We start from the raw sequence: 121,896 nt of genomic DNA, 5'->3' as shown, positions 1-121,896 counted from the left end.
AACATATAATACCTGGCAAATTGGATCTGTTCATTCAATGCTAATTCCTTTCTCCATCTAAGCTAGAGAACATTTCTTGCTTCATATTTTCATTTTCTGTGGAATGTCTTTCATAGATGTAGAGGAACACTTAAATGAAGCCAGGGCAACTATTTAGCTTCTGCCTATTGAATTATCTACATATAATTTGAAGATCCAATGTCGGGACAGGTCAAGAGAGATTGTATGTACATGATGGATTTGTATTTTACTATTTTATGTATTTAACAAAATTAAGTGCTTCCTGTGTGTCTTGCACTTTTCTAAGCAAGCACTTCATAAGTATTAACTCATTTAATATTCAAAATAATCTTATGAATTAGGCACTATTATTATTCCCATATGGCAGATGTGTAAATGATGCATTGAGAGGTTAAGTAACTTGACCACTGTCACACAGTTAGTAAGCTTTGGAGCCCGGATTCAAACCTAGGGAGTCAGACCCCATAGTCCATGCTTTTATCCACTATACTACTATGTAAAAGATGTAAATAAAAGGAATCAACCCATACTGTTTAATGTCCTTTTATCTTCCTGAGGCCTTTGGTAATTATTTCTTTTATCTATTTTCCTACATTAAAAAAAATGGTAATTTGTCTCAGAGCATCTTTTAATCTTAGAAATAGCAATATGTACAGAAAGTTTTAGCCATTTAGAGGGAAAAATACTTAAAATGTGTCAATAGCAGCTATCTCTGTAATAACAACAGAACTGTTCTTGTTTTTTTTTTTTTTTTTTTTTTTTTTTTTTAATTTTCTAGGCTCCATATAATTAATTTAAACATGAGAGAGCATGCGTGCATTTTTTTTTTCTTCAAGAAAAGTACTGGTTACCTTCCTGGAAGACTACATGTATTTTTCAAAGGCTCTCACTCCCTTCCTAGGAATGAGCAGCTGTAGCCAGGAAGCACATGAAATAAGAAACAGTGCCAGTAGCAGGAGGCCTAGGTTAAAGCTTAAGGAAATTCCCAAGATGATGTTTCTAAAGGGCATGTGAAGGGCATAGACCAGGTAGAAAACAAAATCTAGGATTATTCCAATGGAAACAATTCTCCATTTTATCTTCTTCCAATAGCCTTCCAGTTCAAAGAAAGATAAGACTGTACTCATGGAAAACTGATAGATAAACAATGATTTTTTTAATCTGAAAACTCAGTTCCTATCTCCGGTGTATATTTGTTTGGCCATTACATCTTTCACGTTACTTTTTCTTTGTGTAAATGGGCACAACTATTCCCTCCCACATATTGATTCTGTGCAGATAAACGAGATAATGTTTATAGTTCCATGGAGGAAGGACATTAGATATACTCAAAATATCACTATTTTCAGTCCTTCTTTTCTTTGGAAATAGATAGCAATGCCACATGTATACATGTTGTTGAAGAGTCAAATTTTCCATAGAGGTGATCACTTTTTCAGAAAATAGATACTTGGTCCATTAAGGACTAAAAGTTTCTTTAAAAAATTTTAATGATTTTCAAATTTAGCAATTCAAATTTGTTAATTTATTCTTTAAATTAATATTTATTGAATGCTTACTATATGCAATGCAATTTAATGGAAATCATTCCTTTTGATTAAACAAAATATATTTTACCTTTTATTAATAATGGTAAGATATCAATATATAAAAAGGGGATTTTAGTTGGCTTCAAATGTAACATCAGGCGACATCACAAAGCTGCTAATTCATTTTTAGTCTACAGAAATATAAGCCCTAGACCTAAATTAAAGGAACTATTAGTTCTGCTCCATTCTACATTGATCAGACAAACCTGGAGTTGAGGTCTAGGTACACAGAACAAACTAAAGTATATCTGTGAGGGGTAAATAGAATGGTGAAAAGTTTGGAAATCACGTCATATGGGCAATTGAACACTTGGAGAAGAGGATACTTAAAAGGAAGCAATAAAACTTGACTTCAACTCTTCAAATAACCTATCAGAAGAGAAATTGGACTTACTCTGTACAGTTGCAGGCGACTAACTATAAACATAGATAGAACTTTAAGAAGAGAGATGTCCCAGTTAAATAAAACAGTGCCAGAAATAAGTGGGACTGCTTGAGGCTTTTGTTTATTGAGATTTTTAGAACATAAATTGAATGACCACTGGATAGACATTTTGTGGAGAGGGTTCCCAATAGGGTGAGAAGTTGGGCCCAAGGGTCCCTTCTTATTCGGAACGTCCTATGACCCATTAAGAACCTCACATACTGTACTAAGTTATAATAGAGAGTGATGCCGTTATAGCTTTTGGGTGCTTTGCCTCCTCATTAAAAGGCCTCAGACTGCTGTAGGCTTTGGGGTTTTTTTTTTTTTTTTTTTTTTGGTCCCTATGGATACTTCTTATAGTTTCCCCACCCCCTCCCCATCCTTATTACCTCAGGTTGCCTCAACTTACTCTGTCTTTAATAGCATCCTGTTCCATTCTAATCTGCTGTGGTCTAGAAAAACATCATAACCAAACATATCAAACTTGTATGAATAATTTAAATGAGGACCTGAAGGGCTCTCCCTTGAGTAAGGTCTTTGGTGCATAGACTTTTTTGCCATCTATTATATTTTAGTTATTAAAGGCCCTTTAAGCTTTCTTCCAAGTTCCCAGGAATATTCTAAATTTCATTTGTCAGTTATCTGGCTTCTGGAAACTTGTTATTTCAATTCTCTATAAGTTTGCTAAGCTTCCTACTAATTCATAAAGTTACAAAAAAAATTCTGAATCCATTACTGAAATTTTCAAAAACACAAAATCATAGGCATTGATATACTTAACATTGACCAAGATTTTCCTTATATAGGTAAACTTTTTCTGGATAGCATCTTCAAAATGAAAATATAATTTGTAACTAAAATTAGACTATATAAGCAAATGAAGTTGATTAGAATGCTGGCTACTTTTCTCTCGGGAGCTGCTTCATATATAAAGTATCCGTGTAGAATGTACAGATACCTTTACGACATGGGAAATCATTCGGAGTTCATTGGTTTTCTCCTTAGTCCCTATATAACAATAGTTTCAACATAACTCAGTCAAAAACATTTAATGAACATTTACTGCAGGTGTTCCCAGTTAAGGGCAATAAAGAATATAAGAAAAACATAACATTTGTACAAAGTGAGTTTTAAAGACTTCTCTACCATTAATGAGCTTATTAAAGGAAATAAGAACCAGTTATAGAACAATCAAGGAAGTATATCATCAATGCAGGGTTCGTGCAGATAGTAAATGCTTTTGAAATGTGTAATGAGAAATGGAGTAGTTCTATGCTGGCTTTGTCAGCACATATACTAAAATTGGAAGATCAGCATGGCCCCTGCACAAGGATGGCATACAACTTTGTGAAGTGTTCCATGTTTTTAACAATATATTGTATTCTTGAAAAATGCTAAGAGAGTGGGTGTAAAGTGTTCTCACCACAAGAATGATAAATATGTGAGGTAATGCATATGTTAATTAGCTAGATTTAGTCATTCTGCAATAAGTGCATACTTTAAAACATGATATTGTACATGAAAAATACATAACAATTTTATCTGTCAATTTAAAAAATGGAGTTCTGCCTAAATATACTAGATTCAAAAGTTAATAATAAATGTGCATTTTTTCTTTCCTTCCTTCTTTCTTTTCTTTCAATTTGCCTTGGCAATTAGGTTAATATTTGTGCTGAAAGCCTTTGGTTGTTGTAATTTCCTATCATTTATTTGGTAAAAACAATTGGAAAGGTGTTTCAGTGATTCTATTAAGAGCATATAAGATATGAAAGCCCAACATTGCCAGTATTAGAAAACTCAAAGGGTTTGTTTTCTAAAGTGGATGATGCTGTACGAATTGCTGTCTCATACCTTTTGCCACTTCCCAGTGTTGGCCAGGAGAATAATTTTAATGTCTCCCAAATGGATTATGCTGACCTCAACCCAGTTCCTCCCGGGAGATATAAATTTATAAGTTCCTGGCTGGGTCATTGTAAATAATATCTACATATACCCCAAAGCTCTGAATTGTCCTCATCTGTAGCAGACTCAACAAATGAATGGTATCTGTGAAGTAGTTAATTTTCTGGAAAATATTCAAAGGCGCAAAATGAGCTCTGCAGTACAAAATTACTTTCGACTTAACTTTTGCCAATTTCCCTGGATGTGTATGTAGAATTATATTTTCACAGAGCTTGCAAAAGTCCCAGACTCAACTGCTATTTAATCTCCTTCCAGAAGCACCAGCCCTGAGCAATCCTATCTACAATTAGCTGCGTGTGGTTGCTACTAAACTGTTCCCCATCAGTTATTTCCTAACATTATTGTTTCACAGCACAACATTCTCCGTAGAGTTAGAGTGCTAGGAAGGACCAAAGAGTTCTTTTTGTCATGCCCCTGCCTCTAGACAAGGATGTTCTTAAACTGCCCACTAGTCAATCTTGTGACCTTGTTCTTTTAGCAACCTGAGTTTGAATTCAGGAACACCTTTTACACCAAAATGCGAACACCCTCGGATCATGTAGGCAGTGACTGTTTAGCAGAGATGCCCACCTGATACAGGCGGCAGAGAAGTGGCGAAAGCCACTCAGCAGTTAGCGCTGTCTCGGCGCCCGAGACCCAGGGGTTGAGTTGGGGGGTTCCGTCCCTGGTCGTGGGACTCCCGGAGAAGGGGTGGCGGGAGGAAGAAGGAGGAGGGTTTGTTTTGCTGGGGGTGTGTGGGAAGTAGGCGCTAGCCTGTTTCGCGGTTTTTTAAGCCCCTTGGCATGCCCTGACCTGATCAAGAGGGAGTCAACCGCTCTCAGGAATGTTCCAGGAGAAGGTGGGAGACTGCTTCCCCGAGGAGGCCTGTGGGTGCTGGAGGGCACCGGGGGGTCACAGGGAGATGCAGGGCGTGCGCCGGGAGGGGCGCGAGGGCAGCTGGGGGCCAGGCTGAGGCGGGCGGGACGAGCGGGCTTCGAGGCGGCGGGGGCGCCCGGTGGGACGCGGGGGACCCCTCCCCGGGCGGCGGCGGCGACCCGGCCGCGCGGGCTGCACCGCCCGGGCTGTCAAGCGCGGGGGGCGGGCGGGAGGAAGGGGTGGAGGTGCGAGGGGAGGAGGGCTGGCACCGGAGCGCCGCGGTGTCGGTGCAATAAAAATGCATCCCATGGAACTGCCCATGGAGAAGGACGGGACCGAGACGCGGCGGCCAGAGGAGGTGGTAAGAGCGGAGGAGGACGCCCAGGAGGAGGCGGCGGCGGCGGCCGGGAAGTGAAAGGTCTCGCAAAGTTCAGCAGCGGCTGTGGGCGCCGAGCCCCGGGCTAGCGGCGGACGAGCCCGCGGGGCCGCTCGGCGGGGCAGCGCGGCCAGGCCGGCTATGGTCCCGGGGCTCCCGCCGCCCCCCAGCTGCCCGGGCCCCGCCAGGCCGGTGCGCCAGGGTCACCCCGCCGCCCGGCGCGGCCCCGGCCCGCTGCTCCTCGCCGCCGGCGCCCACTGACCGAGCCCGGCGCCCCAGGAGGACGAGGAAATAAAGAGCCCCAGTTCCTTCGGAGGACTGTTGGCGCTTCAGCCCGCAGCCGAGAGGTCTCGGCTCCCTCTCGCACCCGCCTGACCCGGCTGCTCCCGGCTCCTCCCGGCCATGGGGAGCTGCGCGCGGCTGCTGCTGCTCTGGGGCTGCTCCGCGGTGGCCGCAGGTGGGTGGTGACGCGGCCGGGCCCCCACCCCCTTCCCTCGCTCCTTCTCTTCCCCAGCTCGGGACTCGGAGGTGCAGGGGAGCCCAGGCTGGGAGCGCAGAGCTCTGCTCCCGAGGGTGAAATGAGTGGCCATGTTCCGCCTCCTTTCCCTGGGGCCCCGCAGTTTCAAATACTATTGATTTTTTTTTTTTTGCAACTGAGATACACATGCCCTTGGATAACCCGATATCCTGGGTGCGCCCTGCCGGAGATACTGCGACTGGGGCCTCTTTCTCGGTTTGGCTCGTAAAAAACTGCCTTTCCACTCTGTGAGGGAACAAAGGACCCAGCTCGCCATCCCCCGGCACTTCATGGCCTGAGGAATGATGAGGAGGGGTGGCCCAGCGACCCTGGGCGCGCGTGGGCCGGGGCCGGTCTCTCCTTTAGAGCGATCACCAGTGTCCCCGACCTCATGCTGGGTTTTAGGGAACCAGGTAGGGACACCTGGGGCGGGGTGAGCGCCCTCTCCGCGGTGCAGTGGCTGGAACGCAGTGGGACTCTGAGTTGGGATAGTAGGTGGTGATCACCCTTGGGTTTGCACGGAGCTGGCTGGCGGCCCCTGGGGAATTGGTACCCTGGCCGAGGCTCGGCAGGAGGTCGGAGGCGGGTCTGCTCCCTGTCTCGGTTACTGGACAACAGACAGAGGCGTCGACAGATGCCCTCTTCCCTCCCACTCCCATCCTGGCTTGCTTGGGCCGCCCTAGGCCACCGGTTCCTGGCTCGTCGTTTCTATATTCGGGAGCCCCTTCTGCGCGTCTCCCTCCCCGCCCCCTCCCTTGCGGGTCACCCGGTTTCCAGGCAGCCGTAAGTGCAGCCGTGTGGGTGAGGGGCAGAGACGTGAGGGACTCTGCAGCCATCCAGTCTCTCATGCAAACCTCGCCTGCTCCAGAAAGGGGAGCGTGGGCTAGAGGGACGGACTGGTGGACAGAGAGCATTGTCGCACGCATCTCTTCACTTCGGCTTTTTCCACTCCCCTCCGGAGCCTCTGGCACCCGGTAAAATCCAGGTTTCAGAGTCTGCATCCCAAACCAGTCGGAGTCACAGCATCTGTGGTAAACTTGGATAGTCACTTTAGGGATTTCCAAGTAATTTGCCCACGGATTATTTGGCTCAAATCTTTTCTGGACTTACTAGTTTTCAGGGCATTTAAAATTTTTCAGTACTTTTCCCGAGAAGCTGTTAAAGGTCTAAGATTTTACTTTAATTCTTTCTGCTTATGCACTTTAAACAGTAAACTTTAATGAACCTTTCCCGTTTCAAACCATGTTATGGCAAAAACATGCAAGCAATCGAGAGGTTGTAAATAAATATCACAAGGCAAATGTTTCAGGTTAAAAATACTTGTACAGGCAGTATATGATTTTCCCCGAAATGCTTTACAGGTGAGTCATAGCACACTGTGTGTTTGTGTGATTCTGGCCACAAGCAATTGTTGCCCCAGCTAATCAGAAAAGTGGCAAACAGAGTCCAGGTATAATGCACACTTTAATTTGACATTTAAAAAATAAGGCCTAAGGAAGCTGTTTATTTTGGTTGCAAGGCTATGTGGGGTTGGCGATTGTCAGCGTGTGAGAAGTCTCTGTTTCAGCCTAAGCTGTCATTTGGCTCCCTCCAACACTACTGTGATAACAGTTCAGAGGTACTGCTTTTTAAGAAGCAGAAACATTCAATTAGCCAGAATTTAGGGTTTGCCTTTTCCCTCTTTTTCTCTCTGTTTTAACCTTTAAAATAGATAATTCTGCTTAAGGTATTCATAATTAAAATGACAAACCCAAATTAAAGGATTATAATATGTAGTCAGAATGTTAATAAGTGGATAATGTTTATCATTTTCAGTAATTTTGAAACATTAAAGTCTGTTGGACCTTTGTTTGGGAGGAAGAGTGTGTTTCTTTAAGAAGGTGTTTCAGTTCACAGATAATGTTTAAAGGTGCTGTTAGTGGCGGCCAGACTGTAAACATTCTCCTGTTAAGCAAACAGGTAACTACTATATAACCTGTCACAGGTAGAAACCCTTAACAGACAGAGAGCTTGTAGTGTAAAATAAGCTTTCCTGCCATTTGGCAGCTTTGAGGGGTTTTTTTTGTAGCTACATTTACTTAATATTGGAAATGGATATTGCACATTTGAGCTCCAGTGGTCTCTAGCTTTGCCTCCCCCTAAATGAGGTCCCATTGTATATATATTAAATATCTCATATTGCTTTTCCTAGGCAATGCATCCCTTCATTGGCTTAAAAATATAAAGAAAATAGAATTCTACATTTCCTCCTAAATGCATTCTCATAATAAATGTGTTGGATAATGCTAAAGACTCCAATTATATTTGAAAGGCTAAATTAAGTGATCTTATAAACATGTTTTTTTAAGGCTTGTCTTCAAAAACAAATATATTTCAAATACATAAAATGTTTATAAGGCTAAGTACTTGAAAAGTTTTAGGCCAATAATCTTCACCCTGATGATTTCATATTCCCTCTTCTCACCCTTTACCTCAAGTGATTTTTCCTCTTATGTGAATTTTACATCTGAACATAAAAAAACCAAACACCCCCCACTCGCACACACTTGTATACACAAATGCATTGTGAATGCAGAACAGTGTTCATGCTCAAATTTGGTAGAACTTCCCCTTTATTGATAGTCTCAAGCTCTTGGCAGGTGGGATGCCTTTGTCTGTTGCAGATGGACTAGGTAGCTGGAAGAGCTTTCCAGATGGATTTGTCTTGAATAGCATATGCTTTCCCTTCCTTAGGACTGAGTGGAGTAGCTGGACTCAGTTCACGCTGTGAAAAAGCCTGCAACCCTCGGATGGGAAATTTGGCCTTGGGGAGAAAACTCTGGGCGGACACCACCTGTGGCCAGAATGCCACTGAACTGTACTGCTTCTACAGTGAAAACACTGACCTGACGTGTCGGCAGCCCAAGTGTGACAAGTGCAATGCTGCCCATCCTCACCTGGCTCACCTGCCGTCTGCCATGGCAGACTCGTCCTTCAGGTTTCCTCGCACGTGGTGGCAGTCAGCGGAGGATGTGCACAGAGAAAAGATCCAGTTAGACCTGGAAGCTGAATTCTACTTCACTCATCTAATTATGGTGTTTAAGTCCCCCAGACCAGCAGCCATGGTGCTCGACCGGTCCCAGGACTTTGGGAAAACATGGAAGCCTTATAAGTACTTTGCAACTAACTGCTCAGCCACATTTGGCCTGGAAGATGATGTTGTCAAGAAGGGAGCTATTTGCACTTCTAGATACTCCAGTCCTTTTCCGTGCACTGGAGGAGAGGTAAGGGCACCAGTTTAACTCAACACTGTAAGGAAGGTAGAAAAATGTTACCAGCCCACATTTTTTTTAAAGCATGAAGCTTACTTGTAGGAACATGAATGAAATTAGAATTTTTCATGAGCTTTATTTGTCATAAATTATTTCTCAGCCTTAGACATGGATGTGTAGTCATTTTCAAGTAGATCACCTACTGGCTGGGTTTAAGTCAGAATTCTAAAATTCTAATCTTTTTCATTTTAAAAAAGAGCAGACACACATCATCACTCTACCATAGAGGCTTAGAGAGCTACTGATTTCTTCAGTTAGTGGGACTACTTATTGTGTTTCTGAAGGGGGAAGAGTTACTGAGACAGCCTGTTCCTGGAGCCCACACAGGGTATCTTCCTGATACTGTTAACATAAATAGGAAGTAAATAAAAACAAAGCCAAGGAAGAAAAAAAATCTGTTTGTCAGAAGGATACTTTGTATGACATGGAGTTTTATTGTTAAGATTCTAAGAGTGTGTAGCAGACAGATGAAGGTAGCTTCTGTTAAGACACAAAGGTTCTCTGTCGGTTGCAGACACATCGGTTCCAGTTTAGGCACTTGGGTCTATCCTGGACCCAAGGCCATCTGAAGCTCATTCTGCAAAACAGTCTCCTTAGCTACTGATCCAATTTATGTATGAAATGTTTTCTCTTTGTTTAATATTTCTCTTCCCCTAAGGGGGAAACAGGTCCTTTTAACTTATGTGACAGTACCTAGAAAAGTGCGCTGCCCACCCCCCAACTATAGGAGAACATTCAGAGAAAACTGAATGAAAGCAGATTAAGAGGATATTGTACCTTCAGTAAGTAGATCAATAAATGTTGATTCAGAAAAAAGAGAAGAAAGAGTATAATCTTTCTAATTCTAATACATGTCATGAACATATAGACTAGATAAGTGGTTCTCAGCTAGGGGTGTTTCCCCACACCCCCACCCCCAGAGGACACTGGGACATTTGGCAATGTGTGGAGACATTTTTGCTGGGGGGAGGAACACACTGGCATCTAGTGGGTGGAGGCCAGGGCTGCTGCTAAACCTCAGACAATGCATGAAACAGCATTCCCCACCCCACCCCCAACAAAGAATTATCTAGCCCAAAATGTCAATAGTACCAAGGTTGAGAAAGCCTGGACTGTTAGGCACACATCCAGTGCATGTGTTACAATGACTACAGAAACTAGAATAAGCACTCTACTGGCATCAGTTATACAGCTGTTCCCAGACTGGTTGCATTTAATAAGCTTTTACTGAGCCCCTGCCATGTGTCAGTTGCTGTATACAGTACTACCATTCTGCTTTTAGAGTGGAGTGTGGGCAGTGCTTGTCAGGGGCTTGATGAAAATGTTGATTTGGGAACTCCTTTCCCTCACTGCCATAGACACATGGGGACTTTTGCCATATCATCCAGCTAGTTCTTCCGTGTGTACCCTGAAGACACCTCCAAGAATAGTGCCACTGGCATCAGAGCCAAGTAGGACATGACACAAGCAGCACACCAACTTTTCCATTCTTATTCATGGTCCCTAAAGTTGGCTTAATGTTGTAAGCTGGTTTGCACCCTGTCATGATGGGCATTTTTAAAGATACCAGGACAGGAAAGAGACAGATAAGTTAGACTCACTGTTTTGTTGTGTGGAGGACACTTTGTATTGAAAACAAATGAATGGCTTGAACTCTCAAATTGCCTTGGAATCGATCTATGGGCTCATATCGGCTCTCTGCATCTCAGTGCTACTGGGCCATGTGTATCTAGGAAGCAGCGAGAATACAGTTTTAGTAACCAGGTGGCAGGCTTGCTCGCTTAGCAAATATCACATTCAATTTATTACAATGGTCTAGAATTACACAGAGATGCTAAAGTAACATTTAACTAACCTATAGTGGAAGTGCAATCTTGTGTTCTTTAAAGCCAGACTACTTACTGCCATCACGCTTACATCAAATTCTAAGCAGACAGAAACTAAAATTTATGTTAGTTATTTCTATAGGCAGACACTTTCTAGACCGAGTTTGTAAACATTTTAATTGCAGTTGTTATTTCAGCAGACTTATGTTTTAATGGTAAGAAAAACATCAAGCGTGACCTAGTTCCTTCTAGAGCATCATTTGCAAGTGTACATTAAGTCATTATAGAATTTCTTCCCTTCAGAGGACAGGTTTGGCAGCTAATCTACTTTCCCTAGAAAGTAGAGAAGAGAATCTTCCTCCAAGATAAGGACCATACAGAATCTACCTGGAAATGATTTTTACCTGCCTTTCCTCTGTCACTTTGGAATATAAATTAGTGCTGAGTTACAAATTTATTTTGCAGTTACAACTCTATATCATCAGTGTCCATCTTTCGAAATTGAGTGTTCTGAAAAATAAGCTAATTAATCTAGCTTCAAATAAGAAGTCTCAAATTTCATGTATTGCTTATTTATAATACGATAGATTTCTATCTTCCTCCATTCTATATAAGACTTCTTGAGACTTCTCTACGTATTATCCTACTACTTAGGCTAACATAAACATATCCCAGACTTAATTTGTTTCTAGCATTCATTGAAAAATACTGCTTTGGGTTTTGAGAGCTGGTAGCTTCATGTCTGAGGAATCAGATACCTCCATCGACAGAGTTGAAGGCACCAGTCATCTGAAAGAGGACTTTAAAAACATAGGCCCAAAAATCCACTCAGAACACTTTTTAAATGAACATTAAACCTGCTACACAGAAACTTCCTAAACTGGCCAGCTGTTTTAAAGAATGGGACAGTTATCCTAAAATGTGTCCCTACCCAGGAGATGAGATTGAGGCTCAGAGGTAAAGTGATTTGCCCAACAACACACAGTTAGTTATGTGACAGAGCTAGGACTGGCCCAAGTCTTTTTTCCTTAAGTCTAGTATTTGTCCCATAAAACTATGTTCTCCTTCTATTATTGACCCCCAAGACCCGCTGGCAGAGAGACATATTCATGTCTCCCTCCTCCCTCACTCTCTTAAAGCCATTTGCTGCTATTCCCTTGGATATGACATGAAGGTAAAAAAGAATCTCCCAAACAATTTTCTCCTGAGCATAATGTCCTCTGAGATGTCAGTGGTATTCTGGGAATAAAAGGTTCCATTGTCAAATTAGGCTGGGAAACACTGACTGGATTTAACGAAGTTAAACATTTATAAATACATTAATATTTATAAGAATATTATTTATTAAGTACCCTGTCTTTTCAAATGGGAGATCTAGGATGTGACATTCCCAAACGTATTTGGCTATGGTACCCTCTTTTTGCTGAACTCCAGTTACTATCTTTCAGGACTCTAGAGACCCACAGGGCCCAATGTGGGAAATTCTGGGATAGAGGTATAAAGTGTTCCCAAAACCCTGGTGAAAGGCACAGACAGGCCTGGGGCTGATACCAAGTTTGACATCAAGACTGTCTGTCAATTGAGGGCTTAGTCTTCTATTTAGTTGGAGCAGTAGATAATAATAACCCTGAAGCTAAAGATGATGGGTTAATTAGGCTTTTTCAGCAGGTAAAGAGGCACCCTCAGCTCACCTCTGGGTACAGAAAACACCAGGAAGTGGGGAGATGTAGCAAACCATTTTAGGTTCCACACAGTCAGGTCTTGTGAAACTGGAATTTTGATTATCACTGTTTAGGAAACAGCATCTGTTCCAGTGACCCAAAAGCAACTCTAAAAGGGATGTGGTTATTGTCTCCTTAGAAGTGAGCATCACTTGCTCCCTGCTCTATTAACTCTCTATTAAAAGAACTCTATTCAAAATTGGATAGCAACCAACAGATTTTTTTTTTTTCTCCAGGGTATTATGACTATATAACACTCAAAGGAAGGGCTGTAAAGTCAGTGGCAGCAGTACAAAGAAGCCACGAACAGAGGGAGTAGCTGGGTCTTGATGCAATACTTAATAGACAAGGATTGTTAAAAAGGGTAAGGATTGTGTCCGGTCTTATTTACCTCTGTATCCCCAGCAGTTAGCACATTGCTTGGATCATAGTAGGTAGTCAATAAACCAAATGAATAAATGAGATGACAAGCAGGAATGGGGTAGGAGAAATGACAGAGAGGGAGAAATGAATAAGCAGCCTTGGACAGGGGATGGGATTCAGAGACCCTGGTTCATGTGGAAAAGCTGAGTTGACAGTCATATGAGACCAGTTACGGTGTTGGAAGGGCAATTAACAAAGGATTTTAAATAATGTTTATTCACCCATTCATTCAACTAATTTTCAAGCTACCATCAGATCCTATTCCAGGTGCTAGGGATATAGCAGTAGACACATAAAAATCCCTGATCCCATGAAACTTAGGTTCTAGTAGGGGAGAAGGTGAGATAGAGAACAAAGAGGTAAAATATACCATATGTCAGAGTGTGATAAATACTACGGAGAAAATACAACAGGGCAGGGGATGAGGAATGCTGGCAGGGAAGGTTTTGCTATTTTTAAAACAAATTGAATGATTTGTGTTTGGTGGGATGGACAGTGACAAGGACATTGACTTCTAGGCAAATTTTCATGAGTGAACAAAATCTATAATTAAGAGTCACATTTCTTTCAACCTACAGATATGGGAAAATGAAATTGACTTTTAATTAATGTGATATACATTGATAAAAATCCCTTTTGCTAGTGCTTCTTAGAATGAGAGCGTTTGAAAAGGAATGCAAATGTCCTCGATGGAAAAGAAATATTACCCATGAATAATCTGAAGCCTAAATAGAGTTTAAGTGACTTGTCTACAATGACTCAGCTGAAATGTGTATTTCCTGACTTCTGGCCCAGTGCTGTTTCCACTGTACTAAGTTAAAATTCCTTTGTGCCAAGTCAGGTGGTGTGAAAGATAAAGAAACTATGTATGTTCCTTTCCTTCACAGTCCTTTCAACCTACCAGGTAAGACAGTAAATGTGATAATTTATGGACTGTAATTAAATTATATGAGATAGCATATGATTAATCCCCCAAATATGTTTTGTAGAGAATATGCCTTTCAAGATCCAAATATTTGCCTCTTTAGGCCACTGAAAGGATTGTGTTTCAATGCCTTGTGATAAGTCACAAGTATGCAGAAAATGATGAATTGTATAGTCAGGTTTTTATGGGCATTTATATTCATAATATGTTAAACAATATTTAGGATTTTTTAAACTTAAAAGATAAAACAAAGTAGTATATGAGTAGGAATGCTTTCTAACCACTACTCTGGTTAGCTACTCGTTTTCTTCAATTAGTGAAATCTGCTCATGTCCATTTCTGCAGTAGCAATAGTCTTGAGTCATGGTGACAGCTAGTATCTACGGAAGCCTCCCCACGTGCCAGGCCCTCTAAGTGCACTGCATTCCTTATTCTCACAAGAACCTCATTAGTTAGGTACCAATATTACGTCGAGTTTACAGACATGAAGAAACTGAGACTTAGTAAGTCAAAGTAACTCACTTGGAGTCAAATAAGTAATGAGCTAACCTATGCCAGAGCTGGGATAATTAGCTTGTCTTGAAATTATTTATATGATTAGGCTTTATTAAAACTCCAGAATTTAAAAAGAAAAGAAAAACTAACTGAAACAAAATTGCTCTGGTAATTATTAGGTATTGTGTAGAACTTACAGTTTAACTGATAATTTGTAATATGGTTACATGCACTTTGCATAATAAAGTTACTATTTTTTTACATTATATAGAAAAATTATCTATAACAAGTGAAGATGGTTTGACTTAATGTTATCCAAAATCATTTAAAATAAACTGTATGGAAATGAATATCACCATTCTTCAGTACTGTTTAGCATACTTTTTATTTGATTGGTTTGTTATTTAAGGGGAGAGGAGTACTTTTTATCTAGCTAGTAATTACTTTAAGTAGTTTTCCTAAATTAGTCATCTAATGTATCAATGTTTTACCTTACATCATATTCTCAGCTATAATTTTGTTGAATCTACTTGAAAATAAAATGTTGTATATATTTATATAGAGTGATTTGATTATACACACCCTGGGGCTACTCTCTTTCTTTAAGGGTGGGGCTAGAGATTGATAACAGCATGTTTCCAGGGAAAAAAATGCCTTTGGTTTAAAGAAAATCCACAGAGTGGTTATCATTTAAAATTATTTAAGGAAGCTACATAAAAATAAGAACAAACCCAGACATTGAATCATTACACTTTGACCTATTGATTTCAAAGGATAGATTCCCCCACTCCCAGCAAAATAATACCATTTCTAGCTATTAAAAAAAAAGTCTGCTTAGCATTTGTTTGCTTTGCATTTGTTATATTTGATGGTTTAACTTTGCCAATATTTGGTTAAACTATTCTGAAAACTTTGAGAAATCAGAGTGTAAAATGTTGAGTTAATAATGACTCATCAAAAAATTAAGGCATGAAAATGAAGAACAGATGAGAACTGGAGCTCAGGTATATCCAGGGATTAGAGGTGGCTCTAAGGAATGGAGAGCCCTGGAAACCAGAATGGGGGTTCTAAGGGTGGGGCTCTGGAAGATGTATCATGCCAGACATCGTAGAAGTGATTGTCTTTGATCAGTAATCAAGAAGTGTCTGAAGACACAGTGAGTGTAATCTCTCCCTCCTCTGCACTCTGTGCCACTCACATTAACTACTATACCATGTGCCTATCTCTCCTACTTGGTGGTGCTCGCTCCTTGAACGACATTGTCCTTTCTATCATTATATTAATATTTGCTGTATGGCTCTTAGCCCTCTAATATCTGCATCTAGCATGATCCTGCAAGACATAAATGTCCAAAATATACTTGTTGAACTGAATTATATGACATATAATTATATATATAATTTATATAATACAATATATATGAATTATATAAAAATAATACTGTGTTTATTAACTGTGTTGGATGTTACACATCTACTAAGCACTGATCCTTTCAAAGCAGTCATGACTCATTCATTCTTTCTACAAAAGAATTATTATTTATACATTATTTATAAAGTGCCTCCTTATGCGCCAGGAGTTGGGGTTACAGAGCAAAAGTCAAAAACTTCCTGCCCTTGAGCTTACATTCTCAATGTAAGGTGCTAACTAAAGTAAGTAAAATATATAGAATGTTAGATAGTGCTAAGTGCAAAGAAAGAAGCAGGGAAGGGGACTGGGAAGTGGGGAGGAGCTTAATGTTTGGCTAGAGCTCCCAGGGAAGGCCTCATTGAGTCTTTTGAATAAGAGCCTGGAGGAAAGTAGTGGTGAGTCATGGGCATACTTAAGGAAAAGCAAAGGCCTGGAGGAAGTCTGTCTGGCATCTTCAGGACAGTGAGGAGGCTAGTGCCTAAGCAGAGAGGTCCAGGTGTGGTATAGTAGGTGAGATTAGATGGGAAGTGTGAGAAATCATGTAGGGCCTCAATTGTAGGTGCCCGGGATGGCCCAAATTTGACCTGGATCGATTAAAGCCTGTTAATTATTTTTAGCATCCCCTTTCACTCTCAGAGAGGTCCCAATTTGGACCCTAAGTTATTCTGGGCTTACTCATAAAATCATTAGTTTTTACTCTGAGTGATGTTGGAAGCCATTGGAGATTTTAAGCAGAGGGCTGATATGATCTATCTTTAATAGGATCACTCTGGCTTGTGTGTTAAGAAAAGACCAAAAAGGGAGGAAGGACGAGGGAGGAAGCAGGTGGAAGGCCACTCACTGCGACAGTCTAAGCTAGACCTGATGGCGCATAGACAGGGAGCAGCAGTGGAAATTGTGAAAAGCGGTTGAGTTCTGGATCTATTTTACAGAGCTCCAGCAGCATTTGCTGACAGGTTGGATGTGGAGTGTGAGAGAAAGAAGTAAGGGTGTTTTCAGCTTGAGCACCTGGAAGGATGAAATAGTCATTTACTGAGATGGAGAAGATTGAGGGGAACAGATTTGGAGAGAAATACCCGGAGCTCATTTTTGGACTTGTTAAGTGTGAGTTGCCTATGAGACACCCAAGTGGAGATACTGAGGAGGCAGCTGGATATATGGGTTTAGAGTCCATAGGAGAGGGGTCTGGACCAAATATATAAATCTGGGAGATGATACTTAAAACTATGAAGCTGGATGAGATCGTCAAGGGAGTGAGCGTGGATAGAAAAGAGGAAGGTCTGAGTGCAGAGGAGGAGTCAATTTAGTCCATTGATGCTGCCATCACTGGAAATACTTCTGCGACTCCTAAGGCATATGCAAAAACCAGTCTCACTAATTTATGGGTCCAACTCTTGTTTGTTTAAGCAATAACATGAATTGATCAACATTGAGTTACTACAGTCAGAATGGTGGGTGCAAATGCTAAAATGACGAGAGAGAGGAGTTGGGAATGGCAACTTTAGGATTTCAAAAGATGAACCAGACCAAGCAGGGAGAGGGGGAAATACTAAATGGATAATATAATAAATGACGGTGGAAAGGGGAAAGGGTTGCTATAGTTGCAATAGTTAGGATGCTATATTGAAGGAGAAAGAAAACTTTGAAAATACCATACTTGGCTGAAAGAGAAATGTTGATTATAGAGACCTTCAGATTTTGAGGGCCTTATATTTCATTTCGTCTTTACTCATCCAACTTTTCATCCCTTTTTTGACTCTCAAAATTCCAGCTCTAGGAGCAATTTTTTAGAATGCCCCTGGACCATCACAGTGTTAGAAACGAAGTTAAAATCTAGCATTGCACACATTTTTTTGCTTAGTGTTATAAAATTTGACTTGCAAAATGTGATAGAGAACATCTAGCTAGTAATGCACAGGAGCTAGATAATTAATCCCATTTAAGTAAAAGTGTTTATGTTTTCACAATTCAATTTGTATGCAGAATTTAAAAAAATTCTTATTAATATTTTAATTAATGTTGAATATATTAATGTTTAATTGTTCTATTACGGAGGAGAAGAGAAAACCAACTTTTAGATATCACTGTAGAATGTGCCAGTTTCTGTGCTGGGCATTTTGCGTACACACAGTTATCTCTAAGAAACAAATTCTTTTCCTAGATGGGTTGTCTTGCTAATGAACAAACAAAAATAAAACAACACTCTTCTTTCTAAGGTCCCATTTCTCTTCTCTTCCTCACCTTCCTGCAACTGGCACAGGCGCAGAAGTCTTGCCAGGCCTCAGCTATGATTGCTGATGTTACTTGACACTTCCTAATCACAGTCCCTAAAACAAAAAATAATTATGAAAAATATTCACATGCTTTCTGGATGACATCATGTTCATTTGTGCTGACACTGTGTCTTTTGGCTGCTACTGAAAAAGGCTTCTCTGTTTTAAAATTGAATTGATGAGAGAAAATGTGATCATCTCCTCTCATACTGTTGAGTCTACGTTAAGAATTTTTGTCCCTTTTTATTTTAGCTGTTCTGACCCTTCTGAGGTCCTTGAGGTTTTCCATCAGTTTCTTTTGTAACTGATGCCTACATTTCTCTCATAGCCTTGTTCCAACAAATAGCCCCTCATCCTACCCCGCCTCCAAATAGAAAGCAAAGGTGAACTGAGGACACAGCAAGCCAGTGTCCATCAGGAGAACCAGCACTCACTCTCCAGGAGCCCTCGTCCTGCTGTCCCACATCCCAACATGCCCAAAAGGGTGCAGAAGTCTCCCTTTTGTAACAATAGCTCCCTCTCTGCTAATTATCAGTTCCGAAAAACATAAGCCCCCTGGGGGTTCTTCCTATCAGAGCCAGGGGTGCAGCGGGAACATGTGATTTGCAAAAACAAGTGACTGTCAACCCCCCCTTCCCAATTCTCTTACTTACCCTGTGCTCTCTCTGTTCCTGTTTGTTACTTCTAGCCATTTTTCTTTCTCATTTTCACATCTTTCTTCAAAGCATCTAGTTATGTCACATTAGACCACTTATTTTATCTCTGCTCTGGCTCCTATTTGTCTGCAAAACTGGATGCGATACTTAGTCTCTCCTGTGATTTTCTCTCTGGAATCTTCTGTCAGTTCTCTCGCTTGTCCTCTTGTCTTTTCATCGCATCCCAATCCTAGATCAACCCTACTGTTCACCTTCTTGCTCCTTCAGCTTAGACAGCCGAACTCTATTGGGGAAAATAACACGATTGTATCGAGAGATGCTTTTATGTTTTCCAGTCTCAATTTGGCCCTCCAGCTTCCCCAGAAATCCTTTCCTCAGCTCTCTTTCATTCTTGCGAGATTCTCTCAGCGCTTCTCTCTGCTCCTAAGATCCCTCCTCAAACCTCCTGCTCACTCTCAGCTAAAGAGCTTGACTCCTCGCAGAGAAGACAGAAACCTGTGTGGACGGCATCACTGTCAAACCCAGAAAGGCCCATCAAGGCAAAAAGCTGAGTGATGCTGTCTGTTCCTTTCTCTCCTCCAACTAGCTTGAGCCGTTCACCAGGCCCTGTCGCAGTCGGCTGCTTGAGTCTCTCTTGAGCAGGTGCGCCTCTCCATCTCTGCAGCCGCCATCCCAGTGCAGATCACTCTTATTCTTCATCTGTATGTGGTTTTGCAGTTCTCCATTCTGTTTCACTTGCTCCCCTATCTATTCTCTATGCGTCACTCTGAAGGATCTTTTTAAAATAGAAAATGTCACTGTCCTGCCTAAAATTCTTCAGTGTACTCCTCAGTTCCCTCATAATATAGTCCACATCCTTTAACGTGGTATGCCGGGCCATTCTGAGTGCACCAGGGCCTCGTCTCTCACCCCTGCCTCCTGCGCTGTCGCCGTTGCCAGGGCTGGATCTGCTGCGAGGTGCCCTGCATGCTCTTTCTTGCCGTCTGACCCCTGCGTCCTTGCCTAGAGAGGCGCTTCTCTCCTGATCCCCTTCCCCAGTCCTGCCTCTCATTTATCTAAGTTGTCACTCAAATCTTCTTTAGGTAGATGGACAAATAACTATAAAATTCTTACTTATCCTTATGGAATTTGCTTAAACTTCACCTGTACCAAAATTACGGGTTAGGTGCCCTATACATGTGCACCCACAGGACCCTCTGTTCACCTCTGTCATAATATTCATTGCATTCTTTTGTGAGCTTCTTAAGGCAGTCCAGGCTACAATAGAGAAACACCACCTTAGCACTACCTCCAGCTGCCTCACACATTTAAATAGATATTTGTCAAATAAATGAACTTGGAGGCATTAGTGTTGTTAATATTACTGCAGACAACTTCTTATTGCTTCTTGTGGTTTAAAGCATTTTTATGGCAGAATATCTGGTGTGCAGATATGCTAAACTGTGTTTGAGAGATGACTTGCTAAGTGTCTCCTATATTAGCCACTTAGGATGACAGATCCTCAGGTGGACAGTTGGTCAGTATAATTTCTCAACAAGGACGATGTCATGGGTTCCACCCCATGGCGGAATAAAGCCAAACCATGGGCTCTACTCCTAATCTTTGAAGGCCTGGCACAAAGGGTTCTTGTTGAGATGGAATGATACAAATCTATCACCACCTTTTGGAAAACAGTGCAAGGTGCATGTGAAGGTTCAGTTGGGGAGTTTGTTTAATTTTTCATCAGTATTATTGGAAATGATTGGGAAGGGTGCCTCGTGCTTACACTTCTGCAGTGTTCCTAGCTGGGCTCCTTGTCACAATGCTATGTTGGCTGCAAGGGTGGTTGGTTTTTGATTCTGAAAAACAATCGACTTGTGACACTGTGGACAAACTTGTGCAACTATTTGTTTCATTCGGATAAACTGCCAAGCTTGTTACTCTCTTTCCCTAAGAACTGCTAAGCCAAATCCAATTCACTTGCATTTTTAGAGTTGGGAGGAGAAACTAGTTGGGGAGACACTTTCTTTGGAGAAAAAGGTTTAAATATTATTTTCCTTGCCAAAATAAACAAAAGAAACTTTTTGCAAGAAAATTTCTAAGCTGTGTTTCTTCCCTATTATCTCCACTTCATTGTAGTATATTCCTGTGTTTAAGGAGTTGACAGTCTGATTGGGACTTTTAAATTGCTGTCTCTTAAAGGATGGATAATAGCAGAAAGGAAAAGTGCACATGTGTAAGGAAAGTCAGTCCTCAGAATGGTTGGAGACTGTGGTGTGGTGTGGTGAGGGGGGGTAGGGAAGACAGAGGGTTGGGGGAAGATGAGGCCAGCCCTGGATGCTTAATGTCAAGTACTTTGGACCTGATCCTGTGGGCAGTGGAGATCCATCAACAGTTCTTGTAGGTGGGGATAACATAATCAGAACTGTTTTAAGAAAGATAGCTCCAGGGAGCAGTGTGAAAGATTCTTGAGCAAAACTTAGGCCATTAAACTTAACAGTGATAAATATAAATTCCTCTTTTCAAAAATCAGCTGTACTACCACCAAGAGGTGTGACTTATCAGCTGTTCATGTGAAAAAGACCTGGAGGGTTTTAGTTGACTATGATCTCGATGTGAGTCAACAATATATCATGACTGCCAAAAAAGCTAATGCAATCTTAGGCTACATTAGTAGAAGAATAACGTTCCAAACAAAGGAAAGAATAGTCCTTCTGTCCTCTCCTCTAATCAAAGCATAGCTAGAATATTATGCTCAGGTCAAGATATTCCTATTTAGAGAAAGCTAAGCAGAACTTTTAGTGAGATCAATTAGAAACCTCGTTATATAATGAACAATTAACTTGGGATATTTCGCCTATGAGAGGATTTATGGATGTTCAGGAATTGCTAACATTCTTCAGATGTTTGAAGACGGATTAAATGCTTTCAGTAGGCAAGAATATGACCAAAGAAAGACTTTCTAAAAAACTAGGTATATCCCAAGACCAAGTAAACTCCCTTCAGTTTCTCATCCCATGAAATATTTCCACAAAGGCTGAATGGTCCACAGTGAGAAACGGCACAGAGAGGATTCGTGTACAGATTCAGAGGTTTGTCTCGGGACCTTCGAATGTCCCATCTGACTCTGAATACAAAGATTATGATTTAAGAAAATCCTTTACATCCAACGACTCCCACAGCAGAGGACTTGTGTTGGGTGCTGCTTAACTAGGTCAGTTAGTCTCCCTGCTAGCTGGGCAGGTACCCTCAATTTTGGTGTGACTCTTCCAAGAGGAGCTGCTCTTCTTAACCACTGAACATAAGGAAGTCACTTAACTGCCAGAGAAAGGGAAGGCAGGGGAACAAGGAAAGGAGTCCTTACTCTCTGAGTCTCTGCTTTGTATTCATGGCTGACATTTTATCTCTATGTTCTAATTATTACTAGAGGCGTGTGGCAGTATGAGTATAGGAGTTGGAGTCTAATCTGTCACCAGGCTCTGGTGGTTCTCCACCGCCACTGTTAACCTCTCTAGTTCCTTCTCCCTCATCTCACACTCGAATCTCTAAAGTAGCCAATGGCTGTCTCTCTATTTTAGGGGCCTTAGACTCTTCATTTATAAATTGGATCAAAGTGGGAAAGAATAAGACACATATAAATGTGTTTTATAAATGGCTAAGTACTACGAAAATGCTAATTATTGATAATAATATAATTCTATTACATTATCAGTAGACTTTTGGGCCAGTTCATCCAGTCACTCAGCAAATATTTGGGTGCCCACTGTGTATCTAGCACTATCCTAGGCTCTGAGGATACAGTAGTACATAAAATAGACATGAAATGCATTCTAAAGCCCAGAAAACTAACCTACAAATACCTTTTTAGAACACAAACCATTTGTGTGTTAGGGACTTCCTGTAGTGACTTTGGTCAGCTGTCCATGTTTCTAAGAATGTTTAAAGTCTAAAATTTTGCTTGGTGCTTTTGGACAGACATTTAGTTAGAAAACAACATCAGTCTTTGTCATTTAATAGTAGATGTGAACATGAAAAATTATATACTTTTTATTAAAGCAGTAGCCTAGTCATCTTCCTAGACAGGCAATAATAGAATGGGAGGAGTTACATTTAGAGAAAAAAAGAACAAATCATATGTGCTAAGGACAAATTGTATGTCTTCTTTCCATATTTAGTTCTACATATCGATTGTGACTTTATAAATTCTTTTTAAACTGTATTATGAATGTCAAGTACAAGATAAGGAACTAAGATTTTAAAGATATTTTTAGATGGCAATGTTATGGTAAGATACAAGTATGAGCTTAAAGTAAAATGTCTTATCAAAACTGAAAGAAATGTATCCACCTACACCTTCTTGGTATTTCAGACTCATGGAGGAATTTCCAAGTGATTCTATTAAGAGGTTGCTCTGTAGTGAACTTGGAGTGAGTGAGCAGTTAGGTTCCTAGCTTTCCTTCGAGTTACTTGCCTTTTTATTCTTTTGTTAAGGATACACACTCTTCACGATTTTATATGACAGGTTAACATGCTTTTAAAAATCTCACTTAAGGTCCTGTTCCAGTTAGGGAGTTACAACATGTTTAAAAGATTATCAATTTGAAATACTGTAATCAGAACTCAAACACACCTGTTTTTCAAGAACTTTATAAAACATATACCAGGCATATGTGGAAATTATAGCTGGGAGTTCAGTGATGTATTTTTTCTGCTTCTTTTTAGCTCTCCTTCTTCAAAAGCCCCCTTAATAAAACATTTCGCTACTTCTAGATGGCTGAGCAGGTGCCGTGAGTGTGGCTGGGAGCCTCTGTTACCTGTGGAGCTGGTCTCTAGTGCTTTCGTCCTCAAAGGCCACTATAATCTTCTGGTCAGTTTCCAGCCAATCACCTTCATCACTTCAACTGCCTAGGGGACAGTAACGTGTTTAACTGCTGCATCTCCCCACGCCCCACCCCTCTGTTGCCTCAGCCTTACCTGACAGTCTGCCTGTAACCAGAAATACTGTTTTCTTGTGAGCTAAATAGTACACTGACAGATGTTATGGAAATACGCAGATAATATCATTCCACTATAATTTAGTGTAAAAGTGACTCTTTACTCCCTTTCCTTCCCTCCCAAAATAATGACATTGGAACTTCAATCTTGCATCCCTGTTTATCACTATTGGAAGTGAGTGCTCAAGAGGCTACATAAACAATATGTCTCATAAAGAACATATTTCCTTCTCAAGCCACTGTCTCCACTCAGTCAACTCCATTTCTTCCCTAACAGCTGTATTGAAAGTACTATGGGTCTTTTAAGATGTGAATATTGCTTAGGTTATGGAAAAATCTTTGAAATTCATTTGTACTAAAAAAAACAAATTGGAAAAAGGAATAGTCAGACATAGAGGTTAGAATTTGCTTGACATCATAGAGGAGAAAGTGTCTAGAAAATATTGCCATTAGTAACTTATACATATAAATAGAACAGAGGTCATTTGCTACTCAGCCAGAGTGGTAACTGGCCTAGAAACTATGCGATATGAGACACTACAGGTATTTTACCTGAGGAATGAAAGTTAAGTTGATGGCTGCCCTTAAATATTTGAAAGACTTCCATGTTGAAGATAAAATAGACTTATTTTGAATAGCCCCAAGGCCAGTATTAGAAATTACAAGGAACAGATCCTGGTTTAACACAGAAGAACTTTTTGGTAATTAGAACCATCCAAAAATGAAACCTGCAGCCTGCCGGGGTTGTAGGATCTAATAAGGAATGAATGGGTACCAGCCATCACAGAGGAACTTCCTGCATTGAGAAATTTGAGTTAAATGGCTTTATGTTCTCTTCTGATTCTTAAAAATATTTTGAGCTATTTGCTACCACCACTTTTGATAGAGTTTAATTTTCAAGAATTAGGGGACAACTGAAATCTTATGCATTTTTGATTTGCTCGTTTTTGTATTCAGAGTACCTAGCACAGTGCCTGATACAAAGCATTTCCTCAATAAGTAAGGGTTGAATTAATAAGCAAATGATTTCCTTATTAAAGGCTTAATATCACCTAGACCTGGGATTTTTATCTCATTTAATCATGGATTTTTCATCATTTAAAAATAAAAATGACACTGTTATGAGAGACACAGTCAGAATTTATATTAACCAAGCCTGCAATCCATCCACATTAGAAATGTCTTTTTATTATCTAAATGTATAAGAAAGAAACCATTTTAGATGCTGAAATGAGGTTTAATTTGTTGGGTAATTTCTCTTTTGAGCCCAGAATTTCTATTGTGAGCTTTCTTGCTCTGTCCCTGAAAAATTCTGTACTTCCAGCTCTCCTGAGTAAATCTCAACTCTGTGAGCAGGAGGAAATTTAGAATAATTTTATAGTATTTCCTGTTTTCTATCTTTATGAATCATATGAATAGACCTACCTGTCTTTCAGATGAACTGACTGTATTTCAGTACATATAGGGCAAAACAAAGAAAATATAATAATATCACTTTGTACTTCTAAAGCTGATTGCTGGTCTTTATTTCTGGCAGTTTTTCTTTCTAATTCAGCTTTTCAGTTCACTTTCTTGCAATTAATCCTCATACTTCAGACTAAAACTTAATGGGGAAAAGTATGTGAGATTCATCTCTACTGGGAAAACTTTTCAAGGTGGTAATTATTACTTCTCCTCAAGGTCTCCTACAAGTGAAGGACAAAGTGGCCCTATGCTACCTAGTACTACAGTAAAACAGTAAATATTTGTCTGTGGCTTAGGAAAAGTTGGGAGGTCCGTTTGAAGTCTGTTTGTTTGGTAGCCAAGATATCCCCACCAGGTAACAGTGTTTAAAGCTTGAATGTTTTCTTAAACCTTAATCAGGACATTGTGGTTGCTCCTGATAAAGTCTCTTGAATGAAAAATTGAAAAAGATTCTAGCATAAGTTTGCATTATGGAAATTTCCCAATAGGTATACACATGTTCAACAAGAAGTCTAGTTGTAACATCAAATTAATTGCCAACTGTGGTTTTCTGTGGCACCTAGTCAGGGAAAGTGTTTATTCTTAATATTTTATATACATATATATATATATATATATATGCATTTTTGCAAGGAAGAGTAAATGAGGAGATAAACAGGGTAATAAAACTATTTTAATGCCTTTAACTTGAAAAAATGGCTGAAAGCTTTTGCCACAATGGGTAAGTTTACTGGCATTTGATCTCGTTATGATTTAAGAGTTGTCTTACTCTTAAAGAGGGGAATAAAAGAAAAGAACTATGTGTTTATAGAAATGTAGATATAATTAGGTAGACTTATAGAATTCTTCCAGACATTAACAACTGAGTGTTCATGGTTTATCTTTTTTCTAGTGTGACCAGGTTTTGTAGGTAAATTAGGAAACCAAGGATGGCTCCTTTAATGTACTTCATTTAAAGGAATATCTCTATTGTTCTGCCTCAGGAAAATTCACTTTTACTATACACATAATTTTACATTCTGCATTAAAATACCTTGATACTACAGTTAAGTGACTAAGGCATAGAAGAGTGTAAATAGCATCATGCTGATCATGTTGAATAATAACAGGGCCAAAATTAAACCATAGGAACTTTTAACTCAAGAAGTAAAATGTCTACCCAGAGCTGTTGTAATTCTCATATACTTTGGGGAAAAAAAGGATATATGCAACACTATAGTTTCTGCTATTTAGACACTGAGTATGCTTCCTAATATAACAAATTATATAGACAGCAATCCCTGCAACTTTTGTTTGCTCAAGGGAAAAATCTCAAGTAGAATTCTCAGCCCGTTAGGGAGGAAAGGGAGGTAGAGTAGGGAATGAATAAAAACAAGAACAATTACATTTAAGTATTCAAACTAATCTCCTTAAAATCAGATAGGTTTTTCCTTTTGTGTCATTCCCGATACTCCAAAAGTTACATCTTAAAAGTTGTCAATTTGAAATGAGATTTCTGCTTCTGCTCCTGAAGGATTAACTGCTAAAGGAGTTACCCTCCCACAGTTTAAAACCAGACAGACTATGTGATAACACTTGTTTTCAGACATTGGACAACAGGCAGCACAAGACTGGGCTCTAAGAAAGAAGAAACAAACATGGCAAGCCTTATGATGGCCCCAGCTTACTGATGGAACATTCCCAAGCCACAGCATAGGGAGGGGAACCCAGAGTCCAGTGGTCCTACTGAGTTGAGGAGACAGAGATGAGTGCTCAAGGAGGCCAAGGCAGCTGGAATTTTGGGGGCAGAATACTGGAGAGGAGGGAGCTGCATAAAAAGAGTAAGTCCAGAGGTCCGTCTAAAGTTCCCCTTACATTTTTGGCTGAATTCAGAGCTGCATATGTCTGAGCTAATACTCTACAAGAATGGAGGAAGAACCCCCAGAAAGTAGTATTTGAACAATTTGTAGTATTCCCACAAGGCTGGGAAGAGTTCATGTTCTCATTATCCAGACTAGAAAGACCTCATAATTCACAGGCATCTGGTAGGACTACTAAAGTAGTCCTATAATAAAGGCTACACTGGATTCACCTGACAAAAATTAAAAATGATCCTCAAAAAGATCAAACTAAGTAATCCCAAGTAAATTACCTGCAGGTCAGAACAAAGTCTAACCCTTCTAAGAGAAATAGACCAAAATCGAGCAAGCATTCAACATAAAATTCACAATGTCTAATGTCCAATAAAAAGTTCCAAGGCACAAAAATGTGACTTCTAACAATAAGAAAAATGATTAACAGAAACATACCCAGAAATGATGCAGCTGGTAGAATTAGCAGACCAGGGCATTAGAGAAGCTATTATAAAGATGCTCCATGTGTTCAAGAAAACATGAACACCGTGAAGAGAGAAATGGAAGATATTTACAAAATTCTAAATAGAACTTCTAAAGATGAAAAATGCAATATCTGAAATAAAAATGTACTATAAGGGATTGACAACAGACTAGATAGTGCAGCAGAAAAGTTTGGTCAACTTGAAGGCATAGCAATAGAACTATAAATTAATGAAACAAAGAAAAGAAGATTGAGTAAAAAGAGCATCAGTGAACTGTGGGACAGTGTTAAGTGGTCTAACATTTATGTAATCAGAGTCTAAAAGAAGAAGCAGAGAATAAAAAATATATTTTCAGGAATAATAGGAAAAAATTTTTCAAATTTGATGAAAACTTTAAATCCACAGATCTAAGAAGCTCAATAAACCTCAAGCAAAAAAAAAAAAAAAAAGACAAAACAAAACATAACCGAAAGACTAAAAAAAAAAAACAAATCAAACAAAGTTGCCAAGGGAATTCAGTGAAGAAAGGCTATCTTTTTAACAAATAGTGCTGCAATAATAAGACATCCATATGTGAAGGGGGAAAAGAATCTCAACATTTAGTTCAACAATATAGAAAAATTAATTCAAAGTAGACCTAAATGTAAGAGCTGAAAACTATAAAACTTCTAGGAGAAAATATTTATGACCTTGAATTTAGGCAAAAATTTCTTAGATGGAACAAACAAAAATAGTACAAACTATAAAAGGAAAATATTGATAAACTGAACATTATAAAAATTTAAAACTTTTGCTATCAAGACACTATTAAGAAAATAAGAAGGCAAGCCACAGACTGGGAGAAAATATTTGTAAATCATATATATATGAATATATATTTATCATAATTCATAAAGAACTCTTACAACTCATTAAGAAGAAAAATAAGAATTAAAAGTGGGCAAAAGCTTTGAACAGATACTTCAGCAAAGAAAATGCATGTCAAACACATGAAAAGATGTTCAGCATCATTAGTGAACAGGGAAATGCAAATGCAAACCACAATGAGACACTGCTTATGTTCACTATCAAGGCTAAAATGAAGAAGATTGATGATACTAAGTGTTGGTGAGGATGTGTAGCAACTAAAACTTTCACCATACGTTGCTAGTAGTAGAAACGTAAAGGAGTACAACTGCTTTAGAAAACAGTTTGGCAGTTCCTTATAAACACGCACTTGCCAAACCACCTAGCAGTTCCTCTCCCAAGTACCGATGAAAAATGAAAACTTATGCTCTCATAATGACTTCCATGTGAATGTTCATAGCACTTTTACTCATAATAGCCAAAATCTGTAAACAAACCAAATGTCTATCAACTGATGAATGAATAAACAAGCTGCCAAAGTTCTTCAATCACTTCTTTCTTGCTTCCATTTCCTTGTCCCATATTCTTTCCCGAACCCTTTATAAGCGGTCCCTTATTCCATCTAAGCTTGCAAGTCCTCTGTTATCCAGCCAAACCCAGAAGAATTTTTGTAGTCTCCTTTCTTTTCTTCTAAATTGCATTTGCAATTGTTAATTACATTTTCTTTCTTTGTATTCTCACTTCTTTGGGCTTCTATGATAATGAATTTTCATTATTTTTCTACATTGTTCATTGGTCCTTTTTTATTTTATTTCTGGCTTTTCTCCTTCCTTCTGTCCTCTAACCAGGGATGGCTCCCAAAGCTTAGCCTTTAGTTCTTAGTCTTCGTTCTGACATCCATTTCTTTGTCTCTCACATGTGGCTATTCTCCCCATCTCCACCACCTCTCCCACTCTCCCCCTTGCCTCTACCAAGGTTCAGGGGCTTCTCCTTGTCATGTTAATTCTCCTGAAGGGAAGTGCCAGTCATTTCACCCTGATCACCTGCTCAATACCTTCAACCATTCTATAGCCAAACAAAGTCAGCTGTGATATAATGGTAGTAACGCTGAACTTGGACTCCAACAACCTGGGTTCAAATACTAGCTCTGCCACTTACCAGCTAGGTGACCTTGGACAAGTTAATTAACATCTCAGAGCTTCTGTATCTGAGAAATGAGAATGAATAATACTACATCCACTGTAAGGATAAAATGAGACAAATAAAATAAAAGCAGTTGATAAAATGTAAATCATTATTAAGTGTGAGTATGAGTTTTCAATGAGTATGTGTTAACTCTTACATATACCAAGCATTGGCTGTAAACTGGGGGGCAGGCAGACTAGGTCTCCTGCACTCATGTCTAGCTCTCAGTCTAGTGAGGAATACAAGCAATTAAACAAATTTAAAAAGAGGGCTCAGCCCCAAAGAAGGGAGACTGGCAAAAACAAGGCAGGTTCCCAGTAAAAGGCTTCACACTAGTCAATTTTATTTGATAAAGAACAGTGATTTTTCAAGGTGTTTCTACATCTCATACCTTTTAAAAAATATTCACTGCATCTCTGTGAGCCAGGCAAGAGCAGGTATCATTACTTTTATCAACGATAGTTAGTCACATCCATTATTAGGTTGACAAGTGGAGGAGGGATAAATCATCCAGAATATTTTCTTTAGGCCAGGCACAGTGGCTCATTTCTATAATCCTAGCACTTAGGGAGGCCGAGGAGGGAGGATCGCTCAAGGACAGGACTGTGAGATCAGCCTGAGCAACATAGAGAGACCTGGTCTCTACAAAAAATACAAAAATTAGCCAGGCGTGGTGGCATGCACCTACAGTCCCAGCTGCTAGGGAGGCTGAGGCAAGAGGATTGCTTAAGCTCAGGAGTTTGAGATTGCAGTGAGCTATGATGATGCCATTCACTCTAGCCTGCACAACAGAGCAAGACCTTGTTTCAGAAAATATATATTTTTTAAATCCGATATTTTAAATCTAACTTTAATTCAGAATTGGCTAGCTGCAAAACAAGTATAAAGTGGGACATAATAGAATAATCTTTACCTTGGAGGTTGGGAAATTGGGTTCTAATCTTAACTCTGTCACCAGCCTATTGGTTGACTTTGGCAAGATGCTTCAGGCACTCCGAGCCTCAGTTTCCTCCAGAAAGGCCATTGATTGCTGAGGACTCTCCTGACACTTAGATCCTTTGACTTTAAGTACTGAGGTCAAAGAAAATGCTAGGATTCCATATGTATTGGAGAATTTTTGAAATTTATTTTTAGCCCCAGTCTTTATTTTTATTTTGGTCTTCTGTTTTGTTTCTTATTCCTCTTTGCAGTTCTGTCATTTCCCTTCCCCCTGAAGATATTTAAGAAGCTGCCTTTTCATCACTTTAAAACTGTAAATATGCCCTTGAAACATGCAAAGAGGCTTTTGTGTACTTACAAATCGAGGTTATTATCGTACAAGTAAGTCACTTGAGTGCACTGCATTCCTCAGCTTGCTCCATTGAGAGCTTTATTAGGTTATATTGTCCTATCTCAGAAGATAAGACTCTCCCACTTTAAAAGGTGGGCTATCTGATGAAACAGGGTGCCTAATGCTCCAGAGTTCAAGCAGAAGGATTTTGGGGCTGCCTGAAAGACAGACACACTTCTCTAAGACAAGTAGGTGCTTCACTTAAAGTGGCACAGTCAAGGACAAATGTTCTAAAATTAAACCAAGCAGCTGCTCAGCCGCAGACGCCCACTTGTCAATGACGCTATCTTCTCCTTGTCCAGCCTTCTCTTTCCACAAAACCAGAACTCCCACTCATGCAACCCTGTAAAAGCCTGAAACTTCATGTACGTTCTGAAAGGCCACCTATCCATGAAAGCAAAAAGCCTGTGTCACAGCATATTGGGGTGCATGTACTCATCTCACAGAATGTATGCCCTTTTGAGTTTTTCAACTCAGATACCCAAGACTTCGACTTAAGTGATGCCAGCAACTGAAGTCAACTGAAGTATAACCTTCTTGTTCAAGTGAGATGACGATACAAAAACTAGAGTGGGTGAAACACATGAATTTTAGGAACCTAAAAGGCATGAGAGATTTAAGTTTTTAAATAGCTTGATAAATGATAGAAATGAAGACAAATATATATCAGTTTGTAATTTAGGTTTTAGATGTGTTGTCAACCTAACAATAATCGGAATAGTTGTCAGTATGTAGTAACAAGATTCAACTGAACTAACCAGATGCTGTTTGTAAACAACTAGTAAACAACCACATAAAACAAATGATGGCTTTATAATACAATTGGAAATGTTTCTCAATAGATGCTATTCTAACCAGACTTATATAGAGTAGAGAAGGAATGTGATTATTTTTCTTCAATAGACATAATTTTTACTATGGAGGTGATTTCTCTTTTTTTATTAATGATATTAGACAAAAATTCCAGGGATTCCTCCCTATATTTTTTTTTTTTTTAAATTTCAAGGTTTATTATAGAGACAGAATCCAAATCTCTAATAAGGATGAGAAGTAGAATTTGTAGATTTGATGGGAAGAAAATTAAATTCATATAAGTGAATCAGTAAACCTGATCCTTTGCCTAAATTTTCTCAAAATGAGATTTGGTTTAGCCTCAAGCTTAAGTCAACTAACTGGCCATCAACTGGTGTCAGGACCTTTCCAGTTGCCTTTCCACCTTGTCCTCATTCCTACCTTGCTTGAAATTCTCACCATGTGAAATTCCTACAAGTAACCTTTACGTGAATGCTAACCTCTTCATCAGCACAGGGCAGACCAGGGCATTAGTGAGTTGATGCCTTGTTCATGAGGGTAACACACATATATTCTAATGTCAGTAAGAAGAGAAATTCGAAGCATATATTCTCGAGTCTCCCCCTCCAAACATACACACTCCTACCAGGAAAAAAAAAAAAAAAAAAAGAAAGAAAGAAAAACAAGCCTGAATGTTCCAAATGATGGAAAAAGGGTTAGGGGCATCCAGCACAGAGCAATTACCAGCATCAGAGCAGAGGAAATGCCTAGAAAAACATCACCTGCTTTATGTCTTTTCTATCATCAGCGCAAAGGTCAGAGAGCACCAGAATTATCATCTTTCTTCCAAGATGGGGAGCTCCAGGATGTTCCATGTGAGAAGTAGATCTGTGTTTTCTCTCTGAGTCATTCATGCTTTCTTTTCTGACAGGTGTTGCTGGGTCCCACTTCTAAGCAATAGCTGCACTGACAAATGTGAATAAAGCATATTCAAAGAAAAAGCAGTCAAGCATCCAAAAGTGAAAGTCTGACAGCCAGTAGCATCTTTTTCAGCCTGAGTGGCACCAGCTAGCTCATTCTCTCAACTTAGGGAATATTTCTTCTTCCTCACAAAATAGATCTAGGTAATCAAATATACCAAATGTTGAGAGAATATGCACCAAAAGGACCTCGTACAATGCTGCTAAAGTAGAACAATTGCTTTTCCTCCCTATATTTTTGTAGTCATTCTTGCTGTTAGTGTAATTTTTTACTGAAAATACATTACTCAAATATGGCATTCAATTTATTGATTAATTGAATTTAGTTAATTTATATTGATTAATATTAAATCAATTTTTTCTATAAATTAAATTTTGCTAGTCATCTTGGAGGGAGTGTAAGATTAGGATACAACTAAGATATTTTGTAAAATGATCTAGTTTATTATGAGGTAATATATATCTAGTATTCTTATGAATAAAATGTACATTATAAAAATAAGATTTTATTATATTTATGCTATTATTCTTATGGTAGAAAATTAAGATGAACATGTATAACATGATTCTATACTGACTCATTCAGTAAGTATTACTGAAAATTTGGCCAGGCATGGTGGCTCACGCCTGTAATCCTAGCTCTCTGGGAGGCCAAGGTGGGAGGATCGCTCGAAATCAGGAGTTTCAGACCAGCTTGAGCAAGAGTGAGATCCCATCTATACTAAAAAATAGAAAGAAATTAGCTGGACAACTAAAAAAATATATATAAAAAAAATTAGCTGGGCATGGTGGTGCATGCCTGTAGTCCCAGCTACTCGGGAGGCTGAGGCAGGAGGATCGCTTGAGCCCAGGAGTTTGAGGTTGCTGTGAGCTAGGCTGACACCACGGCACTCTAGCCTGGGCAACAGAGTGAGACTCTGTCTCAAAAAAAAAAAAAAAAAAAAAAAAAGCAGTCAGAGAAAAAGCAACACATTATGTACAGAGGAACAAATCTAAGAATGACAAAGGCTTTTTTTATCAGAAACAATGCAAGGCAGAAGACAGTGGGGGCAGAAACCTTAAAATACTGAGAGATAAAAAAAATCATCAACTTGGAATATGTTCACATAAAAACCAGTGCAAAAATATTTATAGCAGCTTTATTTGTAATAGCTAAAAACTGGAATTGGTCTGGATGTCCTTCAACCACTGAGTAGCTAAACTAATGGTACATTCATATCATGGAATACTACTCAGCCATAAAACTACCTGTTTTGATATGTGCAACAACTTGGATGAATCTGTGGGGAATTTTGCTGAGTGAAAAACGCCAGCCCCCAAAGGTTGCATACTATATTATTCTATTTATGTAACATTCTTGAAATGAGAAAATTTTAAAAATGTAGGACAGATTAGTGGTTGCTGAGCGGTAGGGACTGGGAGAAGTAGAGAGACATGGAAGGAACATAGGTGCAGTTATGAGAGGTCAAACGAGGGGTTCTTGTGTTGTTCAATGTCTTGACTGTGTGATGGACACATGAGCCTACACAGGTGGTAAAACGGTATGGAACTTGATACATGCACACACACATGCACACACACACAAATGAATACAGGTAAAACTTGGGAAATCAGAATAAGATGGGTGGAGTGTATCAATGTCAATATACTTGTTGTGATATTATACTATAGTTTTGCAAAACAAAACAAAAAGTTTTGTTACCATTGGGGGAAACTGAGCAAAAAAAAATCATCAACTTAGAATTTCATAACCAGTAAAAATCTTTCGAAAATAAAGATAAAATACTTTTTATGCATAGAAAAGCATTCATTACCAGTAGACCTGCATTATAGGAAAGCATTCGTCACCAGTAGACCTGCATTTCAGGAAATGTTAAAGGAAGTCCTTCAGACAAAAGAAAAATGATACCAGACAGATATCTGGATCTACAAAAAGGAATGAAGATCATCAAAAAGGGAAAATATGTAAATACATGTAAAATATTTTTCTTATTTTAAAAATCTCTTTAAAGATCATTGACTTTTTAAAGCAAAGGTATTAACAATGTGCTGTGGAGTTTATAATATATATGGAAGTCAAATAAATATATGACAATGGCAGCACAAAGGTTGGGGGGAATTAGAGTGTATTATTGTTAGTGTCTTATACTATATGTAAATTGGTAAATGTCAACAATCACATTAAATGTAAAAGCTGTAAACATTTCATTTAAAGGCATAGATTATTAGATTGGATGAAATTTTTAAAAAGATCAACTATACTGCCTACAAGAAACCCAATTAAAAAAAAAAGACATAACAAAGTTGAAAGTAAAAGGATGGAGGAAGATATACCGTACTAATTTCAAAAGAAAACTTGAGTGACTATATTACTATTAGCAAAGTAGATTTCAGATCAAAGAATATTACCAGGGATAAAGAGGGATATTTCATAACAATAAAGGAGTCAATTCATCAAGAGGATATAATAATCCTACATATTTAGGCATCCAATAACAGGGTTTCAAAATATATGAAGCAAAAGCTACAAGGAGAAATAGATAAGTTGATAATTATAGCAGAGATTTCAAAACATTTTCAAGGGCACAAGGTGGATTTATTAAGATAGACCATATGCTAGGCCATAAAACAAGTATCAATAAATGTCAAAGAATTCATAGCAAACAAAGTATGTTGTCTGACCATAATGGAATTAAATTAGAAATCAATAACAGGATGATATCTGAGTAATTTCCAAATTTTTATAAATTTAAGCACATTTTTGTATAACCTCTGGGTCAAAGAACAAATCAAAAGGAAAATTAGAAAGTATTTTGAACCGAATGAAAATGAAAACATAGCATATCAAAATTTTTGGGATGCAAGTAAAGAAGTATTTAGGGAAAAAGAAACATCTCAAATCAATGATCTAAGTTCCCACTTTATGAAACTAGCAAAAGAAGAACAAATTAAACCCAAAGTAAGCAGAAGAAAGTAAATAAAAGCAGAAACAGTGAAAGAGAAAACAGAAGAACAATGGAAAAAAAATCACTGAAACCAAAAACTACTTCCTTTTTTTTTTTTTTTGACACAGAGTCTCGCTCTGTTGCCCGGGCTAGAGAGAGTGCCGTGGCATCAGCCTAGCTCACAGCAACCTCAAACTCCTGGGCTTAAGCGATCCTACTGCCTCAGCCTCCCGAGTAGCTGGGACTACAGGCATGCGCCACCATGCCCGGCTAATTTTTTCTATATATATTTTTATTTGGCCAGATAATTTGTTTCTATTTTTTTTAGTAGAGACAGGGTCTCGCACTTGCTCAGGCTGGTCTTGAACTCCTGACCTCAAGCTATCCAGCCGCCTCAGCCTCCCAGAGTGCTAGGATTACAGGCGTGAACTACTGTGCCCGGCCTCAAAAACTACTTCTTTAAGAATATGAAGATGTCTAGGATTTTAAAAAAACATTAAAAAAAATGAAGTTATGTTCCAGAAGCTTCCATATTTAGTAAATAAGAAAACTGGACTAGACGCTGTGGAAAAGAGATTTGTATTTCTTTGGGTGTTTGCTCATGCCTGCTTGATCTTCTTTCTTAATATTATGAAATATCTTGTGTGCTACTGAAGAGCAGAAATCCATACAGCATTTTGAAATGTACTGCCTACTTTTACATAAGTATTTATACATAGATGTGTGTGTTTACATATTTCCGATCAAGAGTGCAAAGCTCGGCCGGGCGCGGTGGCTCACGCCTGTAATCCTAGCACTCTGGGAGGCCGAGGTGGGCGGATCGTTTGAGCTCAGGAGTTCGAGACCAGCCTGAGCAAGAGCGAGACCCCACCTCTACTAAAAATAGAAAGAAATTATATGGACAGCTAAAAATATATATAGAAAAAATTAGCCGGGCATGGTGGCGCATGCCTGTAGTCCCAGCTACTCGGGAGGCTGAGGCAGGAGGATCGCTTGAGCTCAGGAGTTTGAGGTTGCTGTGAGCTAGGCTGACGCCACGGCACTCACTCTAGCCTGGGCAACAGAGTGAGACTCTGTCTCAAAAAAAAAAAAAAGAGTGCAAAGCACTCTTGTTTTCTTTATTCTTCTAAACATGTATTCCTTGCTTGGCTTTTCCTCTTAAAAATGATATTTGGAGAAATAGTTCATTCATTTATTCATTCAACAGTCATTATGAAATGCTACAATGTGCCAGAGACTGTGGGACACGCTGGGGACACAGCTGTTAACCAGACAAACAAGATCCCTGCCCTTTGCACACCGAGTCTAATGCGAGATGCGGGCAAGTAAATAGGCAGCAACGATAGACTAATGTAAGAGTGTTGTCATGGAAAGAACAAGTTCCAAGAGAGTCCACAGGACAGGTGATCAACTTGGACCCGAAATATTCCACAAGCTAGCAGCTAACAAGATTTTTTTTTAATATGATTATTAAGTGTCTTGAATTATTATGGTTCAACACAGGCAATAAAATTTTAGGTAGGGTGCAAAATGTAAGGTATGAGAGTTCGATTCTGAAAGAATTCCTTGACCATTATGGACTAGCATTCATTCTTTATTCCGTTCACACTGTGTTGATACTGTTTAAATTTCATCTCAGTCAGAGCATAAGAAAGATGTATAGAATGCTATTTTTACTAATTTGCAGTGTTGTTATTGCAGGGTTTGGGGTGGCTATTCTAGAAAAGAAAGACAATATAGGTGGTTTTAACCAATTCAGGACTTTTTAAGGATTTTTTTCGTTACACTTGGGCATCAGAAATGGCAGAACCTGAGCCAAGAATCCAGCTCCTCAGGCAAAGTTTGAGGGATTCTAGGTTTAGAGAAGAAAGGCAAGACCAGGGAAATGTGAAGATTCCAAAGATTAGGTAGGAAAGGGGCCAGGATTCATTCAGAGGGTCTGATATTTTTCATTCATTTCCTTTGAGCCACTGATTTCACATTTGGAAGTGTATCTTCAGGAAATTATTACAGTAGGTCCCCCCTTATCTGTAACAGGTTTCAGTTACTCACAGTCAACCATAGCCCAAAAATAGTACAATAAATATTTTGAGAGAGAGAGAGACCACATTTACATAAATTTTATTACTGTATATTGCTATAATTGTTCTATTTTGTATTAGTTATTGTTGTTAATCTCTTACTATGCCTAATTTGTAAATTAAATTTTATCATAATTATGTATATATAGGATAAAACGGTATATGTAGGGTTTGGTACTATCCGCGGTTTCAGGCACCCACTGGGGGTCTTGGAAGGTATTCCCTGAGGATAAGAGGGGACTACAGTATATATGCGCACTTTTTAGCTATTAATAAAAAGTTGTTCATTGTAGTTGGTTACTGAAAAATTGGAAACAACCCAGTTGCCTAACAATAGCAGCCTAGCTAAATAAATTATGCCATATCCACACAATGGGTTCTAAACAGGTTTTAAAATTATGAAGCCAAAACTTGATTTGCATCAGAATCACCTGGAGGGCTTGTTAAAACACTGATTGCTGGGCCAGCCGTCAGAGTTTCTGATTTAGTTGATCTGGGATACTGGGATAGGGTCCAAGAATTTGCATTTCTAACAAGTTTCCTCAGGATACCATAGGTCTGGAGGCCATACTTTGAGAACCACTGATGTAGAGGTATATTTACTGACTTGGAAGAATACTCATAAGATATACAAAGCTGTTCACATTATATTTTATATGTACATATACATATAGAAGTTTACATGGAAAGATACTATGGAGTTGGTATCCTTGGTTGTCTTTGGGGTGGATCACATTGCAGGTACTTAATATCTTCAGCATTTTGCATGATAGGTTTTTCTGTAATGAGCATAATATTAACTACTAAAACATAATAAAATTTCCTAATTTAAAAAAGGAGATCATGAAGTGCTGGCCAATAGTAATAACAAGCCAGAAATATCGAAGTATGCTTGATCAAAGTATGCTTGGTCAAAAAAGCTTGATCCTTGGCTTTTTAAATATATCTTGTTGGGAGTGTATATTCAGAAGCAATCACAGAGGGTCAGTGGTGGTCCCATAGATACATCCTGTTCCTTATGGGGACAAGACCCAGAAAAGGCTGATATCATATGGAGGGCTTCCACATATTTTCTTCCTTCATTTCAGTAGTGCCGTACAGACTTCTTCTGGGGAAGTTTGAAGAAAAACTGGGTGGGACCCAAAGGGCGACCTGCCAGAAGTGTGAAGCATCTGGATTGGCGCTCTTTGTTTCCTGATGCAGGGTAGATCCATTTCCCAGGGTATCAGATTAAGGCGTCTCCTTTCTGGAAAAAAGATTTCATGGTTTAAATTCCCGTTCACTTTTGTGTCTGTGGCACTCTGCTGTCTCCTTTCCAGCACACAGCCTCAGGGGTCATGATGTCCCTTCCCTGCTGATATCGGCGTGCCAACTGTGGTGTCATGCACACCAAGCACAGAGACGCCATTCAGCCTCCACAGTCTGGGCTCAGGAAGCACAAGAGCCTCAAAGTTCTTAAAGACCTTGACAGATCCTCTTCTAGCTTTGCATGTGCTGAACAATTGGTGGCGGTGGGGGGATGGAATGGGGAGGGAGAGGGACGAGGGTAAATGTCAAGGGTAAATATGTGACAGGAACAGAGAGAGCAAACAGTTGCCACCAATGCTCTGGAAAAGGAAGGGTGGGCGGACAACGTAGAGAAGTACACCACAGACTTTTTGGTGGAGCACTTATTTGGTTAGCACTGGATTATCCTTCTCCATGTCCTTGCATTACTGTGGTTGATAAAAATAGGAGTAGCCACATCATTTGTACTATTTAGAGCAAGAGTTCCTCATGAATATCTAATAGACGTATAGTGTTTGGGGTGTCACATTGAAAATAAGTCCCATATAAAGCCCACAATGGATTCAATGTTTTTTTGTTTAATGTTTCAAAATATAAAATCATGCTCTGATTTATGCCGTTGTTAAAAGAAAAAGATTACTTCTATACTGACTCTCCAATATGTGACATATTTTTTTTTTTTTTTTTGAGACAGAGTCTCACTCTGTTGCCAGGTTAGAGTGAGTGCCGTGGCGTCAGCCTAGCTCACAGCAACCTCAAACTCCTGGGCTCAAGTGATCCTCCTGTCTCAGCCTCCCGAGTAGCTGGGACTACAGGCATGCACCACCATGCCCGGCTAATTTTTTCTATGTATATATTTTAGCTGTCCATATAATTTCTTTCTATTTTTAGTAGAGATGGGGTCTCGCTCTTGCTCAGGCTGGTCTCGAACTCCTGAGCTCAAACGATCCGCCCACCTCGGCCTCCCAGAGTGCTAGGATTACAGGCGTGAGCCACCGCGCCCGGCCATGTGACATATTTTTTGTTGGAAAATTTTATTTCCTATTATGCTGCTTTCTGTCACTTAACATGTCGATAAATGGGACAGAATATGGTTTGAATTTAAGATACAACTTTTTCTAAGTTTTGAAAGTTCAAAAATAGCTAGAAACACAAAACACTGGGTAATTATTCAGTTATTTATTACTATTGTCACAGCACAAATTCTTGCCTCTCATCTTCTGGTGCTATAATATGAAATTCAGTATGTGAATCTGTTTAGGACCCTCTATAAGGAAGCTAGGTTATTTGGAATTCTCACCTATTAACAAGTGACAAGAACAATGTTATAATTAATTTTCATTTACCAAACATTTACTGAATACTTACTATGTGCCAGGCCCTGTCCTGGGACACATCAGTGACTGCCCTCATGAAGTTTACATGCTAGACTGGGAAGACTGTAAATTAGTAAACGACTACAAATATAATGTGTCAGGTGGTAATAAGTACTAAGAACAAAAATCAAGTGGGCCATTGGGCCATTATAAGGACTTTGCATTTTATTCTGAGAAATATGGGAGGTCATTCGGGAGGGGTGGGTTTAAGCAAGGCAGGGATGTGACCCAGCTTGTGTTTCTAGAGAAGCACTCTGGCTGCTGGGTGAAAATAGGCTGTAAAGGCCAAGTGTTCATTGAATTATTCTCCACTCCCCCAAAGTCATATTCTATTGAGGACAGTTCTGTACCAGTAGTCCTGGAGATGTGATCCTACACAGCTGATTCTTGCCTCTTCATACTTTTGGTGTAAAACTAATTTCTAAAATGACATTTTTATATCCAAAAAGTTATCTTTTTAGGAAATATAAATCAGATCATATCACTTGTCTGCCTACAACCTTCTAGTGGCTTTCACTACAGTTAGAGTAACTCAGCTGTGGCTTTTAAAGGGCTCCTTTCACATCTGTCTCACACCTGTTCTCTGCCTTCTCCAGCCACTTTCCTTTTGCGTCTCCAGTCACACTGACCTTGTCATTCTTCTTGAACATGCCAACTTGACTCTGCTTCAAGGTCTTTAAACTTTCTGTTTCCTCTGCCCAGAATCCCCTTACCCCAAGATCTTTGCATGGTTGCCTTCATCTTAACAGTGAGGTCTCTGCTGATTACTCAATGTGTACTTCTATATGCAAACAGGCAGAACATCTGCTGCTTAGAACAACAGGGCAGCTCTTCCCCAGGTGCACTCAAGGTCTAAAACCCTCTTGTTACCTTATCACCAACAGATGACAAAAGGTACAAATCAAACCGGGACTATGTTGGGCAAACAATTCAGGGTTTGCACACAATTATATAAACCTATGGTATTTTCTTTTTCCTTACAGGTTATTTTCAAAGCTCTGTCACCACCATACAATACAGAGAACCCTTACAGTGCCAAAGTTCAGGAGCAGCTGAAGATCACCAACCTCCGTGTGCAGCTGCTAAAACGACAGTCTTGTCCCTGTCAGAGAAATGATCTGAACGAAAAGCCTCAACATTTTACACACTATGCAATCTATGATTTCATTGTCAAGGGCAGCTGCTTCTGCAACGGCCATGCTGATCAATGCGTACCTGTTGATGGCTTCAGACCTGTCAAGGCCCCAGGAGCATTCCACGTGGTAGGTAAAACAAGTCCTCCCCTAAGAAAAGCAAATCATAAGTTACCTTCAGCTTTGTACATAGGTAGCTTAAGCTCCCTGAGAGTTGGCTTGTGCCTAACATAGTGCTTCTTGTTTCTTCCTCTCTTCATCCACTCCTCCAACTCAATACCCATCCTATAAAGCGCCTATTTACTTGTTTCTTAATCATCAGTTTTAGAATTATAGTCAAGCATGATAACTAGATACCTTGGAAAACACCCATGCCAGTTTTTCGTACCATGACCTTCAGATATAAAGTGTAAGGTGAGCAGCAGTGAAAGGTTGGCATAATCATTTTAGTGGCATTATCACACAGAAACCAGCTTTGACAGTAAATGGGAACCATTGTGGAGTTGATTTTAAAGTGGGAAAAATAAGAACCTCAGTTTAATGCCTGGGTATCTTTGTTGTCCAGCGGTAGAAGGAATAATAATTCTCCTCTGTGAAGAGTGGCCTGACCCCCTTTTTACCCCACGGCAGAGTTAAACTCTCTTTCCTCCGGGTTCACACAGCTCCTTGTGCTTTCCTCTGATTTCACTTGTCTGCATCCCCCAGGAGACTGTGAACTCCCTAAGGACAGGGACCCTATGATCTTTATATCCTCAGGACCAGGAGCCTTACCTGAGCCAGAGTAGGTGTTCAGTAGGTATTTGACGGAATGACAAAAACATAGGAATAGGACGATGATGAAAATTAGTGCCATTGTTTGTCCTCACCTCACCATCTTCCATAAAAGAAAGGTACAGAGTGGCTCAGACAGCAAGCACCTTGTTGTAACACACCCAGAGCTGTGGATGGGGATTAGGCAAGGAGAAGGAAAGAGGAGAGCATGCCAATTCCTTAATTTTATATCTTGCTCTGATACTTCTGAGCAAAGCAACGGAAATTAAATAAATAAAATTTAAAAGGCCTCAGAGTATCCTTACTGCATTACTTAAAGGGAAGACTTTCACATTCTTTCTTCTTTCTCCCAGTCTTATACAGGATAGGACCACTGAGGCCACATTCCAGCTAGCTAGCAGGACAGGGTGTGCTGGCCGGGCTGAGTCGCCAGGGCAGCACTGGGGTAACTACAATGACTAGGACAGTAGCCAGAGAGTAAAAAAAAAAATTGAAACAGTGCTTGCTATTACTTCTAGAAATGAATCTGGGGCTCCCAACGTTGAAGAAAATGAAACATTCATTTAACAAATACCTACTAGTTTCCAGACACTGAAGGATCTTTGAAATAATACAGTATTGTTTCAAATAAAGGGTGAAGTAATTTGGTGTATTCCAATGAATTGGGTTCAGGTATGATTCAAATAGAGAATAACCCTTGGCCGGGCACAGTGGCTGACACCTGTAATCCTAGCACTCTGGGAGGCCAAGGTGGGAGGATCACTTGAGATCAGGAGTTCGAAACCAGCCTAAGCAAAAGCGAGACCCTGTCTCTACTAAAAATAGAAAATTTACCCAGGCTCAGTGGCTTGCACCTGTAGTCCCAGCTACTTGGGAGGCTGAGGCAGGAGGATCACTTGAGCCCAGGAGTGTGAGGTTGCTGCGAGGTATGATCACCCTGCTGTACTTTATCTCAGACAACAGAGTAAGACCCTGTCTCAGAAAAAAAAAAAAAAAAGGAGAATAACCCAGATATTCTAAAGACATGTCACATGTCATCCTACTAGACTGTAAACAAGAAAGTTTATGTGAGGTAGAGGGCTCATAAATTTCTGCCATTATATTTTAGTGAATTAGTGAAAGAAAGCATACAGGCCTTTTGTTTCCTCAACTGTCCCTTATAATCCAAGCCCTGCAGGACCACTTCAGAGTAGAGTCCTGAGCAAAAGCACAGACACAAGTCCTGAGGCCCCCCAAACATGGCACCAAGTGGGCCCTCAAAAAATATTTGTGGAGTGAAGGACCCATGAGATAACTTGATTGGCTCTGATCAACCACATTAAATTGTAGTTCTCAAGAGCCTTATAAGACATTTGTGAATATGCATTTAAAAGCAATTATTTATTTTTTTAAGTAAGTTCTCTGAATATAAACTTTCAAAGAGTTAACAACACTTTCTAGGACTGAAAGGAAAAATTCTAGAAGTTTCTCTTCATTCTATAAAATTCAACATGGGATAATTACTCAAAGTTAAACAGAGACATTTGCAGAAGCCTTAAAATACAACTATTCGTCCAATATTCTGCCAGCAAGAAAATTATCAGCCTGTAAGGAGGTTCTCGATAACCAAGTAAAGGGGATTATATACTAAGTGTTTTTCCATTACAAAAGGATGTTAGAATGAGAAGTCTCCATCCTAGAAGACGCTATGGGATGGAAACCTCATTTCCTTACTAATCTTGGGCTGATTTGAAATTGGAAGCAATTTCCTTTTAAAATAATACTAGTTTTCTGACATTCTTCTACCCTGTTCTCATACTGATTTCAGTGTCTGCAGCAGTGGCGGCAGCTTCTAGCGCTGTAACTAAGCATATGCCTGAACCGGGCCAGGCTAAGCCAAACCTGGAGCGAGGGCCAGGGAAGGGGTGAAAAACAGCCTACGTAGCCAAGACTACATTGACTTACAGGGATCCAGTTCCATGAAAATCCTTGCTGTCTCTATTCTTTAAAAAAAAAAAAAGAAGAGGAGGAGGAAGAACGCATAAGCAATTGGACCAGTGGAGGCTGTGGTTGGAAATGTGAATGATTCTGGTTTCAGACTTTTTCCACCCCTAAGCTTAGATGCATTTTATTTTTTCTGGATTGTAAAGAGCTGGTGTTAAATTTGGAAATGGTTTCCTCTTTTGAATGTGATGTTCTTGCTGGTGTGATTGCTTCCCTGATCAAATTGCACATTGAAAGCATAGTCTTTTGCCTCATTAAGAACATAGCCGTAAGGACAATTGCCTGCCCACATTTGTGTGTCTAGACACCATTCATTTTATGTATAAAGCTGCAAATAACTACATTCACAAATTGTACCTCCAGAATGGAAGGTGACCTCTTAAGAAATACTATTCTTTTGCAGGTCAGGTATGAGCTTACTAATCTAACTTGCTTTAGCACAGTTTTTTTCTTTAGTTAGTGGCTCTCAAAGTGTGGTCCCTGAACCAGCAGCCTTAGCATTACCTGGTAACTTGTGATAAATGCAAATTCTCAGACCCCACTCCAGATCTACTGAATCAGAAACTCTGGAAGTGGTGCCCAGGCATCTAAGTTTAGCAAGCCCTCCAAGTGATTCTGAGGCCTGCTAACATGTGAGAACCATTGCTTTATAGACTATACCAATTCATCTGTGGCTAATATTGTTGCTAGGATGAGTGATGAATTAATGAATCTGATTTTGTGGGCTTCAATTTTTGGTGGCTGAATGATAGCAAACTAGGAAAGTTGATGGAAAAAATACTTAGTCTGTTTCTTAAGCTATATAAGATTTTAGGTTCATTTCCTTTCTTTGGGAGAAAAGAGTAGGAAAAGGAATACAAATTGGCAGCTTCATTTACCTTAAAACATTCCTCCTGTGTCTTTTAAAGTAGCACCATCTTCTCCATGTTCCCCTTCTTCCCAGATTCCTTCCATTTATTCTATCAGTCCAATTTTTCCTCATCTGTCCATTTTGCTGAAAGGCAGAACAGTGCAATGATTAAGACCCTAGCACTGGAGTCAAACATACCTGAATTTGACTCACCACAGCATTTACTAAGTTACTCAGTCTCACTGAACCTCAGTTTCCTAATGAAATGAGAATAATGTCTACCTTGTGTAGTTGTTGTAAGGATTAAAAGGTACGATTGCCAGTGCCTAGGGTATGGTAGACTACTTATATGGCTGTTGTTATTATATTGTCTTATCTTGCCACTTCTATTATACTCTTCTCCCTCATACACTTCTTCTCCGATAATGACAAGAATAAATCATAGCTTACGTGCCATTTGACATGTTTACAAGGCTAGGGGTTTTGTGGCAAGCAAAACTGTACTTTGATTCCAGCCTGCCCGGATCCCAGAAATTATGTGAAGAGATCTTAATTTTTTTTCTCTTTGCATCTGTAGAGGACTGATTTAGTTCTCTCTTTTTTTGTAGCAGCTGGTGATTTTACAGCTGTTGGATGATGGATGGTATTAAGAAGGAGCATGAAACATTTCCTTGTTTTATTAAAATATCATCCATTGGATAACATGAAAGCCTTAGAACAGTGTGGAGAATTATTTAAATGCCTTGAGTTACACTTGTTAAGTTAGATGTTTCTTTTGTAATTAGAAACTTACTCTAAAAGAGTATCAATATTTTGACTGAAGTATTCTAAATACAAATATAAACACTGAGACCTGTGGAACCATATAGTGGGGTTTGAGGAAAACATTTCTTAGCTATATAAGGCAGGTTTTAGAATCATTCCTATATTCTCATTACAAAAGTTTTTCCCAGCAAAATATGAATACAGTCATTCATGTATTGATGTTTATACCTCTCATATGTCATGTTTTATAAATTAGGAATGATTTATAATCATAGTTTTCATCTTCTTTTTAAAATTTCTTTACTATTCTGTGAATAAGCCAAAAACATAATTAGAAATTTCTTGAATCTTCAAGGTATTAAGAAAAAGAACAGGAGGTTTTAAAATAACAAAGATATTAAATGAGACTATTAAATCAGGATTTCAAAATATTTTTATGTAGTGAAGCATGCCTTCATGGTTGGAAATGTACATCTGTAAATTAGTTTTAGGTCTTAGCATAGAAAAAAATAACTATCATGGTTTACAAATACTAATAACAACAGTTCCCACTTATTGAGTATTAACTGTGTACCATGTCTTGTGCTGTCATGCTACAAATGTTATTGAATTTAATCTCCAAAACAACTGTATGATGTGTCATGATCATTTGTTTTTCATGGTTGAGGAATTGAGGCTTGGAAATGTTAACTGACTTCCCAGAAGCTAATGAAGGGTAGAACAGCCACACTTTAACTTCACCTGTCAGACACCAAATCCCATTCTCTTTTTATTGTTGTATGAAAGACTTGGCTCCAACCAGGGTTGACAGTACGCCAAAAACAGAGAGAAGAGAGGGGAGAAAGGATGGGAGGGGCAAGGGAGAGGAGGGTGGCTGCAGGGCCTTGCCATCGTGCTGGGCCATGGACTCTAACAGGGTAAGGAGGGAAGGGAGGACAATTCTCACCCCCAAAGCTTAGCCATTTAATATTTTATAAAACCCTTTCCCATGCATTATTTCCCTCAATCCTTACTATAACCCTGAAAGGTATATATTTTTATTTCTACTCTGCAATAAAGGAAACTGAGGTACAGAGAGATTACTTGCTTGAAGTCACAGTTGTAATTACTCACGCTCAGGTTTCTTACTACTGTACTCTACTTCCACCTCCAATTTAATAAGAGAAAATTCTTATTAAAAAGATTGTTCTTGGCCGGGCGCGGTGGCTCACGCCTGTAATCCTAGCACTCTGGGAGGCCGAGGTGGGCGGATCGTTTGAGCTCAGGAGTTCGAGACCAGCCTGAGCAAGAGCGAGACCCCACCTCTACTAAAAATAGAAAGAAATTATATGGACAGCTAAAAATATATAGAAAAAATTAGCCGGGCATGGTGGCGCATGCCTGTAGTCCCAGCTACTCGGGAGGCTGAGACAGGAGGATCGCTTGAGCTCAGGAGTTTGAGGTTGCTGTGAGCTAGGTTGACGCCACGGCACTCACTCTAGCCTGGGCAACAGAGTGAGACTCTGTCTCAAAAAAAAAAAAAAAAAAAAAAAAGATTGTTCTTATGATGATAGATAATCTATCCAAGTCATCTCCATTTTTTTTTCATTTTTTTAAAATCATTATTTCAGCATATTGTGGGGGTACAAAATCCATTTTAATATGTAACTAGGAATGACCCAAAGGGAAGAAAAAGAGAAAGAATAAAAGCAATAACTTTGGATAATCTACAAAGTTAATAATTTACAAGCGACTATCTTTGGAGGTTATGGATATCTTTGGTTTCACTGGGGAAAGGGATTTCTGGATCTACCATACTTTACTTCTATCTCTAGCTCTAAATCATTGCAGCAACAACCCCAATCATTTAATTTGTCACATTAGGATCTGTAGAGATAGGCACATACCTAATACCAAAGGGGGTGCCATGTGTTCTTAATATTAACAAAGTATAAAGCCTGCCAATTTGATGCAGTTGGCGTGAGACTATTCTCAATCCATCTCAAGGTCTTAACCTTATTTCAGTGCTCCTGAGTTAGTATGGTACAGCTTTGCTGGTAGTCCCTTAGCAATGAGTAATCACAGATGCTATAGAAGGTATACAGGATGTTGATTATACTTCATTTATCTCCTCATGTTTCCTAATAGAAGGGCAAACCAATAAGTTCATTTCATGGCTGGAAATTGTTAGCATTTTGACTGTATTTTTCTCTCTACACAGGAGGACCTACTTACTTTGAATGGCAAAAATTGCCCAAGATTACTCTTTTTATTTGTTGATTAGGAATCCAGAAGACTTCAGAACCAGAGGCATTATAAAACAGTCTTTGCACTTGGGAAAGGATTCCCTGTGAGATTTCTTTCCAGAACAATTTAGTCCTTTAATTATCTCACAGAAAAGTAAAAGGATAAAAATAACTTGAAAGCTAAAATGTGGGTGTCAGAGCTGACATTTCTATAAAGTACCCCCCAGATATTCAAGGCATATCTCACTTTGTAAATTTTCTCATGAATATTTCCTTTACAGTATAACATTTTTGGGTCCATCTTGTGAATAGTTGGGAGCCTGGAGTCAAACCTCTGTGTCTGCAAGGCCTGGTCTTCCAATTTCACTGCCAATATAATGGGGTTTGCGGGGAGGAGGAAGCTACGTGGAAAGAGAAAAGCTGAGGTTACAGATGGATATCTGAGTTCTGGTTCACAACCCATATCTCTATGGTATTTCATTTGTGCCTTGCCAATTTTGTAAGAGCTGGAAATGTACTTCAATTTGTCCTAAAACAATTACATTCAGTAGAAGATAAACTGTAATTTTAGAGCTTATTCTCTCCTCCAGGGAAAATTTTTAGTGACCACACACACATACATACACATACACACACAGTTTATAGTAATTCCAGAAGATAGAGAAAATTCACAGTCATTTCAAATAGCAAGGAAAACAGGTATGTTAATTTTGACATTTAAAATCTTAATAATATATTTGGGACTACAGTTGCCTTATATCGTAGCAATGTAAATATTTTAATGGAATAAAATAGTACATGTGTGGGGATACAGAAGGCCTATAATGTTTGTTAACTCGTAAGAAGATTTTTTTTTGTAATATGGAATTCTGAAATACTATCTTTTTAGCTCTTCTCTCTAGCTCTTTAAATAGAAAGAAAACACAGAAAATTATGATTTCAAAAACTGAAACAAAATATAGTTTTAACTTTAAAAAAGCTCACATATTAGAAATGGAAAAAGTGATTACATTTATTCTGCTATTAAATATTTTACATATAATGTAAAAAATTATGGAATTCATAAGAGCAAACACTGATCAAGTATCTTTTGTCTTTTATTTTTGCATCTCTAAGGGCACCACTACCAGGCATGTAACTTAGCTGGCATAGTCAGCTCTCAGAATTCCTGAAAGGCAGTGGTTCCATTTATTTCCCAGATTAGGCCCTAGCAGGCATTAAAATTTAACAGAATACAGGATCATAGTATTTCCATATACTGACCCAGCAATTCTACTCCTCAGTATATACCCAAGTGAACTGAAAACATGTCTACACAAAACCTTATACATGAATGTTCACAGCAACATTATCCATAGTACCCAAAAAGTGGAAACACCTAAATGTCCATCAATTGATGAATGGATAAACAAAATATGGTATATCCATACAATGGAATATTATCCAGCCATAAAAAGGAATGAAATACTGATATTTGCTGCAGCCCGGATGAACCTTGGAAACATTTTGCTAAGTGAAAGAAGCCAGACCCAAAAGCCCACATATTGTATTATTCCTTTTATATGAAATGTCCAGAATAGACAAATCCATAAAGACAAAATAGGTTGGTAATTGCCAGGTACTGGGAATTAAGGGAGAATGGAGAGTGTTTGCTTAGTGGGCATGAGGTTTCTTTTTGGAGTGATGAAAATGCTCTGGAATTGGATAGTACTAATGATTGTACAACATTTTCAATATACTGAAAACCAATGACTTGTACACTAAAAGGGTTAAAATAATGAATTTTATGTTACATGAACATTATCTCAATAAGACAAAAATCAATAGCTAAAAAAAAAAAAACCAAAATGAGCAAAAACAAAAATGCAAAAACATAGCTGGTTATATAGAAATTTTACAGAATGAATATATTTCCTTTCAAGTCCCAGTCATTGAACTGGCTGATTTAAAAAGCAATAGCTTTTGGATGGATGGTTATTGAAGAAAACCAATTCTTTCTGTAACTGTGGCTATTGTTTCTGGCCATATACAGATGACCACAGGTTTCTTTCTTTTTTTTTTTTTTTCCCCCCAAAATTTAGGGTATACAAGTGTTTTTTGTTATGTGGATAAATTGTATCATGCTAAAGTCAGGGCTTTCAGTTTACCTGTCACCAGAATAGTGTTCATTGTGCTCAATGGTAGATTTTTATCTCTCTCCCCCCTTCCTAGTTTCCAATGTCTATAACTGCTCTTTATGACCATATATATCATTAGTTTAGCCCCCAGTTATAAGTAAGAACATGTGATATGCTTTTCCATTCCTGAATTACTTCACTTAGGATGATGTTCTCCACTTCCATCCAAGTTGCTGCAAAAGACATATGTCATTCCTTTTTATGGCTGAGTAGTACTCCATGGTATATATATATATATATATATACCACATTTTCTTTATCCACTTATCAGTTGATGGGCACTTAGGTCTTTGCTATTGGGAATTGTGCTGCAATAAACATTTGGGTACAATGTCTTTTTTATAAAATGATTTCTTTTCCTTTGGGTAGATACCCCATAGTGGGATTTCTGAATTGAGTGATAGGTCTACTTTTAGTTCCTTGAGGAATCTCCATATTGCTTTTCATTGCAATTGTACAAGTTTACATTCTCACCAACAGTGTATTAGCTTTCCCTTTTACCACAACTGCACCAACATCTATTGTTTTTTTTTTTTTTAATTTTAAATAATGGTGATTCTGACAGGGGTAAGGTGGTATCTTATTGTGGTTTTTAATTTAATTTGCATTTCCCTGATAATTAGTGATGTTGAGCATTTTTTCATATGTTTGTTGCCATTTGTCTATCTTCTTTTGAGAAGAATCTGTTCATGTCTTTTGCCCACCTTTTGATGGGGTTATTTTTTTTCTTGCTGATTTATTTGAGTTTTTTGTAGATTCTAGATATTAGCCCTTTGTTGGATATACAGAAATAAAACCATATAGCTACAGGTTTTTCACAAAGCAGACAAAAGCATATACTGGGGAATGGATACTCTATTGAACAAATGGTGCTGGGAAAACTGGATAATTACATGCAGAAGAATGAAACTGGATCCCTATCTCTCACTATATGCAAAAATTAAGATGGATTAAAGACTTAAATATAAGACCTGAAACCATAAAAATTCTGGAAGAAAATGTAGGAAAACTCTTCTAGACATTGGCCAAGGCAAAGAATTTATGAGTAAGATGCCAAAAGCAAATATAGCAACAACAAAAATAAATAAATGGGACTTAATTAAACTAGAAGTTTCTGCACAGCAAAGGAGATGATCAACAGAGTAAACAGACAAGGCGTAGACAATCTGTGGATGACCACATGTTTCTTTATGGCTCTGTATTCTGATATAGTTGCCAAACAAGCATAACTTTTTAATAAATCAGTATTTCCACCTTGATCCTTCATATGAGCATACTCAATAATGAAGACTATATTTTACAAGATTCACTGAGAAACAAGCAGTTTTCGGATATGAAAAGAAGTATCTGAATGAATTAATTTAACAACTAAAAACTGTGTAAGGAAACATGCCCTAGCAACTGTTTTCTTGTACTACATTCAGGGGCTCATTTATCTTAAACAAGTCAACTTTTGTACCACCCTCTGCACTGTATAGAATCCTGAGTGACAAGCAAATGGAGCTGTTAAGAAAAAAGGAAAACAGTGGGAGATGTGAACTAGAATGAATTAAAAAAAAAAAAAAAAACAACAACTTTGTAAGAGAATGCAAAGTATTCTGTGACAAGGAGTTTTCCTTTAAAATAACCAGAAGCTATGTGAACACATCAAGCAAATGAACGTCAGTGGGTGAAAAGTACTTAAAAATCCTCACAGCATTTCTAATAGAATTTACCTGGCCCCCAGCTAATTATAAAAACTCATCTAAATCCTAAAAGACATTCAACAAAACCCCACAAAACCTTCCTTCAGTCTCATGTCAAATGCTGCTTGACAGATAGGTTGCTTACAAAATGAGTTCTGCTCGTTTTTGCTTTCACTCAGTTTCTCGGGTTCTTGCCTGAGAGTTTTAACGGCACATTAGGAGTTCTAAATTAATTCCACTTTTGCTATCTTTTCTAAAATTATTAAAATTAAATAGATACTAAGAAATTGAAATTGATATGATCCCCTTCCCCCTCAAAAAGACTGTATTATAAGAAGTTATTTTAGGTGTTTGTGGGAAGGAAAAAAATACTCCTAATGACATCACTGTTCTAAACTGGAGCTTCTAATATTTTAGGAATCTCTTGGGAGTTCTGTTCCCTCTTCTGCATCGATTTGCTTTGTGACCTTGGGAAAGTTTGAGGATAAACAGACAAGTGCAAAATAAAATTATGAAAACAAGACTTAACCAAGATCAAATGAAGAACAGAGGTGGAGTTTGTCAAATGGCTATGTAGTCCTAGTAACTGTCCTAGTAACTGAACATAGTGACCAGGTAGCAATTTGACTTGAAAGAGATTTCAGATTACTTGGTTGTGTACTGAGACAGTCTCTTATATATTATAGACAAGAACCGCAGCAAGAATCTGGTGATATTTGTCAACAATCTTCTTTTGCTCCGTATTTGCAGCTGAACAAACTGTGGCTGTTACTGAAAAGGAGCCAGTTTGATATTCTAAAACAATGAAGTCTTAGATACACTGAAGTAAATGTCTTAAAATCAGAGTGCCTTACTTTATTGCTATTGCATATATGCACATCTGAAGCCAACTTACACATATACACTAGCGCAATTTACTTGTAGGATCTAGTCAAGTAAATATATCTGTTGGACAGAAATCATTTTTAAAAGCCTAGCAGTTAGAAATAATTTTTAAAATCCATTGGAAACAAAGAACAAATAGGAAACAGTTCTATGCAGTGAAGTAATAGTAGAAAAAAAAAATCTCATAAATTGGTAATAGTATGATCTTATCAAAATGTAATCTTCATAAGCCTCCTGGGCATTACAATTCTTAATCCAGTGCTATTTGCATTTTTATGGCAGAAATATTTTTTCCAGTCCCTTGAGGGAAAATAAAGTACTGGTGATACTGAAAAGAGGAAGCTAGTAGAATTAATCTTGTGAAAAAGTAAGACATTCAAAACTCATTATACAAAACATGTTAAAATTCCATTTTTAGAAGTAAATCTTCAGGTATTCTTAATTTAAAAAAAACTTTAGGTAACACGTGGAGGGTAAAAAAATGGCAATGTTAAAAGATAAATTTTTAAAAAGGAAAGTAATGACTCTTATGTAGATATAAAATAAACATGTGTCAAAATGTATTTAATTCACTAATTAATGATGGGTCAGTAAGGCATTACAACCAGTTCAAAGGAAAATTCAAAGAACCACACATATACAGGCAAATAAAGAGTGCTGAAGAACATGAAGGGCAATGATCAATTGCATTCTAACAGACATAACTGATTTGCATTTCTATAGAGAAGAATTATTTGCATTATTATTAATTTTCTACAACTTATAGAGCTGTAAAATAGCTCAATGATAATAAAATGCAGACAAAACCTAGAAGGATATGCTAGACAGGACACTTGGTAATTTTTTTTCTTTCTTTTCCTTTTCTTTTTTTTTGGTGGAGAGGCCCAGTTCAGAGTCTTTCAAAATTTTTACTGACAGCAGGAATATGATTTGTTAATAAGGGAAATATGCAAAGAAAGGAAATTCTGGTAGTGAGGTTTCCCAAAAGATGCTACATGTGAACCTGAAATTCATAGTTATAAATAAAAGTAGTCCCTATCCCTGGCCTCACAAAAAGATAGATTTGTTTTGTTCTGGGAAATCGTTATTCTGAAGAGTAAGAGAGAATCCTAACTAGAATTACTGAAGAACCCAAAATTTAAACTCTACTGCTCACTTTCAAAAAAATCCTATTGAGCCAATTGCACATTTTAAAACATTGGAAATACTTTAAAGCCTTCTTTCACTTGGCTTTTTAAATGACGTTATTTTATTAACACTATTTCTAAATTCAAAAATGTTTTGCAATTTATTTGAAAGGCCCAAATTATGCTTTTCTCAGCTCTCGAGCAGTTTCTGCCATCCATTCTGCAGATAGGTGGGTTTAGGGGAGTTTGTTTTTGCTTTGTTTTCTTTTGTTTTGTTTTTGGCTAATCATCTAATTTTTACAAAAGGGGCCATGCTGTATGTTTTAATTTAGGTTATGAAGACCTACAAAACTTGATTTTAATTCTTAGTTCTAGCTGTAATCCTGTAAAACAAAGGTCTACTGCATCACGACTATAAGCAGTCTTGGAATCAATGACCATAATTTTAAGTACACAGATGTGGTAGCATTTGGAAATTGTGTGCGTGTGTGTGTGTGTGTGTGTGTGTGTGTGTGTTTACTCCTTCAACTCCTAATTTCTTATGTCAAATAGCATGCATAATGGCACAGATAAACTTTCACTTAGATAAATAAATCAAAAGCTTTGGGGCATACTAAGTTTTATACATGAACAATTGGAAATAAACCAGCAACCTCAATCTAAATATTTATCTGAGTCATCAAGCTATGCACAGTGTCCTCACTTAGTATTCTTCATAACCTAAATTAAAACTAAGATATCACACTACAGGAAACTGCTATCCCTATCAGATCACATCTAATAATGATAGTACATAACATAAAGGAAGTACTATCTTTAATTAGAGTTCATTTACATTCCTGTTGACATCTCTGTAAATTTATTCAAATAAGTTTCTGATAAGGACTTGTTAAGGCTTGCAGTGGCCTGGAAATTCCCCTAGGAGGCATCATAATTTTCAATGTGCAGATAGAAAGGTTTTGCAATGAACCAATGAGTATCTAAAAGTATTCTCTACCCCTACTTGCCCTGAACTTATTCATGCCGGGTGTGGGAAATTGGGGCCAATCTTCCTGTATTCACCTATCTTTGAAGCTGCTCAGCTTCTTCCAGAGGAATAAGAACAGAATGCCAGTGAAATGGCTCACTGTGAGTCCAAACCAGCATTTGTGCTGAAGAGCTCCTTAAGGACAAATTGTTTGGGGACACATTAATTTTATTTAGGTATCACCCTGAAGAGACTTGGCCAAAGTCTCTCAAAATCTTTCTCCCCAGGGTCCTATAACAGCATAATTTAGGGGTTAAGACAGGGACTCTGGAGTCAAACTCAAGCAGTCTGACTCCAGAGTAGCTCTACCACTTGTTGGCTTTATGACCTTAAACTCTTTGGGCCTTAGTTTCCTCATTTGTGAAACTGGGTGATAATTATTATACCTACCTTATAAGCTTTTTGTGTGAATCAAGTGAGTTAGTATTTATAAAATGTCTAGAACAGTGCCTGGTATATAGTAAGGGCTACTCAATGTTTGTCACTGTCACTATTGTTGGTATTACTTATCATCTCCATGACTGACCCAATGCTCCTTGGGCTTACAGTATACCTCCCAGAGATGACCACTATGCATGAGAATATCTGCCTCCCAGAGTGCTAGGATTACAGGCATGAGCCACTGCACCTGGCCACACTTCATATATTTAATGGAGCACTGAGAACTTAAGTTATTGAGCTTAGTCCCAGTTTAAAAACTGCCAAAGGCTGGGCGCGGTAGCTCACGCCTGTATTCCTAGCACTCTGGGAGGCCGAGGTGGGCAGATCGTTTGAGCTCAGGAGTTTGAGACCAGCCTGAGCAAGAGCGAGACCCCATCTCTACTAAAAATAGAAAGAAATTATATGGACAGCTAAAATATATATATAGAAAAAATTAGCCGGGCATGGTGGTGCATGCCTGTAATCCCAGCTACTCGGGAGGCTGAGACAGGAGGATCGCTTGAGCCCAGGAGTTTGAGGTTGCTGTGAGCTAGGCTGACGCCACGGCACTCACTCTAGCCTGGGCAACAGAGTGAGACTCTGTCTCAAAAAAAAAAAACAAAAAAAAACTGCCAAGGAAGCTGAGGTGGGAGGATCGTTTGAGCTCAGGAGTTCGAGACCAACCTGAGCAAGAGTGAGACCCCATTTCTACTAAAAATAAAAAGAAATTAGCTGAACAACTAAAAATATATAGAAAAAATTAGCCAGGCATGGTGGCGCATGCCTGTAGTCCCAGCTACTTGGGAGGCTGAGGCAGGAGGATTGCTTGAGCCCCAGAGTTTGAGGTTGCTGTGAGCTAGGCTGATGCCACGGCACTCTAGCTGGGCAACAGAGTGAGACTCTGTCTCAATAAATAAATAAATATATGAAACGAAATGAATGAAAAAATTAACACATATTTATTAAAAACCTATTATATGCCAGTTACTAAGGATTCAAAGAAATTCAAGCCACTGTTTCTTCCCTGCGAGGGCTTACTATCTAGTGGAGAGTGGCAGATAATGTCTGATTCCCATGCAGGGTGTTAAATGCAGTTTTCTTATGAAATGTGCATTGGCTCCATCGGTATTTTTTCCAAGGTCTGTTGGTCAGGACAGGGTCTTGGCAAATTAGTGAAGTAGGCACAGTTGGCTTAGGCTTCTTCCGTTTCCTCGTAAGACGCTACCTTTCCCTCCGCCAGAAAGTCCCTTCTTTCTCTAGGCAACTTTGAGTCCAGTTCTAGGATTGAGAGATGATTATAATCCCTGCTGACATGTTTTTGCTAATAATTTAAGGATTTGCCCCTTCTTAGGGTAAGTGCATTTTTATAAGGAGCTCCTGAACCTAAAACACCATTCTAGAGTTAAAGGTATGAATCTCTTTAGGAAGAATTTCAGGCTACAGGCTACCTTGGAGGAGTGAAGTCTTTTAAAGTGCTGGCCAATTTTCATTCTTTAATCATAATTGTTTTTACCCTATACCCATTTTATTTTATTGTCCATGCTCTCTAATAAGAGCTATTTTCTCTAGTGTTCAAGTATAGACCAAGGAATGAACTGTAGAGCTTTTCATTCTTGCTTTATATATTATTGGGCAAGGGTTTAGAATACTCAAGCTTCAACCTATTTTGCCCCATTCTGACAGTATGTTTCAAGTCCTCCTTTTCACCAAACTCAATTATTATGCTTTATTCACCATAGAACTCCTACTTCTTCTGTTAAATTAAAAAAATGCAAACCTTTAATGGGAAAAAGGGCATATTTTATTCATTAATGTAAGAACATGTTTTCATCACAATGCTTTCTATTCAAAGGTTGTGTTGTAGCATTGTTGTGCATGGTTTTGTCCTGCATGAGAGGAACAGGTTCTAACAGGCTGGCCTGTTATTAGAATTTATCTCTTTTTATGCATTAGAAGTTCATTCTTTTAAAAGTTAATCCTTTTTTCTAAAAGGGAAATACTATCTCTTTAGAAATTAATCAGTTTTCGCCTTTACATTTGGTCTTAAATTGCTGCATAGCATTGTTTCACTTTCTAACTCATTTGTCAGAGCTAAATAGAAGTCCATGAATTGCTGCAGCTGCCTTTAAGTAGGCATTTTCTTTGGTTCATAAAATAAACACTATTTGTACCCCCTTTTTTTGTGTGTGAGACAGAGTCTCGTTCTGTTGCCCAGGTTGGAGTGCAGTGGCGTCATCATAGCTGAGTATAGCCTCAAACTCCTGGGTTGAAGCAATCTTCCTGCTTCAGCCTCCTGAGTAGGTGGGACTACAGGCACATGCCACCATGCCTGACTATTTTTTTTGTATGTTTTTTGTAGGGACAGGGTCTCACTATTGCTCAGGTAGTCTGGAACTCCTGGCCTTAACTGATCCTCCCACCTTAGCCTCCCAAAGTGGTAGGATTACAGGTGTGAGCCACTGAGCCTGGCCTGTATCCCCTTTTTACAAATGTTTTTTAAAGTTTCAATAATGATATAAAAGAATATTCATTTTCCATTGGAATTAAAAGTTACACAGCAATGAGTGAAAATAAAATCATGTATATATAAATAATAATGGCACAATAACACACAGAAATTACTCAATTTATGAAAGTCAAGAATTTCTGAGAACTTAGCTATGAAACAAATCATTTTTTTCACTAACTTTCATTGTAATTGTTAGTAGGACATGAACAACAAGAAAGTCAAACAATAGTTGCTGCCTTCTTTCTTGGAAAGCAATTGGGAAGCAAATTTTATCAGACATTCCTAAAACAATTTAGTTAATATGAGTACTTCAAAGCATTAACCAGGTTGATTTTCTGCTTTTGTAATTCCATTATGGTGAATGTCTGTGGTAAGTATCACTGGACGATCAAGTGCATCTTTATTTGGGGAAGGAACTAGATAACATTTAGTCCAAAATTACTTTAGTCACAAGCAGTGGTAAACATGCAGTAGAGAAGGAAGAAAGGCAAAAGGAGAGAAATAAGAAAGACCAGAATTTATTATAGTTTAAGTATAGCCCATATAGACAAAGGAAAGTCCATCTTCAGAGACTATTAATGTTTATTTACTTTTCCATTCGTATCACATCGGGTAGTACCTAAAAGAAACAGGAAATACTCTTTTAGCTCTTCATTGTTTGATGTTCAGATGATTCCAGAAATGTTCTGCATTCGTGAGGTGGCAACAGGACCTAGCTATCTGTCATTTAGGTCTTCTCTGATAGCTCAAAAAGGACTATGAGTAGTTGCCTGCAACCAAATAGTATTTACAATACATAGAAGCAGGCCATGATATCATAGAGACCCTGAAAGTTGTCTACACCAAGCTTTCATCTAGTGTTTAAATATTTACAACATCTTGATAAGTGTCTATCCCACATGCTTGGCCCTGTCAACAATCAGACCCCCACAACCTCCTGCCATGGCCAATTTACTCAGCCACATAATTTCTGACTACTGAAATCCTCAGGTCCCAAAAGGAACAATAGAAAAGCAGCTTCTCTATGTACCTTCCAATGATGGATCTGAAAGATAATAATTTCCTCATTTTGTCCCCTACTTAAATGCTGATGTCTATTGCCTCAAATATAAAGAAATGATATTTTCTCTTCCGTGTCTATTTGGCTTTAATACATGATAAATATGCTACAAATGACTGTCACTAGCCTTAGCATAACAGGGAGATTTATGAAACTCATAGAATATCCAAAATTCTATGTCTCATGTGTAATTAGGAGTTGTAGTTTTGTTGTTAAGGTAAATTCTCATTTTTCTAATTAGACAACCAGACCCTACTCTTCTTCAACTAAACCTTAAGTACATAATCCCATTTTCCTGTTCTTTATCTAGTTCATGTTTGTGTACCAAACAAGAGCTATGTTTAACTTGTTACTAAAGTTTCCTTTTTCTGTTTTTTTTTTTTTCCAATGAAGACCTAGATTTACTTGCACATTTTTCAGGAGCATCAAATAGTGGGTGATCTTTCAAGCTTGAACAGCAACAGTTGTATCGCTGAGGAAGGATTTCTTGTTTCAAATTGTCTAGGTAATGATTTACAGCTATTTTTGGTAATTCTCAAAATGACAGCTCTTTGAATTTTTCTGTGTGCAGAAAAATTTGCTGGGCTAGCATCTTTCAGACCCTGGGAGGTTCATCCCAATCCTTGGCATGTGGGAACAAGGGAATGCTCTGAAATCCTTACTGCAGCGGGAATTGACCTGTCTAACATGACCTTGTGATACATGTGAATGTTTGATGAGGTTACCCTAAATGTCTATGGCCTTCTGAGGCCTGGAATCTGTGGGCTAGGATGAACCTATGAGTTGGGTGAAATTGCATACAGGTCTTAGGCATTTCAAGACCAAACCTGGTAAATTGAACTTATCATGGTAGCTGAACTACTCTAAAGAAGACTGACAATACTTTGCAGCACCTGCCTTTACATAGTATTCAATAAATGGTTGCCAAAAAGCAGACAAGATGCAAAGACAGTAAATAAGAATTAACAACCTTTTCAAAGTCTAAATATTATCAGAAAATACATGTGGGTGCCACTGGCTACTGAAAGGCATAAGCTGGGGGTAAAAACATGGAAGAGAAACAGTAGAAGGGGAAGGGGAAGAAAGAACATAACAGGCAGGATAGGAAGGAGGTAGAAAGAATTTCTAAAAGAGAGAGAGAGAAGAGGCTTGGTGTGGTGGCTCACTCCTGTAATCCTAGCTCTCTGAGAGGCTGAGTGGGGAGGATCACTTCAGGTCAGGAGTTTGAGACCAACCTGAGCAAGAGTGAGACCCCATCTCTACATGAAATAGAAAAATTAGCTAGGCATGGTGGCATGCCTGTAGTCCTAGCTACTCAGGAGGCTGAGGCAGGAGGATCGCTTGAGCCCAAGAGTTTGAGGTTGAAGTGAACTATGACAATGAACTGCACTCTAGCTGGGGAGACAGAGTAAGACCTTTTCTCCCCCCACCCCCCAAAAAGAGAGAGAAAGATAGAAGAAAAGTGTATTTAATATAATTTTCAAGCATTTCCTTACTCAAAAATCTTCAATGAATCTACTTGCCTACAGGATACATTTCAGCCACTTTAAGCTGATGTGTAGTGTGTTCCATGATCTAGATTGAACCAACCGCTCCAGTACATACCTCTGATTTATTTATTGATTGTTCCTTGAATATTCCTTTGGGCTTCTTATCTTCTTGTCTTTGCTCCCTAAGGAAAATCCTGTGTACTCTTCAAGACACGGCCTTGGGGACTAAGAAGTTTTATACAGATAGCACTTATTGACCTTGTTCTCTAACATGTTTACTTTATACTCCTTAACATTTTCTCTAATGCCTTCCTCAGACAGAACTCCATCTAATCCCCTTAACACAGTGAGGGAGTCAGGGTAGTTTATTCTAGGAGTTCTGACTCTAATTCTATCAAATTATTTATTTATGTTTTTTATGTATATTTTGCTTAGTTTTTGTTGTTGTTGTTGTGTTTGACATGTTGTGAGAGTGAGGCAACTAGAAAACTGCTTTTCCTACTAATGTCCATTGTGCTAGTTCTGTCAGCTACATAAATATGCCTTCATTTTGCTAAACTCTTCAACTTTGCAAGATTCTTCCTACTCAGTCATTTTTTCGAAAGACTCCATTTTGTTTGAAATCAGCATCTAACACTACAAGTAAAACAAAGAATCATTAGCTTTTACTGAGAGTTTTTTTTTTTCCAAATAAACTTACCACGTAGAAGTTATTTGATAAGAAAGAGTTTCTACTTTTTCATGATGAGAGGGAACACTGAGTTAAAAAGATTTAATGAAAGCAGTAGGACTGAGGTATCTCTACTTCATTTACTTTATATACAAAAATGCAAAGGCAAATCATATTTCCACGAGCGAGTTATCTCACTTTTAAAGAGAATTAGAAATTGAATTCCTGCAGCTCTCCAAATTTAAGCGCGGATTTGTCTGTAGAGCTTGCCTGGATGTGTGGATGAGGACGTCTAGTGTACTCTTATAACTCCATGGGACTTCTATTATATACAGTTCATATCAGAGATTGTCATGAAGAGAATCCCAAGAAAATAGGCTTTTATACCTTGACCCATACTTTGGTATTTCAAGACCAAAAGCAGTGAACTGAATCTAAAATATTAGTTGAGTTTCTATAAAGAAAATTAAAAAGAATTTTTGCAACATCATCTTACTCCAAGAAGATAATCCCACCCTCTTTTTATAAAATCTATATCTTTACTAATCCCTGAGAATTAAAAGGACTTCTATAATTTTCATTAAGCATGAAAACCTTACATTACAATACAATGAAATGAAATTTAGCAAGATGGCCACCAAAACATTATTTATGAAATTTTCCAGATTACAATTCTTAGGCATAATATGGTTCATTCATTCACAAGCAGCCTGCAGTCCTCTAAACCCTGTGTTTAATTCCTGCACTTGAACATTATATGAGCATGAGACTCATAGAAGTCAATAAGACACTTGGAGAATTGCATTTCCAGAGTGTTCCAGTGGAACCAGAGATGTATATGTTAGGAAGATATTAAAAGAAAGGAAGCCCTGGATGAAATGACACAACTCACTAGAGTGTTATCTTAGGTCAAGCAGTAGTGCATCAGTGTATTTGGTTTGGCTATTTCCAGGTTTGTTGAACTTTACTTTAGGGACTTACTTTGGTTTGGCCACTCTGAGTACATGTCATTTTTAGTAGTTTCTTTTTTGTTGCAATCAAAATATTTTAGATGTGTTGAAATAAACTTTGCTCATATATTCTTATACCTTGTTTCATTATGTTTTTTTTGCCTGGAAAGTTTCTTCCCTTCTGCCTGCCAGAAATGCTGCCCATCTGTTAAGACCCAGATCAAATCCCAGCCCCTCTCATAAAGCCCCCACAACCACCAACCTATGGTGATTTCTGCATTTTTTGAATTCCAGCGTCCTTTTGCTTGTTAGGCATTTATTTACTGTCTTGTTTCTCTGTTGTTTTTTTCTACATAAGTCTTTCTTTCTCCAGCTACACTATACCTTTCTTAAAGACAGAAAGTATGTTTTATAATGCTCTGTATACCAAACATGGCCTAGCATAGTGACTCTCCCTTGTAGATATTCATTAAACATTTGTTGACTGGTTGATATAATTTGTTACTTTTATGCTGAGTTACCTTTAACACTGTTTCTCAAGGAAAAATAAACCTCATAGATACATATTTATGAACCCCATTCCGAGCTACTATGCAAACCTTTCATTTGCACAGACATGATATTATGTACCAATAAATGCATCTTGGTATGGGAATACATAACAATTCTTAGTCACTAGGAGATAGTTCAGATGATCTAAAATATTAATTTTTAGATATTATTAGTGAGATAATACAAAAAATATTAAATTTCTCATGTCCCTAAGAATTCTACTGAAGTATTTCTCTCTGTGAGAAATACTACTTAATAAACATTAAACTACTCTGAAGTGTGGGGTCAGAAAAAAAATGCCAAGTCATTAGGATAAAATGTATTCAAAGTCTTAACAATATACATATTTTGACCCTTCAACTTTACTTCTGGAAAATATATTCAAAGGAAATAATTAAAGATGTGTACAAATACCTAGCTATAAGGATATTCATATAGCATTGAACATAATATATAAAAATATTTAAAAGCCTAAATAACAATAAAATAGGTGACTGGTCAAATAAATTATACATAATACGAGCGAGCCATTAAAATGTGTGTTATACAAGAACATTTAATGAAATGGCAAGATAGTCTCAATATATTATGTGAAAAGAAGTTGTAAATATAATTGTGTTTTTAAAGTACTGGAACTATATGCTCCAAATGTTGATATTAATGTCATTTTGTGATGAGATTACAGATTTCTAAACTTTCTATAATGAAGGTGTATTACTTTTGTGTAAAGAATAAAAATATTAAAAATTTACTTAAATGCTTAGCCAGTACCTCAGAAATGTTCATTGGGGTCATATATCCTATAGCCAAGAAAACATGTTAATCTGTTGAATTAATCACAAGACAAACTAAAGAAAAGATCCCTTCTCTTGATTGCTAACTTCAGAAAAGTGAATGAATGTCATATGGCTAAAGCCAACCAATGAGAGGAGATTATGGGAAGAGTCTTCTTCCCTAACATCATTTGTGCTCACAGCTGTTAATTAATGTCGTTGTAGGTCCATGGGAAGTGTATGTGTAAGCACAACACAGCAGGCAGCCACTGCCAGCACTGTGCACCACTATACAATGACCGGCCCTGGGAGGCAGCCGATGGCAGAACAGGGGCTCCTAAAGAGTGCAGAAGTAAGTAACAAGCCCACAATACTCAAAAACCTTCTTTGTAAAGTAAACTTATCTGTGGACTCTACATTGTCTCTAGAAACACAATATAAAGTGATGGGTGACAAACACTATAACCCACACAAACATAGCCCATATCACTGCCCACCATGACTTCAACCATTGGAAATAATTACTGTTTGCAAAGTTGCCAATATGACTGGTTTGCCAAGAATGTGTTGCCTATTTGCTTGGACACTTTGCAAGATCTAAGAATCCTCCTGGAGAATTTGACATAATAAAATCATGAGTAGACACAAGAGTGTTTGAGGATTATGGTGTACAATTACTATTATAGCTGGGATATTGAATTATAAACATGAAAGTAATCTTGAACTTAGTTCTCAAAACAACCCAATAAAGCAGATGACATTAATCTTATTTTAGAGATCAGGAAACTGAGGCTCAGTAAGATTAAGTGACTTGCCAAAATTGGTAAACAATAGTCAGGACTTGATCCCAAGTCTCAGACTCCAAATTAGATACTTTTTTCCATAATATCATAATGCCTTTCTTTTCACTTATGATAATTTGAAACAATGAATGAAATTTGAAATTAAACTGCTAAGTCAGGAATGAGATTGCCCTACCAGGACTAACTTTGGATTTAAGGTTGGAGATTAAACAGAAGGTTAAAAAAGTACAAGAACATGAACCATTTTTTGCTTTGCAGTTTAAAATGTTCAGAGAAATGCACATGCCCATTATAATGTTTACACTTACCAATTTCTGTTTTACAAGGATTTAAAGGCAAGTACTGTGGGTAAAGTTGTGAGAAGTCTCTTCCCATACATAATTTAGAATCATAACTGATTTGTTTTTGTTTCCAGGAAATGTAAAGGATTTCCTCTAAGCATAAATCTTAAATTATCTTATAATATACTTCTTAAAGATATGAATCTGGTCAAAATATCATAACACATCAAGGAAACAATGAAAAACAATAGCACAAGTATTTTCAAATACAGTTGACCTCCACAGAAAAAGTCTGGATTCTTATTCTAAATCACTCATCAAGAGAATCTAAAGAATTTCTCCTAAATTCCTAGAATGCCTTTCTGGCCCTTTCCACAGAAACCAACTGCACATCTAAATACATAGAGAACACAGAGACTTGTCACTCGATGGTATTGACTTGATAATCTTAGAAATGCCTTTGAGAAATTGTTGCGTAATAAACACTACAGGCCTCTTATGTAATGAAATCAAGGCTTTTATAGGAGTCTACCATACACTCACTAATACAAGAACAGCTGAAAAATAGTACTTCCTGAAAGATAAATCAATCTACCTGCCAAGTTACTAAGCCCTGTCCACCAGAAGTTTTCTTCCAGGCCCATTAGAGAACATGAATGCAGGCCTGTATCTGCAATATGAATTGTCATTTTCAAAGAATGCCTGACAATCTCGGCTTTTCTTAGCAAGGACAGGAGACCCACAGAGATGACCCTTGGAAAGTAGCAGGAATGGAAGTGGTGGAGGGTTAGCATCAAAGAGGGAAAAAAACTGATGGCCGCTCAAATAGTCTTTCCAAAACAAACATCAACCCCAGTTGGTAAGATAACTGTAGTATCTCTGCCCAAATAGACAAATCTATACTTTGTTGACTTTCATGCATATCTTGAAACCTATTTTTTTAAATTGACAATCTATAATGAAAAACTAGAAGGCTACACAAAAAACTTTAAAAAAAAAAGTAGTAACTTATTAAAGGGAAAGCAGCATACAGGGAGATGGAGAGGCTAGATTTCTCAGCATATACCTTTCTATATTTTGATTCTTACATGGTTAACTCTTCAAAAAACTAAAAATAAAATAAAAATTAACAATCAGCTTATCCTATTTTTAACTACCTGAATGTGAGAGAATCTGTTGCTTTATTTTTAATTATTTGTGTTCCTCCCGTGCTTTTTTCTTCCAGCCTGCAAGTGCAATGGGCATGCTGATGCCTGTCACTTCGACATTAATGTGTGGGAGGCATCGGGGAATCGTAGCGGTGGTGTCTGCAATGACTGTCAGCACAACACGGAAGGTCAGCATTGCCAGAGGTGTAAGCCAGGCTTTTACCGTGACCTTCGCAGACCCTTCTCTGCTCCTGATGCTTGCAAATGTAAGTGACCTCACGGTTCCTAGAAAAAAATGATGATTTGTGCAAAAGAGATGAATCTTTTCATACTGGCCCAAGAGGAGGGAGGTCATTAGAGTCTAGATAATACACTCACAGACATCAGTTAATTTCTTCATTGATAAGAATTTTCAACCTGTTGGGTGAAAACAGTACAATATTCATAAAAACAATCTCCACTCATACATTCTTAATATAAAATTGTTTCCCGTAGCACCACGTTTTGGAAAACAAGATAACTAATAAAAGAGAAAAAAGAATGATAAAGAAGAAGAGATATTTAAGATGATCTTAAGACTAAATATATGAGTAAAGCAAACACAATGAATTTGATGAAATTACCTGCACTTGGGCCATCCTACCTTTTACGTCTACAGTGAACTTAAATATGTGAAAAAAAAATGAAACAAAACATGGGTTTAGTTTCATTATGAATGCACTTTGGTCAATATTGCTCTAATGTACCTCCTGTATCATAACTAATTTAGAACATAATAGTATTTCATGCTCTCCGCCAAATACTAAACTCTTATAGAATGGGTTCTGCTTTTTTGTTGGCAGAACTCCAAGGAAGAGGTTTATTTAAAAAATAAAATAAAATTTGAAAAGACCTACCCAATTCATGGGACATTATCTGGAACATGCAACTATGAAGGCTATATGCAGAGCTTATGTAAATGTCAAACGTAGATGAATACTCCATATAACCACATCAGTATTTTACATGTCTATCAGCTCAGAAATCATTAGACAACAGAAGCCACTTAAGACTATTAATGGAGATTGATGATCAGGGCCTTTCCTTTCTCCACCAAGAACTCCATGTCATAGCTCAAAAACAGTGACAGGAAGGGAGCAATACAATAGGAAATAAGCATTTAAAGCCTTGGGGTTATTTGTGTTTTTTTGAAGGAAAAACTATATTGTTCTTTGAAATATACTTTTTTAACATCAGGGAGGAGCTATTTAAGTGAAATTTGAATGGGTTTGCTTGTTACAAGTTTTCTGTCTTAAATAATAGAAGATAGAATATGGTACGGCTCACTTTCAACATCAAGCCCCAAATTTAGATTCATGTCAACTGTTTCTCTTGGAATTCTGTTTTAGTTCTGCTCTTTGTTTGTATTCAGACTTTCACTTTTACAGGCTTCACACAGATCCACATTAGATGTCTTCACTGCCAATTACGGCTGCATGACTATATGCTATTGTAGCTCTTTGGACTTCAATTTTTCCATACGTAAAATTTCTCCCTGCAACGGTGGTGTAATGTGAACTGTATAAGATAAACTATATATAGGAGATAAAGGGATCAGCATATTGCCTGTTATACAGTATGCCCTCAAGAAATGAATACTAGTATTATAATAGTTGTTGTCCTATAAGGTAGAAAGTGGGAAATAATACTATAGGGTTTCTGGTCTTTATTGATTAAAAATACCTATGTCAAGGATAATTACTTCTTTAAAATCCACAGTACCTTAGGGACTAAAGTACAGGATCCTTATCCCCACATGTTGACTAAAGGGTCTACTTATAATATGGCTTCAGCCTAAAACATATTCAGTCTTAATGCTATTTTGTACAGAATATGTTTAAATTGATAGATATATGTATGTGTGTATTTCATATCCTCAGACCACTAGTAGAAATGTCTTAAAATGAGAATGTATGAATGACCAAGCAGATAAAAGAGGAAAGGAAAAGAATTTGTCATTGAGTAACCTAGATAAGTTAACTATCTTGTATGACAAAAGGTAATATTTTCAAAAAGATACTATTATATAGCATTTCCTTGAAACAGTATGTTATACGATATACCTAACTTATTCATTTATTCATTCATTCAATGACCATATATTGAGTGACTATTATGTGCCAGGTGCTTAGGATGTATCAGGGAACAAAACAAAGATCCCTGCCCTCCGTCTATATTTTAATAGAGGAGACAGATAATAAATATAATTAATAAGTGACATATATACTATGTGAGAAGGTGATAAGGGCTAGTATCACCAAAGAAGAAAAATAGAACAAATTAAGAGGGATTCAGGGGGCCAAGGGTTTGGGATGGGAAGAGGAGTGGCAAAGTGCAGTACTGAATAGGGTGATGAGGGTGGGCCTCACTGCTGGGAAGGTGAGATTTGAACAAAGATTTGAAGACAGTGAAGTTGGCCAAATATTTAACTGGGGAAGAGCATTCTAGGCAGAGGTAATACCTAGAGCAAATGACCTAAGACAGGAAGTTGCCTGACGTGTCAAAGGAAAAACCAGGGAGGTTGGCCATGGTTCTGAGACATGACTGTATCAGAATGGGAGTTGGGTGGTGGAAGGAGATGAGACTAGAAAGGTGACTGGGAAGGAGAGGGTAACTGATATGTAACTGTGTGCCACTGTAAGCACCTCAGCATTTCCTTGGAGTAAAATGATGAGCCAGTCTCAGAATTTTGGGTGGATGACTGGCATGATCTGACTTGGTTTTCAAAGGACCATTCTTGTGTTATACAAAGGAAACTCAACTCATATTTGCACCTTCAGCATTCAACTTTCGTTGAAGTTATCAAGCAAACCAGTGATTCTCAAAGTGTGGTCCCTGGACCAGCACCATCAACATTGTCTGGGAAATATGTTAGAAATGCAAATTCTTGGGCCCCAACACAGACCAACTGAATCAAAAATTCTGTGGGTGGGGCCAGCAATCTGAGTTTTAACAAGCCATCCAGATGATTCCGATGTTACAATAAAGTTTGAGAAACACTGGTCTAAATCATGGCCCACCAAATTTTACATTGGTTAAAGCAAACTCAGTTTCTAACGTTTTGCTAATATGTGAACATCTACTATGTGCTGGTATAGCAAATAGCTAGTTACTTGCCTTAGAGTAAAGAGTAGAATACCAAGGGGAATAATGAAAGAAAACTTTGAAAATTGATTGGGGCTAGAGTTGAGAGGGCCTTGACTGCTAGCCTAAACATCTTAGTATTTAATTTCTAGGGCACTAGGAGCCGATGTAATTATTTAATTAGGAAAGTGTCATATATTTGCAATATATGTTAATGAAATATTAATTTGTAAGCATTACATATTATTCATTGCCTTTTACTTTACTAATCAATTTTTAAATTGTTTAGCCTTATAAAATCATGACGGGTAAGTGCACAAACAATTAAAACAGATAAAACTTTTATTTAATGCCTAAGGCTGAGCAATTACATAGAGAAAAAGAAAAAAGAAAAGGTTTACTGGCAGATGTGGAGCCAAAATAAGTACCTTTTGTTTATTTATTTTTTTGTTTTATTTTGTTTTTTGTTACTGTTCTATGTTCAAGCTTTGGTTCAAATTCATACTAAATATAAAAAAGTTGCCAGCTCTAGCTTTTTAAATCCTAGAGTACTCAAAGCCTCAGAGTTTTATAAAAAGACTTTGAAACAGGAGACTATAAAAGAAAACCCCTTGTTAGCGATCACTATTACTTACATAGCTCATCTAGAGACTTGTGCAAAACAGTATGTGTTTTGGTCCCCCAACTGCTAGGTCCATGAAAAACATAAGCAAAATGTGAGAATGTAGCTAAAACTAACAACATACATAACTTTTTAGTATTTTTTCAGCCCATGAAAATGTCTGAACATTCATCCACAATCAATGGAGATGAGCAAGTAGGATATTTTTAAAGCTTATTGTTTCACTTAACACATTCCTACTGAGCACTACTATGTGCTAGGTGTGCTAGTTCCTGGGAATTATAACTGTGAGAAACGAGACACAGTGTTTTCACAAAGCTTACAGTCCAGTGGGTATACATATCATGTATATATACATATGCTGTTTACAGGCAACTAGTGGTATACACACAAATAAAGTCAGTATTGTGTTAGGGAGTGTGGAGGGGAGCACATGGGAGGAACAATTAACAAATATTGAGTGTTCTGACTTTTGATCTGAGACCTAAAGTTTAGTAGAAATTAACAAAGCGTAAATAGAGGTGTTCCAAGCAGAGAGAAAAACCAGTGCCAGAAAGGAACAGAGGGAAGAAAGAATATGGCATATTCTGACATCTGAAAAAAGTTCAGAATGGCCAAGAGGCAGGAAAGAGGGGGAAGGGGATTAAAGCAGTGTCAGGATGGGAGCAGTAGGGAGGATGAGTGGTTGGCTGGAAGTGCGTTCACCTTGGACATCTTGGTCAGTGAGCAAGGGCAACTTGTGGGTTGAACTACACATAAGTAGTTGATAATCAGTCAATATGTATCATTTAGTATAATTGTCTGGGCCCTACCAAGTTGATATTTATAGGTAGTATCCAAGTATCAGAAAACTGAAGGCAACAAAGCCATTTCAATGAAAACTCCATCAAGACCACATTGAGACATTCTAAAAAAGAAACGATGAAACATAATAAAAGAATTGTATCGCATTTGCCTGGATGAGTTTCTCATCCCCTTAAGTTGCCATAGGATTCACCCACATCTAGGCTACTGAAAGACTTGAAGCTAGAAACTACTACTAATAAGTCATAATTGCTGATCACTCATAGTTAACAAATACTTGTATGGTACTTAATACACCAAGTAGGGGAATTATGGAAATAACTGATACCAATTTAGTTCTTTTAGCATAATTTATAGGAGGTGGATGAGTTAGTAGGGAAGATCCATATTTCCTTCTTTCCTTCTCCAGACAGCCCCCGATCCACTGGGTAGACTCCCTGAAAAAGGCATATCTCCATTTACTTTAGGACTATTCTAGGATATGTTTGGGGCAGAGACACCTGTGGCTACTTTCCTAGCTTGGTTCTCCTTACTGGCACTGTCTTCTGGAATATTACTCTGGTTCTTCTCTTCTGAGCCTGCAGGAGATACCAACATTTATTAGCATATCCAATTCTTCTCTCTACCTATATACCCTCCATAGTATATTATTTGATTGGCAGTATGTTTGACGTTTTCATTATTATTTAATAATACTTTCATGTCATCAACTCCCTTCTTAGCAGATGTATCGCTCTGTCACCTTCTTCAGTTGCAACTCTTATAATAAAGCTTATGACAAATAAGTTGATGTACTTGACATTTAATATTAAGTACCTTTAATTACCAGATTTCATGCTAGGTGCTGATGGAGATATTGCTATAGCTAGGAGTCTTCTCCCCATTAGTTCCCCCCTTTACTTTTACAAGGAACGTAGTATCAAGGAAACAAGTTGATATTTTAAAAATTTAAACTATCTCAGTGTGTGGTTCTATCAACATGTACAATGTTATTCAAAATAACAATCTTATTATATTTATTCTACTGTGCTTACCAAGGCAGAAAAGTAACCTGCTACTCAGTGTGTGGTCCACAGACCAGCCACACTGGCATCACCTGGGTGCTGACTAGAAATGCAGAACCTCAGATCTCACCTCAGACCTGCTAAATCAAATATCCACTTTAACAAATTTCCCAGATGATGTTTTGTATTAAAGGTTGAGAGTGGTGTAGAATGCTTTTCAACAAGGGTTCAAAAGAATTTTAGCACTTAATCTACAGTTCAGTTTTAAAAATTAGTTAGCTGGAACATCCTAATTAACCAGGATCCAAATTAACCAAGGTTTACGTCTCTGTGTGCATATAGACTTAGAATTTTTTAAAATAAATTATGTAAAGGTTTACTGAGAAAAAACCAAACTGGATAAGTGTTTTTACGGTACAGCATTTCCCATACTTTGATCTATAGAACACTAATTCTGTAAGATATTAATAGGAATTATGTGAGGGGAAGTTTTTCTATAGCCTTTAAATTCAGGATTTCTCAGTGCCTAATATGCTAATGTTTATTATAAACCTTCTATAAAATTTTGAGTTCTCTCCAATTTAACTAGAGAATGCTTTCCTTACAGAGCATCTTTTGTGACCAGTGTTGTACGGCTGTGGTCCCCAACCCCCTAACAGGCCAGGTACTGGTCCATGGCCTGTTAGGAACTTGGCCGCACAGCAGGAGGTGAGCTGCTGGGGAGGGAGCAAAGCTTCCTAGTATTTACAGCAGCTCCCATTGCTCGCATCACTGCCTGAGCTCCGCCTCCTGTTAGATCAGCAGTAGCATTAGATTCTCATAGCAGTGTCGACCTTACTGTAGACTGCACATGCGAGGGATCTAGGTTGCATGTTCCTTATGAGAATCTAATGCATGATGATCTGAGTTGGAGCTGAGGCAGTGATGCTAGCGCTGGGGAGCGGCTGCAAATACAGATTATCATTAGCAGAGAGGCTTGGCTGCACAGAGACCATAATAAATCAATTGTTTGCACACTTATAAACTCATATCAAAATCCTACAAGTTGGGGAGGAAAGGGTGAGGGAAAAAAAAAAGAAAAAAAAAACCCCTACCAGTGAGTGGAAAGTGACAGTTAAGCTGCATTTTATGGTGGCTTTTGTAGTGGCAAGTGAGCATCTTACTTCAATTGTACAGCTGCATCTGGCGGCAGGCTTTAAGTCAGAATCCAACACTTATTTTCGTCTGCACGTGGCCCACCCATTATTTTATTCACTTCCATCTGCACCTCTTTCCCCCACTGCACAGTTGTCTCAGTCACAGTTTTGCTAATCCCACAAGCTGACCCTAGCAAAAATGAGTAAAAAACAAACATCACTGTAGAGCTTCTTTGAAAGGGGGAAAAGACCCAATGATGAGCCAGCAGAGGACTCTAAGACTGCCACCAAAATGAAAGCGGCATTTAAAAGAAAATACCAAGCGTCCTACTTAAATTATCAGTTCATTGCAACAGGTGATTCACATTCCCCAAGCCTGCTTTGTACAGTATGTGGTGACCGGCTATCCAACGAAGCCATGATACCTTCAAAACTGGTTCACCACATGGAGACCAGGCACCCTGCATTAAAAGACAAGCCTTGGGAGTTTTTCAAAAGAAAAAAACGTGAACACGAAGAACAGACGCAATTATCGAAGGCCACCACTTCATCAAATGTGTCTGCACTGAGAGCATCATTCTTAGTGGCTAAACACATTGCTAAAGCTAAGAAGCCCTTTACTATTGGTGAAGAGTTGATCCTGCCTGCTGCTAAGGACATTTGCCATGAACTTTTAGAAGAGGCTGCAGTTCAAGAGGTGGCACATGTTCCTCTGTCGGCTAGCACCACCTAACCAGATGAATTGATGGAATAGCAAAAGATGTTGAGACACAATTGTTAGAGAGGATTAATGAATCACTGTGGTACACAATCCAGGTTGATGAGTCTACCGATGTCGACAACAAGGCAACAATACTTGTTTTTCTGTGCTATATTTTTCAGGAGGATGTGCACGAGGATATATTATGTGCACTTTTGTTGCCAACCAAAGTGTTGGCAACTATTCAAGTCTTTGACTGATTATATATCACGAAGACTGAATTGGTCATTTTGTGCCAATATATGCACAGACGGAGTGGCTGCCATGACTGGATGGCTTTCTGATTTCACTACTCGGGTCAAGGAGGTCACTTCTGAATGTGAACCTACACACTCTGTCATCCATAGAAAAATGCTGTCTAGATGAAAAATGTCACCTGAACTAAGCAATGTTTTGCAGGATGCGATTAAAATTATCAACCACATTAAAGTACATGCCCTTAACTCAAGTCTGTTGGCGCAGCTCTGTGAGGAGATGGACACAGAGAACACACGTCTTCTCTTATACACAGAAGCAAGATAGCTTTCTAAAGGTAGATCACTGGCCAGAGTTTTTGAGTTACAAAAGCCACTCCAGAGATTTCATTTAGAAAAACAGTCACCACTGGCAGCACATTTCAGTGACATAGAATGGGTAGCAAAACTTGCTTACTTGTGTGACAAATTCAACCTGCTCAATGAACTCAATCTGTCACTTCCAGGGAAAATGACAACTGTGTTCAAGTCGGCAGATAAAGTGGCTGCATTCAAAGCCAAACTGGAATTATGGGGGTGATGAGTGAACACTGGGTTTTTGACATGTTTCAAATACAAGCAGAGATTTTGAAAGAGACTGAGCCAGAGCCTTCTTTCTCCCAGCTGGTGCATGACCACCTATCTCAGCTTTCAAAAGAGGTTAAGCATTACTTCCCAGCCACAAAAGACCCCCAAACTGTGAAGGAGTAGATCCACAATCCATTTGTGAATAAGCCAGGTGGAATCAACTTTGTCCAAGCTAGAAGGGAATCAACTGCTTGAAATAGCAAATGACAGTGGCCTTAAAAGTATGTTGGAGACGACTTCAAATCTCCATACATTCTGGATTAAAGTCAAGGCGGAATATCCTGAGATTGCCACAAAAGCACTGAAAAGCCTGCTTCCATTTCCAACATCCTGTCTTTGTGAAGCAGGGTTTTCTGCAGTGACAGCAACCAAAATGAGATTATGTAGTAGACTGGACATAAGCAACACACTTCAGGTGACACTGTCTCCCATCACCCCCAAATGTTGCAGGAAAACAAGCTCAGGGCTCCCAGTGATTCTGCATTATGGTGAGTTGTATAATTATTTCATTATATATTACAATGTAATAATAATAGAAATGAAGTACCCAGTAAATGTAATGCACTTGAATCATCCTGAAACCATTCCCCACCTACCCATCGCAGTCAGTGGAAAAATTGTCTTCCATGCAACCTATCCCTGGTGCCAAAAAGGTTGGGGACCCCTGTTCTATGGCACATACCAGAAAATGTTGTTATTGTATAATGGCCATATCTATAGGAAGACTTCACTTGGGAAGACATATCCTAGAAAATTTTTACTATATATTTGTTCCCTATTTCCAAGTCCTAAAGCCTGCAACTATATATCAAAGAAATAATAAACCTTATATTTCTATCAGTGAAAAAATCACAAACAATATTAACTAGGCCTGGGCAATCTAGTTTATCGGACTGCCAGCAATGAATATGTAACAGCCCTATTTCTCTTTCTCTTTCTTCTTTCCTAGTTATCTTCTCAAGAGTTGGAACCATTTGGCTGGGCACAGTGGCTCATGCCTGTAATCTTAGCACTATAGGAGGCCGAGGTGGGAGGATTGCTTGAGCTCAGGAGTTCGACACCAGCCTGAGCAAGAGTGAGATCCCCATCTCTGAAAAAAAAAAAAAGAAAGAAAGAAAGAAAGAGAGAAAGAAAACCTGAAACAGCAGCCCAGATAAATTAGTAGAAGCATATCAGTTATAGCTCAATTTAGTTCAGACAACATCTCCTCTGTGCTGGGCACTATGGTAAGCATTAGGTCTGTAAAGATGAAAAGTTCTTCCCTTCTAGACTGGGAGAAATTTCCAGTAACAGGTCATTTCAATACACTGTGATGGTGATAATGACAATATAATAGTAATAGCTGACATTTATTGAGTGTGTATTATCTTCTGTCCACTGCTCAAAGGGCTGTATATGTATTAACTCATTTAACTTTCACAGAAGTGCTTTGATGTGATACTATTATCCCCACTTTACAGGGGGAAAGTGCAATGGTAAAGATGCACCAAGTGCCTTGGAGAGAGTGTGGGGGTGGGATGAGGGTGGTTTAGGGAAGACTTCCTTGAGGAGATCCTGCCCATATTTCTGGGATAGCTTTTTTTATTTTTTCCTCTAAAAGTACTGAAACACAGTTTGTTCTACTTTCTAATCTCAGTGATCGCCTTGGTTGCCTTTAATGAGATGATCTAGAAAATGACACAAATTGATGATAATCCTTCCTCACAGTGTCTACCATACATCTCATAGAATACTTACCTCGGCACATTGATTCATTCAACAAATATTGGTGACATTAATCTTGAGACTTTGTTTGCAGTTAGGGAGCTAGTTTTCTGCCAAATAAGCCAAGGACTTATTGGTTCCATTCATGTTCTAGGCTATTTTTTTTTTCCTCCCACTCTCCTAATAAGCACTATGGCAAATGCTATGGTCCTTATGTGTACACTTTTAGTGAATGGTCATAAATTCATCAAACCTGAATAAACAGGGTCCTGAACCAAATCTGCTAGCTAATAGATTTATTCCTGTGAGTGATTAACTCATCTCTGTTCTCACTTCCTCTTCATTTCAACCTTAACCGGAGGTCTAGTGTGAGACCCAGGACAATCAGCTACACACTTCCATGCCAAGAAATCACTTCTGAGGATTCCAGAGATGTTGTTTGTTGTTTTAAGACTGGTGGAGATCATTGAAACTGAATTTATTTCTACAACTCAGAAAAAAATTTTGTTAAAGGACAGTGCATTTAAGGTCTGTAAACACAAGGGAAAATGTCAATCTCTCCAGCTGAATCTAGGGCTGAGAAGAGAAATGGAGGCTCAAACTGGCTGGTTGCTGAGGCACAGGAAAGAAAAAGGGAAATATAATTCTCACTGTGTACTGAGGTACTTTGAGGAATACTATCAATCTCTCTCTCTCTGTTCTAAAAGAGCATGGTCTCTTTTCAAGTAACTTCCTTGAAACCTCTAAAGTCACTTATGTGGCTTTGGTAGCCTATAACATAAGTAGATTTTTTCAATGGCAGGTATATTAAAAATGTGAGAATAACCTTACCAGACAGTGGTGTGCTGACTTTTTTTTAGGGGGAAAAGCATTTGCCAATTTCTATGGCTTAAATATCCTTGCCATGGCCATTTCAAGCTACCAGATGATTTTTCATCAGCAAGTCAGACTCAGACTCTGAACCAAAAGCAGAATGGTTTTTCTCCTTTGGACAAAGTCCTGCCTCCACCTTCACAGCCCACTTCTCTGACCTCAAGCTGCTCTCTCTGGTCATTGGTTCCCAAACCTGGTTGTGGGTCAAAATCACTTGGGAGCATGTAGTGAAAATATGGAATCTCAGAGTCCTGCCCAAGATACACTGACTCAGAATCTCCAACAGGGAGTGGGGACAGAAGCCTACATTTCTTTAAAAAGCATCAGTGGTGATTCTGATTCAGCCTTTTGGTCTCCTGGCCAGCAGCTGAGAACCACTGCATATACCAGTCCTGGCTCTAGTGTGAGCTCTGTTTATTTGCATCCTGGGATGAGAGATTACAAACTAACAATCATCTATAACTTAATCTACTCACTGAATAAGCCCTATCGCTGTCAGAAAATCCTAAAGGATTACTAAAACTCTGGCTATACACGTTTTTTTTCTGACAGACAGATAGATATAAATGCTGCTAAGTATTCATGTCAATTATCATCTCCCACTTAAGAAAGCATAACAGGACCTCTGCTTTTCCCCATGAAGATTTCTGGCAAAAATTCTAAGATGACTGTTTTCCATGTAACAATTTTAAAATAAATACCTGGTAATGCCAATCAGAGAACTCCCTGTTATTCATAGTATATAGATTTATTTGCCTTAAATACCTCATACTTTAAAGTGAATTATTGTAAGGAGACTAGAATTTATAGTAAAATTAGCTTACCATGATATTGACATTTACTATTACTTCCATATTTACATATTTCAGAACATAGAGTTAAACTACTGTGGATATATTATTGTGCTGGTATTTAAATAATCATTGAACCCAATTCTTCATGAAGTTCCCCCCTTCCCTACCCTCCCTCCATTTAACATCAAAGGATATGTTAAATATTAGATGATGGGAAATTGATTGGGTATGGAATATCGACAGCTATTCCGCAACACTTTTCTATAGAAAATTTCCCTCACTTTAGAACAGATGTTTGAAACAGATGTTGGAAGAAATGCCTTGCAGAACAGAATTAACTCTCTTTTTAGGAAACAGCCAGTTAGTTCCTTTACAATAAATTTATTGATTTTTATGTCAAGACACGTATTTGCAACTATTGCATAGTCTCCTCCATATTAAAAGAAAAATCAGTAAATGAAAAAGAAAGCAGAATTCATTCCCTGTCAAAGTAAACAACCTCTTGAAAAACTGACGTGCCTTTCCTTCCTCCCTCATGGGCCAAAACAAATGTAGTCAATTGCCTTTTAGCTGAGAGTGAATAAAAATAAACTCGGTCTCTCTGCCCTAAAACCCAAACCAAGTGTTTACCAAGATACCGCCTGGTTACTTGGTTACGGTTACCCTAACTAGCCAGCCAGCTATCTTTGTAAAGAAAGGATTCTGTCATCCAGATCTATCCTTTTTCGTCTTGTTTTCTTTTCTTTTTCTTTTCTTCTTTCTGGTTTAGGTAAAAACTGCTCAACTGATGGTACCTCAAGAAGAATTTTTGCACTTCTCTGTTTGCTTGTATCTCTATTGAACAGTTATTTCATTCTACCTCTGATATAGTGATTCTTTCCTTTCATTTGTCTTTTGAGTAAAATTTTTAAATTAATTAAACCCAGAATGCCTTACCACAATGATGCGGTTAGGAACCCACAAGCACCTCCCATTTTTCACTTTTGTGCTTGTGTTCCAGTCCATGGTTTCCAAAAGATCACTGAAATCTCTCCAAATAGTAACTTAACGGGTTATTTCTTTCAAACTGCAGGTTTAGCAAAGTCACTTGAGTTCATTTTATATCATATAAACAACACAGACATCTTTGTTTTATATTGAAAGCAACTGTGAATGATTCCAGCATAGAATCAATATGAAATAACTGTTTTTGAAAAGCAAACTTTCAATAGAACCAATGGTTTGGCAGTAATAGTTGGGAAACTTTAATTTCCCTAGTTTCTTTTTTAATCTAGGAAGTAAAACCAGAGGGTTAAGAAGTGAAAGAGATAGGAAAATGAATATGATATAATAATCATACTAAGACAGTTCTTTAAAAAGATTAAATAACAGAATTAAAATTCACCCCCCCCAAAAAGGAGAAACTTTATGAATTGATGAATAATAAATGTCAGTCAAGTTTGGGAAGAGAAGTGGGAGAGGTTATAAAATTCTCCAAAATGTTTCCCCAACAGAAAGTATAATTCATTGAATAAATAAATAATATGCCATTCTGTATTTGATGAGGACAAGCATTAAATAATCAAGCAAATAATTATAAAATATCAGATCCTTCAGAGAATCTGGACAAAATTAGAAGGGGCATAAAGACGAGAACTAGCATTTGTTCAATGGCTACCATGGACTGACACCATGGGGGGCAGTTTCCATAAGCTGTCTCATTTAGCAATCTTCATGAGTTAGGTGATATTTTTTCTATTTTACAAATGAAGGCACTGAGACAAATTGATTACAGTTGTTCCAGGACCCTCTCAAATACCCAAATCTGTGGATGCTTAAATCCCTTATGTAAAATGGTGTAGTATTTTCATATAACCTATGTATATCCTCCCATATACTTTAAATCATCTCTAGATTATTTATAATACCTAAAGCAATATAAATGCTATATAAATAGTTGTTATACTGTATTGTTTATTTGCATTATTTTTGTTATTTTTTATTGTTTTTCTTTTTTCAAATATTTTTGATTCATGGTTGATTGATTCTAGGGATGCTGAACCCACAGATATGAAGGGCCAACTGTATATCATTTGTCCAAGGTCCCAGAGCCAGTCAGCGGCAAGGCTGGGATCTGAACCCAGGTTTGTTTGACTCCAAAGACCTTTTGTCCAATGACCTACAAAGATCCAAAGAATTCTACTCTATACTGTGACCTAGTTGATGAAAACAAAATAAAGGCAGAAATAATGAGACATATATTTTAGAGCCAAAAATAATTTTTAAAGGACCTAGACTTTTTAAAAATAGTATTTATGGCCCTTGGTGTTGAGTAAGGCCCTGCTTACTGATAAATAGCCTTGTAAAGTTTGACTCTAAAGAACTACATTCATCTTAGAGAATTGTAGTACAGAAAAGATGAAGGTAACTGGAGAGTGTTCTAGATAGGCTAAGAAAAACCACTGAGAAAAGAGAGATACTAATGAATAAATGTGAAAGAGGATTCTCAGATTAACCAGGAAACTTCTCAGGGAGACTATACCAACTTTCTATAGGTACTCAAAGGGTATAAGGGGCTGTAGAGGGATGGCAAAAAATAATTTATTTCCCTAGAACAAAGAGTCAGTTATAATTAGACATAATTGAATGAAAAAAGAGGAAAAGGAATTTCAGATTGATTAATGTGAAAAAAATTTTGCTGCCAGCGAGTATTTTGGGGGTGGGTGGGAAGGATGTTTCCTATTGAGTTAGAATAAAGAAGTTTTTTTACAAATAGTAAATAATATAACTGGACTGAGTGAAGCATTAAATGTAGGAAATAGTCTTGCCTTGGAAAGATTCAGAATAATCTGCTTTGCTTTGACTATTCAAGTTTTCTACAGATTTTTGGGGGCATTTTTCTGTTTCTAGTATCTTAGCATTGCAATGCTATGGTGCTGAGATACTAGAAAACTACAAAAGAAGTAGTATGGACCTTCTAGGAGGTTCATAAAAACAGAAAATCATTTCATGGTTGCTTATTGAGAAGCACATTCATTCATTCATTCATCAAAGATTGGGTGAGTTGCTAAAATGGGTCAGGCATGGTCCTAGGTTTGGAGGATACAGAGATGAAAAGATGTGGTTCCTACCTTCTAGGCCTTCTCAGCGTACAATAAAGACAGCGGTGAGGCAAAAAATCAGAGAGAGATTATCTGAGACCGAAAGACCTCAATTATTAAGAAATATTGGCTGGGTGCAGTGGCTCACGCCTGTAATCCTAGCACCCTGGGAGGCCGAGGCTGGTGGATTGCTTGAGGTCAGGAGTTCGAGACCAGCCTGAGCAAGAGTGAGACCCCATCTTTACTAAAAATAGAAAGAAATTATTTGGTAAACTAAAAATATATATAGAAAAAATTAGCTGGGCATGGTGGCGCATGCCTGTAGTCCCAGCTACTTGGGAGGCTAAGGCAGGAGGATCGCTTGAGCCCAGGAGTTTGAGGTTGCTGTGAGCTAGGCTGACGCCATGGCACTCACTCTAGCCCAGGCAACAGAGTGAGACTCTGTCTCAAAAAATAAAAAAAAAAGAAAGAAATATTTAGTAAGTGACACAATTTATCCCTTTAAAAAAACCGAACTTAGATTTATTCAATGTCTCTCATGTGGCAGACCTAGACTAGTCACTGTCTATACAACAAAACAGAGTCTCTACCCCCATGGAAATAAACTGCAAATAAATTTACCCAAGTAAATATGCAATTAAAAACTCTTATAAGTGTTATGAAGAAAAAGGGTAGCATGACAGATTATAGCAGGGACGAATCACATCAGTTCAAAGGAGGGATCTAAGATAGGCATAGTCAATAGGGCTTGTTTCTCCAAAGGAAGAAGGAGTTAGAGATGACCTCAATTCCTGGCTAGGGTAGATGGTACCTGAGTGGAATAGGAATACAGGAGGCTAAGCAGGTGGTATTTCTTCAAAAAAATAAAAAAAGGATAATGGTGTATGACAACCAAATTCTGCAAAGCAAAATGCAGTGTTTAAAATTATATCCAGAAGTTTTCTTGTAATAAAATTTGTCCATTTACACAAAAAATGCTTTCTTCAGTTTTAACAGAAGTAGCAAATGGAGAATAAAAAATTGGCTTTTTAACTGCCTAACATCTCTTTTTTTTTTTTTTTTTTTGAGACAGAGTCTCACTCTGTTGCCCGGGCTAGAGTGAGTGCCGTGGCGTCAGCCTAGCTCACAGCAACCTCAAACTCCTGGGCTTAAGCGATCCTACTGCCTCAGCCTCCCGAGTAGCTGGGACTACAGGCATGCGCCACCATGCCCGGCTAATTTTTTGTATATATATATTTTAGTTGTCCATATAATTTCTTTCTATTTTTAGTAGAGACGGGGTCTCACTCTTGCTCAGGCTGGTCTTGAACTCCTGACCTTGAGCGATCCACCCTCCTCGGCCTCCCAGAGTGCTAGGATTACAGGCGTGAGCCACCGCGCCCGGCCAACTGCCTAACATCTCTTAGATATACCCAGGAATAAATAGTAACTGGCTAAGTTACAACTAATAAACAGGAAAGGAATGATACAGAAATCAAGCAGAGGGTCTGAGCAGTAGTCACATAGTAAAGCATTAAAAGTAAAGGATATTATTTTTGTATTTATCTGCACTATGCATTTAAAAGTTTGTAGAATACAGATAGAAAATAGACTTAAATACCATACATTTATTTTTTAAAACTTTAAATAGAGGCAGATCTCATGCACAAATGGATCATCCTCTTTTGTGCATTATGTACAATAACTCAGGAGACACTAAATTTCAGTAAGTGAAAGGCAAATCTTAATTTAGATTATTTTCTTATTAGATTTATTCAACCATAATTTCATTTGAATTAAATATATCTTGAATATTGTGGAACTAGCTATCATTGAACACAATGTATATAACACTTCAAGGATCAGTAGAAAAATGTTCCCTAGGATAGTAAAGGTGTAACCACATTGCCTTTCACAGAACAATTGTAATTATACATCTACAATTTTTTCTTCATTTTTATAGCTATTCATCCACTAGCAAAAATAGTTGAAAGTCAAAGGAAAGGAAGAAACAGTGCCCAGAAATGGTAGATGACTTCGTTTTATCTACTATTTAACTTCTCACTTAATGTATTTATAACAGTTCATATTGTGTCATTTCTGCTGAGAGCTGCACCTCAAAATCAGCCCCCTTAAGCCCCATTCCCTCTAAGAACCTCAGCTGGCAGCTGGGCAGCTTTTGAAATGACTCTGCTATTAAAAATTTCCCCTCAGAAATTCTGCAGGGCCTTGGCCTTTTCAGGAGAAAACAATGTTGGGAGCCTGAGGCATTGCCCAGGGGGTGGCCCTGGGTAGTGGCCACTGGTCTTGAGGAGCAGCTTCTTTCCCAGCTAAGGGCCTTGAACTTTGAGTTCTGTTTTTAGAAACGCTAAATTAGGAGCAAATACTTTCAGGTCATTTTTCTCCCAGTGTAGCTTTTACTAAAGAATAGCAAAAGTTAGAGCCATCAGGTAACACTAAGGAGGCCTAACAATTTCAAAGGGGTAAGATGCTGAGTGCCACTGGTGGTTTCTACAGAGAGCTTGGTGTCAGGGGTCACTCCCTGAGTGAAAGACATGCAAACAGTCTCCTGGAGAACTAGTGAAAGTGGGAACAAAGATGAACTGGCAGCAATGGTTTCCTTTGACTCCACCACCAAAGGCTATAGCAGTCCCATCAGAATAAAGGGGGCCATAGTGGTTCCACTATGTTCCTGGCCATTTCGACTCTTGTCCTGCATGACATTTCAGGGTACTTCCCTTTAAGCAGCAGGACCATAGATGACACCCTACTTTTTCTCAACATACTCTGATCCACCAAGTGAGAGTAATAGCAGGCCAATCTTTTTATCCAAGGACAGGAACGTGTAACAGGACAGTGACTTAATTCTATAGGAGTTAAGAGTAGTCAAGAAAGCTGTGCTGCTATTTGCCACCAAATTCCTCCCAGGTGCAAAGTAAGGAGGCAGTTTGGACAGCTAGCGAGATCATTAGTTTCCTTTAAAAAACAGCCCTTATCTGCAGTGAGACAGTTACTGCTCTTTCCTCTGTTCCCATGCACCCTGGAGTAACTTGGTTATAACACTTACTGCCCTGTAATTATTGATTTGCACATCTCTCCTCTCTCACTCAAGAGATATGATGCTTTGTATTCATTTTTGTGTCTTTAGCCCCAACATAGTTCATGTTAACAGTAAAGTTCAAGAACTCTTTGGTGAAAGTGTGAGTGAATGAATGAATGAGGGGCATTTTAAAACTAATATGTTTCATCAAGATAATAATATTAGTTACTTTTTGAACATTTGGTGCCACTAAATGCCTATTACATTGCTAAATACATACACTATCTCATTTAATCCTCACATAAACAACCCTGTGGCATAGGTATTGTTTTCTTACTTCATTGGTGAGAAAACTGAGAGTTGATGAGGTTAATTTCACAAAGTCTTATAAAGAATAAGCCTAATAATCAGAATCTAGTCCTGGTTAGAATCTAGTCTAATTCCCAAGCTGTGCTTCTACCAACTTGATTGTATTGCCCCTATTTTATTTTCTGTCTTCCTAAGAAATCTTACAGGAAATTTCCAAACAGCTGTGTTTATTGTCAGCCTTTGTGGTTGATACAAGTATTAGTTTTAGAGCCTTATGGATGCACAAGGTTGTTTAAAGTGTGTCCATCCATTGTTTCATTGACAGTTGTGTTTCCTGCTAGAAGATCCAGCAAGAGCAGTTTCATGTCCTCTTTTCTGCAAATGCTCTACAGAGGGGCAGTGCTTCACATAATAGGTGCACTGCCTCAAACATGTATCTGTAGATAAAATTTGAATCATATTTAGGTTTTATCTAAATTCATTACTTGAAGGGAACCTGTTGTGAAATCTTTTATAAAGTACTCATTTCCCCTATCTCATCTTTTTTGAAAGTTTTGTATTATTACTTCAGATTTTCTTCCAATAAAACACTGGGTAAAGAATGTACCATTCAAAATAAGTCATATGCATTATCAAAAAACCCTTGTGATAATATCTGGGAATTAAAATAACATTTTTAATAATTTCATTTTGCCACTATGGTTGTGGGAACGAGCAGCCTAGAGCAAATGTTTTGGGGGGAAAACTGGAAAACTATGACTACAGTGACGAATGATTTACCACCTGGACAGGCCACACAGTTTCTAAACATATCTGGCTGCCACCCAAAGCACCATTTTTGCTTTTAAGGACAGTTCACAACAGCTGTATACCCTAAAAATCATAATGAAAAAATAATTAAATTCAGAATGATAGTATATGATGACAGTTCAAACTGTTGGGTTTTACGTCTAACAAGAAGAAGACAAAGCTGACATCAAGGGCTTATGTCACTGTAGCTCATCACTTTGACATTTATTGTGTAAAAGTAAGTGCTTGGGTTGCATTTTAGAATCAACAATCAGTAAGAAATATGTGCTGGGGAATCAGAACAGAACCTAAGAAGATACTTTTTCCCCCCTCAAGCAAGAAGAAAATCTATTTGCATTTTGGAAGAAAATAAGAAATGTAGATTATGAGTGTCAGATATTGACTGCTATCAAACATCAGGAGACAGGTATGCAAGGCAAGCCTCAGGGTGCAGTCTGAGAAAGTATGCTGCGAAAAGTGGCAGGGCCTTCTGCCTGGAGCTAGTTCTGCATAGTTTTCAGATGGTATTTTTATTTTGTAATTATGTAAAAAGTCACATTGACAGAAATCCACTAGCATATGTGATAGAATCACATTTTTCTCTGGCCATTCCTGAAACTTGTGTAGATTTTAAAATATATGGTAGAACGGAGAGGTCAACTCCAGGAAATGCTCAAATTTTCTATTAGAGAAAAAGATAGTGGTGGTGGAATACTGTATATTACCATATAAGGGGGTCCTACAACATCTTTCTTCTGGCTAAATCTCCCTTATCTTCTGTCAAGAACTAAATTGACTTAACTGAGTGATACAGCAACTATTGTTTAGCCATCTCAAAATGATGTAACTCTTATATTGGATTATGTGATTTCATTTTAAGTAATTTCTACACTATTTTGAACATAGTGTTTTGATATATCCATGTTACATATAATCCCTCCAAATTAATTCTTAATAAAAAACAAAGGACAAATCAATAGTGTTTTGATACCTTAAGAGAAAAATGCCTAGGCCGGGCGCGGTGGCTCACGCCTGTAATCCTAGCACTCTGGGAGGCCGAGGTGGGCGGATCGTTTGAGCTCAGGAGTTCGAGATCAGCCTGAGCAATGAGCGAGACCCCACCTCTACTAAAAATAGAAAGAAATTATATGGACAGCTAAAAATATATATAGAAAAAATTAGCCGGGCATGGTGGCGCATGCCTGTAGTCCCAGCTACTCGGGAGGCTGAGACAGGAGGATCGCTTGAGCTCAGGAGTTTGAGGTTGCTGTGAGCTAGGCTGACGCCACGGCACTCACTCTAGCCTGGGCAACAGAGTGAGACTCTGTCTCAAAAAAAAAAAAAAAAAGAGAGAAAAATGCCTAAATGTTCACATAACAAAACCCAACTGAAGAAAAAAATTAGTGACTTTAATGTAGAAACAGTGATTACCATAACTGTATGAAGTTAAATAAAGATGTTCTCCTTAGAAACTCAATATTTTGAAGGCAAAATCTTTACTTCATACCTTGTATTAGGTAAGATTCTTTTTTCTTGGAATAATTATTCTTCTAAACTATAGATCTCTTTAAGGGGTAAAACTATTTTTTTTCAAATTAGATCCCTAGCAGTTTGCTCAGTACTCACACATAGTAGGTGCCCATTAAATGTTTGTTGAGTAAGTGAATGGATAAATAAATTCTGCCTTAAACAAACACACACACTGTTACCCTTTCAAACAATGTCTTTTATGGTATTTGCCTTCATTGTCCATAGTAGCATTTTCATCACTGCCCTTTAATTCAATTCAAGGGTCCATTTTGAGCAGCTGTAATCTACCATTTGCTAATATCTTACTAAATGCTAGGGACATACATTATCTCTGGTTTAATCCTCAGCAAAACCTCATAAAATAGAAATGTGGGGCTCCGAAAAGTAAAAAATTTTGGCTAGAAGTTGAACTCAAGTCTGCCTCCACGAAGCACTGCAGGGGATAGGTGAGTGTGACACATGCTCACATTCGAGGAGCTTACAGACCAGTACGATAGAGAAGAAAACACCCAATTGTCTGCAATGCAAAGTAGAATGTGATAAGAGCAATGAAAAGAAATATTATTTTTTAAATCACTGGAGGGTTGCAAAGAAAGGATAAATCATATTCAACTGTGTTGGAATAAGGACTTCTAAAAGAAGGCAACACTATCCCTTAGATGGGCAACTGGAGTGGCTGCCATGGCTTTATTCTGGGAGGTGGAAGGGAGTGGTGGGTGGGGGATGCTGCTCCCCACTTTTCTTTTCTGCATATCATTATATTTCAATTTCAGAAGTTCTGTCTTTAATAAGAAAGATGTCAACATGCTCACCACCCCAAATGGCTGAACTGGGACAACCTTTTGGGTGACATTTGAGATAGATCTTGAAGGATGTATAGAATTTTGAAAGACAGGTATGGGAAGAAAGATTTTCCTACTGACATTAATAAAGGCACAGAAACAGGAAGGATTGTGGTGTGTCTAGAAATTGTCCCATTTGATTAGAATAAGGGCTATATGCAAGAGAATAATGAGAAGAAACACTGGAAAAGTAGATGAAGGCCATAGTATGAAGGACATTAAATGTTTGGCTCAGGGGTGAGTGCATTTTGTAAACCACAAATGCTTCATAAACATTGGAATTATTGTTATTAACATTTGTTAGTTGACCGAAGTTGAATGAAGATGAACTTAATGAATGAACATGAGATTCTTCCCAAATGATAATTCATACCTTTTGCAGAAAAAGTAACATTCCATGCTCTATTGTAGTGATTCTCAACAAGGCGAGCATGTGGAGGGGTGGGAAGGTTGCACAGATATAAGGAATTTGTGCAAACTTCACACATTTGTGCTGGTTTGAGAACCACAGCTCTAATGATTATTGGTTAAAAAGATGAAAGAGAGATCTAAACAGAGTAGTACAGTATACCAGCAATGCCTGTACGTTTCCAGCTCCTGTTCCCACAAAAGTCACCAGTGACCTCCTCATTGACAGTGTTACTGGCCTATTGTCACTCTTATGCGACTTGAGGAGTCCGCATTGTTTGACACGAACTGCTTGAAACTCTCTTATCTTTTGGTTTCCATAACACTTTCTTGATTTTTCTTCTCTCTCTTTACCTGATCCTTAATAATTTGCTTCACAACTTATTGCTCCTCCAACTGCCTGTACTAAGAGGATGTTCTCCAGTGTTCTATCCTTGGTTGTCTTTTCACTCTCTACACCAACGGTCCCCAACCTTTTAGGCACCAGGGACCAGTTTCATGAAAGACAATTTTTCCATGGGGCACACGCAGAGCTCAGGCAGTGATGGGGAGTGGATATAAATACAGATGAAGCTTCACTTGTTCAACTGTCACTCACCTCCTCCTGTGTCCCCCCCTTCAAGTTTCATGGAAGACAATTTTTCAATGGGCAGTGGGGGTGTGGGGGGCATGGGGAGGTGTGGCGGGGCTCCGTGGCCCAGTCCCTAACAGGGGTTGGGGACCACAGCTCTACGCTGTGCCTGGGATACACACATAACAGAAATATACATAAAGAACAGAGGCAGCATGGAGGAAAGAGTGTTTAACTGTCTGGAGGGAGTGGGACAAGAAAGCCTGTCAGAATTTAGATGGACAAGGTGAGGAATGGCAAACAGGCATGGCTAAAGGCACCGAGGCATGAGAAAATAACATTTCCAGAAGCAATAAGAGTTTCCACATAACACAGAAGCATAAAATGCAATGAGGATGAACTGTTCACCCAAAAATGGCTGAGATAGTAAATCTTATGGTATGTGTTTTTTACCACAATTAAGAATGAAAGGCCGGGCGCGGTGGCTCACGCCTGTAATCCTAGCACTCTGGGAGGCCGAGGCGGGTGGATCGCTCGAGGTCAGGAGTTCGAGACCAGCCTGAGCAAGAGTGAGACCCCGTCTCTACTAAAAATAGAAAGACATTATATGGACAACTAAAAATCTATATAGAAAAAATTAGCCGGGCATAGTGGCGCATGCCTGTAGTCCCAGCTACTCGGGAGGCTGAGGCAGTAGGATCGCTTAAGCCGAGGAGTCTGAGGTTGCTGTGAGCTAAGCTGACGCCACGGCACTCACTCTAGCCTGGGCAACAAAGTGAGACTCTGTCTCAACAAAAAAAAAAAAAAAAAAAAAGAATGAAAAAAAAATTTTTTTTAATTCAATGTGGCCAGGTGCTGTGGCTCACACCTGTAATCCCAGCACTTTGGGAGGATTGCTTGAGGCCAGGAGTTCAAGACCAGCTTGGACAATATAGCCAGACCCTTGCCTCTACAAAAAAAAAAAAAAAAATTAGCCAGGGACTATAGGTGGTGGCATGCACCTGTAATCCCAACTACTGGGGAGGTTGATGCAGGAGGATTGTTTGAGCCCAGGAATTCAAGGTTACAGTGAGCAATAATCATGCCACTGCACTCTAGCCTTGGCAATAGAGCAAGACCTTGTCTCCAAAAAAAAAAAAAAAAAGAAAGAAAGAAAGAAAATGCAATGGGGAGAGTATCTAAAGACTAAGCTGGGCCTGGTGTGGTGGCTCACACCTATAATTCTAGCACTCTGGGAGGCAGAAGTAGGAGGATCAATTGAGGCCAGGAGTTGGAGACCAGCCTAAGCAAGAGCAAAACCCCATCTCTACAAAAAATAGAAAAAATTAGCTGGGCATGGTGGTGCATACCTGAGGTCCCAGCTACTTAGGAGGCTGAGGTAGGAAGATTGCTGAGTCCAGGAGTTTGAGGTTGCAGTGAGCTATGATGATGTCACTGCACTCTAGCCTGGGCAACAGAGCAAGACCCTGTCTCAATCAATCAATCAAAGACTAAGCTGGAACGAGCAACTGCCTACTTTCCCCACATTTTCTATTTGCAAACTCCTATTCATCTTTTACAATCTGGCTCAGATATCTAAATTATCCCTCCCTTGTGAATCTGATATGATTCTCTCAGCCTGTGCTGCCTTAACCCCCTCTGTGCTCCCATAGCTCTTTAAATATACCTCTATTACAGCACATCACACTGTTTGGGAATTCTTTATTAGCTTCTCTGTTTCCCTGACAAGACTACGAGTTCCTTGAAGGATGACATCATTACTCATATAAACATTGATCATACACCTCTATAAGAATTATTAATTAATTAATTTACTATTATTTAACTACATGCCAGATGTCACACTAACTGCTTTGCATATATGATCTCCTTTCATCTTTATGACTGCATGAGGGTAGATGCTATTCATTAATCCATTTTTACAGGCAAGGGAGCCAAGGTGAGAGGCTAGGTATCTTGCCACAAGTCATACAGTTAACCAGTAGTGGAGATTTGAAACCAAATTGACATTTAATGACAAAATAATCAATAAAAGAAGTTTCCAAGAGGAAAAAGGAGATAGTGGGATCTAGAGTATTAGCTGAAAAGATATGGCAGGAAGAGTTGGCCTATTTGGTGTCAGACGCTGTGCTATGCACCTTGCTGAAGTCATTTCATTTAAAATAACTTCAACCTCATGAACTCTCCATGAGATGCAGATACCACAATAAAGAAACTAAGGTTCAGAAAAGTTATGTCTCTTGCCCAAGATCGCAGAGGCTAGTGGGAGGCAGGGCCATAAACCAAGATTTCAACCAGCATTTCTCACTTGATTCCTGGAGAAAAGAGTGGAAAGATGAAAAACAGATTTTGAAGTGGAAAACAGATTATCCAGACGGCCATATCAATGAATTAGAATCATCAGACTAAGTGGGCAGGGAGATTGAAAAGCCTCAGGAAATTCTGGAACAGCCACTGTGAGGAATATTTTTTTTTATTTCAGGTAAAATTGAATAAATAGAGTTGATGAGCACCACTTAGGTGACCCAACTGAGGTTAGGGTTCATGAATTTGTGATAAACCCAATAAGCACATATGTATATGTATATGTGTGTGTGTGTGTGTGTGTGTGTGTATATATATATATATGTAAATACACACACACTTTCTTCAGCTATTTTTGTCATCTCAGGAACAAAGAAAGTGCTGCAGATTGTCAAACTGTGAGCAGTAGGCAATTCTGGGAGTAGGAAGAGAGCTGAGAAGAACTTTTTATTAATATTAAAGACTTACAGAAATGGCTGGTTATAGATTCTAATCTGAGGAGTAAGATTTAACTCCACCCAGGCTAAATCCAACTTTCTTCCTTCTTCAAACCTGAACCTTCTTAGCTGTATGAAATTGGAGAAAACAGCCAATGATTTTATCTGGCATCATTATAAATTCATGACCACTGACCTCAAATGTGGCCTTAATGCTGCCTGGCAATTAATGATACTTCCCTTCCTAAGTCTCTCATTCACTCTCCCACTCCTCACACTTTCATCATCTCTCATTTGATGATGACCTTGCTTCCTATTTCATCCAGAAACTTCAAGCAATTTGAAGAAACATCCTACCAGCTCCCTCCACTGCCATTATGCACTTACCTGTGTGTGTCAATACGCGCTGTCTTCCACCGTGTTGCTATGAACTGAACATGGTCCTGCCTGAGGCCAACCCCTCTTCCTCTACATCAGATCCCATCCCTTCTTCCCTACTCAAGTATACTCAAGGGTCCCTCCGACAATTCTCCCATCTCTCTTTTGGTCATCAGATTTTCCCATTCTACTGGATGGTTCCCATCAACATCAAACATCAAATGTGCTGTGATTTCTCCCATCTTATAACAATGAAACAAACCAAAACCCAAACCTTCACTTGAGTTCATATCACCATCCAGTTTTAGCTACCACATTTCTGTGCCCTTATAGAAAAGCTCCTCAGAAGAGCTATTTGTTCTCATCCTCTTAATTCCTCTACTTCCCTTCTCTCCCGAGTCCTCCTCAACTGGGCTTCCCACTCACTGTGGATTACACTAAACTCTTGCTGCCGGGGTCACCGTCATTCTCCATGTGGTCAAATGCAGCACTTCATTCCCAGGCCTTACCTTCTGTGACCTTTCAAGATTTGACACAGTTGATGTTGCCCTCCTACTTGAAACTTTCTTTGTTTGCCTTCCAGAACATCGTGCACTGCTCTCCTGATTTTTCCCCCTTCTCACTGAACGCTGCTTCTCTGTCTTCTTTGCTGGTTTGGCCTCATTGCTCCCACCAAAAGGCGTTCATATTTAATGCCTTCAATTTTAGCATAAATTATGTGGTTCTTTTTGCAGCAGACATGCTTTTCTGATTACATCTTGTGTGGCTGTAATTTAATTAGCTTTCATTCTCTGAGCATATACCAACTGGCTAGAAAAGGAGTCTTAGAAACATGCTTTGTGGTGAAGGGGAGCCATTTGGGGATCGCGGGGCCTAACCTCCACACAGATAATCTGCAGTCACTCATCAGTCCTTGCATGTCTTCTCTGTTGCAGTGTGTTCCTGCCATCCGGTTGGATCAGCTGTCCTTCCTTTCAGCTCAGTGACCTTCTGTGACCCCAGCAATGGTGACTGCCCTTGCAAGCCTGGGGTGGCAGGGCCACATTGTGACAGGTGCATGGTGGGGTACTGGGGCTTCGGGGACTACGGCTGTCGACCTTGTGACTGTGCAGGGAGCTGCGACCCTCTCACTGGAGACTGCCTCAGCAGGTGAACATGCATGGCTCTTGCTTTTGTCCATGAGTATTTCGGATTCTTTTGAATATCTGAGAGTGATTTGGAAAATCCTGCATTCCATTAGTGGATCAAAGATATATTTGCATATCTCTTTTTTAAAGAATTTTTGTGAAATCACAAAATCAAGTAATTTTTCCTACAAGATTCTAGAGATTGTCTAGTTCATTTTGCAAAATACTAATAAATTTTTCTTTTTCTTTTTTTTTTTTTTTTTTTGGAGACAGAGTCTCGCACTGTTGCCTGGGCTAGAGTGCCGTGGCATCAGCCTAGCTCACAGCAATCTCAATCTCCTGGGCTCAAGCAATCCTTCTGCCTCAGCCTCCTGAGTAGCTGGGACTACAGGCATGCGCCACCATGCCCAGCTAATTTTTTCTATATATTTTTAGTTGTCCAGCTAATTTCTTTCTGTTTTTAGTAGAGATGGGGTCTTACTCTTGCTCAGGCTGGTAGTAAATTTTTCTTCACAATAGTGCCTTAAAACACTATTTATTTCCGGAAAGTGAAAGTATAGGAAGGTAGATGATAAGGTTTAAATCTCTATAAAGAGATTCATTTCTTTTCAAGTTCTAAAAAATTCCTTAATAAGTTCTCCATCATTTTCTATTTTATTAGCAGCACAGACATAGACTGGTATCATGAAATTCCTGACTACCATTCCATGCACAATAAGAGCGAACCAACCTGGGAGTGGGAGGATGAGCAAGGATTTTCTGCACTTCGACACTCAGGTGAGACAGATATAACCAGATATCATATTTCTAGGTTTGGTCTTGAGGAAGAGTGATGTGTGACAAACCAGGGAACATCTTTGGTATCTGTGAGGGGAAGGAACACTTTAGTTCTAAGGTTTAATAAAGTAGTAACCCCCATAAGTATAAAACTGTGAAATATAGCTAAGGGAATTTTAAGAAACTTTTAGAATTTTCTTATTATTAGAGTACCATGTATAGTTAGTATAGAAAATGCAAAACATTACCGTAAAAAAAAAAAAGGTCACCCAAAATCTCATTATACCACTGTTAATACTTTGGTGTGTCTTCCTTTCTCTAAAACACAGTTAAAATTATTCATTAATAATCCACAGAGATATTTATCTGGTTTTTGACAGAGGCTGTCTTTTTTGTTTTCTCCTTTATCTAACATTGCTGTGTATTTGGAACTAAGGATGTGTTAAAGTATAAATTTACCAAGCTGTGTAGACCAAGAGTGTCTGTGATAATTTTCCCCAACATTTTATTATGAAAAATTTCAGATGTACAGAAAAGTTATAAGAGTTACATTCATATACCAGCTACCTAAATTCTATCCACCCGTCAATCCATATTTTAGATCACAAAGAAACTAAAGTTTTAAAACATTATCATAGAGAACTGATGGACCTTTCAAGAATCAAGAACCCAGATCTGAGAACCACTGTTATTTGCCATTCTGTATCATGGTTTTTTCATTTAACGTAATCTTATGACAATTTTCCTAATGGTTTCATTTTAAATCATAACAGGAAAGAAGGTGGGAAAGATAAGGTAATATCACATTGTCATATTTATCTTTTCAGCACTTGAAAAGGAAAACAAATCTTTTCCATTAATTTTTTGCCTTAATGCTACATAGTCTAAATTTTATGATTTTAATGTTAGCAGCCACTTTAAAAAGTTTTCTTCTATATTTCTAGCACAATGACTTTTTGTAATACTCCAACTTTGTCTTCTAAACCAAATCTGTAATAATACAGTTTTTAGCACTATAGAACATTCACTAAGCCAATCATGCATGTCATTAGGGGTTGGAAGCATGCCAATCAAGTACATAAAGTGCTGGCACCAGAATGACTCCAGACTCTTATGTCCACAGCAGCTGTTACGGCTATGATGTCCCCAGAGAGTCTCTGAAATTCATCTGGTTGAGCTCCAGATTAGGAAGACTTTGTTCATTTTCCTGCATTGCATATAGAAGAGTGCTCCTGGGAACCCTTTTTCAACAACAAAAAAATGATAACCAGTTTCTTAAACACTGGGGGAAAAAAAGTTCACTCCCAAATCTAGGTGCCTACCTATAGTAAGTTTCCAAAAAGACAGCTTCCAACTAGGAGTGTAATGCGTACACTGTATCAACAAAATACCCTTAATTTCTACTACTTCTTGTGGGGTAGAAAACACCAGATGTAAAATTTCACTTCCTGAATAACAAAAGTGGTTTTAACTAGTACCACAGAACTAAACAATGTTCATTTTTTTCAATGTTCTAATAACCTAGTATGAGTGAACAGGCTTTTCTCCCCTTCCAGATTTCTTTTAAGAAAATTCACCTGGGCTGAAGCCTGACCAACAAATTTTAATGTTTGAGCTCTAAGCATATGAAAAAGGATTATAGGAAATCAGCCAAAGAAAGACTTTCAAATAATAGACGTATATATGTTCTTAGAGCACTGTTTTGAGGAATAGTGTATGACATTTGGGGTTCCATTAGGTTTTATAGCATGGTAGTTATACCATACTCTCCTGCTTTGAGAGAATTATCAAAGGCTGTCAGCCATTCACTTAGGGTACTACAATTTCTGAATGAGTAATCTTCTCTGCTATGTTTCAATTACAAGCAATATTATTTAACAAATCACAACAGCTGATTTTAAGCACCTTTGATTTCTCTTTCCCACTATTTAATTCCACTGTGATTTTCCACATGTAAATCTCATTCTCTGATTTTTACAGCAGCTTTAGTTAGAGCCAATATATCAGTATTTTCCACATTGCTGTTTCCACCTACCCAGTCTCACTGGAATCTACTCTCATTTCCACCTGGATGTTCTATCACCTACTCTAATTCGTTATATTCACCTCATACTAGACCTCTGTCATTTTTGTCTGACCAGATCCATTTCTCCTTCTTTCCTCCTATTTCTATGGTAGCTCAAAGCAATTTTTCTATGGTAGCCCACCTTCCCTGATTTAATACAATCTTGGAGAAGCCAATCAGCTGTTCTCTCTCCAGAATTTAAATCTTCAGTTGAAATGACAGTCTGAAAATGATTAAAGTTTATGGTTCCAAGAGTGAAGCCATAAAAGAGACTGCCTAATAGTTCCTGCTACCTAGATCTCTGGTGCTCTCCTGATTCTTATATTTTCTGGGTTCTGATTCTTCAGCTTTTCCTCTTCTCTGTGTACTACTCCATACCCTTTCAATAATTAAGTTAGAAAATTGATTGCTACCATAAAACCATAAATTATACACCCTGAAATGTTCTCCTTCTCCTAACTTCCCTATTTTCCATTAGTGATACTACAATCTTCTCTGTCACCTTGGCTGGAAACTTCATTGTCATGAAGTTCATTTTTACATTTCCTTTTCCCTTGGCCTCATTCAATCCATTGACAAGAACTGTAGACCCAAACTCTACAGCATCTCTTGAGATTTCTTCCTTTCTAGACCCACAGGCACCTCTCTAGTTCAGACCCACATTATATGTGTCTTAGAGAGGCAAATATAATGGAAACATCAAGCCCTTCAGATTCCCCTAGACTAAGGCTTAAAATCTGGTTTTTCTCACTGATTTGCTTGAGTTCTTTGTAAATTCTGGTTATTAACCCTTTGTCGGTTTTATCATTCGTGAATATTTTCTCCCATTCTGTAGGTTGTCTATTTGCTCTATTGATTGTTTCCTTGGCTGTGCAGAAGATTTTTAATTTAATCAGTTCCTGTTTATTTATTTTTGTTGTTGCTGTGATTGCCATTGGAGTCTTCTTCATAAATTCTTTTCCTAGGCCAATATCTAAAAGAGTTTTTCTAACATTTTCTTCTAGCATTCTTATGGTTTCATGCCTTACATTTAAGTCCTTTATCCATCTTGAATTAATTTTTGTTAGTGGTGAGAGATATAGATCCTTTTTCATTCTTCTGTGTGTGGCTATCCAGTTGTCTCAGCACCATTTATTGAATAGGGATTCTTTTCCCTAGTATATATTTTTGTCTGCTTTATCAAAGATCAGTTGGCCGTATGTAGATGATTTTATATCTGGGTTCTTTGTACTGTTCCATTGGTCTATGTCTCTATTCTTGTGCCAGTCAATACCTGCTGTTTTGGTTACCGTAGCCTTGTAGTATAGTTTGAAATCTGGTAATGTGATGTGCCATGATTTGTTCCTTTTACTTAAGATTGCTTTGGCTATTTGGGCTCTTGTGTGCTTCCAAATGAAGTGTAGAATTATTTTTTCTAGATCTGTAAAATATGATTTAATATTTCGAAGGGGATTGCATTGAATTTGTAAATCACTTTAGGTAGTATGGACTTGTTAACAATGTTGATTCTATTAATCCATGAGCATATGTTTTTCCACTTGTTTATGTCATCTTTCCTCAGTGTTTCTTAGTTCTCTTTGTAGAGATCTTTCACCTCCTCAGTTAAGTATATTCCTAGGTATTTTATTTTCTTTCAGGCATTTGTGAATGGTATGGAGTCTTTGATTTGACTCTCAGCTTGACTGTTATTGTATATAGGAATACTACTGATTTGTGTACATTGATTTTGTAACCTGAAACTTTGCTGAATTTATTTATCAATTCCAGGAGTCTCTTAGTGTAATCTTCGGGGTTTTCTAGATATAAGATCACATCATCTGCAAAAAGCAATAGTTTGACCTTCTCTTTACTGATTTGGATAATCTTAATTTCTTTCTCTTGCCTGATTGCTCTGGCTAGGACTTCCAGCTCTGGCTAGGACTTCCAACACTATGTTGAATAGAAGTGGTGACAGTGGGCATCCTTGTCTGGTTGCAGTTCTTAGGGGGAATGCTTTCAACCTTTCCCATTCAGTGTGATGCTGGCTATGGGTATGTCATATATGGCTCTTATAATTTTGAGATATGTTCTTTCTATGCCTAGTTTGTTAATGGTTTTTATCATGAAGGGATGCTGAATTTTGTTGAATACTTTTTCTGCATCTATTGAGATATCATATGATCTTTGTTTTTGCTTTTGTTTATGTGGTGAATCACATTTATTGATTTATGTGTGTTAAACCATCCTTGCATCCCTAGTGTGAAGTCCACTTGGTCATGGTGGGTTATTTTTTTGATGCACTGTTAAATTCGGTGGGCAAAAGACACAAACAGAAGCTTCTCAAAAGAAGATAGACAAATGGCCAGTAGACATATGGAAAAATGTTCAATGTCACTAATCATCAGGGAGATGTAAATTAAAACCACAATGAAACATCACCTTACCCGAGTTAGACTAGCTCTTATTAAAAAGTCCAAAACCAATAGATAGTGGTGTGTATACAGAGAGAAAGGAACGCTTATACACTGTTGGTGAGACTACAAATTAATACAACCTCTATGGAAAACAGTGAGGAGATTCCTCAAAGAACTGAAAGCAGACCTACAATTTGACCCAACAATCCCACCATGGGGTATTTACCCAAAGGAAAAGAAGTCATTTTATCAAAAGACACCTGCATTCAAATGCTTATTGCAGCACAATTCACAATTGCAAAGATGTGGAATCAACCCAAGTGCCCATCAATTCATGAGTGGATTAACAAGATATGGTATATGTATACCATGGAATACTACTCAGCCATGAAGAAGGATGACTTAATGCCTTTTGCAACAATTTAGATGGAACTGGAGACCATTATCCTAAGGGAAGTATCTAAAGAATGGAAAAACAAAAACCACATGTACTCACTATTAAATTGGAACTAACTGATGAGCACATGTATAGATAGAGGGAAATAAAACTCATTGGAAATCAAGCAGGGAGGAGGGGGAGAAAGAGATGTGTGAAAAACTACCTAATGGGTACAGTGAACACTATATAGGTGATGGGCACACTTTTAACCCTGACTCAAGCATTACAAAAGTGATCCATGTAACCAAAAACATTGTACCCCCATAATACTTTGAAATATAAAAAGAAAAATCTGGCTTTTCTCATTAGCTGTGCTGCCTTAGGCAAGCTAATTAACTTCTTTGAGGCTTTATTTTTCCAGTTGTTAATAATACCTATCTCATAAGGTTATTATAAATATTAAATAAGATCACATGGGTAAAGTTCCTTATATCATTTATGGCTTATAGTTGGCATTCAAATTAGTTATTGTTATAATTGATTTCATTAGCCTATAATTGGTTCCGGCCTCCATTTTCTCCCCATTCTAATACTTTTGACATAATAATGCCAAATTAATTTTTATCTATCTATATTTTTTAATTCATGTAACTTCTCTAAGCTGATAGCTTTGAAAATCCCCTTTTATCTAACAAACTAAATTAAGGACCTAATTGCACATCAATCAAGGTCCTCCATTCTATCTTCTATTCTCAACTCAATCTGTTTACCACATTGACAGGACTACTGACTCTTCTATGAGCACTCTCTGCCCTTTTCTCTCTTGCATTTCTTTGCTCACTCTTTTATCTCTATATTCCTATCAAATTTCTACCTGTGAGAATCTTAAATGAGTAAATAAATGTAAGATGTATAAAATAGTGCCCGGTATGTCGTAAGTGTGCCTCAGTAAGCGTTAGCTGCTGTTATTGCCACTCTGTGTCTATGAAATGCAGTGCATGAAGGCAGAAGGGGAGGAGAAAGGGAAGGGGGAAAAATTACATCAGATTGTTAAATCAGTAAGAATGAAAATCCTACCCATTCTGGGCTCTAGGAATATCAAGATGAGTAAGACATAACCATTATCCTCAAGGGGCACAGTCTAGAGAGGAAACAGATACATAAATGAGTATGAGAATGCTACATATACACTGTGAACAAAGGCATTTTGAAAGTCTTTCACAGGACCTGGCAAATTTGTCACACATAATAATTATAATATGCCTTTCAACTATTGAGAGAAAATATCCTACTTATTTTACAAAGTTCATTTCAAACTCTTCTTCAGCCATGAAGCCTTTTCCCATCCTCCCAAACATATGTGACCCTTCCACTCAAGTATATTGTACCTCTCTTAGACCACTTATCAATTTTTACACACTTGCTTTATTTACCCTACTGAATTGTATAATGTAAGCCTTGCTCATCTTTCTGATGGTAGAGTATATAGCACCATGCCTTGCACATCATAGGTGCTCAATAAATACTTTTAAAATGGATGACATTACCTTCAATAGACTGCCCAATCATTTTATTTTATTTGGCTTTTGTGGTGAACATTAATTGTAAAAAGACAATCGTCTTTTCCACAGGTTATCCATTCAATTGCTCTTTTCCATTAGGGTAGAATATTAATACTGGGCTGCATTTACTATAACATCAATTACAAGCATTGAAATACATCATTGTTTCTACCTTCTATATTTCTCTTCCATCATGCTTTATAGGATCTTACTCTGTCGCCCAAGCTGGTGTGCAGTGACATGACCATAGCTCACTATAGCCTCAAACTCCTGCACTCCAGTGATCCTCCCACCTAAATTCCCAAGTAGCTGGGACTACAGGTGCATGCTACCATGCCCAGCTAATATCTTATTTTTTATTTTTGTAGAGACAGGGTCTCACTATGTTGCCCAGGCTGGTCTTGAACTCTTGGGCTCAAACAATCCTCCCGCCTTGGCCTCCCAAGGTGCTGGGATTACAGGCTTGAGCCACTGCACCTGGCCAAGATGCTACTTCATTTGAAGGACTTTCATAGTTTCTTAGTACTTATGAATTATGTTGTATAAATTGAGCAGGGCCTAAAGAGTGTGTTACCTGGGTTTACTTGTGATGTCTTATTTTTTGCTCTTTCTTTCTAGTAACACCATTTTCCATTTACTTTCTGTAGGTAAATGTGAATGTAAAGAACAGGTGTTAGGAAATGCCAAGGCATTCTGTGGAATGAAATATTCATATGGTGAGTTTGAAACCATTGAATGCTTCTGAGAACCTATTCACACTAAGTACAGAGAGTTTTTAAGGAAATGGGAGGTGTGGCTGATGACATTCTCAATAAATGAAAGCATTAGCCTTACATAATAATACTAAACACGATACTATGGTCTTAAGCTAGATTTCCCTAATGTAGATGGTGTTGAATGTCTTCGAGAGGACAAGATGCTTGTAGAGCAAAGGCAGTGCTATTGTACTATAAGAAAAGAGGCGAAGAGCAAAAAGAAAAAGTCATGACACATAATCCTTTCTCACAGATGCTTCTTGCTTTATTAATCTAAAAGGGAAGTCTCTAGCCATTTAAATGATTCCTGTGTTGGTTTGTCATGTGGTAATACTAAGCAGAAATCAGCTTAAGGCAGTATTTCACAATGGTTAAGAGCATAAGCTTTGGACTTAGAACTACATGGGTTTGAATTCTGGCTTATTGGGTGGGCAACTTAACCTCTCCAAACTTGTTTCCTCGTTTGTAAAATAGGGATAATGCTGCTTCCCTCATTAAATGAGATTTTTGAAAAACATGCAGCACAGTACCTAGCACATACTAGATGCTCAGTAAATGGTAGGGAGGAGGAAGAAGATGTATATTTGTGAGGCTCTGAGACTAGCTGTCCACCTGGGTCTCTTCCCCACCCTCTCTGCATACTTCAGCCTCCTCTACCTTTCAAATACCAGGAAAAAGAAAATGGCACTGCCCTAAGTAAAGACTGTGACTATCTTCAAATTCTAAATGGCTTTATATTTACTATCAAATATATTAAGATACCTTATCTTATGACCATATCCTTGACTAGTGTCTGAGGCTTTTTATTGCTCCATAATTTATATAACCTAAATGTGCATCACAATGAAGAGAAAATTTTAAGTCATGATTTCTGAAATCAAGTATTTAGGTTCTTGATAACATTGTATTTCATCTCATAAAAGATAAAACAGTAAATGGCAAAAACCTTATAAATCTTATCTAAAATTACATGCACACTTCCCTCTATTTACCCAACTTGGCTAAATAATAGAAGAAAACTTTTGAAATGTATAGTGCTCAGTAAAGGAAAGGCAGTTTAGAGGAAGTGGCATTTACTATTGAAAGCAAAAACATGATAATTTAGCCTAAAGTCGGTTAGTTCAGTGAAAAAATATCAACTGGTTCTCATTATCATGTAGATTTGGGTAGCTCTCTGAATTTACAAACAATCTTTTAATACAAACTGTATTAATTTTAAACTTAAAAGAACCTGAATGTTCTTAATGATGTAATGAAATGCCCTGGCCTTATTAAGTGCAATACTCCTACAGACTTCGAAAAAAATTGGCCTTTCCCCTCCCCATTCTCTGGCTTTATGGAAACAAACACTTCATTTATTTGTTTATTCCTATAGCAAATATTTATTGAGTGACAGTGAACAGAGAAGGTCCCTGCTCTCTTTGAGCATACAGTCTAGTGGAATCATAGTGAACATTTACCATACATCAGCCATGTGCCAGGCTAGACTATGCTACACACCCTTCGTGCATTTATCTTATCAGAGTTCTAGACCAAACTTCTACCCAGTCGTGCAAACTTGAGCAGTTCACTTAATTTCTTTACATTTGCTTCCTTATACGTAAAGCAAGACTAGATGGGCTCTTAAGACCCCTTGGAGGACTGAAATTTGATGATTCAATAAAGACAGCTACCTGAAAACTATATTCTCAAAGTATAAGACCCAGCCAAGATAGGGTTATCTCATTACACACAATCTTCCATCAAGATGCAGGTGAGCCAGTAAGAACTCTCCTAATAACATAGACCGTTGTATCCCAGTGTTCTTTGGGTTTACTTTCTTCCCCACCCCAACTTATTCTATAACTTAACCCCCAGCACATCCATTTTGTAGAAGAAAGAGCATAATGGAAACCTGAGTCATACAGAATACTGGCACCCTACCGTTGTAGAGGGACAGCTTCCCTAACCCCAGTCAGCTTGCATTTTACACCAGGGGAAGAATATTAAGTAGTCCATAATATTATTTGATCTCTTTAGAATATGTAAAATGCATTCTGGCAGTAACATTTTGCTCTCTGTCATATCATTATACACAGTCAGCCATAATAGTAAAATATAGTTGGAATTTAAATAAAAGCCAAGATAAGTCTACTTCCTATGTTTCCTCTTTCTATTTAGATTTGATAGCTGAATGTATTAATATTTAAGATTATAATTGCAATAGGCAAATGGTTGATATTCTCTTAGCATAGTGATCTGAGAGGGAATAGCAGTTGAAATTGCATAAGAAAGAAGAGTATAGCTAATGTAGATGAATGAGATGAAACCAGTGCAAAAATGAATGAGCCTAATGATTTTTAAAAATCATTAAATTTCCACATTCTCATCAATTCACCTTTCCATTATATTATGAAATGCATATTTAAGTTGTTCAAACTTCAAAAGATAACATGAATAATATGAAATTCCATGCATTTTGACTTCTATGTTGTTACAGTGCTAAAAATAAAGATTTTATCAGCTCATGATAAAGGTTCTCATGCAGAGGTCAATGTGAAGATTAAAAAAGTCTTAAAATCTACCAAATTGAAGATTTTACGAGGAAAGCGAACATTATATCCAGAATCATGGACTAACAGAGGCTGCACTTGTCCAATTCTCAATCCTGGTGAGTTTCCTATCTTAAAACCTACCTTTTGTCTCTGCTGATTTGCTGCTTGTCTTACATTCTCTGAACTACAACCTAAATAAACTCAGCAAGAGCATCTCTCCTTTTTACCATCTGAATTCTGGGGAAAATCCAAATAGAATTCTTAGAATTCACATCAAAAAATTATTTCTCTTCCATGTGCTCTTTAAAAGTAAAATATTTTAAAATCCAGCAATATAGTATTTTCTATCCTAAAAGAGAAGACTCAGATGGGTTCTAGGTACCAGTTGCATAGAAAGTACTTTCATGAATTTATATGCCACTTACTCTTTATCTGAAAGCTAGGTCCTATTATGGCAGAACCTGTTCCCAAAGGAAGTTCAAATGTAAAATTCCATCTGTGCAAATAATATCGAATTGATTTTTACTGTTGCATGAGAAGCATGTGTTTCTCCTGGATGGAAAACAACTCTCAAGTTCTCATCATCTTGTTTTTCATTAAATGATCATTCTGGTCTCAAATTAGAAACAGCAGAAATAAACAAAACAAAAATTATAGAATTTTAGAGAAACTTGGAATAGAGCGAAATTTGATTTACACCTTAAAATGTTAAAAGTAGAGACTAGCAAGTAAGCACAGGGGTTCTTGCCTATAAACTCTATAAGTATACTCTTCATCTCGTGTCATAAGCTATTATTTCTCTGTCTCCCTCATTAAATTTGAGGATGGGATTTAGGTTTTTGATCATAGTCTCTTCAGTACCTACCATACAGTAGTACATACCATCCAGTGCTGGGTATATATCAGTACCTAGATAATGGTAACATAGTACCCAGATAGTAAATTCTAGTAAAACAAATAATAATTCCAAAAAATCCTCTGTATTTCCTTGTTTATGTCGTTATCTGTATGTTATTGGCACTGATGAAACAGGTGCATAATTTATGTTCTGGATCTAATAATTCCTTCCTCACATAAGTCCAGGAAACCACATTTATGTTAATAATAAGTGTTTTGTGGTCTTTGATTGATAAATTTGAGATAAACAGATAACTGGAGGGCAGGGAGAAATAAAGTAGCAATAAAATATCTCCTCAGTCTAAATGATCTAAACAATGATACAGAACTTTTGATTTTATCTGACTACTGACCAATTTCTCATACCCTATTCTACCCCTTCAATAATTTATTTAAATTAATTTAAATTTTAATAAGGAAAATAAAAGATATTTTAAATTATAAAATAAATAAATAAATAAATAAATATAGTTCCAATAAACAAATTGAAGTAATAAGAACCTTGGATTTTGAATACAGGAAACTAAAAAATCATTAAGTTCTATTTCCCAAGGATTTGTGCTCAGGGGCCCCTCTTATAAGCACTTTTCTACTATCTTGGCAAAAGAAAAAAAAGTCTGCCCAGTCTTGTAGGAAGACATTAAAAACAAAAACTTTGACCATCTGAACTGCCCTCCAGGAAGTGAACTATACTTCCTAATCAGGTTTCTGCCAAGCAGAGTCAAAGAATCAACTGAGTTCATCACAATTGAAAACATAAGCACAATTATTCAAAGAATTCTTGAAAACATGTTTACTTGCTTTGAAGAAAAGACTGGAACCTGCCAAAGCCAAACCAGACACTCTTTCATTTCACTTTGTTTTTCCATTTTTACAAGTTAAATAACTACAGCCAAAGAAAGCTGATAAGAAAATTCTGAAACCTTACACGCCAACTTGCTTCCTTTGCTACCTTCAAAAGGAGCAATCTAATTTGGGTATCCCTGCAAATTCATTCATTCTTAATTCATGTATACATTTACTCATTCATCAGCCATCTACTTTAGAATACCAAGACTAGCAGTAAAGTATTATATTTTCTTTTACTATGGATACAAAATAAACTTTGTTCCCTCAAACACGTAACGTAGTAGATGTCAAAAGCATAGAGAAAGGAAAATAAAATGTAAAAGATGACATTGTAAAAGATAACATTGTTTTGCATGTTAATTTTTGGTATGATGCTGCTTCATAATTTATGTTTCTGTTCAGTTTCATTTTTATTACTTTAATTTATATTTACATTTTAAATTAATGGTAAATTCCTGTAGTATTTTTTCTATTTGTAGTTTCAAAGTGAATTCACTTAAAATACTAGACTTAATTCTTAAGTTTCTTAAAAAATATTTATTGTGTTTTTTGTGGGTTTTTTCTTTTTTTTTTTTTGAGACAGAGTCTCACTCTGGCACCCAGGCTAGAGTGAGTGCAGTGGCATCATCATAGCTCACTGCAGCCTTCAACTCCTGGGCTCAAGCAATCCTCCTGCCTCAGCCTCCTGAGTATCTGGGGCTGCAGGCGCATGCCACCAAGCCCTGCTAATTTTATGTTTTGTAGAGACAGAGTCTTGCTATTGCCCAGGCTGGTCTCAAACTCCTGGGCTCAAGGAATTCTCCTGCCTCAGCCTCCCAAAGTGTTAGGATTACGGGCGTGAACCACTGTACCTCGCCTGTTTATTGTGTTTTTAAGTGAGTATTTTATTCTTTTTGACATTATACAAAAAATATCAAGACTATTATATTTTTAACTAGTCAGCTAATGAAAATATTGGGACTGTTTTTTCTGCAGAAGCTAAAGTTACCTTTTAAAGAATTTAAGTACCTTATCATGCATTTTACATTATGCTTCCCAGTGCTTGAAACCTCTCTATCATTATTTTCCTTTTTCTCTTTTTTTGAAAACACTATAATAGCTATTTTTAAGTATAGGATTGTTTTTTTTAATAATCTTTTAAACAATTTTTCATTATTATGGAAGAAATGCATGTACATTATAGAAATTTAGGGGAAATTTTTAAATTTCATATTTCTGTCTCCCAGAGATCATCTCTATTAATAGGTTAATGCAAATCCTTCCAAATCTTTCCCTATGTGTGTGGATATTGTATTTTTTTTTTTAACCAAAATGAAGTCATGGTATATGCTCCATTCTGTAACCTGCTTTGTTAAGTTAATTAGCTTTATCTTCAATTTCAGTTTGTTTTCATATTATCTAATACTCAGGCCATATTCCTATTTCCCAACTGATCCCAAAATATCCTTTAGAGCTGATCTGTCCTTGCCATCATTCAATCCAGGATCACACATTATATCTAGTTTTTCAGTCCCTGTCTCTCTAGCACAGCTGCTTTTTTATGACTTATTGAAGAAACTAGGTCAAGTGTCCTGTAGACTATCTGACCTACATTTGTCTGGTTGGTGCCTTGTGGTGGTGTTTAGCTTGTTCCTCTATCTCCTATATCTCTTGTAATCTCCAAAGAAAAGCTTGATTGATTCAAAACAAACATTTTGGCTAGGGGGGCAAGGGCAATATACGTAACCTAAACTTTTGTACCTCCAATAATATGCTGAAATAAAAAAAAAAATTTGGCTAGAATCCATTATAGATATTGTTGTATAATTCATGTTGAATCACATCAGAACATATATAGTACCTGGATGACCTATCATTGGTGTCAGTAAGCTTGACCTTTGAATTACAATAAGGACAGTCTAATCCCTCCATTGGCAATTTTGTTTTACCTTTTGAGACAAGAAAGGAATGTGTAACGTAAATGTAAAATTATGGCATTATACAAACATCCAGTTTTCCATTAACCATTCATTTAATGTTTTTATCATCAATTGATAATCCCCTCCTGAGTCAATAATTTCACTGGAGTTTGAGAAATGATGTTTTTGTAATTCTGTCTAATTCTCTTCATTTATTAGCCGACATTCTTCTGTATGAGGACTTTCTCTCCCAAGCTGGGCATTTAGGTTACCATGAAATACAATTCTTATTGTAAAGGCAGGATAAATACTAAGTTCTTCCTCTTTAATTTCTAATTTTCAAAGCAAGAAATGGTTTTAACAGCTGTCTCTAAAGATGACAGATTAATTTTTCTCTGGCTTTCTCTATTTTTAGTATCCCTTTGGAATTATGGATTTTCATCAATTTAGTGTGTTTCCATATACACAATTATTATGTTTCTTGGTGTTCAAATAACCCCTTCCTGCTAGTTGCTGTGTCCTTTTGAAAAGACCCACATTAATCTTTGAAAGCTTCCTTTTAGCACAATAAGATATCCCATACTCACCTTCCTGCCCTAGGCTTGGAATAAGTCAATCTCCAACAAGCCTCATTTTTTGTTTGTTTGTTTTTATTGAGACATGTTATCAAAGCCCACAGTATGTTAGTTATAGCCATCCATTACTTCTAGGATGACATTTTTTCTAGGTCATTTCAGGGAATGAACAAGAAATGAATCAATCTAAACCATGAGTTAAGTTGGTATTTATAATTGAATTTTAACATCTAGTGTTTGCACTTAACTTGATTTTTTTATTTTATATTGGAAAGTTTTATTTTATAAATATAATTATTTATTCTATCCTGTAATTTTAAAAAAATTATTTCTAAATACAAAAACTGATATTATTACAAAGATTTACTGAGGGAGGTTATCATATTTCTTTTTATTAATGTGTAACTTAATGAGCCTGTCCTTTCATTTCTTATGTATGTTAGCCAAAATTTTTTATTTGAAGCCTGAAAAGAAATTTGAATTACAAGGTCAGCAGTAGATCTGGTCAAGTCTCATCATCTATTTAGCTTTTTTAGCATATGACAAACAAACCACCTATATTCCAAAAACACACTGACTTTGTATAGGAAATATGTGTTATTTTGTATTATACAATCCACAGCTTTCTTCCAGTATGTTTTCCTAAGTGGTTGTTTGACTTTTATAAAATCCTCCAAAACATACACCTCCATTCACAGTGAGTCTCAAAGTAATACTGATGTATAGCAGTATGACAAGTGCCCTGAGAACTCTCACTTCTTTACCTTAGAGGGTATAGTACAAGGCAAAGGTTCTAGAGCTGGACAGACCTAAGTTGGAGTCAGGGTGCTGCTACTTACAGGGAGACACTAAACAAGTTTCTTAACCTGGCTGAGCCTCAGTTTCTTCATTTGTAAAATAAGAAGAAAAAAATACCTACTTTACAGGGTTATTTTCAAGACTAAATGAGGAAGTACAACGTAAAGTACTTAGCACATAGTAAATGTTTACTAAATGGCAGCTCTTGTTTGTCTTTTACTCCCTATTTCAACCATGAATATATAAATCTACTGGAGTCACATCCCTCCCTTCAATAAAGTATGACACTCTATAGCCCCTAATTTTGTTCTCTTTTAGGTTTGGAATACCTTGTAGCAGGACATGAGGATGTAAGAACAGGCAAACTAGTTGTGAATATGAAAAGTTTTGTCCAGCACTGGAAACCATCTCTTGGAAGAAAAGTCATGGATATTTTAAAAAGAGAGTGCAAGTAGCAATAAATATGTGTAGCACGTAATGGCACTTCTCTATGTACAAAACACTTAATGGAAAGAAGACCTCAAAAATGAAACTGGAATTTTTTAAAGTGCCAAAATGTATAGAAATATTCCAATGCATGGGCCTTGTCTAACTTATCTCTTCTGGGCCCATATTTAAATATAGTTTTATTTCATAAAGAGGAATGAAAAACCCTATACTGATGTCTGTTTTCTATGGGACTGATTCTGAATTTCGTAACTATTAAGAATATTTTAAGAGCAGCATGATATTTAGCAGTAATCTGTTAAGGGCAGTGCCTCTTAACAAGGACTCCTTCCAGCCTCAATTATGTTACTTACATTTGATGCTACTTAAAGTAATTAATGAGATTTTAAGAAATCCCCAACACTACTATCAGGAAAGGTGTTTCTTAAAAAGAGCCTTCTCTTGTGTGTTATGTATGAACTTTGGTCTGTGGGGTGTTAAATGGAACCTCTCCACATGTATATAGTATTTCCTTGTATAAAGCACTTTACTACCTATCACTTGGCGTTGTGAAAGTTCGGAGACTGCTGTCGACAGAAAGAAAAAAAAAAAGCTGTGTAAGAAAACCTACTGAAACAGAAGCACTACCACTACATGTGCACAAAAGTGACCATATAAAGGAAGTTGTGCTATTTAACTCTGAACACTTGGAGAAATTATGTGAAGATGCAACCTAAAAGGAGAATATGTTTGCATGAAGTCTCAGCTTCGGGCTAAAGGTTAGATTCCAGGATACCAGCCATGATGAAACTTTTTAAAAAACTAAACAAGAAGAGACTTTAAAATAAGATAAAGAAATCATAAGTGTAGAAGTATGCTTGGATAAAGGGGAAATGGACTTTAAATTTTAAAAAGCTCATTTATTTACAATGCACTTGTATACACTTAAAAAATTATTGTAGACACAGAATTTGTTATATTTTTGTGTTTAGTATTTAAACCTGAACATCAAAGCAGTTTTCTTCCTTGTCTTTCTTAACAGTATATGGTCATGGTATTTACCCATTTTTTAACACAATGTATGTGACAGTTCACCAAATTATAGTTTTTCATTATTATTCCTCTTCTGTACCCACATATAACCACTAAATATACAGTTTCTTCTGTACTTGAATATACAAAACATGAACACAGTGCCATATAATTAACTTCACATACAGAACATATTCTTTTCCTGAGGTCCTGTGGACTTGCAAAAAAATATATATATATTGCTTTGTTAATTTGTTTTTATATTTCATATATGTAATAAAGGAATACGATCTCCTGATTTTTGTCTCATTTCTTGATCAACTCTTTCAATAATGCTAAAGACTACCTTCCCATAATGAGGGAACTTAAATCTAATTCCTTAAATTAAGAAAATCAAACAAGAGCTTGGTATTTCTGTTCTATTACTCTGGAGTTTAGGAATGAAGTGGAAGCTAATTCAGATGTATTTAGCTTCTGTAGACTTTGGACACAAACTTTTTTCATTGAATGCATTGCAACTTTTAAAATTAGTTAAAAAGTAAATGTAATATAAAAGTCATAAAAGTTCGTTGTTGAAAATACAAAAAAAGCATAATGGGAAAAAACACTTATACTCCAAGCATTCTGAGATAACAGCCATTCGAATTTTAGTGCCTAGGCTATAAACTGTTCTATGCATATACATACCTTTTATATAACTGGAATTGTACTAAACATACTCTTATGAAATCTGTTTTTTCACCTATAGTATGCCTTTCATCTTCTTACCTATTCTATCTTATCCAGGCAGATGGAATACTATCTAGTAGAGTTATCATTTGCAAGCAACTTATAAAACATGTTGGTAAGAAAATATCTTAAATACATCAAAAATAGGATTTTTCCACTTCATTTTATTTAAAATGATTATTACCCATTAAAAAAAGAGAATAAATAATGATTTTTTTTAAAAAAAAGAGTATAAAGATATCTATAAATCATTAAATGAAAAAAATTGCAGAAAAATATATAATTAGCCCCTACCCCCAAAACACATTTATATATATATATATAGTGTTTTAAAAGTACTGAAAGATAGATTATAGCAGTATTTCAAAGAAGGAGGGAGATTTTTCCTTTTTATTTTACATATATCTATATTGTATGTAAAATACAACACAGATCTTTCAGTGATCATGTACTACTTTTGGAATTTATTTTTTTAAACAACTAAAATTTAATCAATTGTTTTTAAAGTATGTTCAAGTAAAATCAGAAATAAAAGTTTAATTTCATCTAATTTACCAAACTGTTGGGCCCCAATATGTCTTCCCATCCTCTTTGACTAGAATCTTCTTCCTTAGTTGCTCTTTCAAGTACCTTTTCTGGCAATATTAAAAAAAAAAAAAAATAGGTCCCTGTTAGAACCATTTCTTAATGTCTTGATTCTCAAAGCACTTACAGCCCTTCCACTGCAGTTTTAAATTTTCTATGAGCATCATTTGGCTTCCAAAGTGGAAAACAAAAAAGAAAGAAAAAGGAAAAGAAAGAAACCCGGTGTTCCCCATTTGTAAAAGTAAACAAGAAGATGGAGCTCGAGCTAGCCTCCTCCCGACTGCATTCCCATCCCATCATCCCATCATTCCATCACACTACCACCCTGCTATATGCGTGTTCTCCTTAGCCTTTTTCAAAATAACCACCTCGGTACCAAGGCAACAGAGTCAAATAAAACTTCCATCTATGGCATCATAGGAGCCTTAATACTTCCTTCAAGAGCTACTGGGAAAGTGTCTGTCCCAGAACTCCATATACCACTGGGTTTTATTAGTCAGCAGATGAGTTTCATAATATCCACATACCTATCTGCGTGATTTGCCTGAGGTCAACAGCCTTGCCCTGTTCTTACATCATTTTCCCTGTAGAGGAATGTTACGAATATTTAGAATTTGATGCAATGGAAATTCTCAATAATAGGATAATCTTTTAATAGTGTCCGCTAAATGAGGTCAAATCTATGGGGATGTGACCACGAGACAAAGTGTCCATCTGGCTATATTAAACAGAGAGCAAGGCCTATTATGGGTAAATATTGTTCTTGGGGACACTTTGGGTTCTTGCAAAACAAATCCTTTTCTAGATGATCACAGACTTATCAGCTCTGAAAGGTGGGAAAAAGAACCTTGAAGATGTCTATGCTAGCCTCTGCCACTGCTCTGGAATGCCTCAGGACAAGAGTGAGCACCTCCTGGCCCCCAGAGTGCTGTCAGAGGCCTCAGGACTGAATTGCTTTTGTGCTCATTGTTTCAATGATAAGCAGTTCCCTAACCTAACTTTATCAAAGAGCCAAAGTTACTCACAACTTATTTCCCACAGTTTGGAAGGGAAATATTTATGAATAACCTCAAATTTACAAGGGAGATTGGTATGATAAAAATGGAATAGAAGCAAAGGGGTGTGCCTTGCATAACTGAGGGTTTGTTGTTGTTTCTTTTTTTTTTTAAGTCTCTTAGAGAATGATTTGTCTGAAAATACTTTTTTAAAAATGATGCCCTAATCCCTGCATTCCTACATTTTCACTAAAGGAATTTAAACATTTCTCTATTTTTTGAGGATTACTGATTATGTTTGAGATCTGCAATTTTTTGAATGAAAAATTCCCAGATTTATTATGAGTCAGTTCATATATGCTGGATAATTCAAAAAGCAGAATGAATATTAGTCACAAGAAAGAAAGAAATCATGTACTGGGCCAAGCAGATATTTTCAAAATGTGAGATGTGTGTTCTGTTAAGAGAGGGTTTTAGTACATGCTGAAAACATCTCTAATGTCCTTAATATGTAGTCACAGGTGGGGGACATTGCTCCAAACTGTGATCATTAGCAATGAATTGATTTATAAATCCAAGACTATCCAAGCTTTATTATAAATGATCAAATCATAATGTGCTCATCTGAACAAGAGGGAACAGCACCAAAGAACCGTGCTTCACAGAAAGAAACACTACCACTGTTAGCAAATTTTCACAGTATCAGTTAAATGGTCGTCCAGAAACTCCCTAGACACCTCCTTTTCCACCAGGACACTACCAAGGGGGGTTTCCAACTTGGCAAATAAGAAAGATAATATCAACAATAGCAAACAATAACTAAGAGTTTATTACAAGCTAGATACTATTTTAAGTGCTTTACATGTGTTATTCTCATTCTATCCTCCTAAGCGCACCTCTGAGGTGATTGCTAATGTTATTTCCATTTCCCAGATAAAGAAACTGAGGCACAGGTAAACTAACTAAAGTGCTCAAGTACACTCAGCTAATAACTATAAAGCCTGGATTTGAACCCAAACATTCTAACTTACAAAGTTCATATTTCAGCTAAAAAGGGATTCTGGCATCCAGAAAGGAGTTCATGTCAGGTGATGCCAACTGCACCATTTTCCTCACTGGCAGTTTGTTTTCGATCATAGTTGAAGGAAGAGAATGAAGGGCAGCATTTCTCCCAGTTTCCTTCTTCACTTCCCAATGGTAATGTATTCCATTATTGCACTCTGTGATTGCAGCATTTTCTACTCTCTCTCCTATGGTTACAGCGCCCTTAGAGTAATGCTGCTTACCATAATTTATAATAAGAGGAAATGGTCAGAGTCCCTTTTTAACCTTTGCTTTGCTCCTCTTGCTCTGGTTTTCTGAGGTCCATTTGGGCAGAAGATCTGCTTTTGCATTTATTAATAATGATCCTGAATGAGCTACTGTGAAATTCAACAGCATTTCAAATCAATTCTCTCAGCTCTGACTTTTGCTGTGTAGAGAAATTCTGCTAGCAAGATGAATGAGAAGGAATTACAGCAGAAAGGGACAAGGAAACAGGAAAAAAATTGAGAATGTGGGTACTTTGTCAACCAAGTGGAGGAGGGGAGAAAGAGGCAGGAAAAGGATAAAAATATAAGAGACTAAAGGAAAGCAACAGCTAGAAAATGAACCAGGTGGTTTGTTCTAGTAAGAATGTGCAAAATATTTCAAAGTAGCATATACTCAGTCAACCAACTCTTCCATTGCTAGACACCATGATTTATGTAACATATTTCTCAATATTTGTTACCAAATTTTTCTATCTAATTCTCTTGCTGTTAATTGTGTTTGAATCAGAGCCGGAAAAGGTATAGAAAATAAAATAATACAGAAACCTTAGGCAATGGTAATGAGGAAATTAGGAAACCAATTAGTTTTACCACATACCAAAAATGAATTTTTAATTTACCTGTTATGGACTAGTCAACAAATTATCAAATATCAATAAGCATTGCCTAAAAGTCTTTTTCAATATACCTGTTCATCATAATAATGGTTATCACTTTTGCCCTTATTATGTGCCAGGTGCTATGATAAACTTTACATGGATTTTCTCCTCACATAATAGCCCTATAAAGTCAGTAACATTAGGCCGAAACCAAGGGCCAGAGTGATCAAATAACTCGCCTGAGGTCACAAAGCAAGTAAGCAGCAAAGCTAGGATTTGAACTCTGATTTACCTGCCTTTAGAAGCTATACTTTTAACCTCTATGCTCTACTGAAGCCTTTAAATCAATGATTCTCAAATAGTATGCACAAAAACCAGCAGACGGGTTTTTGGAACACAGAGTTCCAGGCCTCTACCTCAAAGCACCTGTTTCCAAAGTTCTGGGTGGGGATCAGGGAGGGACATGTTAATAAGCACCAGTGGCAACTCAGATACATGATCTGTAGACAAGACTTTGAGAAACACTGCTCTAGACACTCTTGCAGAATAGTTGTGACAAAATCATTGAATCATTCATTAGATCTATTTCTGCAAATGTATCTGCCTCTCATCATAAATCTACTTGGCCTTCATCACAAATGTTATTTTATGTATAACAGAATCATTAGTCCTGTTATGGTTACCCAAAAACTAAGATAGTGGAACAAGGAAATTGAAAGGCTATCCCTCCAGTAATTATGTGCCCTTACTTTCTAAACTGGCCTTAAACAGAATTGTGAAATACCTAAAATTGTCTTTGGTGTCTCAACTCCTCAATCCACTTTGGGCAATCTCCTCTCAGGTACCCATCAACTTCATACTGCTCAGAGTCCACACAAAGATGCTAGACAAGACTCTAAACTCCCAGCTTTACCTCTAACTTTAAACAGTATAGTTTTGGTTTTTTTTTTTCTTGTTTTTTTTTTTTTTAAAGACAGGATCTTGCTCTATTGCCCTGGCTGGAGTGCAGTGGTGCAACTGCAGCCTCAAAATCCTTGGCTCAAGCAATCCTCCCACCTCAGCCTCTGGAGTAGCTGGGACTATAGGCGTGTGCCACCATGCCCAGCTAATTCTTTTATTTTTATTATTTTTTGTAGAGAAGGGTCTCGCTACATTGCCCAGGCTGTTAAACAGTACACTTATTCATCAAGATGTTACTCTTGACCAAGAGATTGATAGATTGATAAGATAAAATAAATCATTCCAATGAGATAATTTCATGTTTTTCTACTTCTCAATTTGCCCCTAACATAATGCTTTATAGACCGAAAGAAGCCATGCATGTCTGCAGAAAATTTTTAATGAGTTATTCTAATCATGGGAATTTCAGGCACTGATGGCAGGCCAGTGGAGGAGATATTTTTGGTCAGATGTGTCTTTCAATGCCTCATAAATCAGGCTGCATAGGCAGCTTCCTAATTTCCCTTTAGGCAATGCCAGCCCTGCATACAAATTCAATTGCACCCCCTCAGAGGCTTAAGAAATGAGGAGAAAGTTGAACAAGAAGTGACACTGGGAAAGGAAAGCATGGGGGCGGTGGGTGGCGTAACTTACCCTCTCTCAGAAATAAGGATTCAAGCCACAAATAAAATAATCAGAATCCACACAGACTCTACACTTTTCTTTCCCATTCCTGTGAATGAGAAATAAAATCCAGGATAACGTTTCTTTAAATAGGTATGGGGGGAAACATCACAGCAAATAGAATTCTTTAACATTGGAAACAGTCCAGCAACACATTAACACTCCCCACCTTATGCAGAGAGAACTGCCCTGTAGTGACCTCCAGCCACCTAGAGAGCTTTTGATAACAACTGAGAGTACACAACTGGATATTTTTATCAGCGCATTCTCTGCCTCTGATAAATGTTATACTAAACAAAAGCAAAAATACAGTGAATACGTTTTTTTAGACAGTATTTACAAGTACGCTAAATTTGCATGCCTCCAAATTTTATAGGTTTCACCAAATGCCTCAGGAAAGGTGAAGTTTCACTTGCCCCAGATATTATCCTACTAACACTGGGTGAAGGCAATTTGAGAAGTAGTATTTAAAGCTTCATATTGGCCAAAGATGATTTTCCAGGCCTCAACATCTTTATGAAATGTGTTTTCCTTTTTTATTTATTTATTTATTTATTTTCTGAGACAGAGTCTCACTCTGTTGCCTGGGCTAGAGTGCCATGGCGTCAGCCTAGCTCACAGCAACCTCAAACTCCTAGGCTCAAACAATCCTCCTGCCTCAGCCTTCCAAGTAGCTGGGACTACAGGAATGCGCCACCATGCTCGGCTAATTTTTTCTATATATATTTTTATCTGTCCATATAATTTCTTTCTATTTTTAGTAGAGACAGGGTCTTGCTCTTGCTCAGGCTGGTCTTGAACTCCTAAGCTCAAACGATCCACCCGCCTCAGCCTCCCAGAGTGCTAGGATTACAGGCATGAGCCACTGTGCCTGGCCTGTTTTCCTTTTTAAACACAAAATAACACACGTGTAAAAACAAAACAATAAATACCCTTTAACATGAAGAGTGATTTATAAGTAGATAAAACCTATAAATAAATAAATTTGTAATCTATAAATTTTTGTGGCAATAAATAGATGCTTACCCTTTCTAACTCTCCTATTGAGTAGGTAGTCCATCATGTAAATTCCTTAGTGGACTGATGAGATTTAGGGAAGATAGGGTTAGGACAAGCATTTTGGTAGTGCCAAACACCATCGCAATCATTATCTCAATTAATCCTCAGAACAGCCTTTTAAAATAGGCATTATTATCTCATTTTACAGATGAGAAACATGAGATTAAGAGAAGTAAAGTAACTTGCCCAAGGCCAGTCAGCAGTTAGCAGAGCTAAGTATTCAAAACTGGGGTCTATCTGTTTAATTCCAAATCCTATGCTCCCTCAACTACATTGTGCCGCTTTCAAGCTCTGAGCCCTCTTCTCAGCATCATTTGTTGGACTGTAGACCTTCATTGATTTAGCACACTTTTTTCTGACTCTCCTGTGGGGTAGGCCCAGTTCTAGCTCTGGGGATATAGCAGTGAACACCACAAAATCCCTACTGTACATTCTACTGAGGGAGGTCCTTTAGGAAATAGCTCTAATAATAATCCCTGCTCTTTCTCCACATGGTAGAGCTTATTTATGGAGCTCTCGATGCCCTAAATGAATTAAGAGAAATATTCTTTTTCTATTACCAAAGGGAAAATTCAATACAAGAGACCCCATCCTCTTGATTGTATTAAACACTGTATCTCCCCCCAGCACCCCATCCCCGGATGATTTGAAAGCAATAAATGACTAAATCCTCCAGAGTGGAAAGCTGTTATAGTTGGATGATGGCCACAAAGCAGGAGTCTTTGAGTTACGCATAATGCCTGGAGGGAGGCAACAGAATTCTTCCTCCTACCACCCATTACCGAGCTGACAGGGTCCTGCTCTGTGCCCTGATCATTAATTTCCCTGTTGGCTTTAAAGATTTACAACAGCTCTGTCTGACACCCATGTGTGAGAAAGTTAGGGTTTGCTGCTGGCCCAAGCCATGGAGCATGGCTGGCTTCACTCCTCACATGCCTGCTGGAAGCTCATCTGCTCCGTCATGGTAGCTCGGGAAGATTCACTTGCCTCTGTGAGAAATAACAGTGACTATAATGGAAAAAAATAAATGCTAGGCATTCTTTCAAGCTGTTGGGAAGTTCCAGCACATTCCAGCTGAGAAAGAATTCAAGTCCCTCCACTCATGTCAAAGCTCAGCACCATCCATGTGTGCTTTGTACATTTAATAGACCAAAGCCTAGTAATTAACTCTATAAATTCTCTCCCTGCCTTATTTATCATGAACTGCAAGCTGATTCTATAGAAAGGTCAACCTGGGATTGAGTGAATTATCCTCAGGCTTTGGGCAATGACAGATTTCAAAGGTTTAAAGAGTCTCAGCATTAAATGTTACTATTCCAGAATACCAACACAATCATTTGTGACCTGGTGTTTTTGCAGAGTATTTTTTCCTTAAGCTTCAGAAATCCACATCCATGATTACTTACGGCTGTCATAAAGAGAAGTCTTCACTCCTCTCCAGGTCTAGAAAGCCAAATATTCTTTTGCATCTTTTTCTAGGCCCAACTGCATCCTCCAAATCACCTACTTGAATCTCCCCTGCAAATCTCGAACTTACCTATGATTCTATTTAAGAAGACTCACTTCCTGCTTAATTCTTAAGTCTTCTTTGCCTATTTCTTCCTCTATAAAGGAAGGGAGAAGAATACAAAGAAAAGCAAAAGAAGTTGCTCCAATTTTTCTTAAGGCAACGAACATCAAAACACCCATCATTAAAAAGTGTTCCTGAGCAGCTTCAACTAGTACAAATTTTGGCTACTGTTCCCAGAAGTCAAAAGTGCTGACCTTGATAACATGGCAGGGATAATTATTATGCTCTACCAAGAAAGGCCCTTTCTTTACTGTGCCACAGATTTAGCATTTATTTCCTTCCATATACAATGCATATGTCCTCATTCCAATAGTTTGGAATGAAAAATTAAGGGATGGAAGAGGAGGGATGATGAGTAGAATTCAAACAAAAGCCAATACGGGTCTGATTGGGGAGACAATACAAACAAACAATGCTATATTGCACTGGGAGAAGTGCTATTAATCAACTACAAATAAATGCGAGGAAGCTCTGAACAAGAGACTGGAAAACACTATTGGGAAAAGGATTTGAATTGGGTCATCATCAACTTCTCAGCTTTCAGATCTCATTAGGCAGAAGGGCTATAACTCCATATTATGATGTAGAACTGTGATAATTCAGATGCCCAGACTCTCCTGAAATCCAAATACCATTTTCACTGAGATCTTCTTCACATATGCTATCTTTACAATTTCCTGCTAACCTCTGAGGCAGGTGCTATTATTATTCCCATTTTACACATGAGGAAAAGAAAGCTCAAGTAAGTAACTAGCCATTGTAGACAGAAAGTGACAGATCCAAAGTGCAAGCCCAGGTCTGAACCCCAGAGTCTGTGCTTCAGGTCATCATACTAAAGCACTTCCTTCTTAGCACATGCTTCCTCAGTCTGCAGAAGCAGCCAACGACTCTGGTTCCCCCTGAATCTCTCTCTTCCTCCTGGGACTCTGGAACATTTGCTAGAAAGACTCAGGAATTGAGGCCTGAGACCATGAGCCGGTTAACTCTGCCTGCAGCTAGCCACCATCATCCACAGAAATTTCATCATCTCCATCATCTCTTCTCCCTGCCAGGGCTGAGAAATGATGAGTGTCCTTCAATATTTAAAAAAAAAAAAAAAAATTGCTGAGTGTAGGAAATGCTGCCATCGTGCCTCTGTTACCTGATAGTATACCCTACGGAACAGACATGGGTGGTACTCTGACCACCTGAAAAGGAAATCAAACATCTCAGATAGCAAGGATAGTAGGTAACAATTTGTGATAATATATTTGTTTTCATAAATTGTCTATTCTCTTCCATTAGATTTTATAAGCTCTTTGAGGGCAGGGATCCCCTTTGCTTTGTTCACACTAAATCTCCTGGACATATCATGATGCCTGGCATATTGTGGGTGCTCAAAAAATATTTGTCAAATGAATAATCAGATAATATCCCCAGGTTAGAAAAGCATACCCAACAACTCCCTTTTCTTTATTTATTCAATCATTTAACAAGCATTTATAAAACAGCTGATGCAAAAAAAAAAAAAAAAAATGGTCTTAGTGGAGTAGTTAAGTACACACAATCTAGACCCAGATAGTCTAGGTTCAAATATTGGTTCTGCCACTTACCAGCTGCATGACCCTGAGCTAGTCAACTAATCTTTTTGTATTTTAGTTTCCCAATCTGCAAAGTAGAGAAAATAATAGTGCCTACCTCACAGGGTTGTTGTGAGGATGAAGTGGACTAATACAGGTAAAATATCTGAAACAGTGCCTGCCAATCCCAGGTGATGATGATGATGTGTGTGCCAGGCTGGTCAGGACACTGGGAATACAGGGGTGATGAGGTCAGACAGCTCCCTACATGCATGTAACTAACATTCTAGTAGGAGAAACAAACAATAAAGCTGCAAACAAATCGGTAAAATAATTTCAAATAGTTTTAAACACCATGAAGGAAATAGTGTTTTGCTGCTGTGGAGAAACCGACACTGAGACGGAATTTAGCATGCAAAATGTTTATCAAAGAGGGTCTTTGGAATCAACGTGAGTGGAAAAGAGAAAGAACTGGAAGTGGGCAGAAAGAGAAGTCGAGCTGCACAGTAGGCCCAACAATAGCCTCAGCCAACCCCATGGGGAATGCAGAAGTGGAATGACCCTTCAAGGTCGCCCCAAGTTGGACTGAGGTGGACAGGCCTTTATATACACTACTGGATGTGGGCCACGCTTGGAAGGGACGTGGCCTTGGGAAAGTCAGCTCTCTGCAGCTGAAGCAATCCCCAAGGGGGCTGACAGCTGGAGACCGTCTGGCAACAGCGCTCCCAGCAGCTGGGGCAGCTAGGCCTCTATCAAAGGGGTATGACACTGCCTGCGTTCTACCTAGAAAATATGATAGTGGGCATGGGTAGCTACCTAAAATTAAGCGGTCATGGAACGCCTCTCTGCAAAGGTAGTATTTAAGCTGATAACTACATGGTGAGAAGGCAGGAGCCATGTAAATAAAAGAGAGAAATTCTTATCAAAGGGAATAGCAAGTGCAACATCCCCTGGGTCAGAACAAGCCAGGAGTGTTTGAGTGCAGAGAGCAAGAAGACCAGGGAGGCCAGAGCGTGGTATAAGATGAAGTATGAAGAGGCCAGCAAGGACCAGAACATGAGAACCTTGTGGGAGTTTGGATTTTGTTCTAGGAAATGATAAATAGCAATTGGACGGAAGTGGTATGATCTGATTTATTCTTTTAAAGGAGACCTCTAGGCCAGGCACAATGGCTCACACCTGTAATCCCAGCACTTTGGGAGGCCAAAGCAGGAGGATTACTCGAGGCCAGGAGTTCAAGACCAGCCTGAGCAACATAGTGAGACCCATCTCTACAAAAAATAGAAAAATTAGCCAGGGAGGTGGCATGCACCTATAGTCCCAGCTACTTGGGAGGTTGAGGCAGCAGGATCACTGAACCCAGAGTTTGAGGTTTGATGCCATTGCACTCTAGCCCAGGCAACAGAGCGAGACTCTGTGTCCAAAAATAAATACATAATACAAGATCCCTCCAGCTGGCTGGACTGAAGAAAGGACCAAAGTAAAAGCAGAAAGGCCAATTAAAAGGTCACTGAAATTTTCCAAACAAGAGATGGTATGTGGATGAAGATGGAGAAAAGTGGCTATATACATATGCAGTGCTCTGTAGAAAAACCCACAGGGATTGCTGATCAGTTAAATGTAATAAGGTGAAGGAAAAGAGTAGCAAGAATAACTCCCAGTTTTTCAGCTTGAACAACTAGAAGGATTATGGTATAATTTACTTAGATGGGAAAGACCATATTTAGGGATGAAAATAAAGAATTCCATCACAGATTGTTTGGGTTTGAGATGACTGTGAGCCATTGAGTGGAGATGCCAAGTGCTCAGCTGGATATACAAGTCTAGAGCACAAAAGAAGCAAGGTCAAAGGCTAAAGATCTATATTTAGGAGCCACAAGTAAACAGATGCTATGTTGGTTTGCTCTTGCCACATAACCATTCCCAACACTCAGGCATAAAACAACAACACTTTAGTTTCACTCACATTACAGATTGGCCAGGGTTCAAGTTAGGCGCCTCTGATTCTGTCTGCAGACCTGTGGGTCAGGTGGGCAGCTCTAATCTATACTTTTCTCGTCCTCCTGGGACCAGCAGGCCAGCCAGGCAATGGCAATGGCAGAGGCTCAGGAGGGCAACAGGAAGCATGCAAGACCTTAAGAAAGACCTCAGGCTCATGATACACCCTTACTTCTGCCAATATGTCATTGCCCAAAGCAAGTTACATGTCCAAGTTCCAAGTCAAGGGCAGAAGTATGTTCTGCCTGAGATGATACCCTGGATGCAGGAGGTGGGAGAGGGGATGAAATTGGGGTCAATAATATACCACAGATGAGATGACCCAGGATTAGACTGTAGGAAGAAAAAAGAACTGGGCCTCGGACAATCCCTAAGGTACCTCAGCACTTGCCAGTCAACTAGAAGAGGAAAAACCAGCAAGGATTTAGAAAAAGCTGCAAGTGCAGTTGGAGAATAATTAAGAGAACGTGAGAGAAATAAGAAAGAGCAGTATTTCAAGAAGGAGACTGTCCAATGTTGCTGACGTTAAATAAGATATGAGCAGAGAAGTGACTACTGTGAGTGGCAGCCTGGTCCACCAATGCAGGTTTTCTATGACAGGAGAATAGGACAGGTGAGAGAATAAGACCTGCCCTCCCATCCTGGGTTCTCAGCAGAAAAGCAAATTCTGTTTGGACAATCAAAAAAGACCACTCTGTCTGGAATAGTAGGATTAGGAAGGAGAGCAGTTGATTACAAGGTTGGAAAGGTTAAGGCCATATTGTTGAAGCTCTTAGATACCTGGCTAAGGAGCTGGAACTTGGTCCTTTAAACAACAGGGAGTCATCCAGACTCGTTTAAGCAGGAGTGA

The 121,896-nt window shown here is 38.0% G+C and overlaps 1 protein-coding gene and 1 pseudogene across 4 annotated transcripts; both read left to right on the top strand.

Moving 5' to 3' along the window:
- Positions 1-3,306: 3,306 nt before the first annotated feature.
- LOC138397731 (U6 spliceosomal RNA) lies at positions 3,307-3,401 on the top strand (annotated as a pseudogene).
- Positions 3,402-4,790: 1,389 nt separating this feature from the next.
- Positions 4,791-109,312, top strand: NTN4 (netrin 4). 4 transcript variants are annotated; one of them, XM_069489902.1, is made up of 10 exons: positions 4,791-4,834; positions 8,478-9,007; positions 41,344-41,622; positions 63,638-63,764; positions 65,722-65,910; positions 91,888-92,101; positions 92,741-92,856; positions 99,903-99,971; positions 102,490-102,660; positions 107,880-109,312. In XM_069489902.1, the coding sequence occupies exons 2-10, from the start codon at positions 8,534-8,536 to the stop codon at positions 108,014-108,016; spliced, it is 1,776 nt and encodes a 591-aa protein (XP_069346003.1). In that variant the 5' UTR covers positions 4,791-4,834; positions 8,478-8,533; the 3' UTR covers positions 108,017-109,312. The 4 variants fall into 4 exon arrangements, with proteins under 4 accessions (XP_069346003.1, XP_069346000.1, XP_069346002.1 ...); XM_069489899.1 differs by lacking the exon at positions 4,791-4,834 and adding an exon at positions 5,173-5,684; XM_069489900.1 differs by lacking the exon at positions 4,791-4,834 and adding an exon at positions 5,745-6,157.
- Positions 109,313-121,896: the final 12,584 nt, after the last annotated feature.

Source organism: Eulemur rufifrons, chromosome 16, assembly GCF_041146395.1.
Source record: "Eulemur rufifrons isolate Redbay chromosome 16, OSU_ERuf_1, whole genome shotgun sequence".
Lineage (NCBI taxonomy): Eukaryota > Metazoa > Chordata > Mammalia > Primates > Lemuridae > Eulemur > Eulemur rufifrons.
The sequence above is the reverse complement of the archived record's forward strand: the minus strand, read 5'-3'. Positions and strand labels throughout refer to the sequence as shown.

What these genes read in the sequence shown, in the direction of transcription:
- NTN4 (XM_069489899.1), top strand. Translation starts at nt 5,630, where the DNA reads ATGGGGAGCTGCGCGCGGCTGCTGCTGCTCTGGGGCTGCTCCGCGGTG. An exon ending in TGCTCCTGATGCTTGCAAAT is followed by an intron (nt 65,911 to 91,887) that starts GTAAGTGACCTC and finishes TCTCTGTTGCAG; the next exon opens with TGTGTTCCTGCCATCCGGTT. An exon ending in TTCTGCACTTCGACACTCAG is followed by an intron (nt 92,857 to 99,902) that starts GTGAGACAGATA and finishes TACTTTCTGTAG; the next exon opens with GTAAATGTGAATGTAAAGAA.